Source organism: Peromyscus californicus, unplaced genomic scaffold, assembly GCF_007827085.1.
Source record: "Peromyscus californicus insignis strain IS unplaced genomic scaffold, ASM782708v3 Scaffold_3__1_contigs__length_106647218, whole genome shotgun sequence".
Classification (NCBI taxonomy): domain Eukaryota; kingdom Metazoa; phylum Chordata; class Mammalia; order Rodentia; family Cricetidae; genus Peromyscus; species Peromyscus californicus.
Genome location: NW_026294551.1, coordinates 23,029,602 through 23,171,488, shown reverse-complemented (window position 1 = coordinate 23,171,488; position 141,887 = coordinate 23,029,602). Strand labels below are relative to the sequence as shown.

The window sequence follows — 141,887 nt, the reverse complement described above, 5'->3', positions numbered from 1 at the left end:
TGTTTTGAATCTGTGTCATAGGTGCTGATCAGATTTCTTCATCTGCTTGCACTGGAGGCTTTATGATGTAGGACAGAATTGGGCTCTAGAGTCAGACACACCTGGAGTTAAATTCTGGTTGCCTTAGTAACTAACTTTACAATTATGAGAACAGTTAATAACTTAAGCAGCTTTGCTCATATCATCATGTAGTGTTGTTCTGAGGATTCTGTGAGTTTGAGGGAAAGGACAGAAGACGGACGTTAAAGACAGACAAGAGGTTAGGATGGCATGCCAGCATACTAGCTCCAATGCTGCCTTCTTCTGGAACTTTCTACAATTAAAAAAAAAAAAGATCCTCTATTTTGAAATGCAAGAAATGAATTTCAAACACTACCATAAATAAAGAACATACATGGCCAGGGAAATACAGTTTATTAGAAGACCCATCCGGAGATTATTTTGCCTCTGAAAATACTCAACACAGGAAATGAGATCCTAGAAGCAATGATCCCAAACCCCATAATTTGAAATCTTAAAGATTTCAATAGCATTTTCATAAGGGAAGACATTCACCTGTTCACATGAATCACATGACCATTCATCCCATTTGCATAAGCAAATTTCTCAGCTTTCTTGCCATTAAAATCAAAGGTAGGGTTTTCATAGCCCTGACCATCTGCCTACTTTAACATTGTGACAACTTCTGAGACAAGTGGACAGGGGTTAGGCAGCTCCTGGGGTCTGCAGTATCAGTCTCTGAGCACGGGAGCCCCAGGTCAGCAGCACCTTGGGGTGCAGGGCTCCTCACAGCCAGGCTGCACATAGGTGGTGAGGTTGACAGTCAGCAGGTCTGGGGTCGGGTGGCAGGAGTTGAGCAGGAAGCAGGTGGGCACACAGGGCTGAGGAATGTGGCAGGGTGGGGGACAGTTGTCACAGCAGGTGGGCTCCAGTTGCCAAATGGTGTGTGGGCAGGTGCTGGGCAGGCAGACTCCACAGCGGCAGGACTTGTCTGAGGAGCAGATGGTGGTGGCAGGGCCGGTGGGGACGCTGCAGCAGCGGGCGACACAGCAAGCCATGGTGATGGAGTCTGGTTGGCTCTGGTCCAATGGAAAGATGAAGTCTCGGAGGTTCAAATGTCTCCTGTCAGTCTGGACTCTTTTATACCCTCCCCAGTGGGTGAGAGTCCAATCAGAAGGCTTCCTTCTCATCCTGCTTTTGTTTATGACACCCTTTTCCACAAAGATTATCTAATCAGTTTGGTATTTTCTTGTCTATTAGGAGTTCTTGCCCTTATTAATTCAGTTGTAGTTTTGACTCATGGGGTCAGTATTTCTGTCATAAGATCGTCATATTTTATCTTTACAGCATTCTGACGTGCCCAAACTGGTGTGAGTTACAAGTAATTTGAGCAAGTGACACCTCATGTACACTTTTAGGTTTGAAATCTTCCTCCCCTCTTCTTGATTTTAAATTATCTACCTATCTATAAATGTGGCTATTTCATCTGACAATATAAACTTCTAACATTTCTTTATTTAGTGATAATAAAAGTCAGGCTCTCCTGAGCAAGCAATGAATCAGACATCATGGTATGGGGTTAGATTCTTTTTCATTGTTTGAAATAAATCTATAGGAAGTGATTTATTTTTTTGGTCTAGTGACCTTTTAAAGGTGGTGTTACATTTTATTTTTCCACAGCTTCTCTTTTCTTAAAGATGAGCCAAAGTATAAAAACCATTGGAAAGAGAAAAAAATAAACAAATGAAAAACAAAACAAAACAAAACAAAACCCAAACCAAAAAACCTCACTTGCTCTCCTTGATCAGGTATGTCATGAAAGGAAAATGAACCTAATTAATTTTCTTTTTCTTCTTCTTTTGTTGTTGTTTTTTTCTTTTTTCTTTTTCTTTTTTGACAGGGTTTCTCTGTGTAGTTTTAGTTCCTGAATCTCTCTCTGTAGGCCAGGCTGGCCTCGAACTCACAGAGATCCGCCTGGCTCTGCCTCCCGAGTCCTGGGATTAAAGGTGTGTACCATCGCTGCCCGGCCCCCTAATTCATTTTCACATGAATGACATATACACTTTAAAATAAGACAAAATGGGAGTCACAGGAGAAATCACGTGATTCACAGAGTTAACAGCAGGTTTAAGATGGTGACTGTAGCAATGCAATGTAGAATGAAGGACTTCATTAAAACGTGTTATGGACTCACATCTGCATATTTCTTTATTTTTCCTTCTTGGATCTTCACCTGGGTAGTAAACTCCTCTGAGATGCCTTCTACAGCATTCTTCACCTCAGCTGGCCTTGATTTGTCTTCCTGTCGGCAGAAGATGAGACACAACAATGTCTAACTTGTAATAGCTGATGGTTCCGACATCGTCACAGGGCTCTAACACAACAATGTCTAATGTGCACTAGTTGACGGTTCCGACATCTTCACAGGGCTCTAACACAAAACACTCAGCCGGTGGCATCTAAATTACATAGTCTATTGGATGGAAAATGATTTTTTGTTAAGCACAGAGTCCTTGGTGAGTTGTTGTTCAATCAACATGGCATGCCTAAAAGAAGAAGGGTGACTGGAAAAGCGTTAGATGCGGCCACCATGAAGTGTCATGCATTACATGTCATGCAGGCCGTTTGACTTTTGTTTGAATACTGTGTTTATCGTAAATGAAAATGTTCCCTCTGTCATCTCACTTAGATTGCTGCTTTAGCTTCAGATGTTCTGCGCTAGTTCTCTGCTTCCCAAACCATTCTCATTCTTGAGGGTTTGGCCCATATACCTCCTTTACAAATTAGTCCTTCCAGATGTTTTCACAATTGTCTATGCTGTCAAGTTGACCTCGCTTCATTCTGACACATGCATATTACAGTTTCCCTTACATTTCTATTGTTCATGCCAGTGCAAGGCCCTTGTGATGGGAACTGTATCCTTGGTCTTGTTTACTTCCTTCAAGCACTTGAGGAGATGCCTGGGACATCAGAGGCATTTGAGAAATGCTTGGAATGTGAGTGTATGGATGTCTATTGACCAGCTTGTCTGTGTCTTTAAGGACACATTTGAGTTGTTTATATATTCAGGGAAAACAAAAAAATAAACATAGGTGCTAGGTGTTGATCTTGAAATGTAAAACAATTCTAAACTTAGAGTGAATGAATGTTTTATGATTCAGGCAATTTTCTCCATGTATCTATGTATCCTTGTGTGACTTCCCTTCAACTATGAGATTTGTGTTGATGTCATCAGAAAGTATAATTCTGCTGTAACCTTTCAGCTTCATGATGCATGCGTCAAGAGTCCTTATGTAATTATAGCATTAAACACTGAGACAGCACAGGATCTGGGGGATGGTGGTGTTTATTTACTTTTAAAATAAGAAGATCCTTGACTGCAATTTTTCCATTCCTCTGCAATCATTGTTCAAAACACAGGAAGACTCCTTCTGCCAAAATGAAGCCCCAGTGTCAAAGCGTCTTCCAGAGTGTCTCACTAAAGCCCTTTGTCAATCATTGCAGATCCTTAAGGCAAGCTCTTTAAATGCCTTCATTTAGCAGCAGGAGGGTTTACACTCACAAGATTGGACACAGGTGGAAACAGAGATCCCTGTCAGATCTGGGGCAGGGTAGCCCTTGTTGAGCAGCCAGCATGACGACACATAGGAATCAGGCACACAGCAGGGTGGGGGGCAAGTGACGCAGCAGGTGGGCTGAAGGAGACTGAGCTTGTGTGGACAGGTGCTGGGCAGGCAGACTTCACGCGGACAGTATACATCAGAGGAGCAGAGGGTGGTGGCCGGGCCCATGGGAACACGGCAGCATCCTTGGAGACAGGAATTGCAGCCAGTCATGGTGACAGTGGATCAGGTTTTGTTGCTGAGGAAGGCGATCTTCCACAAAGTTGCCCTGGGAGGGCCTTTTATACCTACCTATTTCAGGGAACATAACCTCTGCCTTCAGCAGGCTTCCTTGTTGATGTTTGCACAACCCCACACAAATAACGCAGGACCTTCTGTATCAGCCACGGGACATGCGCTCCTGAGGTTTTATTTGGTTGTGTTGCTTCATTCAAACTTGCTTCCTGCTACAGTGTCAAAATCGTGTCAAGTAGTTCTCCATTTACTCAATGATATGTTAACATGCTTGCATTTATCCTGAGTTTTTCTTGTTCGTTCCCTAGAATTTCTTCCTACAAGTGGTCTATATTGAGTGGAAAGTATCAAGAGTGATGTTCCCAAGAAATAAGAAAGAGTCCTTCCCAAACTGTGCACCCCTGATACATTTGGGAAGTCCAAACCTGTAGGACTTCTCTTTTTCTATCAGATACACAGTGGTATTTTTGCATGGATCTGAGGGAATAAATGAATATTGAAGACACACAACGTGATTGTGTTTAGAGATGACAGAACTTGCTAGATGATTTTCTATATAGTAGCCCTTCATCACCTAGACATGCAAATAAGTAGGAATATGAATAAGCCTTTAGTTTTACAAGGGATTGGTTACTTAAACTACAAACTGAAATAGATTAAAATACAGGTTCTTAGGAAGGTATGTGGCCTGAAAAATATGAGTATGCATTTCTGTGCAAACCAGCATGAAGAGCTTTTGCTTTTTATAAAAACCAAACCACTGACCTGTCACTTCTGTTGTTCAAAGCCACACTCAGTGTTGACAATAACCAGTCAGATGACAGACAGACACCATTTCCAATTTCTTTCCGCTGTAATTCTGTTAGAGTGCTAATGCTTCATGATTTAAATTAGTGTGTGACTGCAGTAAAGGCCATTGGTGAGTTAATTCATTTACTGGAAGTCAGGTGCTCATTGACTTTCTAGTATGTCCTAAGGGGTCAGGTGGAGACATGAACATAGAAGACGTAGATGGTCCCTGTCCTTGTGGGGAACATGATCTGATGGAAGCCGCCAGCAATATTTTAGTGTATGGTTCTAAAGACATTTAACCAAGAAGTTGGTCAAGCTACGGAGTTTCAGAGCTCAGTTTGTATTGTAACTTCTGAGTTGTCAGGCGTAAATGAAGTCATTGAATCTATATGGATTTCAATTTTTTAACTGCAAATCTAGAAAAAAATAGTAGCTACCCACTATATTATTATTACTATGATAAAATAACTATTAAATGAGAATTACTCATGCAAAAACCTCCAGCATTGTGTGTGGCATGAAAAATTATTTAGTGAATGGCAGATGCTCCTGTGGCTATTATGAGAAGTTCCATAAGTGAAGACACTATGGCAGAAGGCTGATGTGGCCAAGGAAGCTTCAGTGGAGGAGTTGGATTAAGATTTTTTTATTAAAAGTGTTTAGAAAGAAGTGCATTGCATGAAAACAAACCAATGGCCTGCCCTTTGACACTGTCCTGCTCCCACTCTCAGCCCTCGACCCTCACAGAATTGGACATCCCTACTCTTGAATACACCTCTATTGAATGCAATATCTATCCATAGTGCTTGTTACATGTTTTGGTACACATTTTCCCCCCTAGGTTACAGTCCATTTCAAAGCAGTGATGTCTTACTCATTTTGACTTCTCCAGTCCTAGCAGAGTGGTGGGGTGGAATCTGGAGGCTTAAACACATGAGTAAATAATAAAAGGAGATGTCAAGTAGTGGTCACTGCCAGGCACTGTGTGGTGATTGTATATCATGTTGACCCAGGAAACAAATGAAGGTTCAGTTTCAGGCAAGGAACTTCAATAGGAAGTTTTAATGTAGAGGATTTGCTAAGCACCTATCAGAGGACTAAAATACCCAAAGAGGGAAAACTGGGGTTATACAAGAAGCAACTGCTAGCTCTAAGGCTGGAATAGAGGTCACGTTAGCCTTATCTGAATAGAGATTGGAGGAGTGGGCATCCTAACAGAGCTTTGGCTTCTGGATGCTGAATGGTGTTCTTATAACCTTGTTCTTACAATGGTGTTCTTATGGAGGTTTCTGGGGATCCCTGACAAAGCCACTAAGCCTAGAGGCAGTGATGAGGAGGAAGAGCTTTACCTGCAACAAGCTGGGACTTTTGTCCTAGAAAGGCTATTGTCCTAGAGCAGTGGTTCTCAGCCTTCCTAATGCTGCCACCCTTTAGTATAGTTCCTCAAGTTGTGGTGACCCCCAACCAAAAAACTATTTCATTGCTACTTCTAACTGTAATTTTGCTACTCTTATGAATTATAATGTAAATATCTGTGTTTTCTGATGGTCTTAGGCAACCTTGTGAAAACATCATTTGACCCTCGAAGGGGTCGTGACCCGCAGGTTGAGAAGTACTGTCATAGATGCTTTGGGAATGAGGTTTTGTGAGCCGTTATGGGGAGGCATATCCAGTTGACAGGCACCAAGATACTTACAATTCTGAGTTATCTGTTTTATTAACATATTATATTGGCTACTGTCATCTGTAGGTCACGGGATGTCTCGGGCTCTGTAAATCTAAAGAAAAAGTAGTTATCAGAAATCCTTAGGACTGGGGCTGGGGAGAAGGTTTGGTCAGTAAAGTGAAAGCAAGATTCGGTGCAAATGGTCACACTGGCTGTTGAGGGTCCTGTCTGTCCCCCTGAAGAGCTGAGTTATGGTTCAGGAAATCAGAAATCTTGAGTCATCACAGTATTTTGAGTGATTCAATGTAACTAATACCTAAAAGGGCAAGAAGTGTGGCAGGGTAAAAGTACAGTTTGGGTGGGGAAGAAACACTGAACATGTAAGTCAAGGTCAGTTTGGATACTGCAGTTGAGCAGGGTCTAGATTAATCCTGAAGTAGTAAGGATGGAAGAAAGACTTGGGTGCCAGGGACAATTTGAAGGAGAAATAAAACTTCTCAGCTCTTTATTCTGTTATCAACAATACAAAATTACTTAATTTAAGGGTGGTTTGTTTTACCTTGTGTGGGTCTTCGAAACCCACTAAGAAAACTGCTATTGTGTTTGCCAAATAGCCCGCATTTCCACTCAAGCTGAATGACTCAGCCTACAGGACAGTGCTGATAATGCCAATCAGTCCTTGAGGTCTGACTGAAAAAATATAGTTTGTTCTCACTTTAGAAATGTTTTTCCTTATGTTTTCTATATACTCTTGCTTTGTCTTACACTATACTCAGCCATGGAGCAAGCTGAACAACTTTAATAATATACAGCCAGGCCTACAATTTCAAGGAATTGTAGAGATGTGTGTCAAGTGCTATATATGTTCTCCTGAATAAAGAGCCATCTGCAAGCAAATTTCATTCATGTCTGGGAGGGAGGTGAGTGGATTTAGTATAGTAGAAAGAGAAGGAATTTGGAGTTCCGGTAGTTTTGGGGTTTAAGTATGACTCTGTCACTAGTGACTTTTGCAACTTTTGGAAGTGGTCAAATCTTTCTCAGCTTCAATTTCTCTCATCTATAAATTGAAGGTGAGGAATGACTTATTTATCTCTTAGAGAATTTTGAAAAGACAAATGAGAACTGGCACAGAAGGTACCTACCTACTAGAGCATCCAACAGAGTCACCAAATGTTAGTCACTACAGTTGAAAGCGGTAAAGGCCTCCAGGTGTCCCGGGGATGGGAAGGGGTGTAGAGAACGGGTTCTATCTCTTTTCTCCTTGCTGTGGCAAAACACTCAACAGAAGCAACTGAAGGAAGGGAAGGCTTACTTTGGCTCAGAGGTTTGAAGGCACAGTCCATTGTGGTGGGGACAGTGTGGTGGCAGATGTGTGAGGTAGCTGGTCACATTGCGTCCAGAGTCAGGAGGGAGAGAAAGAGATGGATGCTGAGGTTCCAACTGACTTCACTTTTTCATTCAGTCCACTACCGCAGCTCACAGAATGATGCTGTCTATGTTTAGGACAGGACTTTCCACCTTTGTTAACCCAGTCTAGAAGTTTACTTATGACACGTCCAGAAAATGGTCTCCTAGGTGAAGTTGGCAATCCATATTAACCAGCACAAAGTATTTGTTATCTGGAATGTTTCTGGAGAAATCTATAATGCAGTGTATGAAAACTGAAAGACATTTTAGATGTGGTCTGGCTAACCAATCCGTTTTACTGACTTAAGACCAGAAACCCAGAAATCTTAAGAAACTTGTCCAGGGCTGCAGAAGCAGCCTGAAGCAGTGGGCCTTTTTAAGGACCCAAGGGCCTTTGCATACTAAATCCTGTGGTGGGTGTAGTAACACATTTAGAGCTATTTTCAGTGTCAAAATCTAAACATTTATCCCTTATAAGTGTGACAATGGGATGATGATATATATATAATATGTATATATATCATATATATATATATATATATCATATGTTGGGGCCACATGTACACGGATACTTATAAACTGATGAGCAAAGAAATGAAGGAATTAAAAAAATGTATTTAGGAAAGCCATTTGGGAAAAAAATGCATGTTTCCCCAAATGAAAGGATGTCCTTTTGGAGAGAAAGCTGAGAACAGCTGGTGACGTTACGGTGTGAGGCTTTCCTGGGACAACTCATCGCTGTGGATGAGGTGGTCTGTATTCTTGGGTCATTCAGTCCTCATCTCAGTTCTGAGACATAAGCAGAGGATGGAATAGTAACAAGGAAAACTAGGCTGCAGATAGGAGGGAGGGAGGGAGGGAAGGAGGGAGGGAGGGAGGGAGGGAGGGAGGAGAGAGAGAGAGAGAGAGAGAGAGAGAGAGAGAGAGAGAGAGAGAGAGAGAGAGAGAGAGAGAGAGTTGTCGCAAAGTCCCCAAGGTGAGAAAATATTCAACTATACAACTAGGTTGCAGCAGTCTGGGTACTTTCTGGAAAGACCTTACTGTATTTAGGTTGTTCATCACAACTAAGGGAATAACATGGTGGTCAACACAGAGATTTTTTTTTTCCAAGAGGAACGTACATGTGTGCTGTCAGAACTCAGTTGTGATTCTGCAGTATAAAGAATATTTTACTTCTGTCTAATATTATTATGGATATTTCAGTGACATGACAGTATAAGCTGCTTGAACTTCCAAGCATACTCGAGGCGTCTGTAAACTCACGGGACCTCACGTGAGGGAACAAGAAACAATAAATTCACACAAAAATGATTACTCAGGAAGACAGCATTTATCCGAACCTCTTCTTGCTTGTTTCCTTTCGCAACAAATACCTGAGCAATGAGTGTTCAGCTGATGTAAAAATGTAAACTACAGCATAGGGAGCTCAACCCAAAAGACATTTGAATAAAAAAGATGCCTAAAAATGAAAGCAGTTTCCTGTTAAGTGTCTTGATCCACAGTATTGTTGATGTATAGGTCTTTAGCCTCTGATTTCTCTATGTTTTATGCTGTGTGATTTCTACTTTTACACAGTTTGAGATATTTTATCCAAGATAGGTCACACACACACACACACACACACACACACACACACACACACACACACACGTATGTACACACTTTTAAGATTTTCTAATGCTAAAGTGTTTACACATTTACTATACTCCCACTCCAAAGGAAAAAAATTAAAACACAATACAAAAGTTTAAGCTCCCATTTATTTAAAAATTATTTTCAAAGTTTTAGTAGCTTAGATATAATTTTGAAATGTCTCTTTTTGCCCCTGGACATCAGAGCCTGGAAGGGATGCCTAACTCTCCCCAAGTGTTCTCCAGAAAACGCCTGTCTATGAAGCTAAATTTTTTCTATGAAGCTAATTTATGAAAACAAAGTCGAAAGAGGAAGGCACGGCCAAGCTGATTAGGGAGAAGTCCACACTCTACTGCTTTACTGCAAAGTCACGGCACACTCTAGCATAATGAAGGCCCCTGAAGCCCTCCCGTGAGGGCCGCTGCCTTCTCTAGACTCAGCTGTGGGTGCAGTGACTTGTATTTAGAGTTTGGAATTTCAAAAATCACCTCGATTGTGAGCATAAATTTTGCTAACTGTGAGTAAGGGGGTAGAAATTATTTCCACATGCTAGCACAACAATCAATTTTTCTTAGTTAACCAAGGAAGAAACAAGAATTGAATTTACAAAATTAAACATTATATTCATGTCTAGATCCTACATGGCACAGTAGACAGCTCCGAAAATATTCATTAAATGGAAGAAAGATCCTCAAAAAGGACCTGCTGGGGTTTTCATCGTCCAAATGATCACAAATACTAAGATAAGACTTTGAAATGAATTTCCGCATAAGATTCTCACTGTGTTGGGATGGTCTTGGGTTGTATAAGAACCTACTTTCAGGTAGAGCTTGGCATTCCTCTTTCCCTAAGAGGAAACACAGAAAGAAACAGCTAATGAGGCCACGAATGCTAAGCCAGAATGAACTTTATTAACGAGTAGTCCAAATGGTTATCTCTCAGAAAGGAGGAACAGAGCCCAAAAGAGAGAATGTGTCCATATGTGCCCAAAGGAACAAGGCATTAAGAACTTAAGCATGTCCATGGGCCTCTGTTCCTGGGCCCTGGGGTTGACTAAGCTTTGATGCAGGCAGGGGCAGTTGCGGAAGGGCAGGTGACGGGGAGGATCCTGAGCAGCCAGGCCCCTGAACCTGGGGGAAAGACTTGACTGGTTAACAGCAGGGCTCACAGGGGCTCTCACAGCCAGGCTGGACGTAGGTGGTCAGGTTGATACCACTCAGGCCAGGAGTTGGGTGGCAAGAGTTGAGCAGCCAGCAGGTTGGCACGTACACTTCAGGTTGGCAGCAGGGTGGGGGGCAGGGGTCACAGCAGGTGGGCTGCAGGAGGCTGATCTCATGTGGGCAGGTGCTGGGCAGGCAGACTCCACAGCGGCAGGACTTGTCAGAGGAGCAGATGGTGGTGGCAGGGCCGGTGGGGACGCTGCAGCAGCGGGCGACACAGCAAGCCATGGCTTTGGGAGTTGGGTTGTGGTTGTGTTGAGAGGAGTAGTCAGTGGATGTCTGAATGTTCCCGACTTCTGCCCTGGCTCTTATATACCCGCCTCCCTGGGCGTCATCCTCTTGCCAAGATATTTTCCCCATGTTTCAGTTTATAGCTGCTTCCATAAAATCCATCTAATTACTTAAGTGTTTATTACCTAAGACACATTCCATACCTCATAAAAGGGATTCAGGTTGTTTTGTTGTCAAATGAGGACTCTTCACACTGGCCAGTCGTCATTGCAGAGAGAGAGCTTCGTCATTTTAGTCTTCAAAGGCACGGAGCCATTATCTTCCAATCATTACACATCACTAATAGTGGCGTGGAATGGCAGGTATCTGCAGCACTTCCCTGTGCTCTGTGTCTCTTCTACAGATGAACATTTCATTAGTTTTGGGATTTCTCTTCTTCCAGCAACCATGAGTTTCCATGATATAGTTTAGGCTCTCTGACCAAGAAAGTGAGGAAAAAAAAAATATGTCTTGTGGCTCCAAGAAGTTGTGTCTCGAAGGAGTAGATGGAGTCTGTAGGGAGTAGGTTGGGGAATGTGCAAAGAAGTAATTTTCTACAGAATTCTAGAAAATCACTTGTTTTGTATCCCAATGTATATGCTTTGAATAATGACTTGGATCTTTGGGAGGGGCATGCAGATGGCCATCAAGAGCCATATGGGTAACAAGGACCAGGGCCCTCATAACCTCATCAGACTGTGTTATATGCTTAGATTATTTATCACTCACAGACGAGTTATGTTGGGACTTAAGGATAAAGGAGTACGGTATTCCTAGAGTGAGTTCCATGAACAGTTGCTCCAGGGAACCCAAAAAGGAGACTCTTAACCAAATGTATGGAGTACCGACTTCCCCGCTGGAGGGGTTCTCAGAGTGTTCAATATGCTGGAAGGCTCCGGAGGTTTTCAGTAAGGTGATACAACAAATTTCCCTCCAACCTCCTTGACCACGTACTCCCAGTTTGTTTATTTTCATAACTGAGAAGTCAGTATTCTCTGGAGCATGCTGGCATTTGAAGTCCACTGTGTGTCTCCACGTTCCATGTTCTTTATTGCTTCACATGTCCTCTTGCTGTGGGGTTGTCGTTCCTAGGAGAATGGTGAAGGCTCTCATCATCAGTGTAAGGTAGATGGGAAAAGTGAGTCCAGTTTGTCAAAAGTCCCAGGGTCATAAGAGAAGTTGACTTTACAGCCTCTTTTTCTTAATCAAAATACTATGCTATACAAAGGAGATGATTTGGAGATAGGGGAAGAGATTGGGGACATATTCGTGTGATGTAGGGAGACATGGCTCCTGCCACAGAGGATGGCATGATTGGATGGGTCTCCTAGATAGGTTTCTGTTGCTGTGGTAAAGATCATGGCCAAGAACAACGCAGGGAGGCAAGGGTTTACTGGGCTTACATAGCCCATGTCACAGTCCATTGAGGAACATCAGGGCAGGAACTTAAGGCAGGATCCTGGAGGCAGGAGCTGATGCAGAGGCCTTGGAGGAATGCTGCTTACTGGCTTGCTCCTCACAGCTTGCTCAGGTTGTTTTCTCATACAACTGAAGACCACCTGCTCAGGGGTGGCACTGCTCAGAGTGACCTGGGCCCTCCCACATCAACCATTAATCAAGAAAATGCCCCCACGGACTTGCTTATGGGACAATCTGATGGAGACATCTTCTAGGTTGAAGTTTCCCATTCCCAGATAAGCCCAGCTGTGTCAAGCTGTCCAAAAAATATTTAACCTGGAAAATGGGGATGGCTAGAAAAACTTAACCTGGGATTTCTCATCACATTAGTCAGTCTTGGGGAACCACTTTCTAGGTGACAATCAGTTTCTATAGTTTATACTAATATTTTTAAGATAAATGCAACACTAACCTTCCACTAAAACATAGCATTTATTTTACATATGCAGTGTCCCAGGCATAGCACTAAGTATTTAATATGCATTTTCTTTCTATAGCCTATAAGATCAGGACTATCACTATGCCCATTTTCTAGGTTATATAAAGAGCAAAGATACTATATTATTGGGTGCAAAGTTGCATAGCTAATGAAGAATGGTTTATCTAACATCAATAGCTCATGCACTGAGCTATATATAATAAGTTATATATTATGTGTGTGTGTGTGTGTGTGTGTGTGTGTGTGTGTGTGTGTGTGTATACATAGATTCACACTGAGGAACTGAGTCTTACAAGTGCTCTACCCTTGAGCTATATCTTCAATCCTAAACTTCACGTAATTGTTGATTATATATTGTTTTCTTTTTCATTTACTAACTCATTGAAAATGACCTATGTTGTGTCTGGTAGTAAGTATACATCAATAAGCATTCAGATAGGGCCATTGTTATAGTGTCCATCATTGTGGGGGAAACAGACCGTCACAAAATTAACCAATGAACACATAAGAACTTCAGACAGTGACAGGTGCCAGAAGGAAAGAGAACACGTTAACATGTGGAGTGACAGGGAGATGGCAATGGAGGGCGGCTGCTATGATTTGGGCAATCAGACGTTGTTCTTGCCAGAGTGGCTGGAAAACAGTGAGGAAATGTGATAGAAGACAATGTTAAAGTAGTCAGCCAGTGGCTGATGAGGTAGGATTTTTTTTAGGATATTCTACAGAGTTTAGATTTTATTCTAAGGGTGTTGAAATTTCACTGGATGATTTACATATCTTGAACTTATTTTAAAATTGACTTGTAATTTTAAAAATACACATTTAGGGGTTACGGTGTGTCATTTCAATACCTGTGTCCAATGTTTAACAGCCTGATCAGGGTAACTGGCATATCTACTATCTCAGGCTTGACATTTCTTTGTGTTTGAAATGTTCAAACTCACCTCTGATAGCTATTTTGACATATTCAATTAAGTGGTAAGGATCATTATCCTACTGGGCCATAAAAAAATTAGAAGTTATTTACTCTACCCAGTTGATTTAAAACAGCGAGTGATAGGTTTCATGTTTGAAGGAAAATGCCCAGCCCAGAGCTGGCATGGAAATAGACTGAATTGTAGAGTCCAGGTGAGAGGATGGACATTGATGCCAGTGGCTGATGAGCAACTGATAAGAGAGGGTAGTGTTTGGGTGACATTTGAAAGGAGAGGTGGTGTGGTTGCTGATTGAGAGGCTGTGTACAAACCAAGTATCCTGTCCAGGTCTCAGATCTACCCACGGGAAGGGGCCCTGAGCAAAAGCTGCCTGGGTGGTGGGGAAAGTGGAGGATATTGCCTTCAGTTTGAGGCCGGCAGGGCCAAGCCCGTGAGAGGAGCTGGGCTGGAGTGAAGCGCTGTAGGCTTGAGCACATAGATGGAAATTTTGCTTACTACCTTCCAAACGGAGGCTGATGATGCTTTTTATGTGTGTTAGTCACACTTTGTTGTGAGCCTGCCTGTGCCTAACCAACAACCACCTCCCAAGAACTGCATGGATTTCCGGGTTGATCTTGGGTGAAGCCTCCTACTCCGGCATCTCCTGAATCAGCAGCAATGCTAGCAGCTTCCCACTCATGGGCCACTCAATATTTCTGAAGTTGTTTGGAGTAGTTCATCTCATCACAGTAGTGGAACATAGAAAACTTTGGAGTTCCTCATTCTAATAAAACTGGCTGTGAGTAAACATTTAGGTCTGTCTTACCTGACTCCCACAACCTTTCACATTTCTGATGAATTTCTTTATATAGGAGATGGAAAGGAAGCATGGCTGTCACTGGGGCTACTAGGAATATTAATCCTCTCATTGAAGAATGCCCACTTTGTGAAGCATACATGCAAAGGATTTTGGGCCTGGGTTTAAATGGTGGACACCCCCCCCAGATGAGTTGTGAATTGTGTTTTTCTCTAGTTTGTAGTTATAGTCAAGTTTGGCGTAACTCTCTCTGTATATATTTTTAGATTTATTTTATGTGTATGAGTGTTCTGTCTACATGTATGTGTGTGTAACAGGTGCATGCTTGGTACCTGTGTAGGTTGGAAGAGGGCACTGGATCTGGAAGCTGGAGTTATAGGCAGTTGTGAGGCATCATGTGGGTGCTGGGAGCTGAATCCAGGTCCTTTGTAAGAGCAGCAAGTGCTCTTAACTGCCAAGTCATCTCTCCAGCCCCAAACTTGACCTAACTCTTGCTACTGTATTACCTTACACTGAAAATGACCTTCAAGTTGTATTGCTTTTTAAGAGAAGTAGTGATGTTTTCTGAGGTCAGCTGGTATTCACCACTGTTGTCTGGGTGTGTAAAAGAGGAAACTCTCTCACTCTGTCCTGTGGACTTATGTGATTTCATTGGACAGGCCAGAACAGAGCTCAAGGTGTTTGGTCACATGGCACATACAATATTCTTGCAAGTTTTTGCTTAACCAGCTTCCTCTGGCTGGAATTCTAAACAATTTTGGGGAAACTGTAGGTTCACTTCAATTCTCATGTATTGTTGTGGTCTACAGAATATGCAGAGGGAAATAGAGAATCATAAACAGTGAAATAACACAGAAATATATACTTTCACTAAAGCTAATGTGACTAGGAAAATGGACTGAGTGACAATTCTTTTTTAAAAAAGTTTTTTTTTTTATGTATGGAATGTCCATGGCTGATGCATCAGATTCCCTGGAAATGGTTGTGAGCTGTAGGTGCTGTGAACTGAACGCAGGTCCTCTAGAAGAGTTGGAAGAGCAGTCAGTGCTTTTTTGTTTTTTGAGACAGAGACTCTCTATGTAGTCCTGGCTCTCCTGGAGTTCAATATGTTGACCAGGCTAATCTCATAGAAATTCTCCTGCTTCTACCTTCCAAGTGCTGGTATTAAAGGTATGTACCACCATGCCTGGCCAGCAAATGGTCTTACCTACTGAAACATCTCTCTATCCCCTGAGTAATATAATATATGTCTGAGAGTGAGGAAAAAACATTATCAGGTTACTAACTGAAATCTATTGTTGAGATAATTAAATTTAAATTTATAATATTTAAATACTATAATTTATATTATAAATAATATTAATTTATAAATATTTAAATATATAATTATTCTATAGTAGCTTTAAAAGACTTACATGCTAAATACATTTATCTTTTGTTTGTGTATGTGAGCACATGAGTGTGGGTGCCTGTGTACATCAGAAGAGGGTAACAGAGTCCCTGGAGCTGGAGCTACAGGAGGTTGTGAGTTCTGGACCTGAACTTGGGTCTTCTGCAGTATATGCTTTTAATTGTTAAGCCATCTCTCCAGCCTCTTAAATGTTTTATTTTTAAGTCTTAGTTGACATTGGGACTTCAAAATATTTTTAATTGCGAGTTTACTAAAATGTATATCTATATACAAGGATTAAAAAGTAACAACAAATTCATATAATTTTTTTAAAGTATGACTCTAAGTGCTTTCCATGTATTATGCCATTTAATTCTTACAACACTTTGTAAAAGTTACTAAGGTTGCTAATCCTCTCATTTATCGGTAAGGGCTAAGGGAATGGAACCGGGATTGAACCAAAGAGTTTGTGGTTTCACAATCTGTTGTTATCTGGCTATGCATTAATCTATAATGTTACAATTATTATATTTCTATTAAAATAATAATATAATTTGGTTTATTCCCACCAGTGGTTGAGCACCTTCCATGTGACTTGTCCTATGTAAGGAGATGTCGGCTGTGCAAGGGCAAGCAGGACCCAGGCATACTCTGAAGCATCCTTGTGTCTACTGGGGTTCACAGAGGATGCGGTGCTGCAGTGCAAGGTAGACAGGGGAAGACAGCAAACACTAGGAGCAGGGAAGAACTGAATGTCCACAGACAACAGTGAGCAGAGACTGTTCTGACCACAAGTGCACAAGACTGGGTCTAGCTGTAGAAGCACAGGATGAGGTCAACCTAACCAGGTCAACCATTGACAACCAAGGAAAGAGTAGATATGGCTGTTATTGTCACACTGATATGGTGTTGAAGAAATAAATGAAATAACACATTAAGATGGTGGAAGCCGTGTGTGGAACACAGTAGGCGCTTAGCAAACTGTTCTAGCAGGTGTGCCGGTTGTTGAATACGTGGACTGAAGCTGGGGCTCTCTTACTGTGGGTGGCTGGAGGGGAAGTTGAGGTTTTAGCTTCATAGTGTCTCATTTCTGGAAAGTCTTTCACAGTCTTCATCAAAACCTCTGAAGTCAGTGGAGTCCCCGCCTTCCCCAGAAGGGCTAATCGCTCCCTGCCTTGCTCTGCCGGAGTCCTGGGATGCTGCTGTGTGTGGACATGCGAATCACAAAGAACCAGCTGGACCCAGGAACAGTTCTCCATCAGCTTCTTTCTGTCTTTTTTTTTGCTTTTTTTGCTTCTTTCACTTCTTTGCTCTTGGGTTTTCATTAACACTTATGATTTGTATCGAAGGGATGCCATTTAAATACACTTAGAAAATGTAGCTGGGATATGGGATATAATGGAACCACTGATAATCCTAGTTGGTCAGTGAGGGAGAAGAGAGCAAAAAGTAAGGAGCGTTACATGAGAACATTCCCACAAGTAGCCAAGGTGGTTTGATTTTTTTAAAAAATAAGGATTTACTATAAATCCCAGGCTGGCCTTGGACTGGCAATCCTCCTGCTACAACCTCTTGAGTGTTGAGTGTTGGGATTATAGCCTTGTGCCATCATGCTTGGGTACATGCTTGGTTTTTAAGAGCAGATTAATTGGACAAAGGGCCAGTCACTCAGTAGGGTGAGACATCACTTGCAGTAATCCCCTTCCTGTTGGCACAGCTATTTCCCACCCACACACGAGTGCCTGGCTACTTCCGTCCCTTTAATATTCTAAAGGGTTTTCTGCTCCCAAAGAAATAGATTTGAATGAATAGAAGCAAAAAACATTATCTACCAAGTACCTACTACGTGCCAGGCACACAACCATAAATGGCTTTGTTGGGTACTTCCAGCAGTTTTCTGAGCTATCGAATCCCCACTAAACAATTAAAAACAGTTTCGGGGAATCTCTGAGACTCATTTACAATAGCGTGAGTAGATTTGAGGTTTCTAACTTGTGGTTTCTGATTCCTGTCACCATCCTCTTTTGTTTCCCTCCTACAGTGGAAACACCACACAAGTTATTTGTTTCACTTAACGCATGCTAACACATAAAACAAGACCATGGCTTCCTCCCAAACCCCGCTCCTGCTCTATCCCTGGCCTTTTGCAGCTTGCTTTCATTCTGGTCCCTTCTGCTCACTAACACAGTGAGTGTTGGGATAAGGTTTAAAAACATAAACCTCATGGTTTTCCAAGTGCTAGGTCAAAATTCTATTATTTTGTCTCCCTCGCCATCTGAGTGGAGAACCCTGGATCCCTTCTTATCTGAACTCTTTGCGGCCATCACTCCCAAGCACTGTCATTTCTAACTTTCCTCCAACTCCCGCATCTTCCCTGATGTCAACTTCTCTGGAGATGCTGAGTTGCTTCTTCATCCCACAGTGCTGCTAACACACAAGGGAGGTGAGTATGCTTAGAAACACACAGGCCTGATGTGAAGTCACACCGATTGTTTTGGATTAGCGTCTGTCACGCTTACAAACACAACTCTGCTTAACTCACAAATCCTCAGCTTCACCCAAAGCTTCCATGCTTCAGTAGATGTGGTGATTCACACGTTCTCTTTTCAAAATCCCCCCAAATCACTTTATGCCTTGGACTTCTAAAACGAACTTGCCTATGGATGTTTAAGGAGCACCATGGCATTCAGGCTTCTTCCATTCAAGTTATAGTCTGGGGCATGTCAGGAACCAACCGAGAAAATGTGGAGATTTCTGAACTACTGAGTACCATGGTGCAGGGCAATCTTTCTAGTTTCTAAACTAGATTCAATGTGGCCCAAATGTGGTTCTCTGGTGTTCCCTCTAAAGTACACAAACTAGTATATTTCCCACAATCCGCTATGATGAACAACCAAAGATAGTGAGAGAAAAGTCTGAACAAATCACTCACTATTATTATTAAAAAATTTAAAGGAGGCAAATGTAAGAGGGGTTAGTCAGGAGACATGAACTACGTGCACTATTTGTATTGAACTAATTTAATACAAATGATCTTCAAGTTGTTGGTTAGGTGGTTAAAAGGGCTTAAAGAAACCCCTAAGACATCATAAATTTAGTGCATGCAGAACACGTTCATTTTAAAGGAAAGAAGAAAAGAACGGAAGCGTACAAATTTAGAGAGGGCGTTACCCTGAAAAGTGAAACACCTCTTTGGAGAGGCGTGGCTGGCTAGCTGGTGTGATGGACTGAGAAGAGCATTGGAGGAGGTTCTGTGAGAACCGAGAACTGCAAACTGAGCTCAGGTGCTGCCAGGGCGAGGATCCGTGCCTGCTGGAGTGCGGCAGCATCCTAAGGTGATAATCCTGGCATGGGAGTAAGCAGAAAGCAGTGCAGAGAAGGGGCAGGGCCCCGTCTACGGACTGTGCCGTTTTCCTCTCTTGCCCCCTAGCGGTCAGGTCTAGCAGAGCCGCTGGCCGAGCAACATCAGATGGAGGATGGTGGAGCTGAAAAATGTGACTTAACACCAGGTACACAGATCAGTTTACTCTGAAATCTACATCTTCCAAGAGAGTCATCCTTAGGTATCTGGAATCTCCACACAACAACATCACTTACTTCTAGTTTCTCTCTAAATTACACCCATCCATCCATCCATCCATCCACTCACCCACCTATCATCCATCCATGCATCCATCCATCCATCCATCCATCTATCTATCATCTATCTACCCATAGTGTGTGTGTGTGTGTGTGTGTGTGTGTGTGTGTGTGTGTGTGTGTGTGTGTGTGTGTGTGTGTGTGTGTGTGTGGTGTATGCTCACTGTGTGGCTTCTGGGAATCAAACACAGGTTGCCTTTTGCCTGCTGAGCTATCACACTGGCACTCTGGCTTTTTTCTGAGACAGTTTCGCACTGTAGCCCAGGCTGTCTTGAAACTCTAAGCAGTTCCGACTTAGTTTCTAGAGGCCTGAGATGACAGGCCTGACTCAGTTGCTTACTTCATGGCCTCTTCCTGAGGTGGCTTTTGCTGTTGTTTTTTGCTGTCACTTGCTTTTTGTTGTTTTGTTTTTACATACGCCTGTCTGTGCACACGCACATATGTGGATACACGTGGAGACCAGAGGCCAATGTCAAGCATCTGCCTTCATCACTCTTCATCTTATTTCTGAGACAAAGTCTCTCACTGAACGTGGATCTCAGTCAGACCGGCTGGTCAAGAATCTCCAGGGACCGTCCTGTGTCGGCTTCCCTGTGGACATGTCACCCTCAGCTTTTTATGGGAGCATTGAGAACCAAACTCAGGACCTCATGCTTGTGCAGCAAGGATTTCCCTGAGGGAGCTATGTGCTCAAGCCTCTCTGAGCATTAAGGTTGGAGTTAGATGGTTGTTTCCTCTCCCTTCTTCATAAGTGTGTGAGTGTAAGCAAAATATTTACTCATCGGTAAAATCATGATAACAGACTGTTTCACAAGATCGAACTATTAAGTAAAGTTGCATCCATGAGAAATAAGCCTGTAGTACCACAAAGGGAGCTTAGCAGAGAAAGGCAAGCAAGGAGGGCAATATTCCAAGCATCTTCTAGATCCTCTAAACAACGATTCCTCCAGTGTATCACACCACAAGTGAGGCCGCAGCAATCTTCAGGAAGCCATAGTTTCAGCCACCCTTGATTCTGTAATTGGTGATGGGGATAGGGGTGATATTTATAATTCTTTTCTTCCAACACTCACTTCATTTCTTTATCTGGCTCTTGGTTGGTAGGGGTTCTTAACCTGGGGGTGATTCTAACCTTTATTCTTGAAGAGTGCATCTGCAGTTTTTTTTGCATCCACATTTTTGCTGTTAATTTTCCATTAGTTTTTTTTTTAACCAAGTTTCAATTTAATAACATGGCTTCCTCATCTAGTCCTTTCTTGCCACAATTGAGTGGCAGCAACTCAAATTTCATTTTCAGATTCAGGATCCAAGAAAAAAGCCAGCAGAGTGAGCCTTTCTGTCCCCGTGAGTTCAGTGACAGGAAAGACCAAAATAACGAGATGGCAGTACCAGCTCCTAAGCCGTTGTTCTGCCTCCTGGTGAAAGTGGTTTTTCCCTTAAGAACCAAGACCTCTAAACCAGCATAGCTCACAATTATGGGACAAGCAACAACAAAGAGTCTGCATTGAATAGCTGTGGAGTTACTCCTACTGTTTCAGAAGACATGATCTCAGCTGACACAGCTTAGAGGTTCAAACATATTATAAACCCTGTAAAGAATTATTCTATTTTGTTATCACAAGACGGTGCCACAACAGTCTTCAGGAGGCCATTAGCCTTCTTTGTTAGGCTAGCTGGTTTGAGGGAAGAATTTATAGGTGAAGACTAATTAGTTCCATAGGCATAGATCTATCACAAAAGTATTTTATTTATTATAAAAAATTAATTTTGACATGAGATGAATTATTTGATCAGGATCCATGTTGTGTGGTATAACATCACAGAGGAGAAAACGTTCTTTAAGCCTGGGCATGGTGAGGTAGACACGTCCATCTTCAGAATTCCTCTTGCAGGTAAGTCGGAGCTCTGATCCTATGATGGAAGGGACTGGATGCAGTAACTTTATCAGGAATTGTGTAGCTGGTCCACCTACGCCCGCAGGATGATGTCAAGTCAGGAGCTCACTGTCACAGGTGCTTGTGACAGGTTAGGGCTTCACTGGCAGAAGGCTCCAAGTTAAACAGTGGGGCGGGGAAACCTGGTTGTGGGGCCTGGTGTTCCACGGCTGTCACTGGCAACAGTGTATGGAGTGCATCAAGCAATCACTGGTACAGCTGAGGAACAGAGCTGCATGACACGTAGAGAGCATTCCATTCGTTCACCTGATTATTGAGAAACTTCCCTACTATGATCATAAACACTTTGGAGTTGGGCCTGGTGGTGCAGCCTTATGATCCCAGTGGGCAGTGAATAGTGGAATCTTAATCTTCATCTGGAACACACTGGTCTACTCTCTCCTTGGTTTGTGGATGTTTAATTGATATAATCAATCAGCTTTCCTGCTCTGTCACAATGCTCACAGGAGAAATCTTAATCATAGTGACTTTCCACACATTATGTCAGTCTGTTAGCTGGATGACATCATGCTGATTACTTCTGAAAAGCAGGAAGTAGAAAGTATTAGATGTCTTAGCAAAAAAGGCAAATCCTACAAAAACAAGAAAACCATTACCTCAGGGATGATTCTTAGAGTTGTCCAGAACATGCTGGGGTCTCTCCTCTAACACTGAATTAAAATTGCTATACCTTGAACTAACTTTAACTTGAAAAATGTGCAACTCTTTTTATTTATTTATTTACTTATTTATCTATTTATTTTTCATTTTGCATACTAACCACAGTTCTCCCTCCCATCTCTTCTCCCACTCCTCCCTCCACCTCCCCTTCCCCCGATCCACCCACACCCACTCCTCCCAAAGGGTAAGGCCTCCCATGGGGAGTCAACAAAGCCTGGTACATTCAGTTGAGGCAGTACCAAGCCCTTCCCCGCTGAACCAAGGCTAAGCTTGGCATCCCACCATAGGGAATGGGCTCCAAAAAGCCAGCTCATTGAAAAATGTGCAACTCTTTATGGGCTTTGGGATATTATGAAGTCAATGTCTATTATATTTGAGTGTGATAACTCTCAATATATTTAATGATAACTCAGAATGCTGTTAGTGATTGGGAGGACAAGAACAATGGAAGGCGTTACAGTAAACTCCCATGTGTATGTAATACAGGCTGTTACCTCCTTTGATCCCTGCAAACCAGCAGACCCAGCGACGTTGGAAATGTAGTGAAGAACACGATCACTCTATGTAGTCTCTGGCATGCAGCAGCAGAAGGGTTAAGAGCAGGCCCATGGGGTTTAGTGAAAATGCATGCCTTCTTCAGAAAATATTTACCTACTAATTAGCTTGTGATATGCTTGTGAGCAAAACCTTCTCGAAGGCAACAAACAGCTGCGCTTGTAATGCAATAGGTGATATCTGGCCACCAAGCTGTACGGTCAGGTGCTCCCTGGAGCGATGCGTTAAAATGGAAAAGTGGACCTGAGGTTTGAGAATATCCAAGTGGCACAAGTAAGTTCAATGAGCAATGGCCCGGACTTTTGATACCATGTTGTCTCCTCTCATTCAGGCTGTGTTTAGCCTCTTGATAATTCCTCATGAATAATTCTGTCTTGAAGGAATCGTGGTTTAAAGGTATTCCCAGATAACATACTGGTGCAACTGAGCATAGATACCTCCATCACCTGAAAGGACAAGCTGTGCTGTTCACAAACAACAGCTCATCAGAGGAGCCCTAAAGCAGAATGTTTTCTCCAGCCAAGAGCCGACAACCACTTAGGGAGATGCTACCAGAGAGGTTCAAAGTGTAAAATGGGACTTGGCCGGCCATTCCTGGTTTGGCACTGGAAGGGCTCTGAGAAAACGTGAGACGGAAATGAATCCAAACAACAAACAGGGAGCTGTGAAGAAGACCCAGGCTCTAGAGGAGACTCATTCGACCGACTTCACTTATGCAAACCACGCGATAAACTTCCATGTTCAATTTGATTTTGGACAATGTCAGCTCTGTGGTTACAGGAAATGAAAGGCATCTTGGAACTTCTGTTTTCCACCTGCCATGGATCTCTAATGATGACTTGGCCTGGGGTTTTTGATCTCAAGTTTGTCACTTTCCATCTGAGAGCACTGCAGAGCAGGGCCAGAAGACAGCCTCTTCCTCATCTGTTATAGTCCCCACCACCGTCAAAGAGTCAAGACCAGCAGCCAAATGGCTCCTGAGCCGTTAGATCAAAGTAATAATGATGGGATAATTCTCTTTCATCTCCTATTGACAATTTTAGCACCAAGTTCAAGTTTAGGAGTTCTACGAAAGCAGTCATCAAATCTCATTGTTGAAGGACTTTTTTCTGGGACCACTCTTGTTACCAACTTTTGTATTAGCGAGGATCCAGCAAGGAGGGGAAAAAGTGCCAGCGTCTCCCCCCACACAAAGAGAATTTAATATAAGCCATTATTAACTAGCTATAGGCAGTATTAGTGTAGCAATTCAAAAAGGAGACAGAAGAATAGTTTATCCCAGAAGTGGCACCTACAGGAAAGGAAGAGTCAGAGAGTAATAATATATATAAATTATGAGGAGGTGTCTTGAAAAGGTGACTCATTGTATGTCGTCTTGATGTTTTCTAGTGTCCTGAACTTGGAGGATGGCCCCAAAGGACTCAGAACTCTAAGGATGGGTGCTGGGTGGCTTGAACAAATCTGTCACGGAAGCAGTGATGTGGTTTGTACAGCACCACCACCGGCCTCCCCGAGCAGAGTGTGGAAGTAGGGGGTGGGGAGGGGAGCAGAGTTACAAGACCATAACCTATGCACCAGCATCTAGTAATTTCTTTGGAAGCCCATGATTTCTAAAGGAACCATTTTTTACTATTATTATTATTAGTAGTAGTAGTATGTGCATGGTGTGTGGGCATGCATGATATGATTGATGTACCCGTGTAAGTCAGAGGGCAGCTTTGTGGACTTGGTTCTCTACTTTCACCTTTACACGGCTCCTGGAGAGAGAGCTCAGGTTGGTGGGCAGAAAGTGCTTCACCAACTGAAGCATCTTGCTGGCCCTCCAGTCTTAGGAACTTTGGCATGCTGTCCATCTAGTTCTTTCATTCCCTTTTTGTGGATTTTGGAATCAGCTAGAGGTGGATTCAGATTTCCGCTTCTTTCTTAGGAGCTATGCATCAGAAAGCAAAACATTTTACCTCTTTTAAACTTACCCACATGTAAGCCAGGGTACACATATCTATTTCATAGGATTGATACACGGTTTACACAAAATAAATCTAGCATAGGTGTCAATGCTAAGTGTTAGCATGTAGGACAGTACACAGTACAAAACAGAAGTAAGCTGGTTTCCATCTTCCCCCTTCCTGTGCACCTTTCTCAGGATTCTCTCTCTATTCTGTTTCTTGTCCCTTATTTTTCCTCACTGTGTCTTCTCTCTGTTTTTTTCTCCTCTCTTTTCTTCTTTTCTTCATCTTGTAACTCTTTCCCCATCATTTAATTCCTAATTTGGTTCCTATCCCTTGGTTATTCTTCAGCCCTCCCATACCAATAACCCCCAATTAAAGAAATATTCCTACCTCTGCTTTGGAATTTGAAATGTGTGTCCTTGACTTGACTGTTGATGACCAGTAGATGCTGTGTGTAGGAATCTGCCATTCCTGAGAGTCGATTGCAGCCTCCTGTACCATATAGCAGGGATGTTCTAGGCTTCTGGGTTTGGAAATTCAGCAAGCATTGGCTTGATCAGTCACACTAGCTCTCCTCACTGGTAGGCACTGGTACAGACTCATCTATGTCTGGACCAGGGCTCTGCCATTTTCGCAGGAGTTTGTTCCAAGCATCAGGTGCATATTTCAAATAAGAAGGGTTAGCTGAGGTGATGAGGAAGGGAGTGTAGCACCTCACATGCTCCATTCATCTGAGAAGGAATGCGCTCTCAGAAACCTAACCTGCTGTTTATAGGCTTCATTAGACTGTCCTGCAGTTCTCTATTTCCATAGCTTCTTTTCTTTAAATCCGAAGCTTGTCTTCCAGTGACAGACTGCAGACATCTGCACGGCACAGAATGTAGGACACTTAGGTTAACTATTATTTGTTTCTGTGTCTTTGGCAGAATGACATGTAGTTGAACCATTTAGCATGTAGCCTTTTCAGACTGGTTTGTTTCATATTTTATAGTAAGCCAAAGAGTATTTCGTTGCATAGATGTCCCAGAGTTTATTCACCTACTAAAAGATATCTTGATCATTTAGAATCATCATCAGTGCAGGTTTTCAATGTAGATATAAGTTTTCATCTCATTTGGGTATATATACAGGAGCACAATTTACGGATTCTACGGTAACAGTATGTTCAGTTTTGTAATAAAGTACCAGACTACCAAAGGGCTGTAGCATTCTGCGTCCCCATCAGCAACAAGTGAGCTTTTCTGCCTCTGCACATCCTCATCAGCATTTGGTTGTGTTGTTGCTTTGGATTTAATTATTCTAATAGGTATATAGATTCTTCTTTTCCATCCTTTTCTTTTCACTGGGAAGGACCTTCGAAGCTCCACGTAAGGATTCTCTCCTTTGTAAAGCTCCTCTTGCTGTTGACATCATCACACAGACCTTACTAGTCCCATGGTGAAGCGATCACTTACATTTTCACATCATGTTGCTCATTCTATGTATTCTTTTCCATAAACAAATCCAAGGTATTATTTCCAATGTGGAGACCATTCAAAGACTCTTGGTCATTTCTGAGAGCTCTTGAGGCATTATTTTCTTTTGGTCCCTTTGTTCTGTCAGCTCCTGGGTGACTTTTTTCTTTTTCTAAATTGACCCACACAGGAAACCCAGCCACTTCAGTGCTTTTCACAGAAAGTCTCAAAGACTACATGAATTTCTTGACTTAGTGGGGAGGGATCACATAGCAAGATCCATGAGCTCCCAATGACATAATACTCTCTCTCTCTCTTTCTTTTTCTGTTTTATTTCTAGACAAAATTTTCTTTCAGTTTTATGTGTTATTATTTTATATTATTCTGGTAGGATTTTGGTGCTTCATGGCCTGTAGGGAAATAGCTTATTGTGAACAGGCCTCTCAAGATATATTGGCCACAAACATATTCACCTACTAAGGGTCCTTCTGCAAGTTGGGAAAAGATTATAATTTATCTCATTACATCGTAGCTATTCGACCATATGCTTTTTCTTTGTGGATATCCAGGTTGTCACAGATAACAGTTGGCTCTTTATCTTTCCATTTCTGTCATCCCTTCCAATTCATGCCTGAAAGTGGTCATTAATGCATTTTAATGGACTGAGTGATACATGATGCATGAATGACTTCAGTCTCTTAGAAGAAACAAAAGAATTAATTTAAGTACATTTTCTAAAATTATAAGTAGGTGAAATATTAGATAAACAAGTTGAAACACAAACCATGGTTTCTTTGCCCAGGATATAACCTTTATTAGGAAGCATCACAAGACACAATACTACAGATGTAATGGAAATAGCCAACAGGCAAGCTAATTATGATCCAAAAAATAAGGAAGGGATTCAATGTTCAAATGAGGAATGGTCCAGCTTATTTCTTAGAGGCTGGAAGTTGGGTAAAGAACTTCCATTTTCTTTGATGACATCTGAAGAATGTCTCTCAGCTGTAGTCTGGTGCCTTTGATGTTGAAAAGATTTAAGTAAACAGAAGATAAAAAAAATGGCCACCAAGCAGGGTGAGTAGAGTTCTGATCTGTTCTTAAGAACAGAGTCCCTAAGAGTTTGACAATTTTCGTTCCGTCAAGAGTTTCAGATACAGTGTATCCAGAACCATTTGGTGATCAGCATGAAGGCTCTTAGCATTTCTGGATCCACTGTAGAGGGTCAAGATATTGACTATAGAACAGACTCACATAGAGCTGTAATGTGCCTGTACTCTGTGGCCCCATAACAGACAATGAAGGAAAGGTTCAAGAACTTATTACTGGTCCAAGGTTGGTCAAGGAGATGCACAATTCAAGAATACCGTGTCCTGGGAAATTGAAAATCTGCAACCTGGCTCTTAGCAGGTGGGCTGGCAGCAGTAGCAGCAGCAGGCTGGACGGCAGCAGGACTGTCCACAGTAGGATGGGCGGCAGCAGGAGGCCTGGGCATGGTGCAGCTGGCAGCAGGTTGGGGGTATGCAGCTCACCACACAGCAGGGGGGCAGGCAGGTGCCTTCCACGCGGCAGTCTGGGCGGCACCATCTAACGCGGCAGCTCACGCCTCCATAGCCACCCTCCTGGCCACAGCCAATGCCACCCCCGATGCCATAGCCATAGCCAGCCTCGCAGCAGCTCGGCTGGCAGCAGCTGGAGCCACAGGTACCACCAGTAGAGCAAGTGGGAAAGCCACAGAAGCTAGTAGCACAACAGGCCATGGTGTTAGGAGTTGGTTGGGTGTTGAGTAGCTGGGATGAGTTTCTGAGTTTGGGTGCTGACCTGAACATGGGGCCCTTTATATAGTCAAAGGAGCTACTGCTTATAAAATTCTTAACATATTTTTCTTGTTTTTGTTTAAATTTGTTCCTCAGTGGTCCTCTGATTGGCTTCCATGGACATACTTGTGACGTATTATGGGAACGACTTTGTTTTATATGGTTGCTGTGACTCGTTCTATTGGCCACATACTCTTTAGGGGAGTGTTTGTGGTTTCCACGTTCAAAGAGCCTTCTCGCTTTAGGTTAAGGCAACGCCCTCATTCTGAAGAGTTGTCATTCCACTTGGCCATCTATGCAAAACTCTGAAGCAGAGGACAATTTGCTCCTTTCAAGTATTATTTTTCCCTCCTGAATACATAGACCAAATTCCACTGAATTCAGAACATTGGGGTATTTGATCACATGGAACAGAAGCATCCACCACATTGACTCCATTTGGGCATGGTATCAAATCATCTTCGTAGTTCTTATCATTTCAGCTGATTGGAGATGTATAAACATTATTTGTATTTCAGGTCAAGCCAAAGAGGTTTTTTTGTTTTTTTTTTTGTTTGTTTTTGACCAAACAACTTGGTTTTTCAGAAAGTATCTAGCCTGATTTTGGTAGAGTCTTATAAAATGTTTATTGAATCTGATTCAGTGGGTATTAACTGAGGGGGTGGAGTATAAGGTATGATTCACGGACGCCTGAACCACTCAAGAATGAGTAAATAGCACTTTCAAGTTGTAGCACCGCCTACAAAGGAGACTTATTTGCTGTGAAGACATTAGGGAATTTCAAGTTATTTTTGTCTTAATTTAGTGGTTGAACAAAAGCTTGGGGAAAATATCTAGGAGTTACGACACCTTGAAAAAATGTACAGCCGTTCAATTTTCTGGAATGTACCATCCTGTTTGTGATCCATCCTTGGTGCCAATTTAATGAGAGAGGTAAGTGCTGGGTACTTGTAAATAACCTGGAAAGAATTTTCTCATGTCTTCTTAGATTTATATATTTCATGTATCGTAGTCAACTGCTTACATAAGAGTTAACATTAGATGATAGAATCTATCTCTTTTTGTTCCAGGTTTGTGCTAACTTCTTAAGAAAGACTTTATTTAATTGACTTGTAAATTATAAATTGTGATGTTTCTGTTTGAGATTTCTACTGCGTCTGTATGATGTGGTGCTGGAACTTAGCAGTTACACCCCAAAGCTGTCTGCTTTTCTCTCACCTAGTACAGAGGTACCCCTCACACACTCGGCAAGTGCGGGCGAATGTTGAGAGTTGAAGCTTGTACAGCTGGGGACCAGTGGGAAGGATAGAGGCCAAGTTGGAGGCATTAAACCCAAGTTCTCTTGGAAATAGTATTGGTAGATATTTTCTAATCTATTTAGTAGATAATTCAGTTTCTTTATTTTGTGCATGGATGAAGAAAAAGATCTACTGTACTAAATGGGACAAGGTTAGAGCTGGTAGAAAAGTCCATCCAGGGTAATTCTATTTGTCTGGGTCTATTTTAATAAAACATTCACATATTTAAATAGCCATGAAGATTTTTTAATGCACAGAACATTTTTTATTAGCAGATGATTCAAACATAAGCTAATTTTCATACAACAATTTTGTTTAGACTATGTGTCTCTGCCTGAAGATTACTATTGTCTCTAGGTGAGCAGCTTAAAATTAGAAGATGAGCAGAAGTCTATTCACTGTGCACAAAAACACTTTATTTGAGAGCAACAGGGTCTATTCAAGTAGAAAGCATGGCTAAAGATGGGTGGGGACCAAGAACTAGGGAAGGAAGTCTACATGTCACTGGAATGAAGTACCGTCCCGTCCTGGTGCGCTCACTGTCTAAGCAAAGCAGAGTCCTTTGAACATGCTGCTTGAGGCATGTTTTCAGTGCACTAATTTCAGCATAGCTGTGGGGGTCCTGATGAATAGCTCCACTACTGACGAGCAGGTTAGCAACATGGAGATACTTAGCATCCACCACACAGAGCATTTCCTTAGTGAGACATGCAATTCCGCTGTGCTTTCCATCTTATTCTTAGCTACTCAGCAACCTGACTCTTAGCAGCTGGGCTCAGAGCAGCTGGGTGGGCAGCAGTAGCAGCAGCAGGCTGGGCGGCAGCAGGACTGTCCACAGTAGGAGGGGCGGCAGCAGGAGGCCTGGGCATGGTGCAGCTGGCAGCAGGTTGGGGGTGTGCTGCTCACCACGCAGCAGGGGGGCAGGCAGGTGCCCTCCACGCGGCAGTCTGGGCGGCACCATCTAACGCGGCAGCTCACGCCTCCACTGCCACCCTCCTGGCCACTGCCAGTTCCACAGCAGCTGGGCTGGCAGCAGCTGGTCTGGCAGCATGTGGGCTGGCAACAGCTGGTCTGGGGGCAGCTAGGTTGGCAGCAGCTGGATTGACAGCAGCTGGGCTGGCAACAGCTGGACTGGGAGCAGCTGGGCTGGCAGCAGCTGGACTGACAACAGCTGGGCTGGCAGCAGCTGGAGCCACAGGTGCCACCAGTGGAGCATGTGGGAAAGCCACAGAAGCTAGTAGCACAGCAGGCCATGGTGTCGGGAGTCAAGTTGGTTGTTCGGTGAAGAGAAGTTTCTGCGTTTGTGCTGCACCTTCCTTACCTGGCCTTTTATATATTCCCTAGAGCTGCATATCCATGTAACATTTAGCATCTTTCCTTGATGCTAGTTGCAGAGTCAGTCTTTGATTGGTCAGTATCTGAGTAATGGAGAAAATTATAAACAGTGTGTCCATCATTTGCTGTAGTCAGTGATCAATTAAGTGGCATTGAGCTTCCTCTTTCCCCTCTGGTCTAAGAGAAGGTGTATTGCCAAACACAGCAGCCCTCTATGAAAGTCACATGACAGGCTGTGGGCTAAACACTGTGCCAGCTTGCTTTGTCTCAGCTGACCTTTGATAACCTTAGGCACGGTTCATCCGGACTGAGCATTTGTTTCCTAAGAAGCCACTCAATAACAATCATGAATTCATAAACAGTTTCCTCAGACTCCGTAAGACTAATATTGGTGTCATCAAGACACGAGCTATTTAATTGATCAGCATCCAAACAAAGTCTGCCTTTCTGGGATCAGCCTGGGCAAGATAGAAGATCTATGCTTCTTTTGGTCATCAATGCATACATTAAAAATCAAAGCCTTTAATGACTTTACCTTTACATTGTTTTTTGTCTTTGTCATAATATACATATATATTGCATGCATATCATTATATATATATATATGTATATATAATGGATAGCATTTAACAAGGCCATCACCAATGCATGCTTTACAAACTGAAGCCTTTAATGACTTTGCTTTTGCATTATTTTCTGTTTTTGTTACATTAAATATATATTTAATGTAATATATATGCTATAAATATATACCATTTAACAAGGCACACCATAATGGAGTTATATAAAGAAAATTTGATGTCCCCTTTCCCCAGTGTGCACAGACATGCACACACACACACGCACGCACGCACGCACGCACGCACGTGCGCGCGCATCTTTTCCTGGGCTAGTGTACCAGCAATGATCAATACCAGCAGTTAACTCTTTGGCACCTTCATTCCTGCTTCTAGAAGAAATAACAAATGTGTGTTTGTGTGTATGTGTGTGTGGTTCTTCAACTTCAACAAAGTTTGGGTTTTATATACATTTAAATTCAAATTTTAATCATGACAAATACTTATTGCATGAAATTTATGTTAACATTTAAAATATTTATGTCAATCATCTTAACCTTCGGGTCTTATTACCCCTATTGAAAATTTCTTGACTATGCACAAGGATTTATTTCTGAGCATTCTATCCTATATGTCTGTTTTTGTGTTAATACCACACTATTTTGATTACTTTAGTTTAAATACATTTTGAAATCGGGTAGTTTACAAAATGAATTTTGTTCTTTTTAAAAAAGATTGATTTTATTTTTAATTATGTGCATGTGTGTTGGTATACACACGGGAGCACAGGTGCCTGAGGAGGCCAGAGGAGATGGACCCCCTTGGAGCTGGAGTTACAGGCAGTTGTGAGGCACTCAGGGTGGGTGCTGGGAACATTTTCTACAAAAGCAGCATCGAGGTTGGAGAGGGATTGCATTGTATCTGTAGATTTGCTGGTACTATATTGTCACAGCATAAGCTTTACAATCCGTGGATGTCTTTCCACTTATTTGTCTCAGCATTCTGTTGTTATTTCTGGTGTCCAAATATTTGTCCTCAGTCAAATTGATCCCTTCAGAGTTTGTTTTTTTCTGAGGCCATTGTAAATTCTTTCTGTAACTTCCTTTTCATATTGCTTATTGTTAGCGTATAGGAATTCGAGTGTGTGTGTGTGTGTGTGTGTGTGTGTGTGTGTGTGTGTGTGTCTATTGAGTTTACATTGGTAACTTTGCTAAGTTCATCGATTGGTCTTAACACTTCTTTTGTGTGCGAATCTTTAGGTGTATGTGTGTGCAAGATCCTGCTATTTTTGAACAGAGATAGTTTTACTTTTTCTTTCTCCAATCTAGTTGATATTATTTCTTTTCTTTGCCTGATTTCTCTAGCTAGTACTTCTAGTAGTGTGATAAACAGCATGCAAAAGTTGACATTCTTGTCTTATTCCTAAGCTAATGGGAAAAACCATCAAGCTTTGGCTACTGAGGATGAGATTAGTTGTATTCTTTTAGTCGATGGCTTCTGTTCTATTGAGGTAGTTTCATTCATTTCCTAGCTTTTTTTTTTAGTTTTAAATGTTAAAAATTACATTTATTTATGCATTTTTGTATGCACAGATGTGTGTGTGTGTGTGTGTGTGTGTGTGTGTGTGTGTGTGTGTGTGTGTGTTAGTGCATGTGTGGAGGTTCAAAGATGACTTGCAGGAGTCTGTTTTTCTCTTCCATCATGTGAGTCCAGGGATCAAACTCAGCTTGTCTGGCTTGGAAGCAGGAGCTTTTGCCCACTGAGCCATCTCCTTTGGTCCTACTGAGTGCTTTTTAAAATGATCAATATTAAAATTTATCATATTTATCAAAACCTTTTTTGGAGAGGCCATTGAGATAACCATGTATGTTTTCCCTTTTATCTGTTAAATTATGATTACACTGATTTTTTTTATATACTGGACAATTCCTGCGTTGTAAGATAAATTCTCACTTAGTAATGCTTTTTAATTCTTTATTGTCCCGTTGAACTCTGTTTGATAATATTTGACTAATTAATGTTGTGTGGATATTAATTGGAATATCATTCTGTGGTTTCTTTGTCTTTACTTTGCTATTAAGTGATGGTGGCTTTATAGGCTGAGTCTGGAGGTGTTTTTCCCCCTCTTCTATTTTCCCCCCTAATTTTGAGAACACTGAACATTTTTTGAGATATTTCTTGGGAATTGCTGTTAATTTTTCTTTATATATATTTGGTAGAATTTACCTGTGAATATATCTGGTCCCTGGACTTTCTTTGTTGGGGGAGTTTTAGATTATGGATTCTGTGTCCTTTTTAGTTATAGTTGTGCTCAAATTTTCAAGTTCTTTATGATTGAATATTGATAGTTGCATGTTTGTAGGATTTTCCCACAGATATATTTGTATCTACATTGTTCAATTTCTTTGTATGTGTGGAAGCCAGAGGTAGACACTAGACGTCTTTCTTAACTGCTCTCCATTTCATCTTTTTGAGACAGGGTGAGTAAACCTGGAGCTTGCTGATGTGCATGGCCACACTCAACATTTTTTCTTATATGGGTGCAGAGGATCAAACTCAGGTTCTCATGCTTAAATGGCAAACATTTTACCAAATGATCCCAGTTTTTTCTTAAAACTCATTTTAAGAGCTATATAATATTCCAGAGTATGAGCACAGCATAGTTTATTTACTTATTTTATAAATTGTTTTTTTTTAATTTTTTGTTTGTTTTTTTGAGACAGGGTTTCTCTGTGTAATAGCTCTGGCTGTCATGGAACTCGTTCTGTAGATCAGGTTGGCCTCAAACTCACAGAGATCTGCCTGCCTCTGCCTCCCAAGTGCTGGGATTAAAGGCATGTGCCACTACCACCAGGGTAATTTTAATTTTTAAAATGAAAACACATTACATAATTTCCCCCTTCCCTATCTACTCCCTAGCCCTTCCTATGTCACCCATCACTCTTTACACCCCCTCAAATTAGTGTCTTCTTTGTCTTTCATTATTATTGTTAAGTATAGATGAACGTAAACCTATAGACACACTCTTCTGAGTCTGTTGAGTGCTGCTTGAGTTCAGAGCTGATCACATAGTGTTGGATAACCAATCCTTAAAGAAGACTAATTTTCCTGCTCTCAGCATTTCTTACTTGCCTGTAGTTCTTTGTCTAGGGGTGGGGCCCATCAGAGTCCCTCCTCCCATGTTAGCTCATCTATTGGTCTTGTCCTTGTTCTGGTCTGGTTTAGACAACTATTCTATTGAGGTATCATGGTTGATGTTCCCTGTCATTTCTAGGAGAGAGTCTCACAGCCAATTTCCTGGTCCTCTGGCTCTTACTATCTTTCCACACCCTCATCCACAATGTCCCCAGAGCCTTAGATGCAGAAGTTGTGCTGTTGATGAATCTATTGGGATTGGGCACAACATGACCAGTTGTCCTCTGCATTTTGACTAGTTATAGTTTTCTGTAATGACCTCCATCTGTTGCAAAGAGAAACTCCTTTGATGAGGGATGAGAGCTATACTTATCTGTGGGTATAAGGATAAATATTTAAAATGCAGATAGAAATTATGCTGGGTTAATAAATTGGCTGTGGTAGGATCTCCTCAGATTCACAATCTCACTAGGGATTAAAAAAAAACAATAAAAGAATGACTGACAGTATATGTTTGGCTGGGGCTGTAGTTAAGTTGGGACGGTGCTTGCTTAGCATGGATGAAGCCCTGGGTCCAGTTCCTCAGGAGTATATGAACCAGATGTGGTGGCATACATCTGTAATCTCAGCACTTGAGAGTGGAGGCAGGAGAATAAGAAGTTCAAGGTTACATGTTCATACATGGTTGCATGGTAAATTTGAGGCTAGACAGTGGTGTATGAGACCCTGTTTTCTAACAACAACAACAAAAAAAACCCCAAACACAAAACACTACGTGATAACTATGAAAAGTTGAATTTACACTGTACCTTTGTTAATTGTGATCAAATTTCATTTTCTTCTATAAACCTTGGACTGTTTAAGTGGTGTACCTGAAAGGAGTTGGTGGCTATAATTAAGGGGGCAGAAGGACAGAATGTGCCTCTGTAGCAGGAATCTTAAAAGTTCTTATTCATAAAAACAAACCCAAGGTCAGTTATTGGGGTGAATGCTGGAAAATCAGAGAAGCAGAACAAGCCACAGCTTCCTCACCTTTCCAGTTCCTCAGCTGATCCTGTTTCCTCAGACTGGAAGCCTCTGAGTCCTCATATCCAAATGGCTTTCAGCTGAACTGCTACTCCAAAGGCTGAAAGCTTAACCAGCCAAATGCTTCTAGTTCCCGTTTTTCATGCCTTATATACCTTTCTGCTTTTTGACATTACTTCCTGGGATTAAAGGCTCGCTTTCTGGGATTAAAGGCATGAGTCACCATGCTTGGCCGTATCCTTGAACACATGGATTTCTGCCTCTGGAATGCTAGGATTAAAGGCGTGTGCTACCACTGCCTATCCTAAGTATCTAGTGGCTTTTCTGTTCTCTGACGCCAGATAAGTTTGTTAGGGTACACAATATTTTGGGGAACACAACACCACCACATGCCTCCATTTCTGCCCTGTCCGTATAAGGCACCCCTGGATTGGAGTACGCTGCTAGACAGTCTATCAGGGAAGTGAGCTGTTGGCTTATGTTTTGCCCTTTATTCACACCTTCTATTTTTCGGGGTTTTGTTACTCTTTGAATGTAGAAATTATGATTTAAACCGAAACAAATTCTCATTTCATTCCTTAAGTTTACTTATTTTGTGTGTGTATCTGTCTGTGTGCTACAGGGCTCATGTGGCAGTGGGAGGACAGCTTGAGGGACTTACTTCTTCTCCCACTGGTGAAAATTCCAGGAACAGAACTCAGGTGGTCAGTCTTGGTCAAAGCACCTTTACCTACTAGCCATGTTGATGATGATGATGATGATTTTATGTCTGTCTGTCTATCTATCTATCTGTCTATCTATCTATCTATCTATCTATCTATCTATCTATCTATCTATACCTACCTACCTACATATCATCTTCTGTACCCTCCAGTTCCAAGTCCAAGGTCCCCTCATGTTAGTTTGAAAAGTTGCCTGGATTTATGAGGCATTTCTTGATACTTACGCTTAATATATATAAAAATCTATCTCCATACATTGTAGCTGAAGTTTTCTCCAGTCCTGCCTGGCCCACGGTCAGGACAAATCTCTCTCACCCGCCAGTCCCGCAGCTGCTCAGACCCAACTGAGTAAACACACAGAGACTTATATTGCTTACAAACTGTATGGCCATGGCAGGCTTCTTGTTATCTAGTTCTTCTATCTTAAATTAACCCATTTCTGTAAATCTATACCTTGCCACATGGCTCATGGCTTGCCAGTATCTTACATGTTGGTACTCATGGCGGCAGCTGGCAGCATCTCCCTGACTCAGCCTTCCTGTTCCCAGAATTCTCTTCTCTGCTTGTTCTGCCTATACTTCCTGCCTGGCTACTGGCCAATCAGCATTTTATGTATACAGAGCGATATCCACAGCACTACATATTACATAAAAGCACATTTATATATAATAAGCACATCTTTTTCTATTAAGCATACATCTGAAACCAAAGAACATAAGTTAATTATAACTATTGAGCAAAATCTTGGTTATCCTCACTTGCTATTTAGCAACTGGGAAAAATGGTTTTAAAATCTCCATCTGTTTGTGTTTTCTTGGGAGAGGTTGGCCATCCTGACACCCGTCTCTTTCTGTCCTGCAAGATTAAGTTAGTAGAAACGAGTGATTTGTTAGCATGTGTTACCACTGTTTTAAGATTGCCTGAAACAGCTTCCTTCTAGTGGATGGGAAAGGAAGTCCCCTTTAGGTTCTGAGATTCTAGCTTCTATGCCATCTAGTTGTAAAAGCACTGGGTAAGATTAAGAGACTCTTGGTGTCCTAGTCAGTGACAGCTGTCAACATGACATGGCCTATAATAACCTGAAAGGGATTCTCAACAAAGTGAGTATCCTTTTCAGGTTAGTCTTTGAGAGACTGTCTTGATTATCACTTGATTGAGGATGGCTGAGCTCACTATGGGCAGCACCATCCCTAGGCAGTGGTCCTGATCTTGTAAGAAAGCCTTCAAGTGAGCTAGAGAGCAAGCCACTAAGCAGCATCCCTCCATGATTTCCGACTCCAGGTTCCTGCCCTGACTTCCCTCAGTGATGGACAGTGACCTGGAAGTTTAAGCCAAACAGCCCCATTCTTCCCCATGTTGCTTTTGGTCAGAGTGTTTAATGAAGGCAGCAGAATGAAAGAAGAATATGGAAATGCTGCAGCTTTTCATGTGGTTTAACTACCCTTGGGACTCATTCCATTTCCATCCCATAAGAAGAGCAATATAGAATATAAAAGATGGGCTGACAAGATAAATCTGTGGGTAAAGGCCCTTGCTACCAAGCCTGATGATCTGAGTTCAATCCTCAGAACCATAAGATGGAAGGAAAGATTGCCTCTGATCTCTACATTCACACCTCAGCATGTGCATGCCCCACTTCCTATGCAAAATAAATAAAGGTATAGAATAAAACTCAGAAATTTTTTAATGTGGCTCTCTATGAAGTGTCTATTATTTGCCCTCTAAATAAAAAGAAGTGATTTTGATATGCCAACAGATATAATTTATTACCTTTGATACATCAACCATTTTTTTTATAAGAGCAATTTAAGAACAGTGAAAGGAGAATGGAAAGTATCTCAGCATAGAAGATTTTTCCATGGCCTTGGGAGCCTCAACCCTTGTAACATGGGGGAAATCAAAAGGAAAACTGGTTTTCTCATTTTGGGGTCAAATTTGTATTTTATTATTTTCACAGTATTAGACAAAAAAAAAATGTTCTGTGAGGCCAACAGTTTGGTGGCCCTCCCTCCCCCAAACACAAGCCAAATCGAAGTTCAAGAACGTGTTAGTGGCCGAAGACTTGAAAGTTGAACAGTTGGGTCTTAACAGCTGGGCTGGCAGCAGCTGGGTTCAGAGCAGCTGGGTGGGCAGCAGTAGCAGCAGCAGGCTGGGCGGCAGCAGGACTGTCCACAGTAGGAGGGGCGGCAGCAGGAGGCCTGGGCATGGTGCAGCTGGCAGCAGGTTGGGGGTGTGCTGCTCACCACGCAGCAGGGGGGCAGGCAGGTGCCCTCCACGCGGCAGTCTGGGCGGCACCATCTAACGCGGCAGCTCACGCCTCCACTGCCACCCTCCTGGCCACTGCCAGTTCCACAGCAGCTGGGCTGGCAGCAGCTGGTCTGGCAGCATGTGGGCTGGCAACAGCTGGTCTGGGGGCAGCTAGGTTGGCAGCAGCTGGATTGACAGCAGCTGGGCTGGCAACAGCTGGACTGGGAGCAGCTGGGCTGGCAGCAGCTGGACTGACAACAGCTGGGCTGGCAGCAGCTGGAGCCACAGGTGCCACCAGTGGAGCATGTGGGAAAGCCACAGAAGCTAGTAGCACAGCAGGCCATCGTACCAGACGTTGCTCTGTGCTGAAGGTTTCTTTGTTTGGAGAAGTTTTTTGACTTTGGGTGGTGACTGCCACTCCAGTCCTTTTATAATCCTTGGCTGGCTGCTGTTTCCCTAATTTCCAAAGTCTCTTCCTTGTTTATATTTATATAATTTTCCTCTAAATGATAATTGTTTTTTCCCGAGTTACTTGTTCAGTCTCCTGAAAGCCTGTAAAAAGTTTATTTTATTTGGCGTTCAATTAGGCCTCTTAACTACTGGGAAGTAGTCATTAGCGTTCATTGGAAACACAAGCATGGATCACCCATATTTGCTATAATTTTCCTATTGCCAAAGGATGATTAGCTAATTCTGCTCCTACTTAAGGAGAGTCAAAATTACTCAGTGTTGACCCTTGTAATTGGGTCTTGAATCTCACATGGGAGTTTAATTCCTTTGTCTGTTTCCTTTGGCTGAAAAGCAAAGGTGGGTTCCACTGGACAGAACAGATTCCTTCTCTGCACCTGGAAAATGGGAACAGATAGTTACTGGTAATGCTTTTTGGGCACTTATCATGTTCCTAGAGAACCGACCATACCTGGTAGCAATCCATTTCATTTTCCCGGCAATCCTAAGCATGGGGCTTACTGCTGCTCTCATAATGCTGGGGAGGAAACTGAGCTGTCAACAGATCAGTTCGGTGCTTTTGTGGGACTCCTAACAGTGGGAAGGGGTGTCTCTGACTCTTTCGGTTGCCCTTGGGACCCTTTTCCTCCTACTGGGTTGCCTCACTCAGCCCTGATATGAGGGTTTGTGCCCAGTCTCATTGTGACTTGTTTTGCGGTCTTTGGTTGGTATTCCTGGGAGGCCTGCTCTTTTCTGAAGGGAAACAAAGGAGGAGTGGATCCAGGGAAGAGGGAGGTGGAAGGGAGACTGGGAGGAATGAAGGGAGAGGATGTGTTATATGAGAGAAGAATAAATTAAAAAAGGACTAACTAAATAAATAAACAAATAAATAGGGAGAGAGAGAGAAAGAGAGAAAGAAAGAAAAAAGAAAGAAAGAAAGACAGAAAGAAAGAAAGAAAGAAAGAAAGAAAGAAAGAAAGAAAAAAAGAAAGAAAGAAAGAAAGAAAGATCCTTAAGGCTACATAAAACCAAGTGGTGAATCTGAAGTCTGAGCTTCTATCATCTGACTGAGGATAAAATTTAGTTTTCTTTTTCCATTTGTGTGTGTGTGTACACATTCGTGTATGTGAGTGAATGCATGCATGTGCCATGGAGCTCCTGTGGAGGTCAGAAGCCAACCCCAGGTGTGGGTCCTTGCCTTTCACCTTGTTTGAAACAGGCTCTCTCGTTTTCTACAGCATGGGCCAAGCTGGGGGATCCTCTTGTCTCCAGTTCCCATCTCTCCATAGACATTCTGAGATTACAGATCCCTCTGGGTTTATGTGGATCCTGGGGAGTCAAACTCAAGCCCTCACACTCTGTGGCAAGCACTTTCCTCACTGAGCAGTCTCCCCAGCTTCTTCGGTTAGCTAATGTTTCACCTTAGGTGCTTGGAACGTGCAGGTGTCCTGATAATGATCTCAGGGGCTGTTTAATTCATGTTGAAATTCAAATTCAGCAGGATGCTTGGTGCTAAAGATACCGATCTCGGGTATTTGAGACATTGCGGTACATTGTTGATAAAAGGCCCTGGAGATAATGGCATTATGCATGGCATTATTGTTCCTGCCTTTTCTACCTTGGCACTGTTTTCAAGAGCTCCCTCAGTACAAGATTTAAGTCAACTTTCATGATTACGGACTTAGGTAATTACTTACAATGAAACACAGTGCTCAAGGGCCAGCAAGCTGGCTCAGCAGATAAAAGAACAGCTCACCAAGCCTGATGACCTGAGTTTGATCCCTGGGAACCATGCGGTGGGAGGAGGAACTAACTCCTCCTACTGCACCTCTGTGCACGTGGGTGCACACATGATACATCTAATAAAGCAGTTACACAAATGTCACTTAAAGTTTGAGAGTTCTACTTCTCTGCCATAAAGTGAAGATGAATCTGAACATCCCCTTACTAACCTCAATTAAATCAAGAACACGGATTATAGCCAGACTCCGCCCCCTGCCCCCCACTTGAGTCTATTTCTTCTGTATTGATTTCCATGGAAATCAAAACAGATAAAAATATTCATGATGTTTCTCTTTGTAGATTTTTCTATCCTTGTTAAATACCGGGAACTTGCGTCTGTGTCTTACTGGAAATGCGGGTGTCTGGACATTGATGTTATAAAAATCATCCTGCTTATTCTCTTATATTTTCACGACTTCATTTTGGAGGGCCCAGACCACTCCTGTATGGTAAGAACAAGGGACTTTTGGACTTTTATTTTTGAATACTTGACCCTCTCTCTGCTTAAGAGTGGTACTGATGTTTGAGTGGTTTCTGTGTAAGACAGCATGGTCCTGGTTCTGGGGGGTTCCCCAACTTTCTTCACCCTCACTTCACTGATGCTCTGAACCAGTCTGATCTAATTCTCTCTTACAGTTCTGAAGGATAAAGTGTGGTGGTTGATACACCAGCCAAGTGAATGCACCATTCCTGCCCAGGGCATCCATGCTTTTGTGCTTTATAGTTTATCCAGGGACCTCAACCAGGCAGCAAACAAGCCTCAAAGACTTCCTCTCATCCCCAACTTTCTAGCCTTAACCAAGTAAGAAGGTCCTTCTTGAGTTTTCTAAATATCAACCTATGTCCTTTGGATGCTTCTGAGTTGAAGTCCTTCTAAGTAAAAGATGCCTCAACTTTTAACTCTCCAGTTGGAGACAGGAGACCTATATTTTAGGATGTGGATTTTGGATATTGACCGTGTTGTAAGCCCATTAAGCACAGGTGTATAGGTTGTGCCTGGATGTGGGGCTGTGTTCACACAGAAGCAAGTGTGTACCATTCTTCATGCCAATGTACTGTATGTCTGATGAGCTGTGTCCCCTGGGTATATGCTGACTTCAAGGTGGTGTTTTTCTAATTGTTATGAAGTTGTACTAGGGGAGGCCTCCTTTACATTTTACAAATTGATGTAAAACTCATATATCATGAAAGAACCATTTTAAAGTGTATAGTAAAGGGGTATTTAGTGCATTTTGTGTATGTGTGTGTCTTGTGGTTCATGTGCACAGGAGCGTGTGAGTGCACACTCCTCAGTGTGTGGACATGGAGAAGGCCAGGGGAGGATATGAGCAATCTTCCTCTATTGCTCTCATCATCATCATCATCATCATCATCATCATCATCATCATCGGTGCGTGTGCAGGTGTGCACAGGCCATGGGGTGCATGTTGAAGTAAGAGAACAACTTTGTGGCATCTGTTCTTTTCTTCCATCTTCACATGGATTCTGGGGATACAACTTGGGTGGTCAGACTTTTGTGACACCAAGCCACCTTTGCTGGCGCCTCCGTTTTGTTGTTGAGACAAGATCTCTCAGTGAATCTGAAGCTCTCTGTGTGTTGACTAGCTAGATGGCCAGAGTGTTCCTGGGGTCTGCCTGTCTCAACTTCCCCAGTGCTGGCAATACCAGCACGCACGGCCATGCCTGGCTTTTCATATGGGCACTGGGGATTTGAACTCAGGTCCTCTTCCTTTCACAGCAAACACCCTTACCCACTGTGCCATCTTCTCAACCTCATGGCACATTTTAGACCTCTGATGTCCAATCTCTTTAATCACCCCTGAAGAATACCCTATAACCTTCAGACAATCACTTGCTAAACGCTGCTAGTCATGACCTGTAGCTCACCACACTGATTCTATGACCAAAGATTTTATCCCATGGAATGGAAGCTCCATTGTGTAGCTTTTGTTTTGGACTTGTTTTACTTTAGAAACACCTTTTGGAGATTAGAGTAAGAATGGTGATAAGATGTGACCAACATTGTGCTCTGTGTTCTGCCTCGCAGCACTTGAGAGGATTGTATAGGTACAAAAATACAGGTTAGTAGACTGATACTTTCTTTCATCATTTTCCAAAGTACATATCGAGGATCACTAGTTACAAGACACTAACAGGTGAGATAACAACAGCAAACATCCTGGCTTCATCAGTTTGGGCATGATGGATCGAGACGGTCTTACTGAGGTCATTATGCCTTAATGTTCCAAGGCAGCTTATAAAATCTTCAAAATGACAGTTGTCTGGGTTTGATTTGCTGCTACTACAATAAAAACACTCTGACCAAAAGCAACTGGAGGAAGGAAAGTGTTTATTTCTGTTTATACTTTCAAGTCACAGTCCATCCCTCAGGGAAGTCAGGACAGGAACTGAGGCAGAAATCATGGAGGAACAAACCAAGTCACCTCTTGGCTCACTCTCAGCTTATGCTTAGCTTGCTTTATTTTCTTTTGGTTCTGGGTTATTTTTATCTAATTCTTTTTAGTGTTTGAAAATTTCATAAATGAATATTGGAGTATTGTGTTAACATCATATCTCCTCCTCCTCTCTCCTCCAACTCCTCTCATGCCCCACCCCCTCAAATTCATAACCTCTTTTCTTAAAAATAATGTATCTCTTACTGAGTTGAGTCTCTTTAGTGCTGCTGGTATGTGCTTGTGTGTAGGGCTGATCACTTGGGATTGGATGACATATAAGGTAAAAGGGAATTGTTCCCAAAGAAAATTATTTCTCTCTTTCTCTTTGGAGCCATTGATTGCTTATACTCTTCATCTACGGGCAAAATATTGAGAACTTTTCCCTATCTAGAATTAATACCCAGAATATACAAAGAACTAAGAAAGCAAATAACCCAATTTAAAAAAATGGGCTATAGATCTGAACAGAGAGCTCTCAAAAGTAGAATTTAATTTGGCTAAAAAATATCTTTAAAAGTATTCAACGTCTGTAGCAATTAGGGAAATGCAAATTAAAACTACTTTGATATTTTCATCTCGCCCTACTCAGAATAGCTAAGATCAAGAAAATAACTGACAAGCACTGGTGAGGACGAAGGGAAAGGGAACCTTCATACATTTTTGGTGGGACTGCAGCCTGGTTCAGCTTGCACTCTTACACAGGCCAGGCCACCTGCCTAGGGATGGCAGTGCCCTCAGTGGGCTGAAGCCTCCTACATCAATTAGCAATCAAGAGAATTCCTTACAGGCATACCCACAGGCCAATCTGATCAAGGCTTTTCTTCATTTGAGGGTCCCTCTTCTCAGGTGACTCTAGAGTGTGTGAGGGTGACATTATAAACTAACCAACAACAATAAAGCGTATAATATTATTGGATCATTGGGTACTTTTCCTCTTCTGATGTCTGAGGATAAGGCCAGCATGTCATCTGTTCATGAGATGATCAACACATCTCTCCCTGAAAGGGATATCACCCAGTTTTCAGATGAGAAATAGATGCTCAGGCGAGTGAAGTGACTTGCTCAGTAGTCATGGGTCACGGCTTACAAGCTGTGGCTAGAAACATCTAGTGCTGTTATTTTGTCGTCTTGAGTTTATGGTCTTTCATTTTGCATTACACCTTAGTATCCCTTTGATGTTTGAAAGCATCATCTGTAGAGTCACACGTGAGTGACTGGATGTGCTTGGCAATGCCTCAGACACCCAAATTACACAGACTTCCTATTTGTAAAATGGACCTTTTGGAACACCAGGACCACTTCGTTCAGGTAAGGGTCCTCATGGTTGTTGTGTTTTTTAGTGATGTATTTTGGTTGCAGAAATAATGGGTCATTTAGCAGGAAACAAAGAAAAAGAGTTATTGAAAGAACAAGGATAGTTAAACAAAAAAAATACTGTAGTGCCATGTTGAGACTTTGAAAAATTCCAATCCCCGCTATTATTAACAAATCCCAAAGGAAAGAAAGCAGTGACAATAACTTCTTATCATTGAAGAGATCAAATACTTTTTATTAAATACAAGTCCCAATAAGCTATTGTAATACTTCTGGTGATACTTCTGGTAATGTATTACATGCCCCTCTCCACATTGTAGGGCTTTTGTCGGTGTTTAAGCCAGCAAAGACGCTGGCTCCTTCACGGCAAATGAATTTACCTCCTGGGAAATTCTGTAGCTGGGACAGTAGCTGAGTTATCAAGACTAAATTAGGTTTCTAGGGTTATAGGCTGGTTCATTTTGAAGTGTCATCCTCTCAGGATTCTTGTCAGAAGATTTTCAACAGCTGGGCTCAGAGCAGCTGGGCGGGCAGCAGTAGCAGCAGCAGGCTGGGCGGCAGCAGGACTGTCCACAGTAGGAGGGGCGGCAGCAGGAGGCCTGGGCATGGTGCAGCTGGCAGCAGGTTGGGGGTGTGCTGCTCACCACACAGCAGGGAGGCAGGCAGGTGCCTTCCACGCGGCAGTCTGGGCGGCACCATCTAACGCGGCAGCTCACGCCTCCACTGCCACCCTCCTGGCCACTGCCAGTTCCACAGCAGCTGGTCTGACAGCATGTGGGCTGGCAACAGCTGGACTGGGAGCAGCTGGGCTGGCAACAGCTGGGCTGGCAGCAGCTGGGCTGGCAGCAGCTGGAGCCACAGGTGCCACCAGTGGAGCATGTGGGAAAGCCACAGAAGCTAGTAGCACAGCAGGCCATGGTGTCGGGAGTCGGTTGGAGAGCTGTGAAGTTGAGATGAGTGTCTGGCTTTTGGCTGCTTATTCCAGCTGGGGCCTTTTATAAGGCTTGGGCAGTCGCTCTGTGACAGGGAGCATTTTTATCTTGTTACTCTTAAAACCAGATTTTCTGGGGCCCCTGAGTTACTTTAAACATATTTTAAATTGGGTGTTTCCTTGTTGCTCAGCTAATGCTCATCATATATGTTCATCTGAGGTAGACACGTTAAATGCTTTATGTCCAAACAGAGTCGTGATTTCCACTTGAGTCTTGGCCTCAGTTTTGTGTTTGTGGTCATGGGCACCTGACAAGGTGACTCTCACCTGTAATTATAACGACAGGGACACACTCGCCAAATCTCAAATATACAGAAAAGGACCATTGATCCTGGGTTGTCCTTCAAGAAGACTATCTTTATGGTTCTGTTTTTATTTTATTGCTAAGATCACTGTTTCTACATCATTGTGTAGAAAGTTACACATAGAAAGATAAGTTACACATTAAAAGGAATTCACAGATATCTCCAGATATTTTTTGTATGATTTCTGTGAGCTCTTCTAAACTTAAGACATTAATATTTGAGGACTCATTTGTCACTCAGGAGAATATATGGAACAAAACTTGCTGCACTCCAATTTAATTTAAAGAAGAGGCTAAAATTTGTAATCAGTGAGTGGGGAAAAGCACCCACAAAGCAGTCAAGAGAAACTTATGCTTCCTTATGATAGTTTAAAATTGATGTTTGTGGATCATTTGGACAGTGTTCCCCAAAGGCTTTCAATTTATGTCATTTTATGTTATTACACCATATGCCCTGCAAAAAGGGTATTGAACCAAATGGGACAGCAGCATAATTTACAAAGAAGAGTCAAGGAGATGAAAAGAATCAGGAAATACTGTCTCTCTGGTTCATAATGTTTGTAAGAGGGATTAAAAATGGGTTATTAATATGTGTTAGTAGGTACAAAAGCAAAATTTTAGGATAAATCTTAGCAAATGAAAAGTAAAAATCATTTCTGGTAGTCGACAAAAACAACGTGATTTTTCTGCTGTATGTTTAGGGTTACATGAGGGGACATGAAAAATGTGTAGTGACCAAGAGTCATTTTTGCTTCAGTGATGGGCTTGTTAATCCTATGCATATAAATTCAAGCACAAAGTTGGCTTTTATGAGATGGGGATACTGTTTTGGACAGTGGTAAGTTTATGTTGGAATATTGTTCATGCTAGTTTCAGTAAAGATGTATGCTCTCTGGTAACCATGGTGATAGGCATGAAGTTGAAAATAGTTACATGTAATCATTGAATAATGGAACGAAAAAACAATAACCCATTTTTTGACCACTTGACATTTTAGGTGTAGAAACCAATACTGTTTTCAATGTGAGTGTCACAAGCTTGTTCAGTTCTACTAGTCACAGAACACTGAAGGGTTACAAAGAAAGAGAATAATTATCTGCCTCATATTTTGCTCTGGTGCACAAAGCTGTGGGGTATCAATAGGATTGATGAATTAAAGGAATGAGTTAAGAAACAGAGCCATTCATTCTCAAAGTCCTAGACCAGAACATTGGTGTTGTGGTAGGCATGAGTTTTCATTTTACCTCAGCATCAACTGTTGAAAGAACACCGTGATCTGGGAACAGAGAAATTCGTAGACGTTAAATGAGCATTTGTACACACAGAGAGAAGAGATGGGTGTGATGGTCCCCTCCCCCTTCCTAGACCAGATCTTTATATTTTATGACATGCTGCTTTCCAGGTTCAGTGTGTATCAGTAAAACTCGTTGTGTGGTGCCTTTACTTTAAATACTTCAAGAATATAAACATGAGGTGTTGGGTAGGCTATACTACAGAATAAGAATCTGAAACACAAAGCAAAGAAGCATAAATATGTTAAAACCATTTTAAGCATTTTTAGCCCAGAGTTGAAATAAGTCACATTTGCTTTCTAGTTGTTTCTTGTCTCCCACTTTAAATTTAATGTACCTTCTGGTTTTCTGTGTGTGTCACCTTCATTCCCTCTCTCTCTCTCTCTCTCTCTCTCTCTCTCTCTCTCTCTCCCTCCCTCCCTCCCTCCCTCCCTCCCTCTCTGTGTATGTGTGAACATACATGTTCAGGTTTTTGTGTTTGTGCATGAATAGGGAAGCCAGAACTCAACCTTGGGTGTTACCCTCAGGAGCTGTCCATGTTATTTTTTTTGAGACAGAGTCCCTCCTGGGGACCTGGGGCTCGCTGATTAGGCTGTGTCTCTCCCTGGTACTGGGACTGCAAGCCTGTACTACCATGTCTGACTTTTTCCACGGGTGCTTAGGAGTTGAACTCTTGTTCTTGCTCTTGCATGGCACTTTTTCTGACTGAGCCTTCTTCTCATCGTCGTTAAAAGCTCCCACAGATCATCCCAGTACCAGCTTCTGTCCTGCCATGTATGGACCCAAGGCTTGAAACAGCTCCTTAGTGCTTACTCACAAACTCCATTGGCTGACAGGCAAAATATGGTAAGTCTCTAAACAGTCCTTCCATGGCGGCTCCTCGTGTATCCAGTGCTCTAGACAAAATGTATGGATGATCCTTGAGGCACTTCCCTCCATACCTTTGTCTAGACTGTTTCCACTGATGAGAAAGCTGCTCTCCTTCTAATCTGGAACAGCAACAAAACTTAACTCATAGAAGATACTAACATTTTTCAAACTTTCTTTCTAAACAATACTAATGTCTTTGTGGATACTATATGATATATACATCTCATTTCTCATATTCTATTTAATTGGGTCAAGGTAGATATGACTCATCTCCCCAGAGGCTTTTAATGAAAGAAAAAAATTAAGCTGGAGAGATGGCTCAGTGGTTAGGAGCACTGGTTGCTCTTCCAGAGGATCTGGGTTCAATTCTCAACACTGACAGGGCAGCTCATCACCACCTATAACTCCAGTTCCAAGGAATCCCATACCCTCTTTTGACCTCTGAAACACCAGGTGCACACACACACACACACACACACACACACACACACACACACACACGACAAATAGACATACACACAGGCAAAACATCCAAACACATGAAATAATAATAGTAAAAAACAAAAGGACATACTTTAATTTTTCTTTTTCTTTATGATTATTACATGTATACACACACAAATACATAAACACAACTTCATGTGTTGCTCATGTGTATATGTTTTAGAGATGACCACTTGGTATTGAATAACCAATAGGGGGCTTGTCCATGGGGAGGATCGTTTCCTCTCTCTTTTAGTAGTAGTCATTAATTGCCTATAATTTTTCACTTAGGTGTGGGGACTTGTGAGATTTTTGAGGGGGAAGCTTTTAAAAACCTCAGCTGAATGTTTCTCATGGTCTATGCAGTTTGTGGTAAGCAACCAAAATTTCTTTGAGACCTAATTTTTAAAAAAAACGTGAAGAGGATGCACTCCCCTCCTCTGATAGGTTGGCCATGCTCCAGCGGATGGCCCTGTACCCATGCAAATAAATGCAGCACTAATGGGACTCAGTGGGTTACCAAAAAACAGGCGTGAAGCTGTAAGAGGCTCATGGTTGTGGGGAGGGGAGGCTGGTCTGGAATTGAAGAGGGGAGTGTGGGAGATAGATGTGATCAACGTAAGTTGTACATCTGTAGAAAATTCTCAAAGAATAAATTAAAATAATGTAAAAGGCACAAGTAAGTAAGAGCAAAGCAATGTTTTGTGAGGCCAAAGAAGAGAAATTTATTAAAAAAAATAAACATCTTCAAAAAGACCTTAGACCCAAGAAGGAGAGAAGGACAAAGCCTGCTAAAAAGAGGTGCACAAGCCTTAATGGAAGGCTCCGGGCCTCCATTCACAAGCTGGTTGATTTAAGGCATCGGTGGCTCAGGGCAAGAGGTTAGAGAGAGAGAGAAATAGGAACACGACTATTTTCCAAAGGGCGGCAGCTTGCCCCAGGTGCTCAGCTCACTGCTCAGCAGCAGGTGTTGCAGGGGGAGGTCCTACAGGTGGTGCGGCAGGGGGCAGGCTGGCAGCAGGGGGGCCTGCAGCAGGGAGCCTGCACAGAGATGGGCTGGCAGCAGGTGGAGGCCCAGCAGCAGGGTCTGCAGACCACAGCTGTGCAAGAGGTGGGGCAGCAGGTGATGGGGCGACAGCAGCCCTGCTGCAGGCTGCAGGGGTCACAGCAGATGGGGCGGCGGCAGGGCTCGCAGATGGGCCTGGTGCAGTGGGGCACGCAGGTCACAGGGCGGCACACTGTGGTCTGGCAGGACACTGGGCGGCAGCAGCAGGGGTCTCTGCAGCAGCAGGGCTGGCAGCAGCCTCCACAGCTCTGGGAGGAGAAGGATCCACAGCAGGAGCCGGTCATGGTGGGTGTCTGGGCTGGAGTGGGGCTGAGAAGTGGAGAGCGGGTGGGTGTTCTCAGGTGTGATGTCTCTTCTGGGTCGGGTCCCTTTATATACCTGGCTGGGAACTGATGACCCCTCTTGTTTATCTTTTGACTAATTAAGTCAACTTCTGTTTGAGTAACGGTTGAGTCATGGTCTCATTAAATGATTCTTACTACATCTCTAAACATGAACATCTTACACTCACTGTTCACTGTGAAAACTTGAAAATCACAGCCATGAGATGACGGAGTGCCATTTGACAGAAAATGTTCGGGTTTACGGAGTGGAGTGTGACGTTGTGGTACACTCACCCACCGCGTATTGATCAATCCAGGAGGCAACCTGCCGTCATCGTCATCGTCTCAGACATTTCTCATTCCGTTGTGCTGAAAACATTCCTAATTCTGTCTTCTAGTTTTGATGATGCAATATTGTTAATTACAGTCACACTTTGTGTAATGGAGCACCGGGACTTTCTTATCTGACTGTGATTTTACCTGCGGACCAAGCTCCCCCAGCCCCTCCCACCGTCTCTTTGGGCTCATTTCTAGTATCAGCAATTAAGGTTAACCTGGAGCACATGGCCACAAAAGAACTCAGTTTTCAACATAATTCAGTAGAGTGAGGTACACAGATTGGTGACTGGATTCTGCCCCGGAAGCACCTGTCTGTAAATGACACAGGCACTATGCATGTTGATTGAAGAGATTCATTAAGAATACATTTATTTACCATTAGGTGTAAGATACTATAAATTGTTTTGCTAGAACAGCAGCTCATATACAGAAAAATCAAAAGGTAACTTTTAGATGTGTTTGATTTTATTTTCTATGCATGAGTGTTTTGCCTATATGCATATATGTACCATGTACATGCCTCATCCTCTCAGAGGTCAGAAGAGGGCATTGGGTGCCCTGGAACTGCAGTTACAGATAGCTCTGAGTCACCACATGGGTGGTGGGAATTGAACTTGGGTCTTCTGCTAGTAGCAAGTGTTCTTAAATATTGAGCTATCTCTATAGTCTTCCAAAGTTTATTTTTGTAAATATTATTATTGCATTGTATTAATATATTGTAAATGTATTAAAAGAAAGCATCTAAGGTCACTGTGTGCATCTTTATTTTCTCCAGTTCAGGATATGTTCAACTCTGATGCTACTGGTCACAGGGAACTAATTTTTATCTCTAAATCATATTTTGTTTGTTTGAGGCAGGGACTCATTACTTAGTCCAGGATGGCCTTGAACTTATGATCCTCCTGCCCCAGCTGCCCAAGGGTTGAGATTACAGATATCCACCATTAGGCCTAACTGGAAATGTGGCTCTTGTATGCATGTGTTGGTGTATATATGAGCACATGTTGACATGTGTGTATGTGTATGCAGGGGTACTTGCGGAAGCCAAATATCCACGTTTTCCTCTCCGTGCTTGACTTTACTTTTTGAGACACGGTCTTTTACCTGAACCTGAAGTTCACTAATCCTGTCAAATCATCTGGCCATCAAACTCCAGGGGCCGACCTGTCTCCACTTCCTCCCGAGGCTGGAGATGCACAGCTCTTACATCAGTGCTGGAGGTCCAAACTCAGATATCAGTGCTTGTGTGGCAAGTACTTTACTCACAGAGCCCTCTCCCCAGCCCAAATGCTGTGGGGAGATTCTCCCTCCCCCTTTGATATCCTATGACTATCAAGTGAAATGGTGGAAGTTTTCTTTCTACACTGCAAAGGTATTATTCAATACAGCTTTGAGGGGGGTGGGGCAGGCACAAAGGAAGGCTCCCCCATATTTGTAATATTGTAGCTCTGCTCAAAACACACTGGGCAGGCTGCTTCAGGAAGGGCCTCCTTATTTCCCAGCTTTGCTTACTCCTGAAACTTTCCAGGCAACAGCTAGATTATTTTAGAATCTCTCTCTCTCTCTCTCTCTCTCTCTCTCTCTCTCTCTCTCTCTCTCTCTCTCTCTCTCTCTCTCTCACATGCACACACACACACACACACACACACACACACACACACACACACACACACACACAAGTGTGCCTCAGGCTCTAGGATCTAAAGTCACCTCAATGGTAATTAAAACCTAATTTTACTACTTTTAAAGGAACTGTAGTACCATTGGTGGCATGCTTGCCTAGCACTCACAAAGCCCCAGGTTTGATCCCCAGGGCTACATATACAGTGGTACACAGCTATATCCCAGTGCATGGGAAGTGGAGACGAAAGGATCTGGAGTCCAAAGTAATCTTAGGCTACATAGCAAGTTCAAAGTCAGCATGGGCTAAGTGAGACACTGTCTCAAAAGGAAAAAAAAAAGTGGATTAACTATTTCCACAACCAGGGAGATAGAGGAAGGAGAAATGTAGATGTGTCTCATAGATAATGATGCTTCACATACTTTGGGTTCTTTCTTTTGTTCATAGGCATGATATGTCTTCTTCTTCCCCTCTTCCTCCTCTTCCTCCTTCTCCTCCTCCTTCTCCTTCTCCTTTCTCCTCCTTCTTTCCAAATCAGTAACCTAAATAAACAGTTGTATCTTTGGTGCACATTGATTACCAGATTTCATGTTGTTGTGGAATCGCATGGTTAAAATTTTTCCTTTTGCAATGGGACTCTCCTCCAAAGGCACAAAATGCCAACTTAACAAGATGAATCTCCCTGCTACATATACTTCTCATCAGTTGTCCCATAGGGATTTTTTTTTTTGATTCTTATATAAAGATCCACAAAAGGATAGAGTCTGAGAATAGCTCAGTAAACTCTTCAGATGTTTGTTTACTGTAGCATGCTTTTCCTGGCTCCCTAGTGCATCCTCGTTTTCAGGCTGAGGACATATGGTTCCCGTTCCCATTATCCACGACACAGGGCTGTGAGGACTCGGCTGCTTGCCTTGGCACCGGCAGCAAGGCAGATGCTGCCTTCGGAAACCACTTGTCCTAGAAGGCTCGGCACTCAACGAGGCTCTGCCACTCACTGCCTTTGTGTCCTTCGGTCACCTAACTGTGCACATCTGGATAGTCATGGGGACTAAAAATACTTGTCCAAGGACTAAGAGCAGAGTCAGATGCTTGGTGTCTTACTTTTGTTAGGTGAAGGAATGCTTTTTAGCTGCCTTTGCCGGCTTGTAATCCCAGTACAAAGAGTGCTGAAGCATTTCTAGTTTGAGGAGAGTCTGAACTGTGTAGTGAGACCCTATCAAAAAATATATTTTAAAAGTTTATATTATTGGTAGGGGAGACGGCTCAGTGGGTACAGTGCTTTGCTTTGTAAACATCAGGACCTCGGTTAAATTCCCAGAACTCAGTTTTTTCCTTAAAGGTGCGGTGGCATATGATCATAATTCTGCACTGGGGAGGAAGAGACAGGCAGGTCTCCTGGGCTACATGGCCAACCAATCTACCTTAACAAGCCATGGATGGTACCTAAGAAGTGAAACCCAAGGTTGATCTCCGGTCTACACATGCATGGACACACATGTGCCTGTGCACACACATGTTCATGCCCCACATGAACACACACACACACACACACACACACACACACACACACACACACACACACACCATATTATTTTGGTGTATCATAGACTTTAAAATTTGAACTTAGAACAAAGTCAGCATGTTTGATATGGGCCAGTTCTCCGCTCAGCTGCCACAGGATGCATATCAAATAAGATGAATATTTTGTGGTGGCTTTTCTTAATATCATAAAGTAAATTTGAAGTACCTGTAAGGAAGGTTTAGCACTCTTTCCAGGTCTTTGTTCAGGGGAATCAGACTACTGCCGAGTGCAGAGGACATGTATATGTGAGAACTGTGGACAGAATGTGTTACTGCAAACCCCTAGTTCAACAACGGACTCGGGTCCTAGGACAGTGTCTTTAAAAAACACTTATAAAGAATTTAGAGAGCTTCCTGCTGGTGGTGGGCAATATTTTCGTTCATAGCAAGTCGTAGGACCCCATTTAACACTATCGTTCAACAGCAGCATTGTGAACACATTTTGTGTGGGAAATATTTTCTTGTGTTCTCAAATTCCTGATTGGTCACACAAATGGATAAGAGCAATTGTACATATGACATGAATAGCTAACAACTTACAAAATTATCAATTTGGAGCATAATAATGCAGATTATTTATATAATTGAGCTGATCTTCAAGTGTTAGAAGATAGATTCAACGTTTTATAATTTGGTTACATTTTTAAAATATCAGAGAATCCCACCATACACCTGCCTGTCAAACAAAGAGACTTCTTTAACAGTACAAAACACTGCTTTAGGTCAATGAGACTTTGATAAATAGGTAAGTTTTGAAATCAGAATATATTGGAAAAGGGACTTAAGTGTTTTCTCCAAAATAGTAATAGTTTCTCAAAAAACTTAATTTTTTTTTAGTTTGTTTTTGGTTAGCACATGAAGAAATGGGGTCTCATTGTGACATTTTCATATATATTATTTCATATATATTATTATATTTTATTATTGTGTACTTATTTGCTCTAACTACTACCCTCCCTCCACCGTTTAAATAGTTCCTCCTCTTGATTTTATAACATACAAATTCTATCTCTATTCTCCTTTACCCCAATAATAGCTTTTAGATACTGTATTTCATTCATAGTAAAAACATGTGCTTACTTAAGAATTATGTAATTAAGAAAACCTAAAGAAGAAACTGAATATTATCACCAACTATGAGTAGATTTTGTATAATATTACAATTAAACCTAAACAGATATAGTTTATTTAAGAAAAATTTTTCTCACAAAATGGTTTCTTCTCTTACAGCTTACTTTATAATACAAATATGTTATGGACAGTTGTGTGGTATTTCCTAGTAGGTTATGATCTTCATCCATTTAAATAATTTCTGTTCTCTCTCTGTCTCTCTCTGTCTCTCTCTGTCTCTCTGTCTGTCTCTCTGTCTCTGTCTCTGTCTCTCTCTCTCTCTCACACACACACACACACACACACACACGCACACACACACACACACACACTTACTTTTGTCTCTTTGAGCAGGAGTGGAAAAAGGACAGGGTCCCAGGGTCTCATACAGCCCAGGCAGACCTCAAACTCTGTACCCAACTATGACTTCGAACTTCTGATCCTCCTGCTTCCATTTCTATAGTGCTGGGACTGCAGGTGTGTACTACCATGCCTGGTTTCTCTTTCTCTCCCTCCCTTTCTTCTTCTCCCTTCCCCTCTCTTGCAGGATTTCACTATATAGCCCAGGCTATCCTCAAAGTTGTGGTGATCTTCCTTCCTCAGCCTCCCAAGTTCTGAGATTATAAGCCTAAACCACCTTGCCCAGCTGATTTTGTCAATTCTTTATGTTGCTGTGGTATGTAGGTTGACAGTTGACTTCTTTACACATCCTCCCCCTATGCATAGTATATACTCTTTCAAGCAAGGTCTTCTGTTTCACACTGTATACCCTTCAGTGTGGCGAGCTCAGGGCCTCATTTGTGGTAGATGTACAATAAAGACATGCCAAACTGACAGTGATTGATTTGCTTGAAAAATATCAATAATATGCAATTTCTGAGCACAAAAGTAAGCAGACTTGGAAGGCCACTGCAGACTTAGTATCCATAAAAGCTGGCACTGTCACTAACATTCTAAATGTCACACATCAGCACATAGGAAGAGATTGCTTACTGAGAGCAGCAGTCACATTGGTAACCAAAAAAAGAGACTTAGTGACCTTGGCAGGAAGAACAGGCTTCTGCCATACTGAGGATAAGTGTTGACCTCAAGGTTGAAGTTTGGGAATTGTCTATTCTCTGGGGTAATGTAATGATAATTACATTTTATCCCTACAAATAACCAACTTATTTCACATTCACTAGTCATTTTTTTTTTTTTTTTTTTTTTTTGTCTTCAAGACAGAGACAATTCACCAGATGTAGCCTGGGGTTCCTCCCACCTCAGCTTTGCAGACTTTCATGATGTCCCAACAGTTCTCCGCTCAGGAGACAAGTCAGCAGCCTGGACATGCAGATGCCACCTGGGCACAGCTTCCTAATAGGCTGGCCACTGCAAGGAGGTTCTCAGTTGACTGGCAAGGGTGGAATTTGGATTATGTGGTGGGGACTAACTGCCACCATTCTAATCCGCTGGCTTGCCCCAAATGCCGTTTACGATGATTCCAAGAAAACAACTCAGACTTTAGTTATTTCCCAGGACAATGCAAGATTATTCTGTATCTTGTACTGAAAAAACATCTCTGGTAATTGAGACAATAGACCAAAGGAAATGATAACAATGCCCATAATGTCTATGCTGAGAATGTTGAGTTTATTAGAAAATAGTATGATGTAAGTATTAGATCACAGTCTAAAGAGGGTGCAGTGTTCTTTATCAGAAGAGGGTCCCAAAAGGGATCTTTCATGTATGGGTTGAATTAATTTTAAGAACATACTTGTCAAGAAAAAGCAATTTTTTTTAAGTGATGTCCTGAGTGGCAGCAGCAGGAACCTGGCCATCTGCCAGGAATCTTTAGTGTTAAGGTTGATTGGCTCAGCAGCAGGTGTTGCAGGGGGAGGTCCTGCAGGTGGTACGACAGGGGGCAGGCTGGCAGCAGGGGGGCCTGCAGCAGGGAGCCTGCACAGAGATGGGCTGGCAGCAGGTGGAGGCCCAGCAGCAGGGTCTGCAGACCACAGCTGTGCAAGAGGTGGGGCAGCAGGTGATGGGGCGACAGCAGCCCTGCTGCAGGCTGCAGGGGTCACAGCAGATGGGGCGGCGGCAGGGCTCGCAGATGGGCCTGGTGCAGTGGGGCACGCAGGTCACAGGGCGGCACACTGTGGTCTGGCAGGACACTGGGCGGCAGCAGCAGGGGTCTCTACAGCAGCAGGGCTGGCAGCAGCCTCCACAGCTCTGGGAGGAGAAGGATCCACAGCAGGAGCCGGTCATGGTGGGTGTCTGGGCTGGAGTGGGGCTGAGAAGTGGAGAGCGGATGGGTGTTCTCAGGTGTGATGTCTCTTCTGGGTCGGGTCCCTTTATATACCTGGCCAGTGCTGATGACCCCCAGGACAGATGGCCATTTCCTTGTTTTGGTTTATTCCTTCTGTAATGGCATTGGTGGGTTAGTAAGTTCTCTTGACATGTTTTAGGCGCTCGGGTCCTTGTAAAAGATTATTTGTGTTCCTTATTTCATGGTAACTCATTATATTTTGCTATTTATGGTTCAAATATGAACTTAATAACCCTAACTTCAAAGTCACCAATTGTCTTCATAGTTTGGTGATGCTTTTGCTGGTTGGTGTTTTGATGGCACAGAAGAGCTGCCATGCCCTTGGGGTGAATTGCTAATGATGGAAGTGAATTCAGCAAATCATCGTACAGTTCCTTTTCCACTCACTGCTCATGACAAAATGAGGCAAGAATGTTGTAAGAGTATGTCAAAATAGGTTAATAAGAAAGGAATTTCCCATCTCCTTTGGGTGTTCTCCTCCAGGAACACATCTTAGTAGGCCTGCGTCTTCAGCAGCGGGTTTTGTCTTAGTTACCCATTCCCTGTTTTCAGGGTCTTAACCTTTCTATGTCAAAGGGAATTCTATTGTTTTGTATCTTTACTTAGTATCACTGAATTCCAACTGTTTCAAACATCATGCTTAATTAAATAAATGTGTTAATTTATTCTTTATAAATTCCTACAAGGTAGGGATTATTATATCCTGCAATTTCCCTATACCAGACTAAGTGAGTTATTTACTCAATGTCATGTATTAGTAGATGCTGCAGCCAAAACTCAGACCCCAAATATGTGTCGCAATATTGTTTATAAGTCCAACGAGCTGCAGAATGAATGATGAGTGCCACATGACCAGAGCTTATTGAATATTTGCTTTGTTTAGGAATTTTAATGGTGTATTTACTTTTACAACTTTTTATATGTGACATTTTCAATCATCTACCTGCATTCTATTGCTCACCAAATATCCCCAGGAACTGGAAGAATTGAGTCCCAAATAACTTAGGAATTCTAAAAATTACCAAATATGCCTCCAAACAAACTGGGCACAATTAAATAGTCATGGGACGCTGTGAACAAAGCCACCCAAAAGGTGAGGAAGTCAAAGAACCTGAGCCCATCCAGAGAGGCTTCCATCTCCTGGTGTAACAGTAGCAGGTAGTTCCAATACAAAGTGATCTTCAGTTCTATCTTGTCTGTATCTATTATGGCCAGTACCTCCTGTGTATTAGGCTTCATGAAGTTCATTTCCACCAACAGAATCAACCCTGACGTTTAATGGCTCCAAACGATCAGACTTCATAGGAAAACGACATCACTATTTTATAGCTCTTGTGTCTGCCCTTTCTCTACGACGACTTCTGTTCTAGATCTGTGACTGGAGGCTCCGGTTCACTCCTTTTCATTTGTCATGATGCTTGCATGGTTCGTTATAGGGTTACCCGGCACTATAGCAGCCACTGTAGCTGACCAGAGCGTAGGGTTACCATGGAAACAAACAAGGGCCAACAATCATATTAATGTGTTGGGAAGCAAATAAAATGCTATCTATCTGAGAAAACGAAGTCATGTGAAAGAGTTTCTAGATGTCTAAGAAGGAAAATGCTGAGAGGAGTAAAGTGAAGATCATTATCCTTTTTCCTTTGTAAATGGCGAGCAAAGACACACAGAAAGAAATTGGACTCACAGAGGGCAAGGGCTATAGCTCAGCCATAGAGCGCTTTCTTAGTGTTCATAAAACTCTATCCGCAGAACTGAAAGAACAAAACAATGGGATTTGTAACCCAAAGGTCTGATGGGAAACAACTGCCCTCCCTAATCATGAGAAAACTCCATTGCACACATACTAAAGATGTATCGCTATCAAATGGTCCCTGAAGTCCCTAGCCACAGAACACCCTGGACACATGACTTCCGGTTGAGGTACCGTGTGATGAATCAGTTCAGTGTTATTTAAAAAAAATGCATGTATCAAAAATGAGGCAAATGTGCTGGGAAGATGATGTGTCCTCACCTCCTTAGTGTTTATTCTCAATATCATTCTGTTGTATTCTATGTGCCAAATGTTGTGCAGATGAATCATAATTCAATCTTGACCAAAACCAGCTCAGTCCCTCCCTTCACAAAGCTCCCTCACTTGCCCTGTCTCATCAATCAGTGCATACGAACGGCTAAGTGTATAAGCAGCAATCCAAAAGACTCATGTAGATTAGATTCCCGGGACTCAAAAAGTTGATAGCACGATTTTGAGCCCTTGTTTTGTGACTTGTTTGTGTCTGTCCTTTCTCTAAAATGACTTCCGTGGTAGAAGGTTTTATTCAAGAAAACAAAAGCAATAAGCAAAACAAAACAAACAAAAAACAGTAGTTAGTCTTCCTAACTGTCCTAACAAGATTCTAACAACAGTGAAGCCATCCTACAAGGATTTAATGTAAACATCATGTCACCCACAGTGACACTGTTTTAATGACACTGTATGCCATCTTGTCTAACCAAGGGTGTATTTTTTGATTTTTTCATCAACAGCCTCATTGAGAACCTAACTGCCATGGTGGTACTGGTTGGGGGATGAGAGAGTGGCTGGTCAGTAAATACAGAGGAATTCAGTGGTGAGGGTGTTCCTGGGGACTCGCTGATAGGATCATTGCATAGCTTTCTATGTCAGGGCTGTAACTTGGGGTTTCTTCCTTTTCTTATGTATATGGATCACTCATGGGTCAAATTCACAATCAAAGATCTGCCTCAACGTTTTTGTCCTATCACCACAAAAGTCTGTTTCTTTAAATATGAAATCTAATCAGCAAAATTATCTGAAATATTTGAATTCTTTTTAAAATTACAGATGATGTACCTCAAATACTCATGTGGGGAAAGTTCAAAATACAGCCTTTAGAAACATTTTCCCAGCTGGGCGGTGGTGGTGCACGCCTTTAATCCCAGCACTCGGGAGGCAGAGCCAGGCAGATCCCTGTGAGTTCGAGGCCGGCCTGGGCTACAGAGTGAGTTCCAGGGCAGGTGCAAAGCTACACAGAGAAACCCTGTCTCGAAAAAAAGAAAGAAAGAAAGAAAGAAAACATTTTCCCTTGATTCATCTCATTCTGAACACTGCAATTTATTCTGTAAATGAGGTTAGGAATATCAAGGAAGAATGCAAAAAGCATATGTGCTTTATCAGAGATAAAATTTTATTATTTTTATCATGCAAACCCACAGCCTGAAAATATCATGCTGAAAATATATCCCATCTGAAGCCTGAAATAGAAAATTACAGTGACGCAATGGGATCGTGCTTCATGAAAGAACTTCATCTTTGTTTACACGTTTTTGAAGCCTAGAATTCAGCTGATGAGAGCTAGGAATCGTCTAGAGCTATGCAGATGACCAGCTGCATATGTGTGGGAAATTTGATAGGCCTTTATAGCTGAGTGAGTTGAGGAAGAACAGGTGGTTTGCAAAGGTCGCACTTTCATCTGCTCCAGGAAGAGTAGGAAGAGTTCTGTTCATAAGGCAAAGTTGTGTATTAGGTGGCTCAGCAGCAGGTGTTGCAGGGGGAGGTCCTGCAGGTGGTGCGGCAGGGGGCAGGCTGGCAGCAGGGGGGCCTGCAGCAGGGAGCCTGCACAGAGATGGGCTGGCAGCAGGTGGAGGCCCAGCAGCAGGGTCTGCAGACCACAGCTGTGCAAGAGGTGGGGCAGCAGGTGATGGGGCGACAGCAGCCCTGCTGCAGGCTGCAGGGGTCACAGCAGATGGGGCGGCGGCAGGGCTCGCAGATGGGCCTGGTGCAGTGGGGCACGCAGGTCACAGGGCGGCACACTGTGGTCTGGCAGGACACTGGGCGGCAGCAGCAGGGGTCTCTGCAGCAGCAGGGCTGACAGCAGCCTCCACAGCTCTGGGAGGAGAAGGATCCACAGCAGGAGCCGGTCATGGTGGGTGTCTGGGCTGGAGTGGGGCTGAGAAGTGGAGAGCAGGTGGGTGTTCTCAGGTGTGATGTCTCTTCTGGGTCGGGTCCCTTTATATACCTGGCCAGTGCTGATGATCCTAAGGACACAAAGTCATTTCCTGGAATTGTGGTTACCCAATGGAAAGAGAAGCCTGGATTCAGTTGCCAGGCAACAATTCCAGTATCTGCAAGGATGCTTTTCTTTCCACCCTTCTACTATTTCCCTTGGAATGAATACCTGATAGTTTGTATCATCAGAACTATTGCTCACCTGTCACTCAATCCTCCCAGGCTAGGCCATGTGACAGACTGAAAGTCTGAAGTGCACATTACTGATGTCACTTTCCCCTTATTCACAGTCTCTGAAGAGATGTGAGGCTATGGTGCACATGAGTCACAAGCCTGGTTTCTGATTGACACTCAGACAAAGTAACAATTCCTGAAGAGCCACGATGGCTCATAAAATAGATGTGTGTCTCTTCTGTTATGGGAAATATGGCCCAAGGCTTCTAAAAAAGAGCTAATTGCCTTGCTTATGGAGAGATAATCACCAAAGCATCAGAGTGACCTTAATAAAGGAACCTGAATTGTCCTGTAACTCACAACCTCCCATGAGACACTATGTGAACAGGGCAATGAGGGGGACGGAGAAAGAAAACTAAGCCCCCAAATTCCTTACCACATAGTAATCACAATTTGTAGGGAGACGAGATGAAACTAAAAGTAATTAAAGATGAAGAACTTTTCAAAGGTCAATAAGATAAAACCAAATGAAGATTTTGTTCATATCTGTCTTTTGAATCTCTTTCTTGACTGCTGTATTTCTTGCTTACTAACTATGAGACAAACACTGCAATTGAAATTCTTTAAAATCTATTGTAGGGCTGGTGAGATGGATGGTTCCCTGGGCAAATGCTCCTGCTGCCAAGCCTGACCACCAGAGTTCAATCCCACAGGACCCACATAGAGGAGAGAGAAAACAGATTCCTACAGGTTGTCCTCTGACCTTCACACATACACCAGAACATACCTGTACCCACAGACATGGGTGTGCACCTGCACACAAAACAAAGAAAAGAGATAAAATCCATTGGAAATATGTGTGAAGGAATCAAACATCTTTCTGTAGTCAGTACTGGGGTTTGTTGGCTGAGAATTTTGATTGCTTATAAAATGGGATAGGATTATTACAAAATAGGAGACTTGGTGAGCCGGTTACTGGATAGAGAACTTTGTGCTTCACCACCGTAATGAGGGGATATGGAAGATAAATGAAGGGTAGAGAGGCAGGCGAATAATAGCACGGGGAAAGGATTGCTGAGAACTTTGCCTCTGAGTGTGTGTGTGACTGTTAGTCTTGATTGTCAGCTGGTCACACTGTAGAGTCAATTGGGAAGGGAGTCACAATGAGGAGTTGTCTAGATTAGGTCAGCCTATGGCTACGTCTATGAGCTGCTTGCTTAATTGGGTTGACTGAGGTGGGAAGACTGACCCTGAATGTGGGCAGCATCATTTCACGGGCTGGGCCCTTCAGTGACCAAAAAGTACAGAGCTAGCTGAGTACCACCCAGCATGTGCTAACTCATCGCTCTCTGCTCTTGACTACGGATGTAATATGAACAATTGCTTCAACTCCCTGCCACCTTGACTTCCCCACAATGATGCACTATAACTTGGAATTGTGCACCAAAATAAACCCTCCCTCCCTCAATTTACCATAGTCGGGAATATCGTCACAGCAAGAAGTAACTAACAGAAGATCCTAAATTTCAGGTAGGAGATATAAAGTCACAATATTGCCCTCTATATTCATCATGTCATTTCCTGTGGAAGAGGGGTCTGTTTGACAGCCCATGCTGATGTTGGTTCTTTTGTAAACAGTCCTGTTCAGTTTATCTAGATTTCATTACCTGCAATGCTACCAGAATGCCACCACCCATCAAATCCTAAGATGACCTTCCCACTCTCTTTGCTGCTCTGCTCGGTGGGTGCTCTTGCTGACACACGTTCAAAGACAGGCTTGGTGAAAGGGGAGTGTCCCCGACTTGATGACATGAGCTTTTAAAGTCATATTATTCCAGTTCCAAGCATTCTGCAAGAGCATAATCACCAGTGGGAACACATGCATTTTAAGCATAATGGTAATTAGTTGTGAGACTTTTGTGGTTGGATTGGAAAAGAATGGTGACTGTTGGTCCAGTAGGCCATGTCCTCATCTTGATAGCTTTATGATTGTGTTTTGTTAGAAACTAGTTTGGGGGAAACTAGGTGTCAGAAGATGTATAAAATTTTGGAAAAATAGGTTTTTCATAGAGAATTATTTATTGGTAGCACTCTTAAAGTACACTCCAGTCGTAGGAGCCAGAAATGAGGATGAGGAGGGTGGAGGGAAAAGGGAAGTATTATCTCAGGGCAGATGACATTCCCTTAGGCCCAGTTTCCTCATCTGTGAAATGGAGTCTTCAGTATCTGGAGTTCTTCATGACTGCTCTATTATAATATCTGTGCAAACACAGAAGACAGAGAGATGCAAATAATTAACCAAAAAGAGAAAACAGCCAAATTAGAAATACAGAAGAACTGTATGGTCAGGGAACTGGTGGAAATTTTGAATTTATTTCTGTAACTAATATATATATATATATATATATATATATATATATATATATATATATATATCTTACATTATAATATCTATCTAATCTCTCTTAAGTTCCTGCCTAAAGTCAGGAAGATTAAACCAAATATCTCGGAATCTCTTGACGCTTTTAGATTTAAAATCCCCTTGAATGGGTAAGTATGAGAGAAAGACTTTCAGATACACATATCATCTACTGTTCTTGTCTCTTGTTATTAAACTCTCCTCGGAGGATCTGGAGTCTGGAGATCATTTCTATTGGTTTTAAAACTAAGACTCCTAGCAAGAGTGGATTTGTAGCCCGAACTGGCAATCTCCTGTGACAGACTGGTGACTACTCCAATTGTCATGAGAGCCTTCATCCAGTAGCTGGTAGAAACAGCCAAACATTAGGCTGAACTCAGGGAATCCTGCTGAAGAGAGGGAGGAAGGATTGTAGGAGCCAGAGGTGTCAAGGACACCACAAGAAAACCCTCAGAAACAACTAACTTGGCTCATAGGAACTCACAGGGTCTGAACCAACAACCAGGGAGTCTGCATAGGACTGACCTAGGCCCTCTGCATATATGTGACAGTTGTGTAGCTTGGTCTACTTGTGGGACTCCTAGCAATGGGAGCAGGGGCTGTCCCTAACACTTTGGCTGGCTCTTGGGAACCTATTTCTCATACTGGGTTGCCTTGCCCAGCCCTAATATAAAGGGAGGTGCTTAGTTCTACCACAGCTGGATATACCTTGTTTTGTCAATATCCATGGGAGGCCTGCCCCTTTCTCAACAGAAACAGAGGAGGAGTGGATGTGGGGGGAGGTGCAGAGGGGAGCTGGGGGGATGGAACTGGAGGAGAGGAGGGAGGGGAAACTGTGGTCATGATGTAAAATAAACCAATTAAATAAATAAAAAACTATAATAAGTTTTAAAGATTTCTTTTCATTCTGAGACTATATTAATCTGATACCAAAGTATGCTGACACTAATTAGAAAATGCATTTCTCTGGTGGATATGAAGTATCTCAGAAAAAAAAAATGAAACATGTGAGTAAGATCTTCCCCTGAATTCTCTCTGACCCTCAATGATTTGATTTGAACCAGCAAGCACGTTTTTGTTTGTTTGTTGTTATTTTAAGACAGAGTCTAACTGGTGCAAATAATGGCACTGGGCACTTAGTGTGTGAATGGTAGAAGTCATTCAGCTTTTCCGGAGATCTATGCTGAGAATTGCTAAATCTCCCATTTTACAGTGTCATCCCTAGGTAGGTGGGCCTAGGCTGTGTAAGAAAGGCAGCTGTGGAAGTCAGAGGGAGCACGCCAGTAAGCAGTGCTCCTGTGCTCCAGTTCATGCCTGGAGCACCTGTCCTGGCTCCTCTTGATGGACTGTCACCTGTAAAATGAAACAAGCCCTTTCTTCTCCAAGCTGCTTTTGGCCATACTATTTACCACAGCAGCATGAAGCAAATTATAACAGAAACTAAAAGTTAGAGCAGTTAAGTGATCTATGATGATTTTGTCTTTTCTAAGTGAATACCTCCTTATTTTTAATTCTTGTAAAGACAATTCCTTTGCAGCTCAATTTCATTTAACAAATGGAAATCAAGCACCAGCCTTGTACTAAACACTGAGCTCCATCTCTATAGGCAAGGCCAATAAATGACCATCTCTTCCTCAAAAGCAGAGACTAGATAATCTCCATGTGGTGCTTTGTGCAGAGTGAGGTAGCTCAGGATGCTCCAGGAACACACTGGGGTACCTATTGTAGCCTGATGTCATGCAAGCGGATGTGTATGTGCGCATGTGTGTTTTTTGTGGTATGCGGTTTAAGACACGTCCACAGGAGAGACTGAGATAGATTATCAGAAATGAATCAGAGCTAAGTACTGAAAGAAGGAGATGAAAGAACATTTAAGAGAAACGACAGAACTTTGGTTTCCAAGTGCAGTCTAGACTTCTGTTCATCTGTACACTCTAGTCACACACACTAATGAATGAGTCAGGAGTGTGGCATTTGCTATGCCAAGAAAATCATTTTATTGAAACAGTGAGCAACACATGGCAAAAACATTACTGAGGATTTGGATTGCCTGAAGCATAAGGGCTTAAGATGGGTTTGTCAAGTCCCTTCTGGGGACCTCTGAAGGTGATTTACCATCCATGACCATGCCTGCTGGGACAGATGTCTGCCAATTTGGCATAGGACAGGAATGACAATGTCCTTATTTCACATTGTATCCAGGTTGCAGGATGTTAAATTGTTGTCACCTTTGGGGGAAAATATTTTCTTTCATTTTGATTAGAAACCTAAACCCATAGGTGTGTATGTGATGGCACATCCTTAGTGGGGATGCCAGGAGCTTAGCAGCAGGTGTTGCAGGGGGAGGTCCTGCAGGTGGTACGACAGGGGGCGGGCTGGCAGCATGGGGGCCTGCAGCAGGGAGCCTGCACAGAGATGGGCTGGCAGCAGGTGGAGGCCCAGCAGCAGGGTCTGCAGACCACAGCTGTGCAAGAGGTGGGGCAGCAGGTGATGGGGCGACAGCAGCCCTGCTGCAGGCTGCAGGGGTCACAGCAGATGGGGCGGCGGCAGGGCTCGCAGATGGGCCTGGTGCAGTGGGGCACGCAGGTCACAGGGCGGCACACTGTGGTCTGGCAGGACACTGGGCGGCAGCAGCAGGGGTCTCTGCAGCAGCAGGGCTGGCAGCAGCAGGGCTGGCAGCAGCCTCCACAGCTCTGGGAGGAGAAGGATCCACAGCAGGAGCCGGTCATGTTGGGTGTCTGGGCTGGAGTGGGGCTGAGAAGTGGAGAGCGGATGGGTGTTCTCAGGTGTGATGTCTCTTCTGGGTTGGGTCCCTTTATATACCTGGCCAGTGCTGATGACCCCCAGGCACATGATCATTCTTGTAAATCCTCTGGCTAATTAAGGGAAGAGTTAGCATTGACTAATGGTATCTTTTCCCCCTCCATACATAGCATGCATATACATCACAAATATTTCTTTATTTTCTTTTGTGGTTTATTCTTACTGAGTCTAAACTCTGGACTCAATTATGATGAGTTTGGAATATTTATAAGTCATCAAAGAGGAAAGAATTTGTTTTCTAAATCAGATATGATCTATCCACTCTCTCCTTGGCTCTGACAGCATCATCTTGCCTTCAAAGACTCCCTGGGTTACCACCCAAGCAGTGACTTACCTTATTAGCACACACATGATAGCAGCAGATTAATAGCACCACTGTAAACAGACCAATCCTCATCTGCTCCCCCAGAGAACTCCCAGCATGCACCTCTGGCAGGCGTGTGGTTTTACATGTGATGAAGGACCACATGGGCATTTCCAGCCTGTCACACTGGTTTGGTCACTCTCTCTTGCTGAGGATCAGGGCTTTCCAGTCAGTGCTGGCTCTTGTTTCCTTACTGACTGACCTGGAATGCCCTGCTTGTCCTGAACTCAACTTCCACCTTGATCATAAAATCTGCTTCCAAGATTCCTTGCGATTTTTATCTTTGGGATTTATTTAGGATTAGTCACCGCATCTGTAGAATCCAGGAAAGGATTGTGGAACTTCTATAGGTCTGTCTCTTCCCTCCTTTACTGTTGTAGGGTTTACTGAGGTCACACAGTGAGGTTGCAGTGTGAGGTCTGAGTTCTGAATCCCCTCACTCTTTATTGATGTAAATCGTCTCTGCCCTGGAGTCTATGCGTAGTGTTCTGTAAACCATGATTTTATCAAAATCCGTAGGACGGTTCCTTTTATTGTTAACTGATCCCATCAGTGGAGTGGGGAAACTTTTGACCACAGAAACAGATAACATCTGGGTGAGGACCAAGCCCAGAAGGCTCTCTCTGGAGGTCATCAAAGGACAAGCTCTTGTTGGCACCCTTATTTCCCTGATTTTAGTCTGATTTAGCGAATGGCGGGAAATGAGGACAAACAGCTTTCAAAACCGAACGCAAGAGCCAGCAAGATGGCTCAGCAGATGGCCTCAAAGCCAGAGGACCAGAGTTCCAGTCCCAGGATCCACATGGTGAAAAGAGTGACCCAACTAGCACAGTTATCTTCTGACCTTCACACATGCTCTGACAAGGGCGCATGCCCGCACGCACGCACGCATGCACGCACGCACACACGCACGCACGCACGAGATAAGCGTTAAAAGATAAAAACAACCTGACGGTGGTGGCGCACGCCTTTAATCCCAGCACTCGGGAGGCAGAGCCAGGCGGATCTCTGTGAGTTCGAGGCCAGCCTGGTCTATAAAGTGAGTTCCAGGAAAGGGGCAAAGCTCACAGAGAAACCCTGTCTCGAAAAACCAAAAAACAAATAAACAAAAACAAACAAAACAACAACAACAACAACAACAACCTGACTCGGCCGTGCGGCCACGGCACACGCCTTTAATCCCAGCATTAGGGAGGCAGAGCCAGGCGGATCTCTGTGAGTTTGAGGCCAGCCTGTTCTACAGAGCGAGATCCAGGACAGGCACCAAAACTACACAGAGAAGCCCTGTCTTGAAAAACCAAAACCAGCCAACCGAACAAACAAAAACCTGACTTAAATGCTCTTTAAATGTCATTTATGCTGAAATCACTCTTCTCCAGTGGGATCTTGGTTGACATCTTGAGGAAATTAGCTCTATCTCACATAAAAGATATCATGGAAATGTAGCTGTGAGTGTTCTCAAATTCATTATGTCTGTCTTTCTTTGTGCAATGGTTTCCTCTTGGTTCCTTGGTACTACTTTATGATCTGGTAAAAGAAACTAGTTCCCAGTTTGTTTACAAATAACCTTTTTAATTTTGACCAGCTTCTGTGGACATTTTGTTAGTCTTTCTTAGTCATTTGAATTAATGATTCACATCATAGGACTGTAGGGAATCCCATTTTCTTTTGTAACAGGTTTTTTTTTTGGTTTTTCGAGACAGGGTTTCTCTGTGTAGCTTTGCGCCTTTCCTGGAACTCACTTGGTAGTCCAGGCTGGCCTCGAACTCACAGAGATCTGCCTGGCTCTGCCTCCCAAGTGCTGGGATTAAAGGCGTGCGCCACCACCGCCCGGCTTGTAACAGGTTTTTATTAAAAGCATCTACTCTAAGAACAGCTTGCCATAGTTACCATAGCTACCTTCTCGAATGTACTTCATTTACTGGTGTTATGTTTCAGCTGCTGTTTTCCTGTCTCCCACATGAGAAATTTAAGTTGCCGTTTATTGAATGCTTGATCTGTTCCATGGATTGTAACAGGTATTTTAATAACTGATAAATATTACTAAGAGTCTGGATACATAGTCAGATATGTCTCAGTGGTTAGTTTATGTTTAAAAAAAAGATGCTTACAAATGAATGGAATCATCCTACAGCTTAACATAAATAAGTTGACTTTACACTGTCCACATCAGCTTAGTTTTATCTATTAATCTTCAAATTTATGATTCCAAATTTTATTAAAACTCAAAATATAACCAGTCCTGGTCTGTATTCTTGGACACCACTTAATTTTTGCTGTCTTGTGGAAAACCATCTTCCCATCTTTGCATACTGACAGTCATACTAAATTAGTTGATTATTGCCATGACTGAGTTAGTTACATTGGACTGTGGTGCATAGCAAGCAGCCATCAGCTCTCATCAAGTACAGTAATTGGAGTTTATTTCCTGGTCTTGATGATTTAAAACTGGGAATGGCTTCTGGTCACAGGTATGTGACCAGATATGTTAGAGGCCAGTCTGGTCTACAGAGCAAGTTCTAGGACAGCCAGGGCTGTTACACAGAGAAATCCTGTCTTGGAAAACAAAAGAAAAGAAAAGAAAACACCCCCCCACACACACACACTTAAAAAACAAACAAACCACCAAAAACAAAAAAATCAGCCCAACAAAAAATAGTCTTTGTTGATTATTTGGAGTTAAAATTTAACAAGGTGTCCTGTAATTTAGGTGCCAGCCCTATGTAGCAGAGAGAACCCCACAGACACCTGTCAAGTCTTTGGGTGGAAGAAGAAAGAGGGCAGAGTTCCTGTTAACAGCAGATAATCTAATGAAGTTGGGAATCAGCTGCCTCAGTGACCTCCTCTGTGGTGCTTAGACAGTGCATTTAGAAAGTGATGGCCTCGTTTGTGTAAATAACGTCTTCTCTTCTTGCTTCCTCTCATTCCAGATAGCCAAGAATGATCAGTTATTAAACAGGTACTGCCAGATTTCTGCATAGAAGTTCACACTGTCTGTGTCCTGTTAGTTTGTATTTATTGTGACCCAAAAGATAAAACAAAACCTAAAGTGTTAGGAAGAGCTTGGTTTTGTGAAAGTTAATGGAAGAAGAGTAAACCCTGTGTTTATACAGAGATCCAAACACTAATGTGGGTTTCAAATCCAACTTCAGATGGTTGTAATGTCAGGATCCAAACAAAACTAAGACATTCGTTTGTCTCGGGTCAGGGAGCTCCTAGCAAACTGGAAACCATCTCGAGAAATACTATTGGCCATCTGTTTTCTCACCCAATATGTCATTATTTTATCATGATTTAATAGACTGGAGGCTTTTTCCCCCTGTAGGAGTTTCATATTACTTGACTGTAGAACTGTGTCTTACTTAGGTTTTTTTTTTTTTTTTAATTGCTGTGAAGAGACATCATGACCACAGCAGCTCTTATTTAAAGGAAACATTTAATTGGGGTTTTAGAGGTTCAATCGATTATCATCATGACAGGGAGCATGATGGCATGCAGGCAGACATGGTGCTGGAGTAATAGCTGAGAGTCCTACCCCTTGCAGACAACAGGAACTTGACTGAGACACTGGGCGGTATCTTGAGCATAGGAAACCTCAAAGCCTGCCCCCACAGTGACACACTTCCTCCAACAAGGCCATATGCACTCCAACAAGCCACACCTCCTAATAGTGCCATTCCCTATGAGATTATGAGGACCAATTATACTCAAACTCCCAAACACATGAACACAAACACACGCATATCATTTTCATGCCTATATCACATATAGCATTTAAAAATGATTTAATTATGGTTTAATTTTCCATTGTTTTTATATAAAAAGTGAATCTTCACTTATTTTGTGAAGATTTATTTTCATTTTAACTTTATGTATCTCCGTGTGGCTACATACTTGTGAGTATAAGTACCCATGGAGGCCAGAGGTATCAGATCCTCTGGAGCTAGAGTTACAAGTAGTTGTGAACCATCCAATGTGTGTGCTAGGAACTAAACTCTGGTCCTCTGGGAGAGCAGCATGTGTTCTTTAACCACTGAGAGATTTCTCCAGTCCCCTCAATTACATTTTAAGGATTTATTTTTATTTTAAATACTATGCATGCTTGTGTATCTGTGTGTATGTGTGGAGGGAGTGCAGTTGACCGCAGAGGCCAAAGAAGGCCAGGCAGTTCCTGGAGCTGGAGTTGCAGGTGGTTGTACACTATTCCACATGGGGCCTGGGAGCTAAACTCAGGTCTTTTGCCAGAGCAGAAATTACTTCTTAATCAGCCAGACCTCAGTCCTCAGTTATTGAGTACAATGGAAGACACAGAGGACAGTACCAATGAATTCTCATGGGTAAAATAGTTTATTAGAAAGAAGAGAAACAACAGGACATAAGAAATTCATTTTAGGAAAAACAACAACAACAAAAACAGAATATACCCAAAGCCTCAGGTCTGGGATTGTAAAGTCAATGCTAAGATAAGAGCTGTAGAAAATGTCTAATTTACTAGAAATAATAATCTAGAGCCACAACATTAATCAATTTGGAGAATTAGGATAAATTTTTAGCCTATGATGTACAAATTAATTTCTACACTGTACTAACGATGGAAAGAGATGGTAGCAAAGGAGAGACCGTCCAGTGAGCCAGGATGTGCGGCCTGATTCTGGAGAGGATGGCGGGCTCACTGGAATTGTGCAGTCCGTCCTGGTAAAGGATGTTAAACAGATTCCTAAGGGTTCACACGAAAGAATGGTGTAGAGCTGCAGGGGGAGATGAGCCTAGAGCAGGGGTCTCAGCAGCAGGGGGTGGCGCAGCACATGGGGCGGGGGCAGGTGGAGATCACACAGGTCGGGCGGTAGCAAGTGCTGTGGCAGCAGACCTGACCACAGACTGGGCGCAGGCAGCAGCAGGGGCGGCACCTGGGGCGGCAGCAGGGCTGGCAGCAGGGGCGGCAGCAGGGCTGGCAGCAGGGGCGGCAGCAGGGCCGGCAGCAGCTGGAGATGCAACAGCTGGGGCGGCAGCAGGTGGGCTGGCAGCACACAGACTGGCAGCACTGGGGTCTGCAGCAGCTGGACACACAGCAGCTGGGCCTGCAGCAGCTGGACACACAGCAGCTGGGGCGGCAGCAGGTGGTCCTGCAGCAGGTGGTCTGGCAGCAGCTGGGCTGGCAGCAGCCTTGGCCACAGCCCTCCTCAGAGCAGACAGAGCTACAGCAGGAGTTGACCATGGTGTCGGAGGTGGAGGTTCTGGGTGGGTTTACAAGTGAGTGAAGATATCGGGTTTGGAAGTTTCCTTGCCCCACACCCCCTTTTATACCCTGCTGAACACCTCATGTGAGGTCACTATTTCCTTGTTAGTATTTACCTTCTTGGGAAACTTAATCATTTAATTGCATAATTGTAATGTTTCTAGTTAAATACTCCAAAAGAAAGAAAATAAGACATTCCCCCCCTCTGGTAGCCCCCGTGTTTGCGACTGAAATGCTCATCGCATTTTTTCCATAGTGGGTCACCTTTGTCCTTTCTGCAAGTAACTTGCCACAGGACTCTTTGGCATTTTGTTTTCTAAATGTGACATTCCCTCTTGTCTGTACACTGTTCCTTGCAAATCATGGAAATGTTTTCCCACAAATTCCAGGATTTATTTTGTTGTCAAGGAATGTTCTATCCAGATGAGACTCAGGGAAAGAATTAGAAGGGAAGACCGTTTAGACGAGGCTGCCCCATCTCTCGTGGGAACGATGGTGATACTGTGTATCCCTTGGAGGACAGGAGAGATGGTCAGACCTGAGAAAGTTCTAAACTATCAGATCTCATTCCAGTCTCTTAGGATGAAGGGCTTGGCAGTGGTTCAACCACTTAGCGAGAATCGAAACTCAGTTATTTGGGTTTGGGGTCTGTTTTGTTTTTGTATGCCTTCCTGGAGAATGATGAAGAGTGGGGAAATTTATTCATCTTTTAAGTGTGTAACTGCACAGAAGATGTTTTTCACTCACAGAGGCATTCAAACAATTTACAGTGTAGGCACTATACGTCATTAGCATTTCATTGAATTTATTTATTATCTAGTGTATGTATGTGTTTGGGTACACTTACCATGTGGGTCCCAGGAATGGAACTCAGGTCATCAGGCATGGCAGCACTTGCCTTTACCTGCTGAGTCACTTTGCTGGTCTGATTTTTTTTTTTGTACATATAAAAAATATTTTGAGTTTCTAACTTTGGCAATATATATGCAAGAGTTTCTGCTGAGTATTCTAGGCACAGAGCAGGTAGACCTTTGTGCCTTTCTGTAAGTGGTTGGATAAGACACAGGCTGAGGGAACTGTTCGGCATAAAATAAAGAAATTCCATGACTTTAATGAAACCACTAAACTCAAAATAAGCAGTACGAGAATGTGTTCCATATGCCCTCGGTGGGTAGAGTGTGTAAAATGTCACTGTGTGCCAGGCACTGTGTGAGTTATGCTGTGTTTCTTTTGTTTTTAATGCAGTTCTATGAAGGGCTGGGCACTCTTCTCTTGATGGAGGAGTTTCACGAAGGACAGAGAGGCTAAAACTCAAATGCGTGTCCAAGAGGAAACAAAGGGAGCTGAACGTGCCTCTGAGCAGCAGAGGACGTGTGAAGATTCAAGCGTGCAGGCCTTGGCTGGGCTCGTTTCATCTTGGGACGCGTCTCATCGGCTCTGCAAACCCTTCCTCATCCATCCAGACTCACTGGAGACGTTTCCTCCTACACGGTGTCTGTTCTCATAAACATGCATGCACTGTGCTTCTAACTTAGCACATTCTACTTTCTGGTAGAGGTTTGTGGTGTGGATGGAAGTGTAGGAGCAGGCCATTGTACATATTAGAGAAAAGACAGGAAACAGTCCTGAAGTGGATCACAGTCCTCCTTGAGAAAAGCTCCATTTATCTATCTAATCCATTATTTGGTCAAATGTTCATTTTGCTTATGAGGCAGCATTTACAGTGGTGTGTGGCCGGGTAAAAGCTAGGTGTAGAAAGCTGCTGAAAACTTGATTTGCAGAGGGAGACTTGTTTTCAGATGTCCACTAATACTGTGCTTAACTCCCATGGTTATAGCCTTGGGGAATGGGGTAGGAGGAAGACGGTAACACCTATTCACTTTTGCCCCCAGATTTCTCAGTTTTATTTTTACTGCTAGAAAAACTATCAGCCAAAAATATTTCTGAACATCCCTTGACTTTGCTTGAGTTTTACATCTTACAGAACCCTAGACGAAGGCTCCATCCCAGAAGGTACGAGAGAGGAATTGGAGAAAATGGACAGAAGAGGAGAAAAAAAAAATCCAAAACATTTGTGTTAATGACAGGGTTTTACTGTGGGCTACAGGGGACAGGCCATGGGAAGTGTCTAAGCCCAGATGCATTGGGCTGCCATGACAGTCTCCTCAGAATATCTCAGAACCAGCTGGGCATTAGTGTTAACCACGAAGTCAGGATAATATGAATTTATGAAAACTGACTGATATCTTACACGTAAACAACAATCCTTCCTAAAATGTATTCACCATTCCTAACAGTAAATGCTAAAAAATGCAAATAAACATGCCTAGCCATACACTCAGCCTGGATGGGAGTAAGTACCGACATTTCCTGAAGTATATCAAATAATTTTTAAATAAATGACAGCCTAAGTAATGTATAACAAAAGCTAGGTGTGTGAGTGAATGATGTTTATTCACTACATGTATGAATGTGTTTAATAAGACTGTAATGCATACCAATGGCTCTTGAATGAGATTAACAATGACTCATAAAGGGGAATTTACTTATGGTTACAGACTTTTGTGGTGTTTTAAAATTTAAAGATTGTGTGTGTGAGAGAGGTGGGGTTCCTATATAAACTTTATAATTTTCTTCATGGATTATGTACAATATACTTCTGCCATTATGCTTATATTCTTATTTCTATCAGGTACTGAAAGATTGAACACGCATTTTGATGAATGGTTCCAGCTCTCAGGTCATCTATCATGAATGGGTTTTGGGAGCAGGTGGAAATCTCCAGAAAGCATGTGCTGAGACAGAGAGCAGCATGCTGGGAGTTCATGGAGACATGCTGTGGGGATCAACTGTCATGGATGGGAAGGGTCGAGTATGATTGGATACTGGGAAAAACCAAACTGGAGGGCTACCTCATGAGCAGGCTTAGTCGGTCTTTTGGGGAGTTCAGAAAATGGAATGACCTGTTTACAATCTCTAAATGGAGGAGAGGAAATGTGGTCCTTTATATGCCACCCTGGGAAAGGAGAGAGGGCAGCCTTGGGGAAAAGCCACCACTTCCAATAAAGCAACAGGCTTCCTCCAGCCCTCATTTGCATCACCTGTTTGTCTCAGAAGTGGTCCCCTATACAGGGGGATGAATGCTCCATTAACAATCAGCCTCATGAAGCATACATGTGGAGAAAAGATTCACCACACCTGACTCTGGAGTAGAACATATAAAGAATTTACCACATGACCAACTGACTGTCCTTATTCCCCCAAAGAGAATAAAAGGTGGTGTGAACTGTGTTCAGTCTTCCCTGATGACATATACTCATGGCTGCTCTATCATTTTAATTCCTCCCCCCCCCACGCCCCTGCCCAACAACTACAAAGTGATTAATTTACCTGCAACAAAGAAGACTTTCTAGAGAAACTAGGCAGTTACTAATGCCATTTCTTTTTTGTTGGAAGTTTGACTACCGTGGGTTGTTCCCTTTCAAGTGCAGCGAAAGTACAATTCACACTTAGGCAGTTGTGTTGGTGAGATTTATGGGTGCAGCTTCTGATGTTTCCAGGAGACACAATCTCACAGCAAATTTCCTGACCCTCTGGCTCTTACAATCTTCCCATCCTTTCTTCCACAACGTTCCCTGAACCTTACGCGTGGGAGTGTCTATAGATGTATCTCTTGGGATTGGGCTCTACAACTCTGCACATTGATTGGTTATGGCCTTCTGTAGTGGGCTCAACAGGTTAGATCTGGGAATATATGCATACAATAACAATTGAAGAAAAAAGAGACCACGGGTTTGAAGGAGAGTAGGGAGGGGTATATGGAAGGATTTGGAGGGAAAATGTTATTAACTAAAATACAACCTCAAAAATTAACTAACTAAATGAAGACAAAATATACATTTACCCAGGAAGCATATGTAAAGGTTTCTTTCTCTTTTTTGGTAATTTTAAAATATTCTCCACCCCCCGCACCGTGTGTGTGTGTGTGTGTGTGTGTGTGTGTGTGTGTGTGTGTGTGGTGTGTGTGTTTGCAGTTGCCATAGCATACACATACTCATCGAACGTGTGGGAGTCAGTTCTCCCACAATGTGAATACCAGACTTGGAACTCTGACAGTCAGGTTTGTTATTAAGTGCCTCTATCTGCTGAACCATTTCTCTTGCCTCCTTTTTTATTTACACATTTTTTTTTATAAAGAAAGCAACAGTCACACTCAATTTTAAGTACCTGTGTGATGGATGTTTATTTTTGTTACACAGAAATAGCAAAGTATGAAAATTTTTGCAAAGACTATAAAAGACACTTTATTGGATTTTAATGGCAGAAGGGTTAAAATTTGTGTTCCTACAAGTGCCAGGGATAATTTAAATTCCTCCAGCATGATGAGTAGATAAAAAGACAAGGTGAGACATGTTGGGGGAGGCCTGTTAAGTTATTGGGAGATTTTTGATAAACTCATTCTAAGAGGAAGAACGTGGGACAGAAGTCAGAATATGCGCACAGAACAACTGCAAATAAGACTGAGTTCTGGGACTTGGGAAATCAAGTCCCTCAAACACTACATATTTTCTAGAAGGAAGGGCTTCATCTGTAGAGAATGAGGGGATTGATGGTGCGTTGGAAGAGAAGATTTAGCAGCAAGGGGTGGCGCAGCACATGGGGCGGGGGCAGGTGGAGATCACACAGGTCGGGCGGTAGCAAGTGCTGTGGCAGCAGACCTGACCACAGACTGGGCGCAGGCAGCAGCAGGGGCGGCAGCAGGGGCGGCAGCAGGGCTGGCAGCAGGGGCGGCAGCAGGGCTGGCAGCAGGGCCGGCAGCAGGGCCGGCAGCAGCTGGAGATGCAACAGCTGGGGCGGCAGCAGGTGGGCTGGCAGCACACAGACTGGCAGCACTGGGGTCTGCAGCAACTGGACACACAGCAGCTGGGCCTGCAGCAGCTGGACACACAGCAGCTGGGGCGGCAGCAGGTGGTCCTGCAGCAGGTGGTCTGGCAGCAGCCTTGGCCACAGCCCTCCTCAGAGCAGACAGAGCCACAACAGGAGTTGACCATGGTGTCGGAGGTGGAGGTTCTGGGTGGGTTTACAAGGTAGTGAGAGTTCCTAGTCTGGTCTCTCTCTGTGCTGTCTCTTGCTTTTATATCCCGCTGAGGGCTACTAACCACGTGACTCTTGTTTACACTACAGAAGATCAGTTTTAGTCAATTACTGTGTTTATCTATATATAGAAAAGGCGCTGCTTCCTTTTCCTGCTATATTCTGCACTGTTAATAATTTGGCAAAGCTAAAAGAATCAGCTTTCCTTTTCTTCCTACATCCTACAAAGCTTTCTTTGATACATCCCCTAAAGTAGACACAGTCTTTGACTTTGTCTCCTTGTGTTTAGAGTTAATTCTTTATGTCTGGTCTTATCCTGGGGTAATATGGTTAGGACAGACATTATGGTGATTCTATCTCTGGCAGCAGTAGGTTAGAAGCAGGTCTTATGAGATACTGGTGGGAAAACAGGATGGAATAGTTGGTATTTGGGGGGTGTGAAGGAGGTAACTTGCAATCGGCAAAGAGTATTGTATTTCTCACTTTTTCAGTAGAATGTGAGCAAGCTGAGGGAAGGTCCTATCAATCTCGTCTTATTTAGTCTCTCCAAGGTAAAAGGACTTTGAAATGACAATTATTTTTGAATAGCAAAAGCAGGTTGGCCTGAAGGGTCCCTAAAAACTGCTCAATTACTAGTGTTACGTTTTTCAGAGTGGGATGTCTTAAGGGCACATTTTGATCAACCTTCTGGTAAGTTAACAAACCCAGTGAGAACATGCAATGCAATCATCTTAATACATTCTCTACAGGCATGAAATTCCCAACGAATAAATAAAAAATAATTTTAAAAGGTATGCCTTTTCCATATTCTGAGTTATTTTTTTTCCTCTTTTGGACAAGTTTTGCTTGAAATAAGACAGAAATAAAGGCATAAACTTTCATCTACATCCTACAAACAATTAAGGGGACAGGACATGGTAAAGAGCTTGCCAGCTATTCCCAAGGTTGTTGGACTAGTCAATAAGATAACCCTTAGGTATTCAAATCTGTGCATTCCTAATGGACAGTGTGATAACCCTGCTAGTTAAAATTAGCTGAATACCTACTTTGTGCCAGGAATTTTTGGAGTCCTCCGTAATTGTTATCTTATTTACATTTCTCAAGGATTCTGAGGTGGGTGCAGTTCTTGTTAATTCCTTACACCCGAGGTGACTGAAGTCCCAAATAGACTGAAGGGACACAACCACTCTCTCATAGAACATGAAAAATGATAATCTGGTGTCATTTCTTATGCCTAGAATATTCTATTTGCCTAGAATGCTGTTTTCTCCTTTGTCAAGTTATCAAATCCTTACTCATCCTTCAATGCCCAGCACAGCTCACTTCTGATCTCTTTTTGGACATCTACTACACTCAACGGAACCTTTCTTTCTCTATTGCCTCAGTTCTAGGGTATCACATCATATCACAACTGTTTAGTTTTATCTCCCTTTCCAAGATACAGCCTAAAAGGTCGTAGTCTCAAGAAAATCTCTCACTTGCATTTATTAGTATGATGCCCAGTTCTAAGTGATAGGTTAGTTGAGCGAATATGTGATTTATTAAAAACAAAGGCACTTATCAGTGACAGAGATAAATCTATCTGAGTGTAGAAAAAACATTCAGATGATGAACACAGGCTTGGATGGGCCTGTGTTTGGGCTTTTGATAGGCTCAATAACCTGTCAATCATGTGTGAGGACTGCAGAGGAAGACAACACTTGATGAGTAGGATGAAGAGAATTTAAGGATTTTCTTGAATTTATACTGAATGCCATGTCATCACCTAGTAGGAATAAAAGTGTGAGCAACATCCAGGGCTTGCAAATAATTTGGAGGTGTGAGAATGGTAGGAAGCAGGAAGAACACTCAGATGGTGGTTGTATTGAAGGGGTGAAATGTGAATGCCTGTCTAGGGTTGTAAGAATAAATGTAGAAAGGAGGAAAAGCATTGTCTTGATAGACATTTCAATGAAGTTAGCTAGAGTTAGTTACAAAGACAGAGCTACATGGAGCCTCATCATGTGAGAAGTTTCATATGCTTCTGCCTCTTACATGTGAACAAACACACTTTTTGCATTCAAATCCTTCCTGATAGTTTTGGCATGAAAAAATGCACACCAGTAATCAGGATACGTTATACATCAATAAAATTGTCAAAAACAAACTCAACAAAAGTTTTTAAAATACTGCATACTAAGCCATCACAAACAAATAAAACCAGAAATGGGAGAGAGAGAGAGAGAGAGAGAGAGAGAGAGAGAGAGAGAGAGAGAGAGAGAGAGAGAGAGAGAGAGAGAGAGAGAGGTGGGGTGGAACATAAAGAGCTTCCAAGATAAATCAGAAGCAATCCATGCCTGGTATTATAGTCCAAGGTGAAAAACTGTCTAGAAAAGTCATAGTCCCTAGAAGGAAACGTCCTACTATTGTTTAGCTAGATTGAAATTAAGGCAAACTGTTTTCTAGGTGTGTATGTTTATACCTGTAGACAAATGCTACTCAGTCTAAGTAGAGAAACCTCTCTTTGCAGCCAATAGCAACAAATACAGAGATGTACAGCTGTTCAAAGGGCCAAAAATAAGAGACAGCTGAATGTTAAGTTCTAAATAAAACACTACGTCCTCTAAGACTCAGGGAACATCGCCAAAGAGCAGACTAGAAGAATATAAGATCGGGAAGATAGGGAGAAAGGCTGTGGACTGCCATCCTCTAAGCAAGTCACAGCCAGAGCCTGTTCTGTCCCCCTCCAATCCTGCACAAGACTGGCCCTGTCAGCAATCAGTCACGGATTAGGGCGGGGCTCTAATCATTCCTGTTAAACTATTGGCTACTGATAGATTGTGGGCAAGGCGTAGTGCTTGCCTTTATTTCCTTTACTCGCGGATGAATAGATCAGGCCCCAGTGAGCACCACACTTAGTCTAACACATCTCGGCGGCGCGGTTTAACTCACTGTGCCACAAAACAAAAATACATAGATGAGGGAGCAGCAATTGTAGGGAGGGGGACTGATGGGTGGGAAGGAGATAAGAGAGGGTGGGGGTGAGAATAATCAGAATGAATTTTATCCATGTATGAAATTGTCAAAGAACAAATTTAATCAATAAAAACATTAAAAGAATTAATTAAAGAATGGCATAACTTCAGACATTGGACATTTGTGATAAGTGGTGTATAATTGTGCTCAACTCCCATTTTCCAGGACAGCTTGAAATGTCTTAAAAAAGCACAGGACACATGAATGGATTTGGTATTGGTAAAGGTAAGCTAGTAATTCACCTAACGGTTGAAATGAGCACATTTATAATTATATTTCTGGTATTATTAGACAAGCACTACATTTTTTTGCGTGCTTTTTGTTCCACCTTGTTTTGTTATTTTTGGTCTTATTGTTTGTTTTGATTCTCATATTTGTTTTGTTTTCAAGAGAGGGAGAAGGCAAAGTTTGCTGGGAAGGGAGGTGAGGGGAATCTGGGCAGAGCAAGGGGAGGGGAAAACATTATCAAAATATTTTGTATGAAAAAAATTTTTGAAAAGAGAGAGAAAAGATGAGACAAGTATAACAACAACAAAAATAATAATAATAATAAAAACCTCATTGATATTTGAGATGGAAGAATTACTTCCAATTAAATAGAATTGAGTATTGAAAGGTAAAAATGAAAAAGATAAGCTGCTTAAGGGGAAGAAAGATGTTTCATACAAAGATACATGGCAGTGAGAAGTAAAGTATGAAAACATCAAGGCCTCGAAAATATTTGGAGGTGGGGGAATAAGTCATATGCCCTCTCTTGCATAATAAAAGAAATAAAATAATTAGAGATGATACTTTTCATCCATTAGGTTGTCAAAAGCTCAAAATCTGGCAATGTGGAAATAAATGTGCTCATGATTTTCTTGTGAAGATTTGCCAATAAATAACAACATTATTCTTGGGCATAGCTAGCTATTCCTCTATAAAGTATCCTCATATGTAATCCATAAAAAATATGAAGATATTTTACGAGATTATTAAATCAGTTTTATTTGTAAGGGGAAATAAAGAAAGAAAACAGAACTGGACATAGCCTGGGCATCCTTCTATAGGAGGCAGAAGAATGAACGACATCAACTTTCTACAACACAGCACTGTGTAGCCCTTAAGTGAAGAGGGTGCCCCTCTCTGTGCTACTGTGAAGCAGTATATTTTTGAGCAGTGGTAAAGAAAATGTAATAAACATACATCACATTCTATAGTATGTCCAAACAGCCCATGATGCAAATATAAAAATATATGTTTTCTAGAGAGCTGGCTCAGAGGTTAAGAGCACTTGCTGCTCTTCCAGAGGACCTGGGTTTGATCCCTAGCACCCACGTAGTTGCTCACAGCTATTGGTAACCCCAGTTCCAGTGGATCTGATGGTCTCCATTGGCACCAGGCACATATGTGGTGCATGGACATACGTGCAGACAAAAGACCTATACACATAAAGTAAAAATTGTTAAATGTGTTACACACATACACACACACACACACACACACACACACGCATTTGCTTAAAATTTAAAATGAGAAAATAGAGAAAGAGGAAGTGAGGGCATAAGAATAAAAGATCTCCACTCAAAGCCTAGATAGAGTAGCAGGGGTGGATTTACTTTCTTGTCTGAGACAATTGAAAAGCCTGTCAGGTGGGGCAGGAGACTGGGCTATTGGTGTGTGGCAAAGAGGAGAAGCCCGGGAGGAGAGGGAAAGGATCTTGTGTTATCTTTCAAGGCTAGGCATCGCTTTATCTTTAAACAAAAAGATAACTTGTTCTTCAACAACAACAACAAAAAGACTATTTCTGCTCCAGAGAGCTCAGGGACATTCGAAGACCTAAGATCTTTAGTCGCACAAGCCAGATGCTACCATGCCATACCTCAGTGTCTTCTGTCCTAGTTAGGGAATCTGTCCTGGTGTGGCGGAACAGTCGAGACTGAGAGAAGCAGCATCCTGGAGCTTGGTTACTTTAAGTCATAGATTTGGCTTCAGTTTCGTCTTTCCTCTGTTTGCAAGTGAGAGTCTACACACTAATACAAAGCCTCCATCTCTCACCTTCATCCTCTGATCTCATGTTTAGCACCTGCAGCCTTTGTTGCATTTTTAAAAAAACCAATTGCCTGTCTCAGCTACAGACACCTGACTCTACTCTCCTTTTAGTTACTACGAGATGTTTGCATGTGCATAATATAAACAGATGTAGACCCATGGAACATGATTTACCATCTTTCTAAAATGGATTTTCTGATTTCTACCCATGAGTTTTCCCATGTTGTCTAAAAACAAAGGAGACTGTTGATGAAAAAGTCAAAAGTAGTTTAAAAAATTTTTTCACCAAAAGAGTCTTTTCATTCATCCTGCGGGTACAGGCAAAACACATGTTCTTCAGGATTAAGAAGAAATCTTAGAGACTTATAAAATCACAATAGATTACAAAAGTGGTGATTTATTTTTAACACAGTGATACAACACAGGAAAACTGGGAGAGTAAGAATGACCCAAGAGCATCTTCATTGAACAATTAAGACCGAGACTATGAAAATCAACGACACAGAAATATTGAAATCAACCTGTGCACCCTTGAACTTTGTGACCTGAATCTAGAAGTTGAGAAGAATCTAGGAAGGATTAGTCAGGCCAATTCAACGGCTGGTGAGGGGCGAGTAAGTCCCCACGTAGGTGGGAAGGAGAGGTCCACATGGGGGATTTGGATTGAAGCTAGAATAGCTGTGGTGGGGTCCAAAGAAATACAGAGACATGACTCAACAAAACGACATTGAGCCCATTCTGCGTGTCCTTGTGGTCAGCTATGGGGACAGAGGTGAAATAGAAGCTGGATCCAGGGATGGAGGCTCAGCAGCAAGGGGTGGCGCAGCACATGGGGCGGGGGCAGGTGGAGATCACACAGGTCGGGCGGTAGCAAGTGCTGTGGCAGCAGACCTGACCACAGACTGGGCGCAGGCAGCAGCAGGGGCGGCAGCAGGGGCGGCAGCAGGGCTGGCAGCAGGGCTGGCAGCAGGGGCGGCAGCAGCTGGGGCGGCAGCAGCTGGAGCCACAGCAGCTAGAACCACCACAGGAGGGCTGGCAACAGCTGGAGATGCAGCAGCTGGGGCGGCAGCAGGTAGGCTGGCAGCACACAGATTGGCAGCACTGGGGTCTGCAGCACTGGGGTCTGCAGCAGCTGGACACACAGCAGCTGGGGCGGCAGCAGGTGGGCCTGCAGCAGCTGGACACGCAGCAGCTGGGGCGGCAGCAGGTGGGCCTGCAGCAGCTGGACACACAGCAGCTGGGCTGGCAGCAGCCTTGGCCACAGCCCTCCTCAGAGCAGACAGAGCCACAGCAGGAGTTGACCATGGTGTCAGAGGTGGAGGTTCTGGATGGGTTTCTGAGAAAGTGAGTTTTGAGAATCTGAAGGTCTCCTGGCGGGTGTTCCCTTTTATATAGTCTGTTCAGCAACTGGTGTCACCATGAGCAAAGCTCCTTTCCTTGTTTTTCTTACCAGGACATTAATTAGTGTAGTTAAGGCATAATTATGTTTGCGAGGTTAAATATTCCAGCATGTAGAAAAGGCCTCATTTTCTCTTTCTACATTGTTATGATTCATTGAATTAAGGCGCATGAAACAACATTTGTGCTTCTGTTTCTGCCCGTGTCCCTTCTAAACTGGTGCTAGCACATGATACATGTGTCACCCTATGCCTGCCTGATAATATTTTGAGAATAGCTCACAAAATGTTGTCTCTTTTTTATGTGAATACACATAAGCTATTGTCTGGAGCGCACAGGTAAAGAGAGAGATGGGAAAGATTCATCAGTGCAGTTATTTGGCTACAATTGGGGACAATAATGTTCATAGCTTGTTGTAAAGATTGTACCTGAATGGTTAGCTTTATATGAATGTTTTTCAATGGCAAAGACTTATTTAAGGAGTCAAATTCAGCTCCCTAGTCATCCTCTCTATGTATGATATATGAAATGTGAACGGGTCTGATAAGCCAGCATATGCAGTGGATTCTGCTTTCTATTTAAAAAAAAAAAAAAACCTCATGTGAAGCATCTGTTCCTGACACTCTTTTAGTAATTATGGGTTCAAGATATTTTGCTTGGATAATGAGGTATAGTAGGCTTTGCTCTTTTTTTTTTTTTTTTTTTTAATAAACTCTAAAGTGTGCTATGTTAAAAAGGAAATTCTGACACAAATTGGAAGTGTGGAAGACCAGGATCCAAATCAAGAATTAAACATCTCATATATTTTTCAATGACAATCGAGCTCACAGAGGCCATCACTGTTAGTGACTGTTGGCCATGCTCCAGACCTCCTATTCATAATTTGTGTTTATTGTAGTGAGTTTACTTTTCAAAGAACCCCCAAGGCATGTGGTCACTGCAGCTCATGCAGAAATGAGTTAAAGTTGTTAGAGACTTCAGTAGTCCACAAAGCAGAAATATTATTAACTCCCATACCTTTTATTGTCCTGTTTCATCTCCTTAGAATGTACCTTCAGCTTCTTTCCAGAAAGTTCTTTTACTTCAAGCCAATTGGCAGCCCCACCCTCCTTCCTCCCAAGTGTTTTCTTTGGCATTATTTTATTAGTTTGTAGAAATTTCACCTGTTCCTTCTGCTTGTCTTTATACTGGGAAGAGCCCTGCTTGAGCCCAAATGACTACAATCTGAATGTGTTCAATTGTCTCATGCCAGACTGTAAACTCCCTAAGTGAGTATTTAGAACTATGTATTACCACATCATCATGCTGGGTGCAATGGATAATCCTCACAGTCAACTTGATGGGCTTTAGACTCTCCATGGAAATGCACATCTGAATGTATCAAAGAGAGTGTTTCCAGAAAACTTAAACAGAGCAAGGAAGACCCATCCTGAATGTTGATGACACACCCCTTAGGCTGTGATCCCCTGCAGAATAAAGGGAGGAAGGGGAGCAGAGAACCAGCATTCATCTCTCTCTGCTTCCTGACTATAGAGTCAGTGTGACCAGCTACTTCACACCCTCACTGCAGGTCTAATGCACCATATGCCCCTGAGTGTAAGCAAAGCAAACTCTTCTTCCTTAGGCTGCATGTACCAGGGATTTGATCATGAAAAAAATAAATGAATATACTTAGAATTGACTACACATCCCATGCTTGCTTCTCATAGTCCTAAAAATTACTTTTAAATTTTAATTGTTTTATAATTATGTAAATTATTTTGGGTTCCAAAATAATTTTTGCAAAATGAGGCATATCCAAGGAAGTCTTGCCTTTTGTCTTTCTTCTCTGCATGCATTCTCTCTCCTCTATGAATAGAACTTGTTTTTGATTGACACATGTTATGTGTACATATTTGTGAGGCACAGTGCAATTTCTTGGCTCATGTGCTTATTGGATAGTGATTAACTTGGATTAATGAGTATATCAACCAACTTAAATGTTTATCATTTTTAAAACTGAAGGTTGTCTTCACATTGTTATTTTAATACAAGTTCATATTTCCTGTCAGTTTTGTTTGATAGCTGTTCTCATACTATGCACACTTACAGCTTGCTTTGGTTCACTTACTGTACCACAGTAATGGTGTATTATTATTTATTCTATAGTAGTGGCTTCAGATATTTCTCATTGCATTTCAGCCATCCAATATTCGATTTTGTGGATGTAATATAGCTCATCTGGCTAGTATTTTACTGAGAAATATTTGGTCTATTGCAAGTTTTGTTATAAAAGTGATACTCTGCATTTGAAAGCAAGTTTTCGGGGAGGGGGTGTTTTAATTTATCTTGGTTTGGAGATCGCTGCCAAGCATAAGCTCTGCCTTACAGATTGGTTACTTCAAATTCAATCAGTTTTCCTGTGGGTCTATCTTTAGTTGCACAGTATATTGAGTTTCTTTCTGATTCTTGGTTCTCCTAGAGCAGGGCTTTTCAACCTTCCTAACGCTGCGACCCTTTAACACAGTTCCTCATGTTGGGGTGACCCCCAACCATAAAATTATTTCATTGCTACTTCATAACTGTAATTTTGCTACTGTTATGAATCATAATGTAAATATTTGTGTTTTCCGATTGTCTTAGTTTGGGATCCCCTTTCCTAGAGCTTCTGAGTTGAGGTTTGCTCTATATTTATATATTTATATCACCATCATCATAATAATGGATCTCACTTTGTCTCATGCAATGCCTTTTAGATTAGATTCAGCTCATTTAGTTTTTATCCTAAGCGAATAGCTGAGGGTGTATTTCCATTTTGTCCCTCATCCATGGGTCTGCACTTCTGGCTTCCTCTCCAAGCTACAAGATTTCAGGTGCTCTCTAGAATGGGAAGATAGGATACGTCATTAACAAAAAATATCCTTTTGAGAGAATATTTCCCATTTTTCATCTAAAGGGGAACTCTAAAGCTCAATTTCATCCCTATGTATAAAATTACCAGCAAAAATACTATGTACAAACTGAAGAGGACAAGGGTTTTGTTTTTTATTTGTTTTGTTATTATTTCATTTCGTTTTCTGTACATGGGTGTTCTGTCAGCACTTACGTCTATGTACCATGTGTGCACCTGGTGCCCACGGAGACCAGAAGAAAGTGCTGGATTCTTTGCAACTGGATTTACAGTCATCTGTAGAGTCACCGTGTTGGTGCTGGGAATCTAACTCGGGTCCTCTGGAAGAGCAGCCGATGCTCTTAACCATTGAGACATCTATCCATTTCCTGGAAAAAATCTGAAAGGGAACAAACACATCAGATACTTTATTGGGAAACTCCATTGTGGTGTAGACTCTTAAGTGCAGAGCCTTGTGTATGTCGGCTCCCACTATTGCCTCAGCACTTACAATGGGGGTTGTGTTGGAAGCATTCAGTACATGCTCTTTGAGTGAGTATGTGAAGAGTCTGGAATCCGAGAGGGTCAATGGCAGCAGACTCGCTTTTCAGCAGGCCCATATGTCAAAAGAACATGGAAACAATCGCCAGGAGCTCTGTGGGGGCTTTTCTGATGTGGACATGCAGCCCGCAGTTGACCACATTTTGCTTGACTATTTTCCCTACTGAATCTATCCTCTCCTCTAAGATATGGTTCTGTCCTCTGGGTATTTCAGGATTTGAAAACTTTCTATCAAGAGAAAAGGTGAGTCATAGGTGAAGTCCTGCTCTATTTCAAGTACATTTTAATCTGATATTGGAATATGTCTGCCATATTATTTTCCAGTTAATATGTGAAGTTAGCATATTACTGAGTTTCATCTTGGCATCTTTATACATAGGTGTCATTGTGCTTTGTGCTCACACGAAAGCCCTGCTCTGCATGGAGGCAGAGGCAATACAGGCTTGTGGCATCTGGATCCCAAAGACACAAACCTCCTGGTGTGAAGAGGGAAGAACAAAAGTCCTACAAGCATCGCTACTTCTCATAGCTTTTCTCTTTCCCCAAAATTGACTCATAGTGCTAAATAGTTTGTGAAATAGTAAGACATCCAGGGAAAGGTCGGCCAGTGACCAAGGGAACCTGGAAAGCAAGAAAATTTTCTTGTGTGCTCTGTAGGTGAAATACACTTGTTCTGTGTGCACGCGTGTGTGTGTGTGTGTGTGTATGTGTGTGTGTGTGTGTGTGTGTGTGTGTGTGTGTGTGTTCAGGTAGGCCAGAGGTCAACCTCTGATGTCATTCAGCAGAGTCTGTCCATCTTAGTTTTTGAAACAGAATCTGTCCCTGGGACCTAGGGTTCACCAGTTGGGCTAACCTGGCTAGCCCAGCAGCACACGGAACTCCCTTCCTCTGCCTCCACAGCACTGAGTTTATGAGCATGTACCCCCACATCTGGCTTTTTACACAGGTTCTGGTGATAGAATTCAGGTCCCCATGCTTGTGCAGCAAGTGCTTTACTGACAGAACCATCCTCCAACCCCCCAGACACACTTGTTTAAGAAGAGTAGACGCCATCTTAGAAGAACAACAGTCATACTAAGTTTTTATTGCAGAAAGTTGGGAAGTTTCCTTTGGTACAGGCATATATTAGATTACTCCAACTGCAAAGTCCTATAGAGAGGGCGTGAAGCGGAATGTTTTTCCAGTTGTTTGCCGGTTCCATAAAATTTGTTTCCAGGTGAAATCCAGATTCCAGACATCATCCACACGGTCTGGCTCCTCACTGGTCTCATGAGGCTGAATTTCACGGTATCAATTCACTCCACGTATTTCAAGTTAAATTACATGCACAAAAGATCTGAATCTATAGAGAGCAAAGTGGATCTATGGCAAGTGTCTCAGCAGCAGGGGGTGGCGCAGCACATGGGGCGGGGGCAGGTGGAGATCACACAGGTCGGGCGGTAGCAAGTGCTGTGGCAGCAGACCTGACCACAGACTGGGCGCAGGCAGCAGCAGGGGCGGCAGCAGGGTCGGCAGCAGGGCTGGCAGCAGGGTCGGCAGCAGGGCTGGCAGCAGGGGCGGCAGCAGCTGGGGCGGCAGCAGCTGGAGCCACAGCAGCTAGAACTACCACAGGAGGGCTGGCAGCAGCTGGAGATGCAGCAGCTGGGGCGGCAGCAGGTAGGCTGGCAGCACACAGACTGGCAGCACTGGGGTCTGCAGCAGCTGGACACACAGCAGCTGGGGCGGCAGCAGCTGGGGCGGCAGCAGCTGGAAACACAGCAGGTAGGCCTGCAGCAGCTGGCCTGGCAGCAGCTGGGCTGGCAGCAGCCTTGGCCACAGCCCTCCTCAGAGCAGACAGAGCCACAACAGGAGTTGACCATGGTGTCGGAGGTGGAGGTTCTGATTAGTAAGGGAGTGAGTAGTGTAGTGAATCTGAACATCCCCTTGCTGAATGCCCCCTTTTATATTCTGCTAAGGGTGCTGTGACCACAGCCTGGAATATTTCCAGGTTGTTTTTCTTTTCCCTGAAGAAATGGGCATCATTAAGTCAGATCATTGGTTTTCCTTTTCAAATACTTGAAGATGAAGAAACACACAATTTCCTTTTCCTTGTGTATTGAGATTGCCTAATCTGACTTTTGTCTCAGAATTGCCTTCCCTGTTTGTGCACCCTGCTTCTTGGGTGGGTCCATCCTATGGGCCTGGTCACTGGTTATGCCTGTGGTTTGTGTATCACTCATGATGCTATTTAAGCCAATGTGTCTCATGATGCTCACATCTCTTTTGATGTCAAAAGGGAAGTATAATGATAGTAGGTAAATGGGCCACATGGGTGGGGGGGGTCTTATCATTGTGAGATAGCTCCTTGTGAGCTATGAGGAAGAGAATCATGTCTGTGAGTCAAGGATGCTCATTAGTTGGTGGGCTGTTCAGACTACCTCAAGGTATGCAGTCAAAATGATACTTCCTTCACCCAGTTTCAAGCTGTCATGAATGACTCACTGTTTTAAATATGAAAAGGCTTTTGGTGCCACCTTGAAGGCACTCTCACTGGCCCAGTATGGGACAACTTGAAAACCAAAACAAATAATGATAGCAATGGATTTCAACACACCAAGTAAAATAAGAATAATTGGTCTATACTAAGACTAAGTAGAGAAATAGAAGAAGGTGAGAAACTTTCCACAACAGTGGTGTGGTGATTAGTTAAACGGGAAAGGAGTAGGGAGTTAGAGTCTCTATATCCATCATAATAAAACTTGGTCAGGGAAATCTCAATAAATCCTAAAATGATTGGATAAAAGTTTGACTAGGAATGTAATATTTGTATATTTCAAAGTATTTCTCTATCAGTTATTTATCAATTTTAAAATGGAAAAATATTAACTTACTATGAAAGAACTCTTAATCTGGGGATCAGTATTGGTGTTAGGGCTGTAAAGATGGTTCATGCTTGCTCTGCTGGCCTGAGGACCTGAGTTCAACCCCAGAAAGTATTCCAAGCATAGTGGCATGTACTTGCCACCTCAGCACTGGGGAGGCAGACATGGGTGGAACCCTGGGACTTGCTGGCCAGTCAGGCTAATGAATGGTCTTGTCTCAAAATCAAAATGATAGGCAGTGCCCGAGGCACAATACCCAAGGTCATTTTCTGGTCTCCACAAACATGAGCATATATTTGCATCTGCACACACATGAATGAGCACACATGTGTGCATGCACAGATGCTCTCATGCTCACACACATGTGATAAATGCAGTCACACTTTGAAAAGACACCTCATTTATTATTCCTGTCAAAGGCATAATCTGACTGTAGCTTTAAGGAAACTTAAGATAAACAAAGGCTGAGGAATTCTGCACATAATGACTGGCTCACCCTCTTTAGCACTGTCAGAATCTTCTAATAAAGTGACAGCCTGAGGAAATGTTTCAGATTTAAGAAAATCAAAGAGATGCAGGATCTAAGCGTAATGCATAGCTGTGAGTATTCCTCTATAGGAAGGTGTTGACAGCATTTGAATATGGAATGCACATTAGACAATAGATAATAATATTGAATAACATATTATTTAATTTTGTATCTGTATTGTGGTTATATAAAAGTGTCCCTAAATTTAGAAGAGATATATATATATATATATATATATATGTGTGTGTGTGTGTGTGTGTGTGTGTGTGTGTGTGTGTGTGTGTGTATGTCTGACTACATTCATTGGCCTTTGATTCTTTATTCATTCCTTCATTTCTTCTCTCCCTCTTTTCATCTATCCATCCATTCCTGTTCCCATCCATTCATCCACCTGTCCATCCATCCACCTACCTACCTGTCTCCTAATGTGTCTGTCTAGACAGACATCTAGTGTGGCAAAATGATGAATCTTGGTGAAAGCAACATGCAATGAGGAACTCTTTGCATTGTCATTACAATTGTTCAATAAGCCTGATTCTTTTCAAAAATAAAAGTTTAAAAGTATAAAAGGAACTGGGGCTAAAATTTCTATTGAATGGCTATTTGGTCAAGATGGAAATAAAGAAAGAAATTAAAGACTTCCTAGAATTCAATGAAAATGATTGCGCAGCATACTCAAATTTATGAGACACAATGAAAGTGGCGTTAAGAGGAACAATCATAGCACTATGTGCCTACATTAAAAAGTTGAGCGGTCTCATACCAGCAACTTAAAAGCACACCAGAAAGCTCTAGAACAAAAGGAATCAAGCACACACAAGAGTAGACAGCAGGAAATAATCAAACTGAGGGCTGAAATCAATAAAATAGAAACAAAAAGATCAATACAAAGAATCAAAGAATTTTTCTTTGAGAAAACCAACAAGATAGACAAACCCTTTATTCAAACTAACTAAAACACAGGGAGAGAGAATATCCAGATTAACAAAATCAGAAACAAAACGGGAACATAACAGACACCAAGGAAATCCAAAGAATCATTAGATCATACTTTAAAAATCTATACTCCACAAAATTGGAAAAGTCTAAAAGAAATGAATAATTTTCTCAATAGATACCACTTGTCAAAGTTAAATCAAATCAGATAAACAATTTAAATGACCTATAACACTTAAAGAAATAGAATCAGTTATTAAAAGTCTTCCCACTCCACTCATCAAAAAAGCCCAGGGCCAGACAGATAGTTTTAGTGCAGAATTCTACCAGACTTCCAAAGAAGAGTTAATGCTAACACTCCATCAAATTATTCCACAAAACAGAAACAGAAAGAACATTGTCAAATTCATTTTATGAGGCCATAGTCACCCTAATATCCAAACCACACAAAGATTCAACAAAGATAGAGAATTACAGACCAATTTCCCTTATGGACATAGATACAAAAATACTCAACAAAATATTTGCAATTTGAATCCAAAAACACATCAAAAAGATTACCCACTGTGATCAAGTAGGCGTCATCCCAGAGATGCAGGGATGGTTCAACATATGAAAATTTGTCAATGTAATCCACCATATAAACAAACTGAAAGACCACATGATCATCTCATTAGATGCTGAAAAAGCCTTTGATAAAATCCAACACCCCTTCATGATAAATGTCTTGGAAAGACTGGGGATACAAGGGAAAATTTAACATAATAAAGGCAATACACAGCAAGCCGATTGCCAACATCCAATTAAATGGAGAGGAATTCAAAGCAATTCTACTAAAATCAGGAACAAGACAAAGTTGTCTACTCTCTCCATATCTATCCAATATAGTACTCAAAATATAGTATAGTATTCAATATAGTACTCTAGAGCAATAAGACAACTGAAGGAGATTAAGGGGATACAAATTGGAAAAGAAGAAGTCAACATATATATGCAGATGATATGCATAAGAGACCCCAAAACTTCTACCAGGGAACTCCTACAGCTGATAAGCACCTTCAGCAATATGGCTTGATACAAGATTATTTCAGGAAAAAAAAATCAGTATCCCTCCTATATACAAATGACAAACAGACTGAGAAAGAAATCAGGGAAACAGCACCCTTCGCAATAGCCACAACCCTAACCAAACAAGTGAAAGACTTGTATGACAAAAACTTCAAGTCTTTGAAAAAAAAATTGAAGAAGATATCAAAAGATGGAAAGATCTCCCATGCTCAGGGATCAGTAGGATTATTCTAATAAAAATGGCTACCCACCAAAAGCAATCTATAGGTTCAATGCAACCTCCATCAAAATTCCAACACAATTCTTTACAGACCTTGAAAGGATAATACTCAGTTTCACATGGAAAAACAAAAAATCCAGGAGAGTCGTACACTGGCATTTAAGAAAAGGATTTTCCTCCATGTGTTCTTAACACTGCACTCATTTTGAAGTCCATGCAGATATTCAAAGAGATGATAGACTTAAAAGTGTTTTAATGGATTACTATGAAAAGCTGGCTGTCATTTGAATACTTGGTATAGAACATCTTAAAGTATTCTTTCACTTTTTTATTTTTCTTTTTATTTTCTTTTTTTATATAATTTAATTTTTTATGTTCATTGGTATTTGTCTTGCATGTATGTCTGAGTGAAGGTGTCGGATCCTCTGGAACTGGAGTTACAGACAGGTGTGAGCTGCCTTGTGGGTACTGGGAATTGAACCCAGGTCCTCTGGAAGAGCAGTCAGTGCTCTTAACTGCTGAGTCATCTCTCCTGCCCTACTTTGTTTCTTTTTTATTCTTTGACACTTTCATCCTTGTGTAGCAGGTTTTTAGTCTATTTCATTTTCTGTCACCCAGTCTCATCCCCTCCTCAGACCCAAAGCTTCCTCCTGACTAGCCCCCCTTCCTTCTTTCATGCCTTTGTCCATGAGTGTGACTGCTGAGTTTAAGCAGGCCTGGCCTAGTGGGCAGGGATAGGTTATTTCTTGTAACATGGGCAACTTATCAGCAGTTAGGCCTCTGAAGAAAGTAGGCATTTCTCAGCCCTCATCAACAAAGCTGCTTTTTGCAGTAGACATGGGCAGTTAAATGCAGACTCATAACCATCCAAGTAGAGATTAAGAGACTGGGGAGAACTCAGGCCTAAACTGGACATTTTATCATACATGCATGAGAGTATGCACACACACACACACACACACACACACACACACACACACACACATACATGTACACCCACACATATGCACACACTGCTCAGGAAAGATCATGAAAAAGAGAGTGGAAAGACTACAAAAGCCAGTGTCTTCTGGACATGCCAGGTTGATGCGCTCATGAACTCACTGCAATCAACCATGGTTACTTCCTTTCCTCCAATTTTTGACTCATTGTGTTGGATATTTTCTGAAGTTGTGAGAACAAGGTCAGGAAATGTTGGTGTAGTTGAGCTTTGAATATAATTTCCTTAATTAAAGACAATCGCTATACAGCAACAGACACGGGAAAATTGTATTTCTATTCCCATGAAATGCATTTTATTTAGAAGCAGCAGCAATAAAGTACAGAGATGTCATAGTTAGAGTGAAAGCAAGATGGCACCGTGAGACTTTCAGCTCCATAATCTTAATCTACAGGCGCTGGAGGTATTTCCACTTTGGATAGAGAAGACCTGGACTCTGATGAATTTCTTTTTAAAACACAATATTTTATAATTATTTGAGAATTTCATAACACATACAATGAATATTGATCACATTAACACCTCCACTCCTCCCCTAACTTCTTCAGGAGCCACCCTGTATTAACTTCTTAACCTCCAATTTCATATTTTGGCCTGAGACAAGGTAGAAGTCAACAGAGGCAGCTTTCCTGAGTCTGGGACATGGGAATGGCCTCTCTCAAGACAGCTGTGAGGTACACAAGGTCTGTTTTCGTAACAAAGGAAGTAGGGATAATGGGTGTGTTCAGGAAAGGAAGGTCTCAGCAGCAGGGGGTGGCGCAGCACATGGGGCGGGGGCAGGTGGAGATCACACAGGTCGGGCGGTAGCAAGTGCTGTGGCAGCAGACCTGACCACAGACTGGGCGCAGGCAGCAGCAGGGGCGGCAGCAGGGGCGGCAGCAGGGCTGGCAGCAGGGCTGGCAGCAGGGGCGGCAGCAGGGCTGGCAGCAGGGGCGGCAGCAGCTGGGGAGGCAGCAGCTGGAGCCACAGCAGCTAGAACTACCACAGGAGGGTTGGCAGCAGCTGGAGATGCAGCAGCTGGGGCGGCAGCAGCTGGGGCGGCAGCAGCTGGGGCGGCAGCAGGTAGGCTGGCAGCACACAGACTGGCAGCACTGGGGTCTGCAGCAGCTGGGCCTGCAGCAGCTGGACACACAGCAGCTTGGGCGGCAGCAGGTGGGCCTGCAGCAGGTGGTCTGGCAGCAGCTGGGCTGGCAGCAGCCTTGGCCACAGCCCTCCTCAGAGCATACAGAGCCACAACAGGAGTTGACCATGGTGTCGGAGGTGGAGGTTCTGGGTGGGTTTACAAGTGAGTGAGTTTCACGTTTTGGAGCCTCCTTCCTGCAGGTCCCCTTTTATACTCAGCTAAGTTGTTTCTGTAATTATGCAAACACTGTTTCCTTGTTTTTGTTTACATGACATAAATGCAAATTAATAGGCTGTAGTTTTCCAGTAAAAACTTCCAATCTGTAGGATATAATTACTTCACTTTTCTCATGTTTTCTGGTGTTCCCCCATGAATCACCTCTTGTATTTTTCCCACGGTTGCCATATTACATGACCTCAGTTCCTGCTTGTCATGTGACAAGGCAGACTCATTGTCTGCTTCAGTTCTCATGCCTGCATGATTTCCGGGGGGCTTCTCATGGAGCTGGAATTCGCAGTAGATAAATGCTGGCTTCTCTCGGGTGCACCACTGGAATGAAAACAGGAAGTCAGGTCCCCTCTTTCAAGTGTGAGAATGCAGGGTGCTCATGGTCCATGCGTACATCCCAGGTGCCCGTCGAGCTAGTGAAATGCTAGGCATTCCAAGATGTGTTCAGTCTCAGCACCATGACGCACCATGAAATGGTCAGGCAGGACTCAGTATTTTAATGCCCTGAAGAGCTATCTAGGACTGAGATCTGTCTTCAGAGTTGCCCTCCAGGCTGAGCTAGACTAATATACCCAATAGTTTTAAATGCATTTTTTTTCTGGAATATTAAAGTATCTCATTGTTATACTTGATTAATATTTTACCAAAATATTTTCATATGCTCTAGAAGTTTTGTAGTCTGTTTAATTTTCAGAGGCATTAAAATGAATATAAGACCTAGTCTCAATTTTACATGTGCTTACACAGAAATTACAATCATAGAGTTTACATCAGACACCAGGATTCCAGAGAAATTCTGTTTTCAACTGTGGTGAGAGAAACTTCTCAATAGTGGATGACAGTTAATGCAGTGACTTATAATCTCAAACAGGACATCTCTATCACCACATCCGAGGTGCAGGGGACATCCTGGAAGAGCAGGTGGAGAGAATGTAAGAGCTGGAAGAAGGGATGGGGCACTAGAAATCATTGTCTTCTTGCGCTCACGAACTCACAGTGTGTGATTACCTGCAGAAGACTCACAATCTGCCATAGATGGAGAGGGTCTCATGAGGCCTCATCCCTCCCTAAGGAGTCATTCAGTTAAAGGCTTCTGGAGGAGGTGGAGTCATTTAATGTTATAGCCATTGGTAAGTTTTCCATGCTCCAGAAAATGACCCCCACACTCATGCTCATGCCAGCAATCCTAGTTAAGCTCAGTGGGTCACAGAAACAGATGAAGAGTGTAGGAGGGAGGCTAAGGAAAAAAGATAAGGCAGTTCAATAGGAGTAGGTAGGTATACGAGACAATAACAGAAGTGAGCATACGATCAAAATATATCATACATATAAAAGTATCAAATAATCAATAAAAATTAGTGGTGTTCAAAACAAAGCTTCAGTTAAAACAGTCAAGACAATCTCCCTCAGACATGCCCAAAGGCCAAACTAACCTAGATAATCCCTTATAGAGACTGTCTTCCTAGATGATTCTAAAATGTATAAAGTTGGCAATTAAAACTAACCATTACAGCCACCTTCAAAAATAATAACTTCTTTTATGTATTCTGGATTTGATTTTCAACCCCCTAATGATCTTCATGGACCACTGCAGCAGGAATTAATGTATTGAATTAATTTGCTTAGAATGATTCTCAAATGCAGTCTATTATTACGGCATTATGCTAGTGAACTCAAATACATATGGGATAAAATAATAAGTATAGTGAGGTTCTTGCCCTGAGAATGTGACTGGCCCCTGGCCAGACTCTGACTCAGCAGCTTCTCTAGGTTTAAGATCTTGTAAAGTCTTGCACATTAGGTTCAGTGAAGTAGCTGTAGGAGCCACGTTGCTTATTCATGGAGAACTGTCTGTTAACCCTCAGGAGCTGTCTTCCTTGCATTCTGACCACACTGACTGAAAAGAATTTGTAGAGGAGTGAAACTCCCTTTTCAGCTGTTGATCAGAACATCTTTTGTTGCCCCTGTGATTCTTTATAACTTGCTATTTATTATCCAGATGGACTCGAACAACCTCAAATGTGTATATATATATATATATATATATATATATATATACATATATATATGTATGTATGTATATATTGTATATATAATGGCAAATTAAACAAAATGAGAGCTAAGGATAGTCACTGTTTTATTCACTACACATCGAGGCAAAGCGGCTGCAGCCAATAGCAACAATAAATGAGCTCAGCAGGTTGTAGTTATATATTTATGTACTGCTACACATGTGACAATAATAACCAAAGAAAAAGAGGCCATCATTTTGAGAAAGAGTGGGGAGGGCATGGAAGGGTTTGGAGGGAGGAGACATGGGTGGGAGAGGAGGGAGGAAAGGGAAGGGGGAAATGACGGAATTACATTTTAACTAAAGGTTAAATTTTTAAAAAATGAAAAAAAATTGACTCAGTTTCATTTGTTGTTTGTAAGTATGATATCACCAATTGTATAATGGACAGAAACTTTGAACTTTAATATATTTTCATTGACTAACACTTTATGTTTTGGTGGTAAGAAAAAGAAAACTGAAATGTTCAAGAAATGTCCATCTTGGTCATCCTAAGAAAGATCAAGACAGTGGAGAGAGTTCATTATTAGACAATAAAGTGACAAAGAAAATTCAGAGACCTCAGTAGCATGGTCATCTGATTAAGGTACTAGAACTGTGAGCATCTGCTGATGAACATTTTTAATTTTCATGGGGAAATTGCCATACAGCTCATACACTTCCAGAGATTTGGGGTTAATAGGTACAAGTTGGATTCCAAATAAGAGTCATATATTTAGAGAGGAAGGAAAGAAAGAAGGAAGGATACAAGGAAAGATGCTCACAATTTATGCAGCCAATAATAGAACATAATGAAACACGAAATATAGCCTGGTGACATATAGATAGCTTCATGACTTTGAATTCACTGCAATCCTTAAAGGACCCTTGAGATACAGAGCAATGCTTCATTTTAAATTATACAGGACAATCCATGGGTGATACATATTTTCCTGATATTCATCAAAGAGAATGCTATGCTAACAAGTTATTTTTAGCCTTAGGTAGTATTTCAATAACAAAAAATACACATATGAAGAGCCTGTATTATATGCCAGACTCTGTGATAAGTATATGACATGAATTAGGTCTTTAAATTTGAAAGGTATAACACATCATCCGTATTCTACAGAGACAGTCTGAGATCCAAAGATGTCAATAGCCTCCTCTGTGTCATATTGCAAATCCCCTTAGCTGTCCTGACTCCATCCCAGGTGACAAAAATAAAGCACTCCTAAGCATGCTCTTCTACATTGGTGGTGATAAAAGTGACCTTGGATGAAGTGAAAAACACATGTGCAAACATACACATGCACGCACACACATGCACACACATCCATGAGATAAACTATTAAACACATTAGGAGATTTTAGTAAGATGGGAAATAGCTCTTAGTTAAGATCTCGTAGAAATAGTGCTCTATGAGATCATCGCAATTAGCCAGCACTCACGATGCAGATATGTCCTGTTTAAAAATAGATATGCTCAGCTTGGGTTAAAATATCATTTGTATTTACTCTTGCTATTTCCCATAGGAACTGAATTCAGCTCTTAATGTTTCATCAAAGAGGACTTAGTAGTCAAGAATCCAATTTTTCCAGTCACTGGGTAGCTATCATGCATTTTATGTGACTAGTGAAAACATCCACGGTGTGACAAATATTCCAAACAGAAATCCGCAGCAAGGAGAGGCACAGTCCACAGAGCGGTGACTGGTGCAGATGACAAAGGTTGGGTGATGGTATGTGGTATAACAGAAGAGTTGGCCACATGCTGAGCACATCAGCAGGCACATCTGCTGGAGCCTTAGCAACTGGAACCACCACGGGTGGGATGACAGCAGCTAGAGATGCAGCTGGCTGGGCAGCAGCTCCCTTGGCAGCAGCCTTGGCTACAGCCCTGCAATGAGCAGACAGAGTCACAGTAGGAGTTGACCAGTGTCAGAGGCTGGGACCCAGGAGGGTTCCCAAGAAGGTTCTGGAGTTTAGACAGTTCCTCTACCACAGCCTCTTACACATTGTGTGAGTATGCTTTCCTTGTTTGTATTTCCTGTCTAGATGAGTAATTGTCAGTTTGAATAGCATTTACCCACTTAATGACTTAATTTGTGAGAAACAAAATTTTCTTGCCCAGTTGTGATAAATTCTGCTGATCTGGTCTCCTCCTGACTCATCTTTCGTTCTGATTGCTTCTGGAGTGTGCTGCTCTCGTCTCCCTCTCAGAGGGCTGTCATGTGAGTCTCTGTGTTCAAGACTATAGCCCTTTCCCTCCCTGTCTGTATCTTCTACCACAATGATAGTTGTGTAGACATATTTCCTATTCTGTATTTTTTCACTAACCAATGGGAATGATGCCCATTGTTGTGGGATTTTGCGGGGCAAAGGGAAAAGGTCTTGATAGTTCGGGTCATTTTTGAGTAATAAGGATACTAAAGTACGCGTGTGTCATGTTAATGACATCTGTGCCACTGGAATGGATTTTGCCAGATGTTGAAGATTTGGCATATACAATACATTTTGAACATATTCTTTCCCCTCTCCCAAGTCTTCCCTGATGCTTCCCACCTCCCTAAATACTCAACTTCATTCTTTCTCTCTCCCCCCACCCTAGTATGTGCAAAGAATACAAGAAAGATGCCTTGTCCACATTGCTAATGTGAGACACAAGGCAAATGGCGTTCTGCTCTCTGCGTAACTGTCATCAGTGGATGGATGTGCAGTCAGTAGGAGGTATGCGCTCTATATGCACCTCTCCGACACTGTGGAGGTCTAAGGTAGTGACACTGGGCAACAGAGCAAAGGTTGAGGCACCCTTGTCTCCAGGAGAGGCATTCCTACTCCAGAGCCTGCTGGCGATCAGAAAGATGGACTTCACTGATATCAGATTTGGACTTAGCAGTTTCTAGGAATCTGACTTGCTTCCATGACTGTCTACCAGATTGTGTTCAGGAGAATTTCCTTATTAGACTTTTCTCTTGGCAAAAATCCCTGGGTCCAGTTGTGTTTCTAGTGAATCCCACATAGTTCACAAACCATGAGGTGGCTTCCCTTGAAACACTGTCTCCTCTAGAGTGATACTGGCATGGACACTACTCTCTAGGGCTCAGATACAGCATGGGGACTAAATGGACAAATAAATAAAGATTAATAGATAAAATAATGGTGCAGAACTTGTAAAGAAAGAGAAAAGTGTGAGAAGACTTGCAGTTCAGTGGGAAGCAATCCTAAGGTCACAGCATTTATGGTGACCACCCATGTTATGTGAAAATATGCAAAAGGCCAGCAACACTGAGACTAGGAAGACAGGGCTCTGAGATGAGGGAGTCACTTGAGAAATGATCCAGGATGGGAAGGAAGCCAGAGCAGAGCACATAGGAGCAGGACACTAGCGGATGGGGCTGACTTCCGTTCCCACCCGAGAACACGGGGCTGAGACGTACTCAGTGAGTGAGTGCCAATGGGAATATGCGCTTCCTACCCTCTTCTTCCACTTGCTCTGGGTCTCAGGCTTCAACTCTCCCTCTGGGCTTCTCCCTCAGACAGAGAAAACTCCAGTAGAGAAAACCACATGGCCGCTCCAAGAAAACACCTTCCTGCGTTATAGCAGGCACACAGAGGAAACAGAGGGCGCAGGTAAATTAATCTGCTATGGGTTATTTGTTATTTTGAGTGGAGCTAAAAAAAAGCTGAGAGTTAAGAGCAATGAAGGAGAAATAAGGAGATACGATGCATTTACATTTGGATATCTAAAATTCAGATTTATTTAATATATAGAAATTCTTGTATTATAGACATAGAACAGAAAATAAACATCAGAGTAGGAGTAACATACTAGATTACAGAGAAAATCCAGATTTGTTTTTATTTGAGAGAGAGAGAGGGGAGGGTCTGGCTAGGGAAGAGAGACTGAGTGCGTTTTGAGGCTTTAAATCAAGTTCAAAGAGAAGCTTTGATTGGTCTCTTGGGATTCAGCTCACAGGTGGTCCACATCAGGAATGCTGGGTGGTGAAGAACAGGAGACTGTGGGTGAGAGTGTTCAGCAGCAAGAACTGCTAGAGCATGCTGGGCGGCAGCAGCTGGTCTGGCAACAGGTGGGGCGGCAGCAGCTGGAGATGCAGCACTGAGGCCTGCAGCAGCTAGATATGCAACAGCTGGGGCGGCAGCAGGAAGGCCTGCAGCAGCTAGAAATGCAGCAGCTGGGGCGGCAGCAGGAAGGTCTGCAGCAGCTAGAAATGCAGCAGCTGGGGCGGCAGCAGGAAGGCCTGCAGCAGCTAGAAATGCAGCAGCTGGGGCGGCAGCAGGAAGGCCTGCAGCAGCTAGAAATGCAGCAGCTGGGGCGGCAGCAGGAAGGCCTGCAGCAGCTAGAAATGCAGCAGCTGGGACGGCAGCAGGAAGGTCTGCAGCAGCTAGAAATGCAACAGCTGGGGCGGCAGCAGGTGGGCTGGCAGCACACAGACTGACAGCAGATGGGTCTGCAGCAGCTGGACACACAGCAGCTGGGGCGGCAGCAGGTGGGTCTGCAGCAGGTGGTCTGGCAGCAGCCTTGGCCACAGCTCTCCTCAGAGCAGACAGAGCCACAGCAGGAGTTGACCATGGTGTCGGAGGTGGAGGTTCTGGGTGAGTTCACAAGGAGGTGGATTGGAAGGTTTGGAAGTGGGAGTCTTCCTGCCCACACCCCCTTTTATACTTCTCTGAGGGGCTGCTGTCCTCACAGGGAGCATTCTTTCTCTGTTATTGTTTTGGTTAATAAACAGGTGATTATCAAATTAGCCAAGTTTCTTTTCCTGGTTACATTTTTCAGGTGAATGGAAAACATGATTTCCTTCCTGCCGTGTTAGGACTCATTGTCAGTTCTTGCTGAACCATCTCCTAAGTGGCTTTTGTTTTAATTTCTTCCAAGAGAGCTGTCACCTGTCATTCTATGTCCTGGTCCCACATGTCTCGGTGTCATTTTTGTGGTACCTCTTCCCTTCCTGTAAGTAGTCACATTCTTACTTTCTTGTAATTACTTCCAGTGACCCCAGAAGATACAGGTGCTTTAGACTGATGGCTCATGCATAATAGGTCAGGTGAGCACAGAAAGCCAAGTAGCCTGAGAACAGGGATGCCCTGGGACCAGGCTCTGTCCCTATTGCCTCTTGTTAATGGGGATGTTGTTGCAGGCCTGAGCTTGCTAAGGGTGATGGCAGTGGTAAATGTGTAGAGAACCACAGTCCAGGTGGCATCACTTAACTGGAAGAAGGAATGTGGGTATAATGATTTATGAACAATCAGTTAGGAATGGCAACTGAGGTAGAGGGGTATGGTATGTAACTCAGAGGGACCAATGGTTATCAATAGAAACATTTATGTCCTTCACAACAGAGTGAATGTAGACAAAACTGGTATGGCCGTGATTTCAGAGTCCAGGTCTCTGTAGCTATAGCAGGGTACATGCCTGTACATATGTATATGTAAAAGGTATTAATAGCATTGGATAACCAATTGGAGTGCTCTTCCCTGGGAAAGGCAACTTCCCTCACTTTCAGCATTCCTATGTTTCCCATAGTCCTTTGTGTAGGGCTGAGGCCTCATGGGTTTTCCCTTGCCCCCTTAAACATGTCCATTATCATTGTCTTTGTTTAGCTTGTGTTTAGGTAGTTATGTTAGCAAGACCTGAAAACATATATCCAAGTAACATGATACAGACTGAGTAGGTTAGGTTGTATGTATGTATATGTGTACACACACACACACACACACACACACACACACACACACACACACACACACACAAAGTACATGTAACAACAAGAATGAAAAAAGAGTCCATGAATTTGAAAAAGAGAAAGGGGTGATACAGGAGAGGGTTTGGTGGGTGGAAAGGTAAAGGGAAATTCTGTAATAATATTAGAATCTCAAAAGAGAAATAATTTTAAACCAGAAAACAAGATCTTAATGGTAAATGAGCAAGGAGAAGAGATGAGTTGCTGCAATGGCAAGGGTTTATCATTCCTCCAGCATCCAGCCCTGGTGTGGGACTTAGAGCTGTGACATGTCAGCTGTAAAACGGGCAGGTTCCCCCAGTTAAAAGCCCTCAGCTGGTGTACACAGTGATGACTCCTCTGCTCCTTTATTACACGCATCTCCAGGGGAATGATACACATGCATGTGGAGGCTGCTAGAGAGTAGAAGGGAGCTCACACACAAAACTTGGTATGTAGCATGAATCTTAAAAGTTCTTATTAATAAAATCAAACCCGGGGCCAATTATTGGGGTGAACACTGGAAGGTCAGAGAGACAGAACAAGCCACAGCTAACCTCACCTGGCCAACTTCTCAACTGGTCCTATTTTCTCAGACTGGAAGCTTCTGTATCCTCATCCCAATGGCTCTCAGCTGAACTGCTGCTCGAAAGCCTGAAGCTTAACCAGCTAAAAGCTTAACCAGCCAAATGCTTCTAGTTTCTGGTCCTCACGCCTTATATACCTTTCTGCTTTCTACCACCATTCCCTGGGATTAAAGGCTTGCTTTCTGGGATTAAAGGCATGATGAGTCACCATGCCTGTCTGTATCCTTGAACACATGGATTTCTGCCTCTGGAATGCTAGGATTAAAGGCGTGTGCTACCACTGCCTATCCTTTATGTTTAATATTGTGGCTGCTCTGTCTCTGACCCCAGATAAGTTTATTAGCATGCACAATATTTGGAGGAATACAATACCACATTGGTATGAGAATGCAGACACAGTCCCCATCAGAGTCTGTCAGTGACAGTCAGAAAGCAAATGTGTCTTCCCTAGGCCGCTCTCATAGTCTGTCCCTGAAGGTCATTTACTCAGTGCATGTGTGTGAAATCCAGCAACTTCTTTCCTTGAGCCACGGAGTAAAAACTACACAATAAAAAGCCACAGGAGGGGCTGGAGAGATGGCTCAGAGGTTAAGAGCACCGACTGCTCTTCCAGAGGTCCTGAGTTCAATTCCTAGCACCCACATGGTGGCTCACAGCCATCTGTAATGAGATCTGGTGCCCTCTTCTGGTGTGCAAGGTTACATGGAGGCAGAATGTTGTATACATAATAAATAAATAAATAAATCTTTAAAAAAAAAAGCCACAGGAAACCCTTGAAACAACCTAACCCCCCTCATCATACTGCAGGCGAGGTAGAAAATAAATATCAGACGCCGGGGCTGCCTTCAAAGGCATGAAAATGGAGGGACTGTTGATCTGTCCTGTGTCCCTGTATGTGAAGTCCCACGTCAAAGAGATGGCTGGAGACTGACAACCGTGGATGACCACATGGCCCAGCAATAGCAGTTGATGTGATACATGTGCAGTGTGACTTTGAACAAGTTCTTGGTGTCTAGACTGAGCAGTAGAGAATGGACTGGCAAATCAACTCTTTAATATACCCAAGCAAGGAGAAGCAGAGGTACATCCACTGCAGTCGTATAACTTTACTGCCTTGACTCAGGGCCGTGTTAATTCTCCTCTCCATCACAACACATTTTAATGAGACGTGAACCTTTGGACAGCAACAGAACACCCTGTTGCCTCATAATATTAATGGCATCATTTCGGTCAGATCTGATGTACAAGACACTGAATATTCTGAACATGCTCAAGAAGATGCAGGGGAATGCGCATTCTGGCCTGGTGCTGCGTTCAAGAGTCCAGCCCAAAGAAACAAGGAAATTCTCTGTTCAATGCATTCTATGCAAGCAAGAAACTAATGTGGAACCCCCCGTCTGGTGTGATCTCTTGAGAACTTTAACGGACTGATTGTTTCTCAATGAGTTCACGTTCAGCCCGGGAAAGAGCCTGCCCGCTAAGCTTGCAATGTCTTCGTGTGCTTAGGCCAAAGTATTGGAACTGGCACGTGGAATCCTAAATAACCACACCTAGGACAGCAATGAATGTGGAGCCATGAAATACTAACACAACACAGGGTCCACGGTTCTGTCTTATTCCATACTGTACCATCAAGGAACAAATGAAACAATAGCATGATGCCACCACCTCTTGAAGACAGCTTAGAAATGGCATCCTATGAGAGTGAATCTCTGCTTTCAGGATACAGCACACACACACACACACACACACACACACACACACACACACACACACACACACATTTGAATATATATATTTCAAAGCATTAAGCAGTGTATGTGGCTTCCTCTCCAATAAAGAAAATATATTAACTAATATACAGAATTCAAATACAGGAAACTAGTACATCAAAGTGCAAGCTAAATTACTCAGCTACACTCTCAGTGATCATTTGGGAAGACATATCTTTCTTAATGTAAATTCAGGCTCTATGGATATTGAAGTTGCTTTTTCAGATGCAAGGAGTCTCCAAGAGACACTCATGTTCCCTTGGAATGAAAGTTACCACTGCTCGTCTCTCTAGACTTCAAATGTCAGTGGACAATCCTGGGAGTCAGAAGTAGGAGGAGTACTGTACAGTAGAGGTGGAAGGGACACATTAAGCATTAGCGATACACTGTGGCAGTCTTGAAGTTCTTAGGTACAGATATTTTAACTGTATATAGACATTGTACAGTAAGGACAGAGAAACCAAGATGTTGGAAATGTCCAGATTTGAGCTTCTCTTCCTGTTACTCTAATAAATAATCAGAAAAAAGTCCCAACAGAAGAGAGCATTTACTCTGGGATAGTCAATCTTAGTGGGAAGTGAAGGCAGAAAGACCTGAAGCAGCTGGCTGAGTAATACCTACAGAGAGGAAGTGGAAAGCAGTGGCAGCTAGTGTCCAGCTCACTTCCTATACTTCCTACCATCCAGGATCCCATGCTAGCGATGGTTCTGGCCAGAGGAAACATGTCATTTCCTCAAAAATGAAAATAAAACTATCAGAAGATCTAGGTATACTGTTTCAGATCTTTTGTCCAAAGGAATAAAACAAATATAATACAAGAGGGACCCCTATATATCCATGTATTCTGTAGCACTACTCAATATGGAATCTTGGAGACAGGCTAAATAGAGTCCATGTATGCATGGATCTGTAAGTTGAAACATATGTACAGTGGAGAATGATTTATATACTAAGAATACAGTAAGATTATGTATAAGAAAATGAATGGAAGTGGAAATTGTCACATAAAGCAAAATCAGCCAAAGTCAGGGATATCAACATCAATGTTTGGTCAGATATGTGCCACATGCATACATGTTCATATCATTGCGCATGTGTACACACATACATCATAGAAAAAGAAAAAGTTATGAAATGGGAAGGAAAAATGGAGAAGAGGGAACTAGACAAGCAGAAAGGAGACAGATGTAAGTAGTATGTGGGATAAATGCAAAATACTATCTGCACATATATATTTTACTGCTATATGATACTAATTTCTACTTTTGGTAATATGAACCTACAATACTATAATTATTGAAGATTGAATCGCCAAAATATTGATGACACCAAAAATAACCAAAATTGTGCAGGAAGTGGAATGAAAACACAAGGACACACGTTACAAACGTACTATTTTGGGGGACAGCAAATCCAAAATGAATATCCATAACATGACAAGCCCCATATAGTATGGAAGATGTGTTCAATGGCAGCAATATTGAGATTAGGACTGTGAGTGTCTGGCGGTGGATGACCACAGGAGTAGACACAATACTGAAGGTTGCAGTAAGCGAGTTCATACAGGAAATAATTGGAGAGCAAGTTAGGCACTAGAAGTTATCGAGGAAAGAGAGGGAAGTCAATAAAGAGTGCTGTCATGAGTAGGACAAGCCTGGGGGCAGCAGAGTTCCACACCACTCGTGACCGACCCCTGGGGCTTTGGTAGGACACATTCGGACTCAAGGACAAAGAAACAAGAGCCTTTGCTCACCCACCCTCTCTCTGCCCCAGAGACTTCAGCTCTCCTATCTAAGCTTCGACTTCTTTCAAAGAGAGTCACTAGGGAGTGAGGTTCATGCCTGTGGACCATGAAAGCACCTGTCTGTATTAGGAGGAGCTATAGCAGATACAAAGCTGGTGTTTCGGAGGTCAGTGGCTAGCGTGTGTTCACTGTATAGAGAGGGGACGAAAACCTAGACAGCTGAGAACGGCAATTTGAGCAGAAGACACGGTGCCTAATTAGTTATGCACTTGGAAATTCCGATGTGTCTGTGAATGGCAAACCTTCCATTTTGGAAGCATGGCAAAGAACAAATTGTTCCATGGGGATGAAGTGAGATTACAAAGATTCGAGAGGAGATGTTAACTAGTGTACGTTTTAGAACTAGTAAGCAGGCAGGAGTCTCGACAGGATAACTGGTGTCCCAGTGAGTCCCAGTTGTACCAGAGGCTTTAGGGTAGGCCTCACAGGATTCATCTCACAGGTGGTCTACATCAGGAATGGTGGTTGACGAAGAACAGGAGACTGTGGGTAAGAATGCTCAGCAGTAAGAACCTCTAGAACTAGTGCATGGTGGTAGGCGGCAGGTGGTCCTGCAGCAGGTGGTCCCACAGCAGGTGTTTGGCAGCAGGTGGTCCAGCAGCAGGTGTTTGGCAGCAGGTGGTAGGCAGCAGGTGGTAGGCAGCAGGTGGTTGGCAGCAGGTGGTTGGCAGCAGGTGGTTGGTAGCAGGTGGTCCTGCAGCAGAAGGTCCAGCAGCAGGTGTTTGGCAGCAGGTGGTCCAGCAGCAGGTGGTAGGCAGCAGGTGGTAGGCAGCAGGTGGTAGGCAGCAGGTGGTAGGCAGCAGGTGGTCCAGCAGCAGGTGGTAGGCAGCAGGTGGTAGACAGCAGGTGGTAGGCAGCAGGTGGTTGGCAGCAGGTGGCTGGGAACAGCCTTGGCCACAGCAGTGAGCCTCAACAGGAGTTGACCTTGGTATACAGGTTGGAAGTTCTAGACTGGCTTTGATGAAGGTGGGTTGGAAGGTTTGGGAGTCTCCATGCCCACATCTCTTTTTATATCCTGCTGAGGGGCTGCTGTCCTCATATGAACCACTCTTTCCTAGTTATTGTTTGTGTCAAAAAATAAGTTGTAAAATTAGGCAAGTTTCTTTTCCAGGTTCAATATTCAAGGCAAGTGGAAAATAAGAACTTCCTACTAAGACTCACTGTTGGGATCAGAATGGCTCTGACCCCTCTAAGACTTCCCCTACCTCCCCTGTTCTGAGTGTGCTGAGGTCAGGCTGTTCCACGGATGTTTTGCTGATTGGTACATCTCATGGTTTGGCAGCTGTGGCTTCTTGGGGCATGCTGGCCATTCCTTGATCCTGGGTGCTTGGTAAACAATTCTGTTTGTTCCTCCTTCTGAAAGGGTATATAAGATGGGGAAGAAAGAATAAAAGGGTCCTGATGCTTGCAACTTAACTGGTGTGTGCTGTGTTCATCCCGACTTCCCCCGCCAGATTTCGGGCTCAATTGCCGTTCAGGCGCGGCACCTCACGGTAAATGCTGGGTGAACAATGTCCTAAGTAGTTCTCCTGTTTAAATTCCTGTCCAGAATTCTCAACAGACATTCTGTGTTATGTTACCCAAAAATCTCAGTGTTAATTTTGTGGCACCTCTGACCTACTTTCAGGTAGTCAAGAATTGATCTTCCAAACCACCCCACTCATCTCTGATTGATCTCTATTCCCTGTAACTCTAGATCCATGGGATAGGAGCCTCTGATATGGACTTCCAAGGGACCTGAACTCATATGTGCAAATACCTCAACAATGGCACACACACACACACACACACACACACACACACACACACACACATTGCAATTGCATGGAATACTGAAACCTCAAAATCTGCCTCGAGAAGACTCCCCCAACAAGGACAAGCATAATCTTTTCCAAAAAATTCCACAAGCTGAAGTACAAGTTTTCACATATAGGAAGTAATGAAGGACATTTTCATTCAAACTATAGGAGGTGGCAATTCAGAAATTAATGACTATGCTCTTCATTTTGAGAGATGAACTATAATATTTGAAAGATGAAGGCAATAATTCAGGAAAGAAAAATGAAGAGATGTTATTAGCAGGGTATGTGTATGCCTACTCTTATTTATTTAATGTGTAAAAATAATATTTATTTCTGAAATTATGGCAAAGAACAAATATTTGTTGGGACAGAGTGGGAGTTTACACTTCTGGAGTGCAATGATCAGGTATATGAGTGAGGGGGAGCCTTTTCCTTTCAAGCTCCCAGACCTGAGATCTTCCCTTTAGAAAGATGGGCTGAAAATTTTTAGATATGAGAGTAGCAGATCATGAGTGTCTTAATTAGGGTTACTATTGCTGTAAACAGACACCATGACCATGGCAAATCTTATAAAGAAAATTAATTTGGGTGGCTTGCTTATAGTTTCAGAGGTTCAGTCCATTAGTATCATGATGGGGAGCATGGCAGTGTGCAGGCAGACATGGTGCTGAAGAAGCAGCTAGAGTGCTGCATCTTTTTTTTTTTTTAAAGTTTTTCATGTGTTTTACATACTGACCACAGTTTCCCCTCCCTTCTCTCCTCCCATTCCCTCCTCCCATCTCTCTCCTCCCCCTCCCCCATTCCACTCCCCCTCTGCCTCCATTCAGAAAAGGGCAGGCCTCTATGGGAGTCAACAAAGCATGGCACATCAAGTTGAGGCAGGACCAACCTCCACCCTCTGCATCAAGGTTGGGCAAGGCAACCCAGCATGGGGAATGGGTTCCCAAAAGTCAGCTCAAGAGCTAGGGGCAGATCCTGATCCCACTACTAGGAACTCCACATGCAGGCCAAGCTACACAATTGTCACATATATGCAGAGGTCCTAGGTTGGTCCCATGCAGGCTCCCTAGCTGTAGGTCCAGACATCAGTGAGCTCCCACAAGCTCAGGTCAGCTGTCTTTGTGGATTCCCCTGTCATGACCTTTTACTACATACCAAAATTAAATCAAGACCAGATAAATAATCTAAATAGACCTATAACCCCCAAGGAAATAGAAGCAGTCATTAAAAGACTACCAACCAAAAAGACCCAGGGCCAGATGGTTTCAGCACAGAATTCTACCAGAATTTCAAAGAAGAGCTAATACCAATACTCCTCTGTGGTGATATTATGTTCCCCAAAATATTGTGCACCCTAATAAACTTATCTGGGGTCAGAGAACAGAACAGCCACTAGATACAGAGACCAGAAAATGATGGCACACACACCTTTAATCCTAGCATTCCGAAGGCAGAGATCCATCCAGATCTCTGTAGGTTCAAAGCCACACTGGAAACAGCCAGACATGGTGACTCATGCCTTTAATCCCAGGAAGTGATGGCAGAAAGCAGAAAGGTACATAAGGCATGAAAACCAGGAACTAGAGCCTGGTTAAGCTTTTAGGCTTTTAGTAGCAGTTCAGCTGAGATTCATTCTGGATGAGGACTCAGAGGCTTCCAGTCTAACGAAACAGGATCAGCTGAGGAACTGGCAAGGTGAGGTGGCTATGGCTTGTTCTGCTTCTCTGATCTTCCAGCATTCACCCCAATACCTGGCTCCAGGTTTGTTTATTATTGATAAGACCTTCTAACAATTCGTGCTACACTCCTCAAATTGTTCCACATAATAGAAACTGAAGGAACATTGCCAAATTCCTTTTATGAGGCTACAGTTTTCCTGATACCCAAACCATACAAAGATATAACAAAGAAAGAGAATTACTGACCAATCTCTCTTGTGAACACGATATAAAAATGCTCAGTAAAATACTGGCAAACTGAATCCATGAAACACATCAAAAAAAATCATCCACCATGATCAAGTAGGCTTCATCCAGAGATGCAGGGATGGTTCAACATATGAAAATCTTTCAATGTAATCCACCATATAAACATACTGAAAGAAAAAAAAACAAATGATCATCTCATTAGATGCTGATTAAGACTTTGACAAAATCTAACACCTCTTCATGATAAAGGTCTTGGAGAGATCAGGGATACAGTGAACATGACTAAACATACTAAAAGCATTATACAGCAAGCAGACAGCCAAAATCAAATTGAATGGAGAGAAACTCAAAGCAATTCCATTAAAATTAGGAACAAGACAAGGCTGTCTACTCTCTCCATATTTATTCAGTAGAGTACTCAAAGTTCTAGCTAGAGCAAAAAGCCAACAAAAGGAGATCATGGGGAAACAAACTGGAAAGAAAGAAGTCAAACATTTACTATTTGAAGATCACATGATAGTATACTTAAGTGACCCCAAAAATTCTACTAGGAAACTCTTGTAGCTAACAAACAACTTCAGTAATGTGGCTGGATAGAGATTAACTAAAGAGCAAAATACAAAATCAAAACAAAACAAAACAAAAACCAAAAATAGCCTCACTGTATATAATTGATAAACGGACTAAGAAAGAAGTCAGAGAAACAATGCCTTTTACAATAGTCATAAATAATATAAAATATCCTGGGGTAACTCTAACCAAACAAGTGAAAGACCTATGTGACATGAACTTAAAATCTTTGAAGACAGAAATTGAAGAAGATATCAGAAAATGAAAGATCTCCCATGCTCATGGATAGGTAGGATTAACATAGTAAAAATGGCAACCTTACCAAAAGCAAGCTACAGATTCAATGCAATCCCAATTAAAATTCCAACACAATTCTTCACAGACCTCAAAAGAACAATACTCAATTCAAAGGGAAAAACAGAAGCCCAGGATAGCAGAAACAATCCTATATAATAAAGGAACTTCCGGAGGTATCACCATCCCTGACTTCAAGCTCTACTATAGAGCTATAATAATAAAAACAGCATAGTATTGGCATAGAAACAGACGGGTGGATTGATGGATGCATATAGAAGACCCTGACATAAATCCATACACCCATGAACACCTGATATTTGACAAAGAAGAAAAAATATACAATGGAAAAAATAATGCATCTTCAACAAATGGTGCTGGCTTAGGTGGATGTGGGCATGCAGAAAAATGCAAAAAGATCCATATCTATCACGCTGTACAAAAACAAAGTCCAAGTGGATCAAAGATAAAGATATAAATCCGGTTACACTGAGGCTGATAAAATAGAAAGGGGAAGTAGCCTTGAACGCATTGGCACAAGACTCTGACATCGTGCAGAAAATAGGAGGTCTCCTGACAGACACACCAAGGAAAGCTTGCTCAAAAGAGATTTCAAACACAGCCTGCAATGACACATGTTACCAACAAGACAACAGCTCCTATTAATGTCACTCCCTATGGAGACAGTGGAGGGGACACAAATGCATTCAAGAAGAAGGGAATACACTCACTAGATGTATGCTCCTAGGTCATCACTAGTTCTGAGAAATGGTCTTCCTGCTCTCCGTATGGGAAGTCTCTGCTGGTATTCAACAACCTCCCTCAGAATGGGTGGTTTTCTGGCAGTCCCCTTGGTAGTCATCCAAAGGATAGTGGATATAACACATGCATAAATACACAAAGTCTTCCTTGGTGTATGATTGTGTGATGGTGAGAAGGCCTATTATGCCCCATTAATATTCATGACACCATTCTTTCCAATTAAAAAGTCCAAATTAGTGAAAAAGAGATGCAGAAACAAAGTTGTGCACACATTTGAAGACAGAAACATAGCTCTAGAGAAAATTCAAAGTTGGAAACTGAGTGTGGAATGCACCAGAGGTCAACAATCAGGTGTTGAAAGGACACAATACTAAGATGAAGAGCGTGGTATCATGGGATTTGCATCTTTGGAAGTACACACAAAACTGAGATTTGGCATATAGTCTATTATGATGGGGAAAGGACCTTGGGAAGGATTGAAGAAGGACTTGGGGGAAAGAAGGTTCTCCACTAGAGGACAGATCAGCACACAGGACAAACTGGATAGAGCAGTGAGTGTCCAAAGAAATTCACACCTTGGGAACATTGCTGCGAACACACATGCATTCAAGTGGATGGTTAGAAAAGCTGGTGCTCCTTCTCCAACTCTCATAGCTTGAGTTGTCCATACTAATAGGTTCATATCTCCTCCTTAAATTTCTCTCCATGGTCAGAGATAGCACAGAGGTGTGATTCTGTGCTTGGTCCTCATGTAATCCTGTCCTAGTGGGAGAAAGATCCAGAAGGAATATACAAGTACTCAAGTGCTATTTTATCTCAGATCTGAGACTTCATTACCGAAGAAGCTAATAGAAAAAAAGGTTTTTGACCACTCAGAATTTCAGCAGACTTGAAGGCATATACTTCATGGATGTAGACACCAATGTGGGCAGCTGAGCACAGCGCTGGAACAAGAGTTCTGACCACACAACTAAAGACACCATACTGAGGCAGGGATCAAGAGAGAAAGTTAGAAAGCCTGTAGAACCCCTAAAGGCAGCCAAAGATATACCCCTGCAGCAAGCCAGAACTCCTAATCCTTTCTGGACCATTCCATGATGGAAGATTGAGAATTCTTATATACCTCTGTTTAGGGGACACCAATCACTGAAACACCAAGATTGAAAATGTTGAATAGACTGCTGTGGTCAGAATATTCATGGTGGAGAGAAGTCCTTACTGTGTCCCAAAGAAGGTGCACTAGAGAAATAGAAGAAATGAAGATCCATGACACTTGCAGTTGGGTGTCTGTAGAACAGTCACATTTATTAAAGCAGAGGAAGATCTCCAGTTTGCCAAGATCATGTCAAAGGTCGAACAGGTTCAGAGTCACAAGGTGAGAGTGTCTAGAGTGCATACAATATTAGGGAATGTGTTCATTTCAGAGATGGGAAGTTAGGTGTGGGGCAGCCTGTTTGTTGGACAAAAGCAGCAACAGTGGTAAGGGAAAGAGTTTTGTAATGGCCTTGCAGGGTGTGAAGACAGTTGATCTCCATGGTGGGTATTTCACGCTTTAGGAGAGAAGAGTCAGAGAAATGCTCAAAAGCATGATTATCAAGGGAACATTGGCCAGGAATAAGCGTCCCTGGGGCAGCTGCTCCTCCATCAGTCGAGCAGCAGTTGGAGCCACAGCAGCAGGGTTGGTAGCAGTAGGGGCGGCAGCAGGTGGTCCTGCAGTAGGTGGTCCTGCAGCAGCAAGGCTGGCAGCAGCATGGGCCACAACAGCACTGCATGGTGTCAGAGGCTGGAGGGTCTGTCTTTCTGGGTTTGCAAGTAGGTGGGTTGGACAGTTTGGGAGCCTCCCCGCCCAGGCCTGCTTTTATACCCTGCTGAGGGGCTGCTGTCCTCAAGTCCTGCCTCCTGCTGCTTGGCTAGTCAACAAATCATCAAATGAGGCAAAATCCTTTGCCTGATACATATTCAAGGTGAAGGCAATACAATCTTTCCTAGTTCCTGATGGGTGACTTAATGGGTACCCTTACAGAGCCCTATGAAAGTTATTTCAGTTGTCTTTTCCTTCTGAGAGAGCAGTCACCTGAAGTTCTATGTACTCGAGTTCTATATTTCAGAGCTAGCTTTGTTTCCTATCTTCCCTTCATTCAGGAGTATCAGATTTGATGATATTCAACTTCCTTTGTTAGGATTCAATGGGACCTCTGTTGAGCCCAAGAGTAAGTGCTTTAAGACATCTTCCTTCTAAAGAATCTTCACCTGACATTCTGTGTTCTCACACTCTCTGTTTCAGAGTTGGTTTTTCAGCATAGCTTGCCTACCTTTGCTAGTGTTAATTTTCATTAGTGTGCTTTTGAACCTTAAAAACCAGAGGCCTTCAGGACCTGACCTTTCCTGGATGGCTGTTCTTAATCCAAATGGTGTTCAACATAGCTTCCCTTTATAATGCTAATGATTAGACTACAGAGCAAAGAATACCCATGAGACCTTTCGATTATGGAACTCTTCCCAACCAAAGAAGAAAGATCATGACAGACTATAGTGGATGGCCACAGAGCCTATCTGTGATTTCTTGTGATAGGTATCCAATATGGGCAGTTACAAATTCTCAGTCTACAGTTTGAGACATGGAAAGAGGAATCTCAAATAAAACCTTTAAGCCCTTGAAGAAATAGTTTCAGAGGTGTACCTAGAGTGTGCGGAACCTACAGCAAAAGCAGTACAGCTGACTTTCCTTGAGGCTCAGTTACATCCCCTCTAGTTCACAACACATTTCAATGGGATGTCAAAGTTCAGATCTCTAAGGAGAAGTCTATTGAGTTGTGATTCTAAGAATATTATTTCAGTTAGATATGATAAACAAGAAGCTATGGTGTCTAATGCACCATTCATTAGCTGTACAGGGTGACAGGCAAATCTGATAAATAATCTAGGGACTGCTCGACCTCTGCTGTGCTGAAGAATAAAGTCTAGAGAAACCAGGACATTCTCTGTGGACTACAGAATTTGCAAGCAAGAGGTGAACACTAAATCCCATAGATCATATCGATCAATGAAGAACACTAATCAAATACTTGTTTTACCATGAGTCAATACTAGGTCTGGGAAAATATCTGTCTTCTTGACTTTGAAGTCTGTTAATCAACATCATTGAACCGGGGCTCTAGAGTATTTGATCTGAATTCCTGGAATCCTTAGTAGACACAACTGGTATGGAAAGACTTCATTTACAGACAATGTATGTGGCAGAGGAATTCTGGTCATGGGTTCTGATACACTACCTCACACTCTGCTGTCCAAACCCAGGGGATAACTGCAGTATTGCATTATCATTTCTTGAAACCTTGGTAGATGGGCATTTGGCAATGGATATGTTTTGGGACTGGAGAGATGGCTGAGCTCATTAAAAAATTTCCCAGTCTTCCAGAGGACTAGAGTTACGCTCACAGAACACTTCACTGTGTCTCAAAATGCCTGTAACACTCCATGAAACAGATCTTCCTCAACTTTTATACTTAGCAGACATCTGTATTCAAATGTGTTCATACATACTTATATACCCATTTTTTTATGAAAAAAGACATGAGAGGCAGAGGGGTCACTGGTTGTGGGTTCAGCACACACTAAACCAATAAGCATTGATATGTTCCTCTTCCTTAAGTAGAATACACTAATACTTACAACTGAGGCATTCAAAGATGAATGAAGTTTCTGAGCTGCCCTCTTCATGATCCATTAGGGAATATGTGTGCTCTTTTGTGTAAATCCAGGGTCTGTGGATTTGGAGGTCTTGAATACAGATGCGAGCAGACTTTGTAGATACGGTTAATGTGCTGGTAATGACAGTGTTTTTTTTTTTCAACATAACTTGAGGGTTTTGATGACAAGAGGGACAAGTGTTTAAAATGAATGGATAAATACAAAATGGCTTCCATATCTGCATGATACTACGATGGTAAAAAGGACTATTCTGTAATATTAATATTAATTGATAAAAATAAAACTACAAAGCATTGAAAACAAGAGCTGAAGCAACATTGTGCACAAGTAGAAGATGCAAGTATGGATAGTGATATTTCACCATGTTGGTGGACAGTGAATTCAAAATTGTCAATGAACCATGACAGCTTTGATATGTTATGAAAAATGTGTTGACTGACATGAATACTGAGATGTGGCACATGGAATCATGGATTCTGAGCTGACGGGAGGAAACATAGTCCTGAGGTTTGACATCAAAAATAATCATGTGATAAATGACCCTTGAAAGAGTTGAAGGGAACTAAGGAAGTGACTAATGGCAAGGAATGACTCCCTTACATACTGCCACATGGAGTAGGACAGCCGAGGTCATCCGTGACCCAAAGCACTCACTCACAGCTTCTGGTCCATGGCGAGGATGCATTTGCATGCAAAGGGAAAGGAAGGAGAACACATGCTCGTAGACTCTCTCACTGCTTGAGCTCCATGTTCCAATAGCATCGACTCTCCTCCATAAAGTTTCCTCTACTGTCATAAAATGTTAGGAAGGAATGGTTTTATGTGCATGATCCTGAAGTCAATTTTTACTAGGACAAAAGTGCAGAAGAATCATCTGCTGCCTGACGTGCTTTTCTGTTGCTGTGGTAAGACACCATAACCAAGGCAATTTAGAGAAGACAGAGTGCATTGTGGCTTCCCTTCTCAGTGGGCTAGACTACACGAACATCATGTTGAGAGCACATGGCAGGAGGCAGTCAGGCATTACTCTGAGCAGGAGCTGAGAGCTCACACAGGACCACAAAGCAGAGAATGCTAACTGGGAATGGCGTTTGGATTTTGTAACCTCCAAGCCTGCCCCCGTGACACTCCTTCCTATAAGGCCACACCTCCTAATCCTTCCCAAAAAATTCTAGCAGGAGACCAAGTTTTCACATCTATAGCTCCTTGGAGGCCTTTCTTATTCAAACCACCAGAGCTGCATTTCAGAAATTAGCTACTGTCATTTACTCATCTTTCAAAGATGAACTCAATGTTTCTAGAGATGTAGGCAATGAAAATGAAATGATGAGACATGAAGCTTTAATGTGTATTCCTACAGTGTTCAGTTTTATTTAAGGTATGTGAAAACCTTCACTTTCGAAAATATTGCAAAGTACAAACTGTGACATGGGCATGAGATGAGAGTTTACAGATTGCAGAGAAGGAGTGGAGGTTATGGACATTTTAGTTCTGATGTCCAGTCAAAAAAGGAGCTATTTCAAATGTGAGTGACCTCATCATCATGAGGAAGTTGGAGCACCTCTGTGCGTCAAGGGTAGGAGACCACATTGACCATTAGATGACACACTATTGCCATCCTGACGTTTTTAGTTAGTTTTTTTTTATTGTGCATGGGGAAGTAGCAAGGCAGACAGTCCAGTGTGAACTTAGAAACCAAGAGATCAGAAGTCTCCAGATAGGAGCTTGGCAGCTGTATTAGTGTCTTGTCCTGACTCCGTAATAAAATAATTAGACAGAATCTCTTATGGAGCAGAGATTTATTCAAGTGCAGTCCTTCAGTTTGGAGAAGTTAAGGCAGTGGTAACTTGAAGTGGCTGTTCATATGATATTCACAGTCCAGAAGCACAGAATGAGTATGAGCTACCAGCTGCTGTCTCTACTTTATACCATCCAGATCCTCATCTGGGGAGTGATCTTTCCCACAGTTAACTTGGTTCTCCCCAAGTCAATTAACTCAAGGCATGCTCAGAGACTATGTCATTCCTCATTAGGTATCCCTATAAGTTCATCTCCTAGGCAACTCAAGAACCCATGAGGTTGACAATTAACATCAAGCATCACAGTGGCTCTTCAAGGTGAGTAATCCAGAACAGCAGACATCTGGCCACTGGCACACCTGTGATACCTTCTCTAGTAATGCTGATAAACCACACAGTGTAACCAGAATAAGAGAAGCAGTTGGGTGGGGGTGGATTCTACGACACTGTATGCCAGTACTTAAAACCCCCAAAACTTCCTCATTCTTATGTGTGAGTATACAGTGCAGGTGGTTCAAACAGTATGTGCTGCCCTCTAGATCACTGCCCTCAGCTGTAGATGCCACTTCCTCTAGACATGTTTGTCATTTCTGTACCCATTCCTCCTTCCCTCAGTAGCTACCAGTGATGATAACTGACAGTTCTGGAAAGATCAAGACCCTTAGGCTCTAGTAGAGGAAGAGCTGTGGTCTCACGCATGCTCTGCATCGTCCTCATGTGTCAAATGAAATAGAGTCCACCGAGAATGCACCTCAGCTCATGTATTTCTGCTCTATCATCTTTTCTTCAGTAAATCACTAGTTTTATCCTTATAAGTCATTTGTACAGGAAATCTTGCCTTGGGTTGTTCTTTGAATAATTACAACTTACTCTTATGCAATGCTCCTGTAAGTAGATGCCAGGGTTGTATTCGCTCACTCACAGAACTCTTTTAGCCCATAGCATTAATTGGTAAAACCTCAGCCTATTCCACTGACTACTTCAGGCCAGGCACCCCTAAAAACAGTATCCATATGCTTGTAAAGCCTTTGCCACAGCATTTCCCCATGCTCCAGATATACTGACACCAAAACTTGATGACAAAACCCTGTTGCTGGTGTCACCACCATACACATTGACCACAGGTGCAGATAATTTAAATTCCTTGTTACCAGGAAACTTCTTCCCTCCTGGCTGTCTTTCATAGTATTGCAAAGCATAATTCAGGCTGCTGTGGCGAAGCAGTCCTCAAGAGTTTACCCAGCTGTGAATCCTACAAATTTTAATAATGACCAGGGTGGCAAGATTTGTCTGCATGTATAATAGTTGCATGATTTTGATGGGTACAATCAACTGCTTTCTGATTGAATTTACACCTGATCTGCACAGGCAAATACATGCCTGATCCTACAAGTATGGCCAAGAATCTATGGTTAGGGAACTCACAACCTCCAGGGAAGAATGTAGCACTATTATTCTGCTAAATATACGTAGTGTCAAACTGCCCTCTGTATTGGTATCTCTGTATCCACAGATTAAGGCAGCTCCCAGCTCTCATCAGAGAGCTGTGAACAGTACAGTGAACAGTGATCAACACAGAAACCTAGAACCGGTCAAAGTGCAGAGAATATGTGAGTGTGGACTGTTTGTTCACACTCCTCAAAGACAAGGGACTATCATGAAAGGGGGAGGGAGGGTCATGGAAAGTGTAAATCAAGCTAATCACAGTTCTTGTATGGTGCAGGAAATGGTTCACAAACTCCCAACTCCTAACTGAAGAGCTATAGGCAGTTGAAGACTTCGGGGCAAGGGAGAGTCAGTTTTCTTTAAGGATGTTGACTCCTAGGAGGTCAGCCACACTTCAGTGGGTGGTTCCATACACAGGGGTATATAAGCAGCACAATGGAGTCAAGAGTTATTAAAAGCAACCAAGAAAGGACACACAGTTGTGGGGAGGGCAGGCAGGGAGGTAAAGTTTGACCTAGGAGAAGTGGGGGAGGAGTAGCAGGTATGTATGATCAAGGCACACTCTATGAAATTCCCTAAGATTTAAGAAAAGTATTTTAAATATCAGTAAAAAGAGCAAAAGAATTAAAATGGCACAGTCTCTATTTTCATACTTAATGCTTACATAATATATAAAAGTACATATACATATATAGTCAGGTATAATATAATATATACTGTAAGAATGCTGTTACTTTTTAGTTGTTCAACATTGCTTTGGATACTTGGAGTATTTTACAAAAGTGTTTCCATATGAATTTTAGGTTTCTCTTATTTCCTACTTCCATGAAGAATGTCAACAAAGTTTTGTGGTTGTTGCAATGAATCTGTAGATGCATTTAGCTGACGTGGCCATTTTCACAACATGGATTCTGCCCATCTATAATCACCGGTCAGTCTCTCCAACTTCTAATGCCTTTTTCATCATGTTTCTTCAGGGTTTCACACTTTTATTGTGGAAGTCTTTCCCAATGTTGGTTATGCTTTAGTTACACCTTTTTTTGGAGGAGGATACTCCTGTGAATAACATTTTTTCTCATCATATCTATTGTTGGATATATCTCCATACCCAGCCTCAAATTCTACTTTTGAAATGCAACACTCTTATTTGAATGGAGAATGTCCCCATAGGGTTATGGTTTAAACACCTGGTCTCCAGCTGGTGATGCTGTTTTAGGTGTGCTATCAAATTAGCCTACTAAACCAAAGAACCAAAGAGTCTAATTTTTGCTTTAGAAACAGAAGCTAAATTAATACATAGAGGACCCCTATATACCTTTTCTGTATAATGATGCTATCTGTGGCCAGATCTTTTTTTTTTTTTTTGGTGTGTGTATGTGTGTGTGTGTGTGTGTGTGTGTGTGTGTGTGTGTGTGTGTGTGTGTGAGAGAGAGAGAGAGAGAGAGAGAGAGAGAGAGAGAGAGAGAGAGAGAGAGAGAGAGAGAGACATAGCTCTATGTAAGTCTTCTAAAAATTAATAGGCACTAGACATTTGTAAATCTGTAGCTAGGAACTTAATTTTCAAATTAGTTTTACTCATTTTGAATGTGTTTTTAAAAGTTTTATACCTATTGTTTGCTAACAGTTCCCTTTATAATTAAGGGTAGTCTGAGAACATTTTACAGAAGTGCAAGCTCTGACAAGAGAAGCTACATTATATTTTTAAGATGTTAAAATGTTACCTACTGGACAAACAGAATAGACTTCAGATAAACCTACCCTAAGCATCTTTCCCTGCACACCTCTTGGTGGGTTAAAGGTTTACTGACACTAACTCCTTGGTATCTGTCACTTACACCTCTCCCGTTGTGGAACCAAATGGGACAAATCTTATCCTTAGCAACAACTGACAGTAGAGGACTAACCTCCAGATGACTTCAGATAACATTGTTAGGAAATTCAGCCATGGGGTGGGGGTAACATTATTAAGGGAAGGACGCATGTCTGTTCAAAGGAATCGGAAAAGAGCATTACACACCCACCCTCTTATTGCTCGAGTGCTTTGCATAGAATACTTAAATACTCTCCTATTTAAGCCTCCTCTCTGTCAGAAAAAGTCATCAGGAAGTGAGTTTAATGTGCTCGGTCTATGAAACCATCTTTCTGTACTGGGAGGGGGCATGCAGAAGGAGCAGAATGGGCATACTAGAAATGACTGGCTGGAGTTCCTTTGCTATTTATAGATGAGCTAACTAGAAGTTCGGAGGTGGGAACAACCATTTGAGAAAGAGAAACAAGGAAACGTGGCTTTTTTATATTTGTAAAACTGAAAATTATTTATTTTACATATGAGAAAACCTCCGTTTTTTGTTTTTATTTTATAATTCAATTCAATTCTACATATCAGCCATGGATTCCCCTGCTCTCCCCCCTCCCGCCCTCCCCCCAGCCCACCCCCCATTCCCATCTCCTCCAGGGCAAAGACTCCCCTGAGGATTGAGTTCAACCCGGCAGATTCAGTCCAGGCAGGTCCAGTCCCCTCCTCCCAGGCTGAGCCAAGTGTCCCAAAACCTCTGTTTTTAAAAATATAGCAGACAACAAAGATTTCTGCTGGGTTAAGGTGAGAGTTGACAGATTCCAGAGAAAACACACACTCGTTTGCATGTTGTAAAGAGACACTCAGCAGGCAGCAGCAGTGAACGCGTATTTGGAGGCCCAAATCATTATCAGTTGGAACAGAGGCTTCACACTGGGCCTCTCAGGATCAGCTCACAGGTGGGCCACATCAGGAGCTCTGGGTGTTGAAGATCAGGAGACTGGGTGAGAGCGCTCAGCAGCAAGAACTGCTAGAGCATGCTGGGCGGCAGCAGGTGGTCTGGCAACAGGTGGGGCGGCAGCAGTTGGAGATGCAGCACTGAGGTCTGCAGCAGCTGGACACACAGCAGCTGGGGCGGCAGCAGCTAGAAATGCAGCAGCTGGGGCGGCAGCAACTTGATCCACAACAGCTGGAACTGCCACAGCAGGGGCGGCAGCAGCTGGACACACAGCAGCTGGGGCGGCAGCAGGTGGGCCTGCAGCAACTGGAGATGCAGCAGATGGGCCTGCAGCAGCTGGAGATGCAGCAGCTGGACACACAGCAGCTGGGGCGGCAGCAGGAAGGTCTGCAGCAGCTAGAAATGCAGCAGCTGGGGCGGCAGCAACTTGATCCACAACAGCTGGAACTGCCACAGCAGGGGCGGCAGCAGCTGGACACACAGCAGCTGGGGCGGCAGCAGGTGGGCCTGCAGCAGCTGGAGATGCAGCAGGTGGGCCTGCAGCAGCTGGACACACAGCAGCTGGGCTGGCAGCAGCTGGGCTGGCAGTAGCCTTGGCCACAGCCCTCCTCAGAGCAGACAGAGCCACAACAGGAGTTGACCATGGTGTCGGAGGTGAAGGTTCTGGGTGAGTTTACAAGAATGTGGATTGGAAGGTTTGGAAGTAGGAGTCTCCCTGCCCACATTCCCTTTTATACCCCGCTGAGGGGCTGCTGTCCTCACAGGCAGCATTCTTTCCCTGTTATTGTTTGTGTTGATAAACAGGTGATTATCAAATTCGCTAAGTTTCTTCTCCTGGTTAAATTATGAAGGTGGATGAAAAACGTGATTTCCTTTTCCTGATATTAAGATTTATCATCAGCTCTTGCTGAACCATTTCCTAAGTGTCTTTCTTGCCTTAATTTCTTGACAAACAATTGTCACATGACATTGTGCATCTAGTCACTGTATGGTTTAGCATCATGGTGGATGGCTCTACTGTCTATTCTTAGATAATCATGATTTTTAAAGACCCATAATTGTTTCTGGTGACCCAGGAAGATAAAGGATTATTATACCAATGGCTCATCCACAATGGGTCAGGTGGGCGCTGACGATGTGAATATTAGGACCATTGGCATGAACAAAGTAAGGTCTTCATCATGTGACTCATACATTTTCTAGACCAATTTCAAAGTGGAAAACTGAATGGGAAATGTTGATATTTACCCCCTCCCCAAACTTTTTTTTCTTTTGCCAGAAACACCCCTTTAATAGTCATTTATAGGGCTTTTCTCCACAATGGGTTACAGACCTCAACTGGCTTAAAAATTCAGATTTCTCGGCTCTGGCCTGTGGAATTATTTCTTTTCTTTTCCAACCTAAGTTTCTGGCTTAACAGAACATAGGTAGTCATATCCTGCCTTTTGCCACGATTTACTTTGCAACTCCATTTGATAATCAAGTGGTATTGTCACTTATTCTAATTTAAACCCAAATGTCCTACTTTCAGCTCGGTTTTTGAGTAGGAGACTCCTGTTTTGTGTTTCAAGTGGTGGTGAACATTCCGTTAATGTTCATTTTACACATGTGTATATATGCATATACACACGTGTGTGTGTGTTTTGTGATTTTATATATCACATATATATTACTTATGTGATAAATGTATGTATATATCACATGTGAAATATGTGACGTGTATATATATATATATATATGTCACACATGTAAATAAAAAGAGATTGATATGTATCTATTTTGGTACACATTAAATACTTAAAGGGCACAAAACACCCATCCAATTAGCTAGGTGATTAATGTTTCAAATATGAGGGATGCTTCAATTGCTCTACTGAACTCTGTCGGTCAAGAAACAGATGGACAGGGGATAACTGTGTGTTAACATTATTACATTTCTTAATTAGGACCATTTAGTGGCCAAGCTTTATGAAATATTTTTATGACAATTTGTTCAACAAACACCAAGTCTACAGGCTTTTTCTCATAAGCTCATATTTGTAAAGCTTGACAAGATGAAGGATTTAAATGACGATATGTCCTGAGAGAGATTTTCCCCTGGATTGCTACAGTAGCAAGGACACCTCTGCTTCCACAGGAATAGGGATAGGAAGATTTCTTGATTTACTAGAGGAGTTGTGGAGCCCAGTCCCAACTGATACATCTACAACATAACTCCTGTACCTAAGGCTCAGGGATCCTTGCTGAAGAGGGAGTGGAAAGATTGTTACAGCCAGAGCATCAGGGAGTTTGCTGTGAGACTGTGTCTCCTAGGAATGTCAGAAGCTCCACCCACAAAGTCTCACCAACATGGCTGCCTAAACATGAGTTGAACACGGCTGACATCAATAGACATGGTAGCGTGGATGGGGGAAAGCTTATGAGGTCTCAACCCTACACAAAGAGTCACCAGGGAAAAACATATCAATTGGTTATTCATACCAAGTGGTCATTTCTCGAAAAAATACATACAAGTATATTACACAGACTGTGCAGGTTGTATTTATGTATAGGAATTTATATATACATCACACACACACACACACACACACACACACACACACACACACACATATACAAGAAGAGGAAGATGATGTAATTGTATTATAATCTTAATAAAAAATAATTTTTTTAAAAAAGAAAGGTCTCTTGGTACAAGACTTGTCTAAGACCACACAGTACTGGGCTCAAAGCCACAGAATAAAATAAATCAGATGAGCCCCTTTCCTCTCCTAAACGGGTAGAGCACATTCTCTAAACCGTGATCTCATGACTGGCTGCAGGAGGATAATCCACAGAGTATTACAAACTGTCAAATCCTGGTTCGTGCCCTGGACAGTCTTCTTTTAACTGGTCTGAGCATCAGCAATTTGTAGAAGTCCACAGATGATCCCAGTGAGCCTCTAGACTTGAGAGTCCCTCACTACACTGCCCACATTCCCTGCATTTGTGTCTCTTGTCATATTCAATAGCAACTCTGATCACCATAGAATGAAGTAATGCTAAGTCTCTTTATTATCATAGGCCAATTGTAACACTGACCCACATTGATGAGGCTAGACCAACAGGGGATGGAGTCCAATGATTGGGTTTATTTTAAAAGTAGAAAGCACCAAACGGAAGAGACAGTACTATATGCTTTTTGCTAAAATCTACCTGCTATAAAACAAAATGGATAACTAACATCAGGACTAGATAAACAAATTATGTAACTGCTATCTGGCCTATCCCTATTCTATTATACACAGCTCGGTTTCCTAAACTCTGAGTTGTGACGAATGGAGTCACATAACTGAATATGGGGTTCATTGGGTAAACAAACTACTCCTAAGGGCAGGTCCTGTGCCTAGCAGTAGATGGCCAACACAAAACAAACTCAATAGCTTTGGAGGGTCCTTGTCTCATAATGCATATTGTCTGGGCAATATTTTCATTTGTTTTTTCTTTGTTTATTTTCTTCCCTTACAGGTCTTCTGCACATAATTATGGTTTCTGAAGGTGTGTTTTTATGGGATTTTAGGGTGTGCAAATGTGTGTGTCTCTTCATCCATGTGTTTCTCGTGTTTTTTCTGAGGCTATTTTTTCTCGTTTGTTTGTTTTGTACCATTCTATCTCAATTTGCTTTTTATTTTACCTACACTATTTTTAAATGCCTGCTTATAGTCTAATGAGAGCAATAAAGAAAGAGTGTGGATTTGGATGGATGGGGAGTTGGGGAGGATCTTGGAGGAGTTGGGGAAGGGGAAACCATAATCAGAATATATTATATGAAAAAATATCTATTTTCAGTTAAAACAAAATTCCTGCTTCAGGCTCTGCTCTTAGTGGCTCTTTATATAACCATTCTTTAAAAGTTTGGGTGCTACCCAGCTAATCTGGTTTTATTATAACTTATTGGTTAAAGTTGTAAACATTTAATACAGCATGCTTTAGCCCAAGTCATTGACTTGCTTACATTCAGTTTCCTCCCCCAACAGCTTAGATACAAAGTTCCTTAACACAGATACATGATATCTCTAGCCATTTCCCCCAACAGCTGGTTATAGATAAGAAAATGCAGACAGCAGAATAGAAAAACAAACAAAACAAAAAGTTGTCTTTCCACCCAAGACCACGTTGTCTATTCTTGATACTTTGTTCTCTCTCTCTCTCTCTCTCTCTCTCTCTCTCTCTCTCTCTCTCTCTCTCTCTCTCTCTGCCCCCCCCCTTTATTTTTTAAATTTGAGGGTTGTTTTACAAACATCCAAGGAACAGTTCATTGGATTTTAAGGAAATGCATAGAATTTTAGGTGGGATTTGGTATTTTATTTGGAGGAGAAGATAGTGAGTTTTTGTTAATGGAATCCATTTACTGGTTTCTTTCTCATTGAACAATTGTTGGAGGCATTGCACACAGACTCTAAGTACCCTGTAGAGGTGTGGTAACAGTAACAGGACAGAACTGGCATAAGAATAGATAAGTATGCAGATCTATGGAACATAACAGTGGATCCAGAAATAAACTCATGCACTATAGCCATCTGAGTTTTAATAAAGTTGCTATGAACATATTTTAGGGGAGGGTCCATTAAGATCAATCCGTGTGAGTCTGTTTAATGGGTATTTATTAAGATAAAATTGAGGACCTACACTCACAAATACAGAACCAAGGTAACAGCTGGAGTCATCCTCTGTTCTGACCAGAAGTGAATCCACCTGGCAGCTTGATCAGACCAGGAAGCAGGCAGTAGGGAGAAGGGGCTTTCAACCCTTCTCCCTTACTTTTTAAGAGGTCACATACTAAGGCAAGAAGCACCACCTCTTTTGGGCCCTATAGCCCAAGGTCATGGGCAGAGCAAATACCACTACAAGGGTCCCCTTAGCAACTTGGGTTAGGAAAACAGGATGCTCACATAGGGAACTGAAATGTATCCCTTGCTCATCTCTCTAGACGAATGCTCACTCAAGATGGATAAAATGCTTTAACTCAAAATTTGAAAAGTTGAAACCACAAGAGGAAAAATATAAGAACATTCAAAATGATAGTAAGAATTGACAAATTGAATCTCATTAAAGAAGAAACAACAGAATGAAGAGAAAGACTGGGAAAAAAACTTTACCAGTTATTCATTGCCCAGAATATTAATATCCAGGATATATTTAAAAACTCAAAAGTGTTAAAAAGAAATGAAAAATAATAAATCAATAAATAGGCAATATGTTCAGAAGATTGAACCAAAAATCAAGGCTTGATCCTGACACCATGAAACCCTCTACATTATGTTAGACTTTTGCAGAAGGAAAGTGTCACTGGGTTGGGAGCATGGGTATTAGATTGCTTGTCCTATGAGACCTGCTTTTATCCAGAGATTTGACACAAAGTTGTTTATCAGGAAAGTGATCTGAGGAAGCATTGAGGTGAACTTAGGGTATGATGAAAATCAGCATGAATCGTGTGATCAGAACATCTCCAGAAGCAGCAGGGCTCCATGCCACTGAAGACCCAAAGAAAGTTGCATAATGCACGTTCACCTGACTCAGTGAGCAAGGGCTTGTGCTCACCCAATCCCTCTCACTGCTTGAACTCTGCCTAGGGCCTTCAGCTCTCCTACCCACTGCTGCTTCTTCAACCAGAGAAAGTTCTCAGCCCAGAGGTCCGTGGTGCTCTGCAAGAACATTGTTCTGCATAGGAAGAGAAGTGCCACGGGACAGAGCTGGCATAGGCTGTCTTCGTACTTAGAAATGGTGGTACTTCAGAATTTGACAGACGCGGAAAACAATCTGAGAGGGGAATAAGTAGCCATGGTACATATTGTATGCCGCAAATTCAGATTTATTTAAGATACAAGAGAGTTTCCATTTTTAAGAATATGGTAAAGAACCATTTTCTTCCCATGGGTCAAACTTATACAGAGTTTAGAGAAAATTTAAATTTGTGGTCGTTTTAGAGAAAAATAATAAACAGGCAGAAGTAAGGACAGTATATTTGGAGGCCCAAATCATTATCAGTTGGAACAGAGGCTTCACGCTGGGCCTCTCAGGATCAGCTCATACAGGTGGTCCACATCAGGAACGCTGGGTGGTGAAGAACAGGAGACTGTGGGTGAGAGTGCTCAGCAGCAAGAACTGCTAGAGCATGCTGGGCGGCAGCAGCTGGTCTGGCAACAGGTGGGGCGGCAGCAGCTGGAGATGCAGCACTGAGGTCTGCAGCAGCTGGACACACAGCAGCTGGGGCGGCAGCAGGAAGGCCTGCAGCAGCTAGAAATGCAGCAGCTGGGGCGGCAGCAGCTGGATCCACAACAGCTGGAACTGCCACAGCAGGGACGGCAGCAGCTGGAGACACAGCAACTGGGGCGGCAACAGGGACGGCAGCAGCTGGAAACACAGCAGCTGGGGCGGCAGCAGGAAGGCTTGCAGCAGCTAGAAATGCAGCAGCTGGGGCGGCAACAGGGGCGGCAGCAACTGGAGATGCAGCAGGAAGGCCTGCAGCAGCTAGAAACGCAGCAGCTGGGGCGGCAGCAGCTGGATCCACAACAGCTGGAACTGCCACAGCAGGGGCGGCAGCAGCTGGAGATGCAGCAGCTGGGCCTGCAGCAGCTAGACACACAGCAGCTGGGTCTGCAACAGCTGGACACGCAGCAGCTGGGGCGGCAGCAGGTGGGTCTGCAGCAGGTGGTCTGGCAGCAGCTGGGCTGGCAGCAGCCTTGGCCACAGCCCTCCTCAGAGCAGACAGAGCCACAGCAGGAGTTGACCATGGTGTCGGAGGTGGAGGTTCTGGGTGGTTTTACAAGTGAGTGAAGATATTGGGTTTGGAAGTTTCCTTGCCCCACACCCCCTTTTATACCCTGCTGAGGGGCTGCTGTCCTCACATGCAGCATTCTTTTCTTGTTATTGTTTGTGTTGATAAACAAGTGATTATCTAATTAGATGAGTTTCTTCTCCTGGCTAAATTATCAATGTAGATGGAAAACACAGTTTCTCTTCCTGGTATTAAGATTCATCATCAGCTCTTGTTGAACCATTTCCCAAGGGTCTTTCTTGATTTAGTTTCTTCCAAACAATTGTCACATGACGTGTGTCTAGGCACTGTATAGTTCAGTCTCGTGGTGGACGGCCCTGTTACCTACTCTTAGGTAATTGTTGGTATTACAGACTCATAATTGTTTCTGGTGACCCAGGAGGATAAAATATTTTTATACTGATGGCTCATCCATAATGGGTCAGGTTGGCCCAGAAGGTTTGACCACAAAACACTCAATGGTAAGAGAATAGGAAGCCTATTAAGCCATATCTCCTACCCCATGTGGAGCATGGTTCGCTTCCTAGATTATTTTTCAATGAGAAGCACAGAACAATTTTAGGCAGAAAACTGAATGATGATTTTTTTTTCCCCAGAAACAAAGCTCTAACCCTGAGTTTAGTTCTTCTTAGGGGAAATGGGCTTCAGCTCAGCCCTACCTCAAAGTCTAGGAGCCTTTGTTCTGCTGTGTGGGCTTCTTCTCCTCTGTCTCTGGTAGCCTGTCCATCTTGCTTTAATGTTTAAAGGAGTTCTTGCAGGAACTCCTGGCCTGGGCTCTTGCTTTTTTCAGATGTCCTTCAGAACTTCGGTTAGATGAGCAACTTCCGGCCTCTTGTTCTCTTTGGCCCTGACCTTCTGTGTCTGCAGAGGTCCTCATCCCCATAGATGTCTCATCTGAGTCTCTGCTTGGGTAAGTGGGTTAGACTTCACCCTTCAGGACCTCCTTTGAAAAAAATGTAAAAAGAATGAGTACTCTACATGAAAGGACAGCAGCTTATATTTATTTATAGTAGGGACACAGTAATGGCTTAAGGGGTACATAAATCCCACCCAAGTGGCCAGGTGATTAAGGTTTCTAAAAATAAGGAATGCTACCAGTCCACTATTCATGCTCTGCTGGTGTAGAAAGAAACAGGCAAAGACTTGCTGTAGCTAGGTGATGACATCATTAAATGTATTAATTAGGGCCCTTTAATGACCAAGCACATTGCAAGATTTGTATCACACTTACTTGCTTAGCAAACATTTGGTTTACTTGTATTTTTGTTGACTCGTAGTTGTGAATTAGATAATATGTAGCTTAAGCAATGATGCATGTCAGAGGTTTGCTGTTGATTGTTTGATCCACTGTTATAAGAGGGACCAAGGAGGAAATAGAGGTATTGGATGAAGACTGTGGTTATCAGTAGGAAAATTTCTATTTCTGTTTAAGATTAGGAAAGCCCTTTCCCTAAAGCTAAAAATACAGTGAATTCTCCCTGCACATCCATGTACATAGTCACAAATCTTCAGCCAACACAAGTGATTAGTGGCTGCAAGATGGAACCTCCGTGGGAGACACAAATTATAGTGTCTGGCACCTCTGTAGAAGGCTTTTCATTTTATAGTAGTGGGCTTGGACTTGGTGTCCATATTTTATGGTGTCCCTCAGTTGTCCCAATGGGCAGTGAAATCTGAGGTCACCTCGCTAAATAGTCTACATGGCAAAAAAGTAAAATAATAATGATGATTACATTTTGGTAATATGGCTATTTGCATAATAGAAAAATGTCTGTGATTTAGAACCACTGATCTTTGAACACCGTAGATTAAAACACCAGTAGTCTTCCTACCTATTATTTTAGGTTGCTCTAATACTCACAGACCTGAATGACACCAATTAGAATGGATTAATAGACAATCAAGCTTCATTTGAAATTACTGTGTCGGGAACACTGGCTTCTATGTCTCTTTTCTTGACCACATGTATCCTTTGACCTCAGGGGGAAAATTACTATTATGAATCCTCAATTACTTTTATATAACTTCTCTTAGCCATGATGCTCCCTCAGTGCATGTCTCTGACAAATGCAGTTTAATTACATGGTAAGTTTGTGGAGGTTGTATAGAGATAATTTTACTACACATGTATATTTTTACTTCTTTGCTAAATACCCTATACTAGCTGGGGCAGGCAACCTTGAAATTTGCCACCAATTGTTATCATTTTCCTAGTATTCAAGATGTATGTAATTCCTTGTCCTCAAGCCACTTACTTCTAACCAGATTGTAGCTTTCCTCTTGGCCAGCTCTGTTACCCAGGTTCTTCTTCCATCATTGGCTTTTTGATGAACCCATACTAAGTGGGAGAGATTCCTGTGTCAAAAACCCAAGAACAGCCTGACTTCAGTACTTGGAAAGCACTGAGTCTCTCACTTCAGCTGCTTCAAAGGATCAAATACTCTCAGCCATCACAGAAGTGATCACGGAATCAGGTTCTTCCAAGTTGTCTCCCCACAGGTGACCCCAGTGCCAACTGACACCTTCAGTGAAACCTTATAACGCACAAGGAAAACTGGCTGCACCTAACTCATGGTGCACAGAAACTGTGAGATAATGAATGTGTGGTGTTTCTGTGGCTACATTCTGAGGAGGAAATATAACAGAGATATAGATTACAAATCCATATTTCTCTCATCCCATACAACTCATAGTAAGAGAAGGAAAGGATAAAACTCTACAGAGAAACAGATATGTTGGAATAGGTGTATTCATAAGGTCCCAAGACCCAACAGACTGTTTTCAGGGTGGCATGGAGACTCTGTTAACTGAGGTGACATGGAAAAAGCAGGCAGTAGTGTGAACAGCATCACAGAGAAACTCAGTAGTGCCAAGTCACTAAAATTAGAGCTTTGGTAGCAAATATTACAGTAGACTGTAACTCTCTGTGGATAACGGGATAAGATCACAGACAGCCCAGGTGAACCATGTAACTATCAGAGTTTATGTTGGATAGTGTGGAGTACTGTAGCTCATGGGGCTATGTGGGGACTGTGAAGAGACTTTGGAGTTAATCATAATTCAAATATGTTGTAGAACATTTGTTTAACTAGGCAAAGATGTGTTATATTTGTTTATGCTGCATTTGTTTAATGATGTAAAGATGTGCTGCTTTGCCTGTGTAAGGCACCTGATTGGTCTAATAAAAAAATTGAATGGCCAATAGTAGGTAGTAGAGGGACAGATGGGGCTGTCAGGCAGAGAGAATAAGTAGGAGGAGGAATCTAGGCTCAAGAGAGGGGATAGAGAGAACAGAATGAGGGAGAAAAAGAGGGAGATGCCTGGGGCCAACCAACCAGGCAACTGCTAGCCAATCAGACACAGAGTAGGACATACAGAATGAAAGAAAGGTAAAAAGCCCCAAGGCAAAGTGTAGATGAAGAAAAACAGGTTAATTTAAGTTATAAGAGCTAGTAGGACAAGCATAAGATAAAGTTGAGCATTTATAACTAATATTAAGTCTCCAAGTCATGATTTGGGAGCTGGTTGGTGGCCCCAAAGAAAGCCTGATACATTTGGCATTCAAACATGGGGCCTGAACTTTCACATAGGGCCTGAGAAAACTGAAAGAAAAAAGGAAGAGAGAGAGAGAGAGAGAGAGAGAGAGAGAGAGAGAGAGAGAGAGAGAGAGAGAAAACAAATGGATACAGCTCCTTTAAGAGGCTCTGCCATACAGCAAGCACTTGAGCAACTGGCATGCTAAGTAGAAACAGCAAGCTAAATCAAGACACCTGCCACAGTGTGGGCACCAACTTCCTAGAACTGGGGCAGTTGAATGCAGCTCCCAGCTAGACTCAGCTCTTGGCCAGGCCTGCAGGGAGTATGTGTGTGGGGGGGGGTGGGGGGTGGGGTTAAAGCTCAGTTCTCACAGACCAGAGCAGGGGAGAGCCAGCTGCCAGCACAAAGCTGTCTGGCAAGTTTAAGGTTGGCTCATAGGGTATGGACAGACATAGGACCATAATCCCCAACACAACATCTTTTAGCATGAAAGTCTTTACCATAGATATGCTGGCTTCAAAAAAAAAATAAACAATGCTGCTTCTCTTGTTTAAGATTGTATTGACTATTCCTAGTATTTTGTGCCTTCACATGAAATTTAGGATTTTTTTTTCAGTTCCATGAAGGAATTCATTGGGTATGTGGTAGGAATTGCATTGACAATTTAGCTAGACTTTGGCAATATGGCCATTTTCTCAGAACTCTGCAAATTCATGAATATGGTATGCCTTTTCAGCATCAATGTGTTCTTTAGTCTTTTTTTCTTCTTCAGTATTTCATAATTTTCACTATATAGGTCTATCCCATCTTTTGCTAGATTTATTCTAGATGTTTTATTTTGTGGGATAGGAATTATGGTGAGTAGAATTGTTTTCCTGATTTCATTCTCGTTAAATTTGTTGGTGGAATCATAATAGCGGGTGTTGTAGAGCCAAGATAAAACCAGCATGATAATGCCACAGTACAAAACACATGGAGACACCCAGCATAATAGAGCAGGAGAACATGCAGAAAACTGAAACTTGATCCCTACCTGTCTTCCTGAAAAAGCAAGTCTCTAAACACAAGTACATGAGAACAACATTGAATGGGTTCTCTTTGAACAGCATCCAATTGGCGCTCTCTCTCTCTCTCTCCCCCACTCCCTCTCTGTATCTCTCTCGCCCCATGCGTGTGTATGTGTGTGTGTGTGTGTGTGTGTGTGTGTGTGTATGTGTATGTGTGTGTGTGTGTAAAACAATAATAATTATAGGGAAGTCCTGAACTGGAGAAGGAGTTGGAGGCATAGGAAGAGTAAGGGGGAAAGAGGGGTAGAAATGATGTAACTACAGTACTCAAGCATGAAATTCTCAAAAAAAGTTTAAATAAAAACTTATCCAAAATGGATCAAAGACCTTAATGTATGATTTGAAACTTTCAAAGTATGAGATGAAAATATGGGAAAAGTGATTCAAGCTATGGCGTAGAGAGTTGATAGCTCAGGAAATAACAGCAAAAATTGTCAAGTGGGAATTGCATTAGGACACTTCCTTAGGTGTTTCTGTATACTTAACAAAACAATTGATAGAATGAAGAGACACTCTACTGGGTTCAAAAAATCTTTGTCAGCTATACACTACCCAGAGGAATACATAAAGACCTAAAAATTTATTTTTTTTTAAATTATAGTAACTTTAATAACATTTCTTTTTAGAAAATTTTTAATGATTCATTTATTTTTATTTTATATGTGTCTTAGGATTTCTATTGCTGTGAAGAGACACCATGACCATAGCAACTCTTATAAAAGAAACATTTAATTAGGGTGGCTTGCTTACAGTTTCATAGATTCATCCATCATCATCATGGGAGGGAGCATGGTGGCATGCAGGCAGACATAGTACTGGCCACATCTTGGCTTGCAGGAAAGAGGAAGTTGACTGAGACACTGGATGATATCCTGAGCATAGGAAACCTCAAAATCTACCCCCACAGTGACACACTTCCTCCAACAAGGCCATACCCAATATCTACTCCAACAAAACAACACCTCCTAATAGTGCCACTCCCTATGAGATTATGGGGGCCAATTACATTCAAATTACCACATTAGGCATTGGTGTTTTGCCTGCATGTATGTCTTTATGAGGATATCGGATCCCCTGGAGTTACAGACAGTTGTGAATTGCCGTGTAGGTGCTGAGAATCGAACCCAGGTCCTCTGGAAGAGCATCCAGTGCTCTTAACCACTGAGCCATCTCTCCAGCCCCAAGACCTAAAACTTTAAACTCCAAAAGATCCAATCAATAAATGGATAAATGATACAAACAGATGCTTCCAAAGAAAAAAATTATAAAGGACTACTAAATACATAAACAATGGTTGAATATTTTTTAACCATCAGGAGGATATAAATCATACTACATTGAAATTCTACCTCACCCTAGTCAGAATATTTACCATTATGAAAACAAAAATAAATGGTACAGTGGATGCAAAAGAGTAGGACCCTTATACCCTGCAAGTGTGAGTGTAAACTGGTACAGCTGGAAATCAGTGCAGAGTTTTCTCAAAAACTATAAGTAGAGCTCCCAAATGATCTCGCTCTAGTATTCCTGGGTGTGCACAGAAAGGCACTGAAACAACACACAGGAGAGATCCCGGCACACCCAAGTTAATGGGGTTGCTATTTATAATAGTCAAGCCCCCAAACCAGCTCAGCATGTATCTACAGATGAATTGGTGATGAAAATGTGGCATACGCACACCATAGAGAATTATTTACCCATCAGGAAGAATGAAATTCTGTCATTTGCAAGCCTAGAACACCATATTAAGTAAAACAAGCGAGCCTCAGGAAGAGGAGCATCAAATGTTGCCTCACACAGGTGAAATCTACCCAAAAAAGGACTGTAAAAAGTAGGAGAACTAATATGGAAAGGATTAGGGTTAGAAGGAGGCCAGAGAGGGGATTAGTGTCAGGGAGGGTAAGCCAACAGACCTGAGATGGAGTTATTTTCTATACATATGAAAATGTCACAATGAGACCCAGTATTTTTTTTTTTAAAAAGTGCATGACTTTATTTATTCATTTATTTATTTATTTATATTTTTTTTTCTGGAGCTGGGGACTGAACCCAGGGCCTTGCACTTACTAGGCAAGCGCTTTACCACTGAGCTAAATCCCCAACCCCTGAGACCCAGTATTTTTAAATTATTAAATACTAAAAGGAAACCATCTGACATTTAAAAAAAATCAGCAAAAAGACTGGAGATGGCTAGTATAACACAATTGCACAAATATTGGACTAAAGATATAGCTACGGGTTCATGAAATAGATCAATACACTAAGTGGCAATCCTGAGATTAGGTCTTGACACTGTGTAGTCATTCACATTGTCTCTGTGTAGATGCTAGGTGACACACGAATAGGGATATGAGAGTCTTGAGTTGCTTCACTGGTGGGGTTGTCTCAGATATGGTGGAGAGCAGTGGCAAACATGAAGTAGTTACTTGGGCAATAGTCTCAGGAAGCATTTGAACTTGATAGATCATACCAGACAAAGAGGAAGCCAATGGAGACCACAATGAGCCGAGCCCCACAGGAGACAACTAGCTTCCATAATACCCAGGGCCTCAGTAATACCACAGTGGCATATTTCCTCTTGGAAGGAAGTGGGGGAGAGCATGTGATCACAACTGTATTTCCTTGCTTGAGCTGTGTGCTCAGGGGCTTCTCTATCCTTCCTACAGAGCACTCTTCAACTAGAGGCGGTCAGGGGAATCTGTGTGCTCATCCTATGAGATCTTCTTCCTACACAGGAAGAAGAATACAGGGGGAAGACAGCAGACACACCGGAAGTCATCTGCTGTGATCACGGCATTGTTAGAGATGGGCTAAAACATTGACAAATGAGGATGACCATTCAAGGAGAGATGAGACACAGACACATTTGCATTCTTACAAAGCTAAAGTTTATTTAAGACACAAAGGGGAAAGCTACTTTTGAAAATGGAGAAGAAAAAAATGTAAGGATAAGTTTACAGATTTAATAGAACAATCTATCTTGTGTTCATTTGACAGAGACACAGGGATGTGTATTTGGGAGGTAAAAATCAGTATGTTAAGACGGAAGCTTTACGCTGGGCCTCTCAGGATCAGCTCACAGGTGGGCCACATCAGGAATGCTGGGTGGTGAAGAACAGGAGACTGTGGGTGAGAGCGCTCAGCAGCAAGAACTGCTAGAGCATGCTGGGCGGCAGCAGGTGGTCTGACAACAGGTGGGGCGGCAGCAGCTGGAGATGCAGCACTGAGGCCTGCAGCAGTTGGACACACAACAGCTGGGGCGGCAGCAGGTTGTCTGGCAACAGCTGGGGCGGCAGCAGCTAGAAATGCAGCAGCTGGGGCGGCAGCAGCTGGATCCACAACAGCTGGAACTGCTACAGCAGGGACGGCAGCAGCTGGAGATGCAGCACTGAGGTCTGCAGCAGCTGGACACACAACAGCTGGGGCGGCAGCAGGAAGGCCTGCAGCAGCTAGAAATGCAGCAGCTGGGACGGCAGCAGCTGGATCCACAACAGGTGGAACTGCCACAGCAGGGGCGGCAGCAGCTGGAGATGCAGCAAGAGGGCCTGCAGCAGCTGGGGCGGCAACAGGGGCGGCAGCAGCTGGAGATGCAGCAAGATGGTCTGCAGCAGCTGGTCACACAGCAGCTGGGCCTGCAGCAGCTAGACACACAGCAAGTGGGCCTGCAGCAGCTGGGCTGGCAGCAGCTGGATACACAGCAGCTGGGCCTGCAGCAGCTAGACACACAGCAAGTGGGCCTGCAGCAGCTGGGCTGGCAGCAGCTGGGCTGGCAGCAGCTTTGGCCACAGCCCTCCTCAGAGCAGACAGAGCCACAGCAGGAGTTGACCATGGTGTCAGAGGTGGAGGTTCTGGGTGAGTTTACAAGAAGGTGTGTTGGAAGGTTTGGAAGTGGGAGTCTCCCTGCCCACATCCCCTTTTATACCCTGCTGAGGGGCTGCTGTCCTCACATGCAGCATTCTTTCCCTGTTATTGTTTAGGTTAATAAACAAACAGGTGATTATCAAATTAGCCAAGTTTCTTTTCCTGGCTAAATTATGAAGGTGGGTGAAAAACACAATTTCCTTTTCCTGATGTGTTAGGACTCATTGTCAGTTCTTGATGAACTATTCGTGAAGTATCTTATGGGCTTCAGTTCCTTCTAGAAGAGTTTTCACAAGACGCTGTGTGTCTTATCACTCTGTCCTTCTTTCTCATGCTTTACAGCACCACTGTCTATTCAGGCAATTATTTTTCTTACAGATCTTTTCTCGTGACTGGGAGGATAAAGCTGCATTAATTTGATGGCTCATCACAATGACTCAGATGGGACAAGGTTAGGTCCTGGATACCTCCCTGTGTAGTCTGTGATCCAGTTTCTAGATCTTTTAAAACTGGAAATGGAATAATCGCCAGGTGGTAAGCTGGATGGTAAAATGTTGGGTTTTACTCTTTTTTTTTTCTACCAAAGCAAAACTCTAAAAGTAATTCTACTGTCACTTCGGAGAGTTGTGGCCACAGAGCTGAGTTACACCATAAAATGCTTGTTCCTCCACTGTTCCCTTTGGCCCTATTCCTTTACCATTCTGTCTTCTGGCTGTGACTGATCCTCACAGCCGTGTTGTTTCCATTTCAAGATGCAGAACTCCCACTACACAGCATACCGTTGCCTCTTGCTCTAGCTCAGTGGTTCTCAATCTGTGGGTCACAACCCCTTTGGAGGTCACCTTTCACGGGGTCACCCAAGACTATCAGAAAACACAGATATTTACACCACAACTCATAACAGTAGCAACAAAAATAACTTTAAGGTTGGGGTCAGCATTACATGAGGAACAGTATTAAAGGGTCATAGCATTAGGAGGGTTGAGAACCACTAGTCTAGCTTATACCCAACTTTCCTGTGTCTGTTGAGGTCCTGGACCCTGTAGACACTCCTGCTCTATGATTTGAGTGGTGGACTGGACTGCTCAGTTCAGGGTTTCCTTTAATAATGATATAACAAGAAAATGATAGGAAGCAGGTATTAAATGGGAGGATTTCAGCTTACATCTGTTTATGTGTGGTCATAGTAGAGACCAAGGGTGCACAATCCTCATCCCATTGGCTATGAGGTTAGAGTTTCTGATAAGGAGGTATGCGAAGTATATCTAAAGTCCGTAAGACATTTCATTGCCTCCTCTTGTTCCCTTAGGCTGAAGAAGCAGAGACTAGCTAGTGATGATGTCATCCTTAGGATAATTTAAAGACCAATCCCCCTGCAAGGTTTTCATCTCCTTGGCTTGCTAAGCAAACTTTTCATTTTTGTGCTTTTTACTTTAGGCTTTTCTCTGTAGTGCTGAAGAATGGGAAAGATTGAAACATGTATGTGTCAGCAGTAGTGGTAAAATGCTTGCTACATTTGCTACGTCATAGAAACAGAGTAAAAAGATAAAGACAGAGTTGATTATTAGAGGAGAGGTTTCTCTGTAGATTTAGGGAAGTTAAAGAAGGCTGGGGCTGTAGCCCACATATAGAACACTGTCTAACATGTGCAAGAGTCTGTGGTCAAGCCAAACACTATAAATTACGTATTAAGAATTAAGTCAAACCCTCTCTCCCACAACTAGAACAGTGGAGTACATTTCCCTTGTAAAACAATTTATAAACAATCACAGCCACTAAGCTAGTTGGAGGCATAATTGAATCATTTGGGAAGTGTCAAAAATTGCCTTTGCCTACTCTTGCCCAAAATAATAGCTCACTTAGCAGGTCTGTAGTAGATCATGTGTGTCAAAAGTTTATAAAATTCCATGGTTTATCCCAGTGCCCAACCAAGATTGAAATCTCTCTTCTTAAAACTTCCACACTACACAGCTGTTTTCATTCATAAGAGAGATTGCAAAATCAGTCATGTTTCACTCAGTGGCATCCAAATCACAGAGAAAATTTCCCTGAATTGGAAACACTGAGCTCGAAGTACTGTAGACTAAGAGGCCCACAGCACTGAGAATGGGACTGAAGCCAGTGGGAAGTCGCTCTGGATGGCACACTGGATTGTTAAAAAGGAAACCCCACACTGAGAGACATCATTCTATACACCCCAGCTCAATTTTACCAGCTGTCTAGAACAGATAATTGATGTCAGTGTGGTACAAACAAACAAAATGGATAACTGATTCCAGTGCTGTGCACTGGAACCATGAGATGTCTACCTAGGCTGTACTTGCATTGTGTAGGTGGGGTTTAATGTCTCTTGAGTAATTTCTCTCCCTTTAAACTGCTCTTTTCATCTTTTTAAAATACCAAAATGAAAGAAGAAAGAAGTCAGTTAAATGCCATCAGTTAGAATGGAGTGAAGGAAACTGTATTTGCAAAAGGCATCCAGGAGCTAGGCGATTATCGTTCAGTAACCTGGCACAGGCTGAGGTTATATCTTGTCAAGCATCATGTTAGTATATACAACCATTTTTTTTTCACAAATTCCTGGTATGTGTCTTGCCTGTAGCTAAAATGGATAATTAGGTGAGTAACAGTGTCTAACATAACCTCGTGATCTATACAGAGAATACAATATGTGTGTCTAGTGGAAAATCACATATTTCCAGTACAATTAACTTCCTTATAATTAAAATTGAAGCTCCATTAATTACTAATGAATATATATTGAATGAATGTATAATGAATGAACGAATGAACATATATTAAATGAATGAATATATTAAATATAAAAATGAATGTATATTAAACAGTATTATCAATCTTGAGAGTGATATATGTATTAGAAATAATGGAAATGCCCCCCCAACCATTGGTTGATTCCTCTTTGCTCTTAAAATATTTTCATTGCTTTGTCTAATCTTGCTGTTTAAATCTAGCTAAGCATTTCAGTTCCCCTGCTTGAAAATAACCTTTGTTATTCTGAAAACATGCATATACTAGAAATGTCTAAGTGTACATTGACATCACAATAGCTCTTAAGGAAGTGTAGCCTAAGGCCAAGGCAAAGAGACATGTCATCTCCAAGAACAGCTGATGCTGTCTTGACCACATTTCTACCCACACAACCTCACAGAATCACTGCCTCAGAATAACTGATGGAGACCATCTGTGAGCTGAGTCCCGGGAAGCCCATTGTAAAGCTTCTGATACAACTGAGACTGATTGGGACAACAGATCCATTGCTCCACCCCTGCCTGTCTCTGTCTAAAAAGAACATACATTTCAGAATTACAGGTGATCTTTGTTTGGCTTTTCTTGACACCACTAGCCTGCCAACGGATATCTGTAAACAGTGTAGTTTAGTTTCACAGAAATTTTGTGAATATTGCATAGACTATCACTATTTGCACTTTGTTTTCTTTTTCTTGGTATTATATTCTACCTGAGAACAAGGTTCCTTGTTGTAGCCCCCAGTTCTCTCCATCTACTGTTTCACAGGATGTGTATGATTCCTTCTTTGTGAGCCATTTACTTCCAACCAACAGCACATGGCAACAATCAAGGGTGAAGTGACAGAAGACTGTGACTGGCCTCTTTGTGGCCAACTCTCCTCACAGACTGCCCCTCCACCATTGGCTTCGATGAATCTGGGTGTTGTGTGGGAGTTCTGAGGTTCTCACTCCAATGCTACCAAGGAAGCAAATGTTCTCAGCAACCACAGCAGTGAACGTGGAAGTGGACCCTTCCAGGCTGTCCCTAACATGAGACCCACCTTCCCTGAAGCTGTATGACACACAAGGACACAGACAATGAAACCTGTCTGTACCTGATTCCTGATCACAGAAACAGACAATAAATTCATCATGTTTTAGCTGCTATGTGTTCAGGGAGTGTGGCATGGCCACTGATTATTATTCTAGACTCATTTGGTCTCTCGTCACCCATAAAGGGGGGAAAGTCAAAGGTGTGAAGAAGTAGATACACTAGGATATTCTTAGTCTGAGGTTTGACTCAACTGAGTGTACCAGGCTCTGCTGACTCCCCATGGGAGACCTTGCCTTGGAGGAGGTGGGGATGGGGGTGGATTGGTGGGGGGAGAGCTGGGGGTGGGAGGAGGGAGGACAGGGGAATCTGTGGTTGGTATGTAAAATGAATAGAAAATCCCTTAATAAAAGAAAGGAAGAAAGAAAGCAAGAAAGCAAGAAAGCAAGAAAGAAAGAAAGAAAGAAAGAAAGAAAGAAAGAAAGAAAGAAAGAAAGAAAGAAAGAAAGAAAGAAAGAAAGAAAGGAAACCCAGAGGGATGACTGTTCCCCTTAAGATCCTGTAAACTCTCAGTTTACCAAGGCATTAAAGGGCAACTGGGAACAATTTCAGCAAGAAAAATAAGAAACAATGACATTTTATTTATGTACCTTCAAACTTTCAATTTATTTAAGATATAGGAAACTTGATTTTTAAAAAGTGTAGCAAAGAACAAATTAATGCAAGAGTTTGCAGAGTTCAAAGGAAGCTCAAATGTATGTTCATTCAGACAGCGACAGGAAGGAGTGGAGCAATAGTTGTTGTCCCAGTTAATCTCAATTGTATCAGAGGCTTTACACTGGGCCTCTCGGGATCAGCTCATACAGGTGGTCCACATCAGGAATGCTGGGTGGTGAAGAACAGGAGACTGTGGGTAAGAGTGCTCAGCAGCAAGAACTGCTAGAGCATGCTGGGCGGCAGCAGCTGGAGATGCAGCACTGGGGTCTGCAGCAGCTGGACACACAACAGCTGGGGTGGCAGCAGGTGGTCTGGCAACAGCTGGGACGGCAGCAGCTAGAAATGCAACAGGTGGGGCGGCAGCAGCTGGATCCACAACAGCTGGAACTGCCACAGCAGGGGCGGCAGCAGCTGGAGACGCAGCAAGAGGGTCTGCAGCAGCTGGACACACAGCAGCTGGGCCTGCAGCAGCTGGAAACACAGCAGCTGGGCCTGCAGCAGGAAGGCCTGCAGCAGCTAGAAATGCAGCAGCTGGGGCGGCAGCAGCTGGATCCACAACAGCTGGAACTGCCACAGCAGGGGCGGCAGCAGCTGGAGATGCAGCAAGAGGGT

General features: G+C 42.6%; 16 protein-coding genes across 23 annotated transcripts in view; all 16 read right to left on the bottom strand.

Annotated features, from left to right (window-relative positions):
• Window positions 1–758: 758 nt before the first annotated feature.
• On the bottom strand, window positions 759–1,058 carry LOC128123476 (keratin-associated protein 3-2). Its single transcript, XM_052759917.1, has one exon. The coding sequence runs from the start codon at window positions 1,056–1,058 to the stop codon at window positions 759–761; it is 300 nt and encodes a 99-aa protein (XP_052615877.1).
• Window positions 1,059–10,505: 9,447 nt separating this feature from the next.
• LOC128123473 (keratin-associated protein 3-1) lies at window positions 10,506–10,802 on the bottom strand. Its single transcript, XM_052759914.1, has one exon. It carries the CDS (start codon window positions 10,800–10,802, stop codon window positions 10,506–10,508), a length of 297 nt encoding a protein of 98 aa, XP_052615874.1.
• A 16,675-nt stretch (window positions 10,803–27,477) lies between these two features.
• On the bottom strand, window positions 27,478–27,834 carry LOC128123422 (keratin-associated protein 9-3). Its single transcript, XM_052759797.1, has one exon. It carries the CDS (start codon window positions 27,832–27,834, stop codon window positions 27,478–27,480), a length of 357 nt encoding a protein of 118 aa, XP_052615757.1.
• Window positions 27,835–29,951: 2,117 nt separating this feature from the next.
• Window positions 29,952–30,443, bottom strand: LOC128123400 (keratin-associated protein 1-1-like). Its single transcript, XM_052759770.1, has one exon. It carries the CDS (start codon window positions 30,441–30,443, stop codon window positions 29,952–29,954), a length of 492 nt encoding a protein of 163 aa, XP_052615730.1.
• A 7,605-nt stretch (window positions 30,444–38,048) lies between these two features.
• Window positions 38,049–38,555, bottom strand: LOC128123401 (keratin-associated protein 1-3-like). The gene has a single exon (XM_052759772.1). The coding sequence runs from the start codon at window positions 38,553–38,555 to the stop codon at window positions 38,049–38,051; it is 507 nt and encodes a 168-aa protein (XP_052615732.1).
• Window positions 38,556–44,710: 6,155 nt separating this feature from the next.
• Window positions 44,711–45,127, bottom strand: LOC128123244 (keratin-associated protein 9-3-like). The gene has a single exon (XM_052759441.1). The coding sequence runs from the start codon at window positions 45,125–45,127 to the stop codon at window positions 44,711–44,713; it is 417 nt and encodes a 138-aa protein (XP_052615401.1).
• Window positions 45,128–49,107: 3,980 nt separating this feature from the next.
• LOC128123245 (keratin-associated protein 2-1) lies at window positions 49,108–49,500 on the bottom strand. The gene has a single exon (XM_052759442.1). It carries the CDS (start codon window positions 49,498–49,500, stop codon window positions 49,108–49,110), a length of 393 nt encoding a protein of 130 aa, XP_052615402.1.
• Window positions 49,501–56,047: 6,547 nt separating this feature from the next.
• Window positions 56,048–56,440, bottom strand: LOC128121253 (keratin-associated protein 2-1). Its single transcript, XM_052755749.1, has one exon. The coding sequence runs from the start codon at window positions 56,438–56,440 to the stop codon at window positions 56,048–56,050; it is 393 nt and encodes a 130-aa protein (XP_052611709.1).
• Window positions 56,441–59,844: 3,404 nt separating this feature from the next.
• Window positions 59,845–60,423, bottom strand: LOC128121237 (keratin-associated protein 2-1). Its single transcript, XM_052755690.1, has one exon. It carries the CDS (start codon window positions 60,421–60,423, stop codon window positions 60,031–60,033), a length of 393 nt encoding a protein of 130 aa, XP_052611650.1. The 3' UTR covers window positions 59,845–60,030.
• A 4,998-nt stretch (window positions 60,424–65,421) lies between these two features.
• LOC128122663 (keratin-associated protein 2-1-like) lies at window positions 65,422–65,829 on the bottom strand. The gene has a single exon (XM_052758298.1). The coding sequence runs from the start codon at window positions 65,827–65,829 to the stop codon at window positions 65,422–65,424; it is 408 nt and encodes a 135-aa protein (XP_052614258.1).
• Window positions 65,830–71,067: 5,238 nt separating this feature from the next.
• LOC128122656 (keratin-associated protein 4-7-like) lies at window positions 71,068–88,350 on the bottom strand. 6 transcript variants are annotated; one of them, XM_052758284.1, is made up of 3 exons: window positions 76,307–76,574; window positions 74,581–74,598; window positions 71,068–71,450 (listed from the first exon to the last, which is right to left on the bottom strand). In XM_052758284.1, the coding sequence occupies exons 1-3, from the start codon at window positions 76,572–76,574 to the stop codon at window positions 71,068–71,070; spliced, it is 669 nt and encodes a 222-aa protein (XP_052614244.1). The 6 variants fall into 6 exon arrangements, with proteins under 6 accessions (XP_052614244.1, XP_052614243.1, XP_052614242.1 ...); XM_052758283.1 differs by lacking the exons at window positions 71,068–71,450; window positions 74,581–74,598 and adding an exon at window positions 82,632–82,968 and having other exon boundaries at window positions 76,155–76,522; XM_052758282.1 differs by lacking the exons at window positions 71,068–71,450; window positions 74,581–74,598; window positions 76,307–76,574 and adding exons at window positions 82,468–82,916; window positions 88,074–88,350.
• Window positions 88,351–93,845: 5,495 nt separating this feature from the next.
• On the bottom strand, window positions 93,846–94,355 carry LOC128122662 (keratin-associated protein 4-12-like). Of its 2 annotated transcripts, XM_052758297.1 has the most exons (2): window positions 94,034–94,355; window positions 93,846–93,943 (listed from the first exon to the last, which is right to left on the bottom strand). In XM_052758297.1, exons 1-2 carry the CDS (start codon window positions 94,353–94,355, stop codon window positions 93,846–93,848), a joined length of 420 nt encoding a protein of 139 aa, XP_052614257.1. The 2 variants fall into 2 exon arrangements, with proteins under 2 accessions (XP_052614257.1, XP_052614256.1); XM_052758296.1 differs by having other exon boundaries at window positions 93,846–94,355.
• A 6,187-nt stretch (window positions 94,356–100,542) lies between these two features.
• LOC128122661 (keratin-associated protein 4-3-like) lies at window positions 100,543–101,100 on the bottom strand. The gene has a single exon (XM_052758295.1). The coding sequence runs from the start codon at window positions 101,098–101,100 to the stop codon at window positions 100,543–100,545; it is 558 nt and encodes a 185-aa protein (XP_052614255.1).
• Window positions 101,101–121,534: 20,434 nt separating this feature from the next.
• Window positions 121,535–122,122, bottom strand: LOC128122660 (keratin-associated protein 4-3-like). Its single transcript, XM_052758294.1, has 2 exons — window positions 121,956–122,122; window positions 121,535–121,889 (listed from the first exon to the last, which is right to left on the bottom strand). Exons 1-2 carry the CDS (start codon window positions 122,120–122,122, stop codon window positions 121,535–121,537), a joined length of 522 nt encoding a protein of 173 aa, XP_052614254.1.
• Window positions 122,123–127,609: 5,487 nt separating this feature from the next.
• LOC128122658 (keratin-associated protein 4-3-like) lies at window positions 127,610–128,251 on the bottom strand. 2 transcript variants are annotated; one of them, XM_052758290.1, is made up of 2 exons: window positions 127,858–128,251; window positions 127,610–127,635 (listed from the first exon to the last, which is right to left on the bottom strand). In XM_052758290.1, the coding sequence occupies exons 1-2, from the start codon at window positions 128,249–128,251 to the stop codon at window positions 127,610–127,612; spliced, it is 420 nt and encodes a 139-aa protein (XP_052614250.1). The 2 variants fall into 2 exon arrangements, with proteins under 2 accessions (XP_052614250.1, XP_052614249.1); XM_052758289.1 differs by having other exon boundaries at window positions 127,610–128,039; window positions 128,100–128,251.
• A 7,787-nt stretch (window positions 128,252–136,038) lies between these two features.
• Window positions 136,039–141,887, bottom strand: part of LOC128122657 (keratin-associated protein 4-3-like) — a 6,061-nt gene continuing 212 nt past the window's right edge. The window contains exons 2-4 of the mRNA XM_052758288.1: window positions 141,509–141,887; window positions 137,926–137,927; window positions 136,039–136,108 (exon numbers count right to left, since the gene is read on the bottom strand). The exon at window positions 141,509–141,887 is cut by the window's right edge and continues 60 nt beyond it. Of these exons, the coding sequence (XP_052614248.1) occupies window positions 136,039–136,108; window positions 137,926–137,927; window positions 141,509–141,887 (451 nt within the window). The remainder of the gene's footprint in view (window positions 136,109–137,925; window positions 137,928–141,508) is intronic.

Bases quoted from the DNA above. Each gene is read 5' to 3' on its own strand.
- LOC128123476 (XM_052759917.1), bottom strand. From the start codon at position 1,058: ATGGCTTGCTGTGTCGCCCGCTGCTGCAGCGTCCCCACCGGCCCTGCC.
- LOC128123245 (XM_052759442.1), bottom strand. From the start codon at position 49,500: ATGACCGGCTCCTGCTGTGGATCCTTCTCCTCCCAGAGCTGTGGAGGC.
- LOC128123401 (XM_052759772.1), bottom strand. From the start codon at position 38,555: ATGGCCTGCTGTGCTACTAGCTTCTGTGGCTTTCCCACATGCTCCACT.
- LOC128123400 (XM_052759770.1), bottom strand. From the start codon at position 30,443: ATGGCCTGCTGTGCTACTAGCTTCTGTGGCTTTCCCACATGCTCCACT.
- LOC128122656 (XM_052758282.1), bottom strand. From the start codon at position 88,350: ATGGTCAACTCCTGTTGTGGCTCTGTCTGCTCTGAGGAGGGCTGTGGC. The intron at 82,917-88,073 runs GCTGCTGCCGCC...GCTGTGGCCAAG, and splicing joins TTCTAGCTGCTGTGGCTCCA to GCTGCTGCCAGCCCAGCTGC.
- LOC128123422 (XM_052759797.1), bottom strand. From the start codon at position 27,834: ATGGCCTGTTGTGCTACTAGCTTCTGTGGCTTTCCCACTTGCTCTACT.
- LOC128121237 (XM_052755690.1), bottom strand. From the start codon at position 60,423: ATGACCGGCTCCTGCTGTGGATCCTTCTCCTCCCAGAGCTGTGGAGGC.
- LOC128123473 (XM_052759914.1), bottom strand. From the start codon at position 10,802: ATGGCTTGCTGTGTCGCCCGCTGCTGCAGCGTCCCCACCGGCCCTGCC.
- LOC128122661 (XM_052758295.1), bottom strand. From the start codon at position 101,100: ATGGTCAACTCCTGCTGTGGCTCTGTCTGCTCTGAGGAGAGCTGTGGC.
- LOC128123244 (XM_052759441.1), bottom strand. From the start codon at position 45,127: ATGGCCTGCTGTGCTACTAGCTTCTGTGGCTTTCCCACATGCTCCACT.
- LOC128121253 (XM_052755749.1), bottom strand. From the start codon at position 56,440: ATGACCGGCTCCTGCTGTGGATCCTTCTCCTCCCAGAGCTGTGGAGGC.
- LOC128122660 (XM_052758294.1), bottom strand. From the start codon at position 122,122: ATGGTCAACTCCTGTTGTGGCTCTGTCTGCTCTGAGGAGGGCTGTGGC. The intron at 121,890-121,955 runs GTCCAGCTGCTG...CTGCCGCCCCAG, and splicing joins TGCCGCCCCAGCTGCTGTGT to CTGCTGCATTTCTAGCTGCT.
- LOC128122663 (XM_052758298.1), bottom strand. From the start codon at position 65,829: ATGACCGGCTCCTGCTGTGGATCCTTCTCCTCCCAGAGCTGTGGAGGC.
- LOC128122658 (XM_052758289.1), bottom strand. From the start codon at position 128,251: ATGGTCAACTCCTGCTGTGGCTCTGTCTGCTCTGAGGAGGGCTGTGGC. The intron at 128,040-128,099 runs GTCTAGCTGCTG...CTGCTGTGGCAG, and splicing joins TGCAGACCCAGCTGCTGTGT to TTCCAGCTGTTGTGGATCCA.
- LOC128122662 (XM_052758296.1), bottom strand. From the start codon at position 94,355: ATGGTCAACTCCTGTTGTGGCTCTGTATGCTCTGAGGAGGGCTGTGGC.